General features: G+C 43.8%; 2 protein-coding genes across 2 annotated transcripts in view; one reads left to right on the forward strand and one right to left on the reverse strand.

The window, feature by feature from the left end:
• Nucleotides 1-40,534: 40,534 nt before the first annotated feature.
• On the forward strand, nucleotides 40,535-95,985 carry PTER (phosphotriesterase related). The gene is made up of 5 exons (XM_082259915.1): nucleotides 40,535-40,599; nucleotides 46,119-46,559; nucleotides 53,669-53,934; nucleotides 63,617-63,757; nucleotides 95,767-95,985. Exons 2-5 carry the CDS (start codon nucleotides 46,128-46,130, stop codon nucleotides 95,978-95,980), a joined length of 1,053 nt encoding a protein of 350 aa, XP_082116041.1. The 5' UTR covers nucleotides 40,535-40,599; nucleotides 46,119-46,127; the 3' UTR covers nucleotides 95,981-95,985.
• Nucleotides 95,986-120,868: 24,883 nt separating this feature from the next.
• Nucleotides 120,869-144,179, reverse strand: part of C1QL3 (complement C1q like 3) — a 93,855-nt gene continuing 70,544 nt past the window's right edge. The window contains exon 2 of the mRNA XM_082257311.1: nucleotides 120,869-121,364. Coding sequence (XP_082113437.1) covers nucleotides 121,185-121,364 — 180 coding nt within the window. The 3' untranslated portion in view covers nucleotides 120,869-121,184. The remainder of the gene's footprint in view (nucleotides 121,365-144,179) is intronic.

The raw sequence follows: 144,179 nt of genomic DNA on the forward strand, positions 1-144,179 counted from the left end.
GCGAACGTGAGAGCGTGGCTGTGCGAGTCCGCGCATGCGCGGCCACGCGAGTCCGCGCATTCGCCATTGTCAAGTTTCTAACGGGAGCACGTCTTTGCACAGCAAACCTTCTCTTACAGGTGGTGAAACAGCTGAACACTAATCTTACCAGTGAATGGCTGTGCAGGGGAGGGGCGTGTCACCACATATCATTATAAATAACTTTTTTTCTTCAGTTATAAGTAATCACATAATCCATGTTCTGAGATGTATATGTGGCTTAGAGAAGTGGGGGTGGTGAAACAGCTGAACACTGATCTTACCAGTGAATGGCTGTGCAGGGGAGGGTCATGTTACCACAAGTTTGATCATTGGAGGACAAGCAAGCTGTTCTCCCAGCACATCCTGAAGACTGACCACACTGGGGTGGATGTGCGTATATGCCTAGTGTAGTCAGTTTAAAATAGGAAAGCAGAGGAACTGGCAGGATCACTAGTAGACATGTGCATGATGGAAAAGTTTGTTTTGTTTGGATTCATTACATAGTTACATAGTTAGTCAGGCTGAAAAAAGACACAAGTCCATCTAGCTTAACCAATAAAAAATAAATAAAAATAAACAAACAGTAAAGAAAACCCAACCATACAATCCCATATACACAATCCTATACCCACAGTTGATCCAGAAGAAGGTGAAAAAAACCCCAGAAAAGCATGATCCAATTTACTCCAGCAGGGGAAAAAACATTCCTTCCTGATCCCCCCAAGAGGCAAAATTATTATTTAGTTTTGTTCAATTTGGTTGATTCGTTCAATTTGTATTTGGGATTTGTATTCAGAATTCATATTCAGAATTTGTTCTATGTATTTTTCGAATTTTCTTTGAATTTGCCAACTTTTTTCTTGATTTGAAAAGTTTGAACTGATAAATTTCAAATCTGTCGAATCGAAAAAAAAAATGTTCAAATGCAGCAGCCAAGTAACCAAACATGCATTTTTTATACACATTGATCTTGCCTGTAGTCGAATTTCAATTCGAATTTTGGAAATTCTAACTAATTTCATTTCATTATTTGCAGAATTTGGTAAAATTCGTTTGTAATATAATTTGGGGATTTGGCTATATCTGAACCCCTGAATAACGAAAAAGTTGTTCAAATATTTATTCGGAACGAAACAAACCGCACATGTCTAATCACCAGGTATTTCACACAAAGGAAGAAATACAAAGAGAACAGGATACCTTTTAACACAAGTACATAGTACAGCAGGTACATATCGGGCATCTGAAATGTTGGGGTAACGTATTCTTTAAAGGCTAAGTTCACCTTTTGAAAAAAATAATAAAAGCATATATTTTTGCAGAAAAAAAACTGTGCATTTATTATTTTTTCCCTCAGGACCCTACAAATCATTGAACCTGTGATCAGTGGATCAGGAGTACAATGTCAGGATCCTGCAGACAAGCCCTGCAGTTTCCAGCCCATACCTCTGATATGGGCTGACTGTTTAAGCTGCAGGGCTTGTGAATGTACTATGAGAGCGCTCATCAGCACCCTTGCAGTTCATTGAGAACTACAAGCTGTCAGCTGCAATGCCTGAGGGTACTTGTAGTTCTCTCATTCCTAGATCACTGTGAGTGACACGGCCATGTGGGTGGAGCCCTTTACGGCCGTACTATTTTCTAAATGTGACAGCCGGTGCGAGGAGAAAGAAACCGTACCCGTTGTCCCGGGGGGTGGGCAGGTCTGCAGCATGTTACGCGTTACGGTCAAATTGTGGGTGTAACGTGTAACATGCTCTGAAAAGTAAACTTATCCTTTACAGACAAGATTAAAAAAAATAAAAAAATCTGTTTGCCTTGAGTCAAACTTTAATAACTTGAAATGTTTTCTTTTTCATTTTATTTTATTTTTTTAGCTAAGCAAGGTTAAACTCCTAGTGTAGACTATCTGCCTGCAGGTAATTGGCATACATACCACAGTGCTTGGTCCCTATGCAAAGTGGAAGATCACTGGTTGATGAATCCTGGTGATTGTCTGTTTTTCAGTACATTCTGCTGAATTCCCCATTGCCCTTCTGTCTGGGAAAACATATTAACTAAATAAACAGCTGAATGATTCAATATAATCATTAGAGCAGTAAGACTACCTGTCCTCCCTGCTTTCCTGTTAACTCATTCCCTTACAAACTCTCCTGCTACAGACAATGGCTAATTGGGCTTTACCCTATTGTTATATAACAGTGACCTTTTTGAGCCCGAGTGCCCAAACTGCGACAAAAACCAACCTATTTTTTTTCAAAGTGCCAACACTGACATCACATCATTAACCGCTTGCTGACTAGCCGCCGTAGTTTTACTGCGGCAGGTCGGATCTGTCCCGTGAAATTACATACCTGTAGGTCACATCCTGTTTAATTTATTCATAAATGATCTAGAGGAGGGGATATCTAGCACAATCTCGGTATTTGCGAATGATACTAAACTAAGCATGCCAATATCTTCTATACAGAACCTTACGAGCGGACCTGAACAAAATAATGGGGTGGGCAACTACATGGCAGATGAGGTTTAATGTTGAAAAATGTAAAGTAATGCACTTGGGTGCCAGAAACCAGAAAGCAAGCTACTCACTAGGGGGGGAACCTCTGGGTGAGTCTAGGATGGAAAAGGACCTGGGGGTACTGGTAGACAACAGGCTTGGCAGTGGCATACAATGCCAAGCCGCTGTAAGCAAAGCCAACAGAATACTGGGATGTATAAAAAAAGGGGATTCACTCCAGAAATAAAGAGATTATTCTCCCACTCTACAAGACTCTGGTCCGGCCACATCTGGAGTATGCTGTCCAGTTCTGGGCACCGGTCCTCAGGAAGGATGTGCTGGAATTGGAAAGAGTCCAGAGAAGGGCAACAAAAATAATTAGGGGAATGGAGGACATCAGCTATGAGGAAAGACTACAAGCATTGAAATTATTCTCTCTGGAGAAGAGACGATTGAGGGGGGATATGATATCAATGTACAAATACTGTACTGGCGACCATAGCATAAGGAACAAACTATTCAGAGTAAGGGAAAACAATAAGACACGTGGCCACTCACTAAAACTAGAGGAAAAGCGGTTTAACCTTAAAGTACGTAGAGGGTTCTTTACTGTCAGAGCAGTAAGGATGTGGAATTCTCTTCCGCAAACAGTGGTATCAGCAGGGAGCATTGATAGTTTCAAAAAAACTATTAGATGGGCACCTTAAAGACCACAACATACAGGGGTATACAATGTACGGTTAACAGCAAACACACACACACATCATAGGTTGAACTGGATGGACGGATGTCTTTTTTCAACCTCACTAACTATGTAACTATATAACTTTGCAGGACCGCTAGCAGGGTTGTGGGCACACGCACGCCCATTCGCCACAGCTAATTATCAGGTCGGGCACCCGCGATCACTCCCCATGGAGACAGAACGGCGGTCTGCCGTTGTAAACACGGCAGACCGATGTTCTGTCATTAATGAACAGAGGGATCCTGCGTTCCTCTTATTTAGGAACACAGATCTCTGTGCAGCAAGCCCATCCTCCCCACAGTTAGAAAGCACCCCCTAGGGACACATTTAACCCTTTGATCGCCCCTGGTGTTAACCCCTTCCCTGCCAGTGTCATTAGTACAGTAATAGTGCATATTTTTTAGCACTGATTACTGTAGTAATGTTACTGATCCCCTCAAAAGTGTCAAAAATGTCAGTTGGGTTTCCGATCTGTTCGCCACAATGTCGCAGTACCGCTAAAAATCGTTGATCGCTGCCAATACTAATAAAAAAAAAAAATAAATAAAAATGAAATTAATCTTTCCCCTAGTTTTTAGATGCGATAACTTTATAGCAGAAAGTAAAAAATATGTTTTTTTTTTCAGAATTGTCGCTTTTTTTTTGTTTATAGCGCAAAAAATAAAAATCACACAGGGGATCAAATACCACCAAAATAAAGCTATTTGTGGGGGGAAAAAATGACATCAATTTTATTAGGGTACAGCATCACATGACCGCGCAATTGTCAGTTAAAGTAAGGCAGCGCTGTATCAAAAAAAAAGGCCCAGGTCATTAAGGGGGTAAATCCTTCCGGTCCAGAAGTGGTTAAAAACTATCAATAATTGGTGCATTACATGCTGTCTCATTCAGTCACTATAAGATTCGTTTTGTGTATTCTGCAAAAAACCTGGCTGATCCTGCTGTTCCCTATATCCACCTTCTGGCCATGTTCCCACTACAGTTGGGAATTTTGCAGAGCAGTGTTGGCAGCTCTTCACATGCTCAGTTTTCAGTGTATTTTCTACCTGGAACATTTCCTCCCTATCACATCTGAGCAGCCCATGTGACTATAGAGTCACACATGTGGGTGTATACAAATTGGTAAATGACAGCCCACTCCCTCCCTCCCTCCTTCTCCATGCTCACTAACCAGCTAAACACAACAGGGGTGGGATATTACATCTTGATTGATGGAGGCTTCACCCCCCCCCCCCCTGTTAATCTAAGACACAGGTTGGAGAGGTGTGACTGGCAGGAATCTACCCACACCATGTTATTGCCAAAAAATAATAAAGATTTTATTTCAAATATATATTTGTATGCCAATTTAAAACAGTTTATTGTTATTAATTATTTATTTTTACTCTGTATCCCAAAGGCTGTTTTTTTATTTATTTTTATTTTTTTTTAACGTGATCAGCAGCAGAGGGCTAGAAGCTTCTCCTGCCACTGTTTCCCTGCACACAGATGTGGAATGAGCTGGGTCATGTGACAGCTGTATATCGATTATAAAAGAGGTAAAATATCTTGTTAAAATATTTACACTGCCGTCATCCATATACAGAAATAGAAGGGATAATGTAAGTTAAACAGCGGGTGTTTAATATCATTATAAATTTGAGCTCTAAGCAGTTATAAATACACAAAGGAACGAGGCTCTTTCATTATTAATACATCATTAAATATATTTTTTCCAATGCAAACAGCGTAAGTGCCTAATTTTGACCTGGTATGTGCCTCTATCTCTCCCTGCATTGCAGAACTGGAGAGTAAGATTATGAAGCTGTACAGGTAGTCAATCAATTCATGTTCTGCCAAGAATCACGCTGATGGAGGGAGAAAGCAGAGTGACAGAGAGATGCTGCATACTTACAATACTGCTTCTCTTTTAGGGTCCTTTCACACGGAGCGGACCGTATTTTTTTTTTTTACGGACACGGATGACACTTGTGTCATCCGGTCCGTATGTCCGCATATCATCCCATCCATTTGCGGATGATATACGGACATAATGTTAGTCTATGGGATTGCGGATATCAGCGGATGACAACGCTGACATCCGATTTTGCGTCCTTTCCGTTTTTTAAACGGAAGAAAAATAAGGTTCTGTTACATTCCAAAAAACGGAACAGAACTGAAAGGACGCATATCGGATGTCAGCGGATGGTCATCCGCTGATATCCGCTATCCCATTGACATGCATTATGTCCGTATATCATCCGCAAACGGATGGGGTGATATACGGACATACGGAACGCCCGTGTGAAAGGACCCTTACTGACCAGTAATCAGGCTGTGGCAGGTCAAAGATTATCTGAGCTCAGAAGAAGATCTCCAGTGGCACTGTGGGGAAAACCTCTGGATTGAAGTTGAAGCAAAAGCTGGTTTTGTTATTTTTTTCTTCCAATGGCATTTTTCTTTTTTTGGATGGAGTTCTGTTTTAATCAAATGTGAACTTTAATCTATCTGTGAGTTTAGTAACATTTGCCAGGTAATACGTTAAGAAATAACCTTGTAGACTTCATCTCCCTGGTGAAAGTCCATTCTGCTCAATGTATTCACCTCTGTTCTTCCTCTGCATTCCAGAATACAATTAGAAGGTTTCATACTGTTAAAGGGTCTAAGAGAACAATCTAAAAGTCTCATAAGCAGTTAAATAGGAAGAGAGCAGACAGCTCCCCACTGTCCAAATGCAATATAAGCAACTATTTATCCTAACTGAGGTGCACAGGAGTGACCCTGGTCTTTGTGAATTCTGCTCTGCTGTATTATTTTATTAAGCTATACGATAGATGAGGTTTTGAGGTTTTAGGCTCGGGTCACACTTATGCGATGCGGGAAGGCTGCGAATTCGCAGCCTGTTCCCGCATCGCAAACGCACCCTTGGCAGTTCACACTGTCATATGCGATACGTGGGGGTGTCAATGTAATGTTAACGACACCCCCAGTTTGATTGAATATCGCAGTGGGATCGTGCAGTTCGCACAGGATCGGATCGCACAAGTGTGAACCACTGTGCGATCCGATCCTCATGCGGCTCAAAAAAAGGGTCATGTGCGACTTTACTGCGGGTGCAGTGCGAATTTAGCCATACAAAGTGTATGGCTGAATTCGCACCGCACAGCCGATCGCATGTAATGAAGGAGCAGTGCGCTCCGATATTACATGCGATTGCCGCAGCCGCACATATGTGAACCGGCACTTAGGGTGTGCCTGCGACATCTATTGCAGGTACATTACCTCCAGGTCTCATCCTTGTATTCCAGGGAGCTCAAGTAGCTTACACAACCGGGGCCCTGACATATCGGGGTTCTTGTCTTCCCTTCTGTCTATCCCCATGGCTCTCTTGAGGCCATCAAATGTGATGGTTCACCCAATGGGGCGGTGTAGGAGTAGGAAGTGATAAACCTAAAACACAACCATGGGAACTCTGGTTTGTATTTCTTGGTTTTCGGGCAGGTTTACATTACACCTATTGGACAATTTATTAGGTACACCTTGCTGGTACCAGGTTGGACCCCCTTTTGCCTTCAGAACTGCCTTAATTATTCGTGGTATAGATTTAACAAGGTGTTGAAAACATTCCTCAGAGATTTGGTCCATATTGACATGATAGCATCATGCAGTTGCTGCAGATTTGCCGGCTGCACATCCATGATGATCTGAGCTTTGTGACATGGTGCATTTTCCTGCTGGAAGGAGCCATCAGAAGATGGTACACTGTAGTCATAAAGGGATGGTCAGCAACAATACTCAGGTAGGCCATGGCGTTTAACCACTTTACACCGGAGGATTTTGCTGTCTTACGTCCAGGCCACTTTTTGCGATTCGGCACTGTGCGACTTTAACTGACAATTGCGCGGTCAAACAGAGCTTTCTTTTGGTGGTATTTGATCACCTGTGCGATTTTTACTTTTTGCGCTATAAACAAAAAAAGAGCGACAATTTTGAAAAAATAACAATATTTTTCACATTTTTTTATATGAAATTCCCCCAAGAAAAATGTAAAAATCAAAACTTTTTATCATTTTTGGCCAATTTGTTTTCTGCTACATATTTTTGGTAAAAAAAAATTGCAATAAGCGTATTGTGATTGGTTTGCGCAAAAGTTATTGCGTTTACTAACTAAGGGAAAGATTTCTGTCATTTTTGGTGTTTTTTTTTTTAACGAGTAATGGCGGCGATCTACAATTTTTTTTGCAGGACTGCGACATTGCGGCGGACAGATCGGACCCTTGACTGACATTTTTTACACTTTTTAGGGTACCAGTGACATTACTACAGTAATCAGTGCTATACATATGCACTGTTACTAAAAAAATGACACTGGCAGGGAAGGGGTTAATTTTTATTGGTGATCAAGGGGTAAATGTATGCCTGGTGCTTACTAACGTGTGTGGGGGGAGGTGACTGAGTGACACAGGGACAGATCGCAGGTTCAGCTACGCTGAACCCTGCAATCTGACCCTGCCTGTCACTTAGGAGATCCGCCCGCTTTGTTTACACAAGCGGGCGGATCTCCACAATCAATTCCCCGATGATGGGGAAGAGCAGCAGTGATCACCGCCGCTCCTCCCCTGGCCCGACTCCCGCTATGACTGAATACAGCGGGAGCGAGCCTCCTCTGGAGCACATGGGGGGGGGGGGGGCAGGGGAGCACACAAGGGCCCAGAGACAGCAGAACACAAGTGAACTGGATAGGAGGAGTGGCGAGGGCAGCATGTAGAGAAATCACTGTCCTCCTTTTTCCTCCTGTAGCTGCAGGAGGAAAATGGAGGAGATTGGTTCCTCTGTATGCTGCCCCCGCCACTCCTCCTATCCAGTTCACTTGTGTTCTGCTGTCTCTGGGCCCCTGTGTGCTCCCCTGCCCCCCCCCATGTGCTCCCTCCCCTCTCCTGCCAGCTGCTGCAGGGGTGGGTAATTATGTAATTTACCAGCTCCTTCCTTTTCTGAATGGACAGAGTCATAGTCAGTGACATTGTAAAATACAAAAATAAAATGATAAAAAAAAACAAGTAAAATACCAAAAAATAAAAACTACTGACACCAGTGGGGGAATTTCCAGGATCGCAAAAGGTCACACTTGCAACCGGGCCCTGGCATTCCACCACCGTGGGGAGGCCCCAAAGATAGCAGGAAGGGGGCCCACTGCAGAACTTTTGAAAGGTTCCCGCTGCGGGACTGTAATAAAGGGCCCCACAATGAGAGTAAAGGGCCTCAGGATCAGTGGGAAGAGCCCCAGGCTTGAAGGGAAGGACCCCGGCCAGGGGTCCGGGGGCCCTTCATGGTTTCTTGCACCGGGGCCCTGAAGGTTCTAGTTACGCCTCTGCTTTTATCTTTTATGAAGCATGAAAATGATCTAATCTTTTTTGGAAATAAATGTGTTTTAAGCAACATAGTTTATCTGTGAACAAAACAGGCTGGGGGTAGAATAGGGATAGACCGATTATCGGTGGCCGATATGCACTTTCCCCGATCGGTATCGGCCCCGGAACTGGTCGATATTGCTGATATTTTTGTGAAGTCATTCTGCCTTCTTTGGCCGCCTTCCTCACCTTGGACAGCTTCATCTGGAGTCGGGAATAGTCTCGCGGGAGTGTATCACAGCCATACACCCACCCACAGCAGCCCGGTGCCAGCCAGCCTCCCACACCCACAGGTCCTGTACCAGCCAGACACAGGCACTGTACCAGCGAGCCAGCCAACCCCCCACAGGCCCAGTACCAGCCAGCCACCCACAGGCCCTGTACCAGCCAGCCACCCACATCCCCTATACCAGCCACCCACCCACCACAGGGTGCCAGCCAGCCAGTCACCCACCACAGGGTACCAGACAGCCAACCATCCACCACAGTGTACCAGCAAGTCAGCCACTCACCACAGGGTGCCAGCCAGCCAGCCACCCACCCACCAAAGGGTTCCATACAGCCAGCCATCCACCACAGGGTGTCAAAAAGCCAGCTATCCACCACAGGGTGCCAGACAGCCAGCCACCCACCACAGGGTGCCAGCCAGCCATCCACCACAGGGTGCCAGATAGCCAGCCACCCACCACATGGTGCCAGACAGCCAGTCACCCACCACAGGGTGCCAGCCAGCCACAGTGCCATCTTAAGAGCCTTATAGGCCCCTGGGCAATGCAGTGCACTGGGGCCCCCTGCCTACACAATCACCCACGAGAATACACATTACAGGGAACACTGTATACTACAAGAGAGTACAACTACTACCTGGAGTATATACCTTACTATATACATATTACAGGGCAGGGCCGCTGATAGGGGGGGGGACCACCAGCCCTCTTGTAGGGGGCCTGAGCACACAGGGGGGCCACACAGAGAGGGGGATTAGTGATGACAACAATTACAGAAATCTTCCTCCAGCACCTGAATCTGATCTGTCCCTCTCCCTGCTATCAGCTTTTATCTATTGAGAAAGAGACAGTCGTCCCTCACTAATCCCCCTCCCTGTGTGGCCCCCCCTCCCAGCACTTATCTCTGCTCAGGAGTTTATTTGTAAATTGTAACTTTGTTTCTCTCTCTCTGTCTCTCTGATAACTGAGCTCCAACTGCCCAGCCTGTATATTTTTCTCATCTCATCTTCTTTTTTATTTAACATAGGTTTATTTTTTTTAGATTTAGCAGAAATAATGCGAGTTATGTTATATTTGTGTCTGAAAATAGTGATTTTGTTGTAATTTTAGCTAAATATATCTTTAATATTTTCTTGGGGGGGCCCTGCCAGGTAGTCTGTACGGGGCCCCGCGATTTCTAACAGCAGCCCTGTTACAGGGACAAATATATACTACAAGAGACAACTACCTGGAGTATATACCTTACTATATACATATTACAGGGACCAATATATACTACAAGAGAGTACAACTACCTGGAGGATATACCTTACTATATACATATTACAGGGACCAATAAATAGTAAGGTATATCCTCCAGGACAGGTAGTTTTCTCTTGTGTCGATCATGCCATGGAGATTGGAGAGAGTTGAAAAAGAAAGCATATCATATCAAGCAGCCTGGCAGCTGGGCTGGCTGCCTTACCTTTCACAATGGCTGCACAATGCACATGGGAGGAGGTGGGTGGAGGCGGCGCCAGTCTTCTAGGTGTGGAGACGGAGAGGAGAGGTGTGCATCATGGGTCTGCTCTGCTAATGTCACTGGTTGCTAGATGCCAATCGGGCTGGCCTTAGCAACCAGTGTCTGTGCAGTGCAGACTCGAGCCACGGCCACTGCCTGCGGACAACAAGGGGGGGGGGGCCCGGGCCGGCGGACAACGGGGGGGCCCTAGACCACCGGGGACAGTAATTGCCACCATCCATGTGGGGCCCCTTGGCAAGTGGGGCCCCCGGGCAACCGCCGGGTATGCCCATTGGAAAAGATGGCCCTGGCCAGCCATCCACCACAGGGTGCCAGATAGCCAACCACCCACCACAGGGTGCCAGACAGCCAGCCACCCACCCACCACAGGGTGCCAGCAAGTCAGCCATTAAGCATTAAACAAAATTAACATGTTCAGTACCAGATTTGTGTCAAAAATTTTATTTATTTTTCAAAACTTTAAATGTACAAAATATCGGCCCATATCGGCTGATACCAATATTTTATAATAATTTTGCGATGGCCAAAATATCGGTATCGATATTGGCAATAAAAAAGTGATATCGGTCGATCCCTATTACAGAACAAGCAGTCCAATGAGTTAACCGGCACCTTAAACTGTTGGGCAACATTGCACTAGGGAGCCCAGGGTCTGCTGAAAAGGAATGCTAAAGTTGTGCTCACATGAATGTTTTGAGTCTTGGTTTACAGTAGCTCAAGCTACCCAAAGAAGAGGTCAGCATACATGATTGCTGAGAAGCATATGCATTCAACGCTGTCTAAAAGGTAACCCCGCCCCAAAGATGGCACAAAGGCCTAAATAAAGTGCATTTAAATCCTAGAACACTTTTTTTTTTTTTTTTTTTTAATATGTATCTTTTAAGTCTTTAGATGTGGTGGCTGCATTTAATTATTTTTTAGGCTTATTAAATCTTCTGCAAATACAGAAAATTCCAGTTGATCCAAAAATCCACATGTATGGACTGGTAGGCTGCAATATATTATTTTTTTTGATTTTGAGTTTACATATGCTTTAAAGCGGAAACCTTAAACTCTCAGTCAACGTTGACTATTTTTAATCCTTATGCTGTTGGCATTAGTGAATAGAAAGGAAGGAATATAATATTTTCTTGTTTTTAACTTCTTTTTTTTTTTCACATTTCTTCAGATGCTTTATGGTTTCTGGCCTAGGCAAAATATGTCATACATCTCAAGAGTCGTCATGGGCATTTTTTTTCTTACATCACAAAAAGAGGCTTTCTCAGCTAAGCACAACCTCCTGCCTGCATGCTTAAGCTAAGGGCAGAGGGATTCCAGGAAGTAAGTGCTGCGTGAATTATCTACCCTTACTCAAGATGGCTGCAGCTAAAAATACTAGGGTGGTGTTTTTCATAGTGATTCATCAACAAAATAAAGCACTGAGACATAGATGAATGGATTAAATAGTGTTTTTGGTTTGTGGTGTTTAGATGCTGTGTAGTTCTGCTTTATGTTGACACTGGGTAAGGTCATAAGTAACTCTATTGAGGAAGTGCAATTTCACCACAAAAAACCAACAAACATAAAATAAACCTGTGCCAGTAACGAATAGACTGCAAGCACATTTGCACCATGCTGATAAGTAGCCCAAGGTCTTCCTCTTCCATGAATGCGGGACAGGCATCAGACCATACCATTAACAAACCCAGATAAAGAGTAACCAGCAACCCAAGAGCTGGCAAAGTAAAAATGCCAATAAAGCTGTAACAAATTCTAATTTGTCAGTCAATCAGTTAGACATGTGCGGAACGAAAAAATTTGTTTTGTTTCATTTCATTTCCTAATTTACAAAAATAATTTAGTTAAATTCATTTAATTTATTTTCAGAATTCGTTTCGTTTATTCGAATCAATTAGAATTTTTCAAATAGCATTCAAATTCAAATCAAATTGCATTCAAATCAAATTCCATTTGAAATTGAATTTATTCTTTTCCAATTTTGGAAGATGGTTATAGTCTTTCTATTCCATTCTATTCAATCTATTTTTCCTAATCTATCGTTTTATTGTTTATTCTATTCTTTTCTTTTCTATTATATTTAATTGTTTTCTATTTTCAAATTTATTCTATTTGAAATTCGAATTTCGGAAAAAGGTTATATTGTTATTTTCTTTCTATTCTATTCTTTTGTATTGTTCTGTTCTATTCTATTCTATTCTTTTCTAGTGTATTCTTTTATTTTCTATTCTATTCTTTTCTATTCTATTCGAAATTCAAATTTTGGAAGATGGTTATATTCTTTCTATTCTATTTCTATTATTTTGTTCTATTCTGTTCCATTTTTTTCTATTCTCAATTTTATTATTTCATTTTCTATTCTAATCTATCCTTTTTTATTTGTTTCAAATTTGAATTTATTTTATTCAAATTGTGGGAAACAATTATATTCTGTCTATTGTATTCTATTGTTTTTTTTCTATTTCTATTCTTTTCTATTGTATTCAAAATCAAATATATTCTATTTGAAATATGAATTTCAGAATATGGTTATATTTCTATTTTTTTCTATTCTATTTTTTATTCTATTCTATTCTATTCAAATCCTTTATTTTCTATTTTATTCTGTTCTTTTATTTTCTATTATTTTTAGTTCTGTTTTTGCTCTATTCTTTTATTTTCTATTCTATCCCTTTTTTCTATTTTTTTTTTATTTTGTATTTTATTCTGTTTTACTCTATTATATTCTATTATTTTATTTTCTATTCTATTCCTTTATTCACTATTCTAGTTTATTCTCTACGTAAATTCAAATTCGATTCAAACAAGATTCAAATTAAATTTGAAAATTATTCAAATTTCAATTTCAACTGAAATTTTGTTTCGTTATTTTGGATTAATTTAACTACTTACCGTCCGCCCGCCGTCAAATGACGGCAGAGCAGTGCGGCTCTCGTTCAAGAACGACGTCATATGACGGCGCCACAGAACGGCCTTTCTCGCACGCATGCGGGGGCGCAAAGTGCGGTGATCATGGCCGTGCTGTGTTGCTAGGACGCAGCGCGACCCCAATCTTGGTAAAGAGCCAAAAACAGTGCCCACAATCAGTGCCCACAGTGCTCACAATCAGTGCCCATAGTGCCCACCATCAGTGCCCACAATAAGTGCCCATAGTGCTGCCACTCAGTGCCCATCAGTGCCTGCTCATCAGTGATGCCCGTCAGTGCCCATCAGTGCCGCCCATCAGTACCCATCAGTGCCACCTGTCAGAGCCCATCAGTGCTGCCCATCAGTGCCTATCAGTGATCAGTGCTGCCTATCAATGCTCATCAGTGCCGCCTATCAGTGCCGATCAGTGTGGCATATTAGTACCTCCTCATCAGTGCCACCTCATCAGTGCCCATAAGTGCCACCTCATTAGTGCCCATAAGTGCCACCTCATCAGTGCCCATCAATGCAGCCTATCAGTGCCCATCAGTCCGCCTCACCAGCGCACATCAGTGAAGGAGAAAAATTACTTATTTTCAAAATTTATTGACAGAAAATAAGAAAAACTTTTTTCAAAATGTTCTGTATTTTTTCTTTGTTTTTGTAAGAAATAAACAACCCAGCGGTGATTAAATACCACCAAAAGAAATCTCTATTTGTGTGAAAAAAAATGATAAAAAAATTCATATGGATACAGTGTAGCATGACTGCGCAATTGTCATTCAAAGTGCGACAGCGCTGAAAGCTGAACATTGGCCTGGGCAGGAAGGGGGTGAAAGTGTATTGAAGTGGTTAAATTAGTTACTATTGTAATTCACGAATTCGGATACATCCGAATTTCCAAAAAACTAAAAATTTGTCCGAACCTCAAATTCCGAACGAAAGGAACTGCACATGTCTGATCACAGGTAGGGCAGGCAGGAATCTCTTTAGCAGATTAAAGTAATTACTGTCAGGGTCTATAACCCCCCATATTTATTGATGTGAAAATAACATGCTCACAGAAGATCTCAGCTAATGCTGCGACGCGTTTCACACCAAACAGGCTAAACCATGAGTCTGCAGGAGCACTCATGTTCTGAACATGCCACCAGCTATGCAAACCAGGACACAGCTGTGGTGCCTTATTGCTCCATTATGCAGTCATGTGATCAACAATCCTGATAATCTTAATGTTCTAGTGCTGGACAACATGGATTGTGTCCTTTAAAATGTTTCTAAACAAGGGCAGCTCACGCTGAAAAATAAACTGAATAATATCTCAAGAAGTGAGCTCATCCTAATAGGGAAGAAATCTGTCTATAACAGTGCAATCAATGGAGCCTCATAAAAAGCAGTGATATAATTGAACATGATGAGAAATATCTCTGCAATTAGCAAGACATTGGATTTACTAAAGGCAAATAGACTGTGCACTTTGGAAGTGCAGGTACATTCATTTTCCCCAGAGCTTAGCAAATGTCCTGATTGCCATCATCCAATCATGTGGAAGCAAAAATGCTATTTTTTTTTTTTTCATTTTCCTTGCACCTGATTGGGTATTCTGTACAAAGCTTTACCACATTTACATTTACTAAGGAAAATGAGTGCATGTGCACTTACCTTGCATGTGCCATTTACCTTTAGTAAATCCACCCCATTGTATGGTTCCACTAATACTTTGAGTTCTGTCAAGAGATACCTATATACTGAAGTACAGCAATTTTGTTTGCTAATTTTTACATTTTGTTTTAATTATAGTATGAAGGATGTAATGTAACCAAAGCAGTTCTGCCACCGCGTGCTACTGAAATCATTACTGAAGTCCTAAGCTGTCCATACATATTTTAGCTCCTAAGCTGTCCGTATATACATGAGCTCCTTACCATTTGCTTGTGTGACCATCTTTTATTGCATAGAGAATTCAAAGGCCTTTCAAGCTGCAAGATATTTTTAGTCTTTGAATGGCAAAGCTAAAAATATAGAGACACCAGGTCAAATGTTCAACTAGGTCCTGCTTTACTATGCTTCGTCCTGCCTTTAGTGACCTGGGGAAGTCATTTCTAATTGTGCTACAAGATTGCAGAAACTCTTCATTTTTTCACTTCTTGAACTGGCTTGGTGAAATTTGTGTAAATTCCCATCCCACCATATCTACCCATCTCCACTATATCTACCCATCTCCACCATATCTACCCATCACCATTGTTTCTTCCCATCTCCACCATACCTACCCATCTCCATTGTTTCTTCCCATCTCCACCATATCTACCCATCTCCATTGTTTCTTCCCATCTCCACCATACCTACCCATCTCCATTGTTTCTTCCCATCTCCACCATATCTACCCATCTCCATTGTTTCTTCCCATCCCCACTATACAGTATCTACCCATCCCCACTATATTTTCCCATCTCCACTATATCTTCCCATCCTCATTATATCTACCCATCTCCACTATATATTCCCATCTCCACTATATCTACCCATCCCCACTATATCTACCCATCTCCACTATATCTTCCCATCCCCACTATATCTACCCATCTCCACTATATCTTCCCATCTCCACTATATCTACCCAACCCCACTATATCTTCACATCCCCACTATATCTACCCATCCCCACTATATCTTCCCATCCTCATTAAATCTTCCCATCTCCACCATATCTACCCATCTCCGTCGTTTTTTCCCATCCCCACTATATCTACCCATCTCCACTATACCTTCCCATCCCCACTATATTTTCCCATCTCCACTATATCTTCCCATCCTCATTATATCTACCCATCTCCACTATATCTTCCCATCTCCACTATATATTCCCATCTTCACTATATCTACCCATCCCCACTATATCTACCCAACCCATCTATATCTTCACATCCCCACTATATCTACCCATCCCCACTATATCTTCCCATCCTCATTAAATCTTCCCATCTCCACCATATCTACCCATCTCCGTCGTTTTTTCCCATCCCCACTATATCTACTCATCTCCACTATACCTTTCCATCCCAACTATATTTTCCCATCTCCATTATATCTTCCCATCCCCACTATATCTTGCCATCCCCACTATATCTACCCATCTCCACTATATCTTCCCATCCTCATTATATCTACCCATCTCCACTATATCTTCCCATCTCCACTATATCTACCCAACCCCACTATATCTTCACATCCCCACTATATCTACCCATCCCCACTATATCTACCCATCCCCACTATATCTACCCAACCCCACTATATCTTCACATCCCCACTATATCTACCCATCCCCACTATATCTTCCCATCCTCATTAAATCTTCCCATCTCCACCATATCTACCCATCTCCGTCGTTTTTTCCCAACCCCACTATATCTACCCATCTCCACTATACCTTCCCATCCCCACTATATTTTCCCATCTCCACTATATCTTCCCATCCTCATTATATCTACCCATCTCCACTATATCTTCCCATCTCCACTATATATTCCCATCTCCACTATATCTACCCATCCCCACTATATCTACCCAACCCATCTATATCTTCACATCCCCACTATATCTACCCATCCCCACTATATCTTCCCATCCTCATTAAATCTTCCCATCTCCACCATATCTACCCATCTCCGTCGTTTTTTCCCATCCCCACTATATCTACCCATCTCCACTATACCTTCCCATCCCAACTATATTTTCCCATCTCCACTATATCTACCCATCTCCAATATATATACCCATCTCCACTATATCTTCCCATCCCCACTATATCTTCCCATCTCCACTATATTTTACCATCTCCACTATATCTTCCCATCCCCACTATATCTACCCATCTCCACTATATCTACTTATCCCCACTATATCTACCCATCTCCACTATATCTACCCATCTCCACTATATCTTCCCATCTCCACTATATCTTCCCATCTCCACTATATCTTCCCATCCCCACTATATCTTCCCATCCCCACTATATCTACCCATCTCCACTATATCTACTTATCCCCACTATATCTACCCATCTCCACTATATCTTCCCATCCCCACTATATTTTACCATCTCCACTATATCTTCCCATCCTCACTATATCTACCCATCTCCACTATATCTACTTATCCCCACTATATCTACCCATCTCCACTATATCTACCCATCTCCACTATATCTACCCATCCTTACTATATCTAGCCATCCCCACTATAGCTACCCATCTCCACTATATCTACTCATCCCCACTATATCTTCCCATCCCCACTATATCTACCCATCTCTTCTATATCTACCCATCCCCACTATATTTTCCCATATCCACTATATCTACCCATCTCCACTATATCTACCCATCTCCATTATATCTTCCCATCCCCACTATATCTTCCCATCTCCACTATATTTTACCATCTCCACTATATCTTCCCATCCCCACTATATCTACCCATCTCCATTATATCTTCCCATCCCCACTATATCTTCCCATCTCCACTATATTTTACCATCTCCACTATATCTTCCCATCCTCACTATATCTTCCCATCCCCACTATATCTACCCATCTCCACTATATCTACCCATCTCCACTATATCTACCCATCTCCACTATATCTACTTATCCCCACTATATCTACCCATCTCCACTATATATACCCATCTCCACTATATCTACCCATCCTTACTATATCTAGCCATCCCCACTATATCTACCCATCTCCACTATATCTACTCATCCCCACTATATCTTCCCATCCCCACTATATCTACCCATCTCTTCTATATCTACCCATCCCCACTATATTTTCCCATCTCCACTATATCTACCCATCCCCACTATATCTACCCATCTCCACTATATCTACCCATCTCCACTATATCTACCCATCCCCACTATACCTTCCCATCCCCACTATACCTTCCCATCCCCACTATATCTACCCATCCCCACTATACCTTCCCATCCCCACTATATCTACCCATCCCCACTATACCTTCCCATCCCCACTATATCTACCCATCCCCACTATATCTTCCCATCCCCACTATATCTACCCATCCCCACTATATCTACCTATCCCCACTATACCTTCCCACCCCCACTATATCTACCCATCCCCACTATATCTACCCATTCCCACTATATCGACCCATCCCCACTATATCGACCCATCTCCACTATATCTACCCATCCCCACTATATATTTCCAATATATCTACCCATCCCCACTATATCTACCCATCCTCACCATATCTTCCCATCCCCACTATATCTTCCCATCCCCACTATATCTACCCATCCCCACTATATCTACCCATCTCCACTATATCTACCCATCCCCACTATATCTACCCATCCCCACTATATCTACCCATCCCCAGTATATCGACCTATCCCCACTATATCTACCCATCCCCAGTATATCGACCCATCCCCACTATATCTTCCAATCCCCACTATATCTACCCATCCCCACTATATCGACCCATCCCCACTATATCGACCCATCCCCACTATATCTTCCCATCCCCACTATATCTACCCATCTCCACTATATCTACCCATCCCCACTATATCTTCCCATCTCGACTATATCTTCCCATCCCCACTATATGTATGCATCCCCACTATATTTTCCTATCTCCACTTTATCTACCCCCCCGCCACTATATCTTCCCATATACGCTTGTTAGGATTTTTTTTTCTACCAAAAATATGCAGCAGAATATGAATTGTTCTAAAATGATGGAAAAATTAGATTTTCAATTTTTTTTTTGTTTTTCCTTTTTGGGGTTGTTATATAGCGAAAAGAAAAAAATATTGTTTTTTTTTTTTTTTTTTCAGAATTGTTGGTCTTTTTTTGTTTATAGGGCAAAAAATAGAAATCGCACAGGTGATCAAATACCACCAAAAGAAAGCTCTATTTGTGGGGGGGGGGGGAAGGACATTCATTTTCTTAGGGTACAGCATCGCACGACCACGCAATTGTCAGTTAAAATAACACAGTGCGCGAATCACAAAAAATTGCCTGGTCATTAAAGGGGTAAATCCTCCTGGGCCAGAAGTTAAAAACTATCAATAAATGGTGTATTACATGCTGTTTATACTCACTCTATGAGATTAGTTTTGTGTATTCTGAAAAAAACCTGGTTGATCCTGCTGTTCCCTATATCCACCTTCTTGTCATGTTCCCACTACCGTTGTGGATTTTGCAGAGCAGTGTTGGCAGCTCTGCACATGCTCAGTTTTCAGTGTATTTTCTACCCTGAGCATTTCCTCCCTATCACATCTGAGCAGCCCATGTGTCAATTTTATTTGGGTACAGAGATCCTGCTATATAGGATCGCATGTCTCTATGGTCATCTCACATGCCCAACCCCCCCCCCCCCCACAGTTAGAATCACTCCCCTAGGCTTACATTTAACACCTTGATCACCCACTGTATTAACCCCTTCCCTGCCAATGGCATTATTACAGTAACAGTGCATATTTTTAGCATTGATTACTGTAGTAATGTCACTGGTATCCCCAAAAGTGTCAAAAATGTCAGTTAGGGGTCCGATCTGTCCGTCGCAATGTTGCAGTCCTGCAAAAAATCGCCGCCATTACTAGCAAAAAAACATACATACACACACATACATAAATCTCATACATAAATCTTTCCTGTAGTTAGTAGATGCAATAACTTTTGCGCAAACCAATCAAAAAACGCTTATTGCAATTTTTTTTACCAAAAATATGTAGCAGAAAACAAATTGGCCTAAAATGTTAAAAAATTTTGATTTTTAAATTTTTTTGGAGAATGTCATATAAAAGAATGTGAAAAATATTGTTTTTTTTTCAAAATTGTCGATCTTTTTTTGTTTATAGCGCAAAAAATAAAAATCGGACAGGTGATCAAATACCACCAAAAGAAAGCTCTGTTTGTGGGGGAAAAAGCATGTCAATTTTAATTGGGTACAGCATTGCACGACCGCGCAATTGTCCGTTATAGTAACGCAGTGCCAAATAGGGCTTGGTCATTAAGCAGCAAAATCTTCCGGTCTTAAAGTGGTTAACTATCCAGTCTTGTCTTCTTCAGTTTTGAAGTTATCAGAATGTAGCAAGTAAGATGTAATCAGCATTTAATTTAATTTTTTTTAATTTTTTAGTTATTCTGTGTGTATGGAAACATGTAACAAATATAAAATATGTGTTATCCCAATTTGGCTGCAAAAGTGGAAATGCACTTTAAGTTCATATTACTTTTTTTCACAGTCAGCGCTTCCTTTCTGTGGAAAAAAAAAGAAAAATAATGAGGCTAATGAGGTGGCTTTTTTTTTGGCACAAGAACAGGTCCAGGATAGTTGAAAGTAGCTTCCAGGATAGTTGAAAGCAGCTTCTGTAACCCTCAGGGGACATTCAAAGTCCATTGTATGCTCAAAAACCACCAAAACCACCTTAATTGTGCCTTACTCATTCACTCCAATGTCTTTAGTTAAAATGGAAAAATTTTACTGAAATCTCATAATTTTCCATCCCTAAGTTCCTAGTGGATCACTGTGTGGAATATTGTGTCCAGCTTCTTAAGCGGGACCCCATGTGTTATTCTAAGGCATTGCCATTATGTAAAGACTCTACCATAAGGTGACCAGTAATGCAGCGTGCAGAGGTGAGTAGAAATTAATGCAGTGTTCAGAGGTCAGTATCAACTAACACAGATCTCAGAGGTTAGCAGTAGCTAACAAAGAGGTCAGTAGTATGTAACCTAGAGTGCAGAGGTCAATAGTAAGTAACATAGAATGAAGAGGTCAGCAGTAAGTAATGCAGAGTGCAGAGGTCAGTAGTAAGTAATCCAGTGTTCGGAGGTCAGCAGTAAGTAACACAGAGTGCAGAGGTCAGTGGTATGTAAAGTAGAATGGAGAGGTCAGTAGTAAGCAGTGCAGAGGTCAGTAGTAAGTAATGCAATGTTCAAAGGTCAGTAGTAACACAGAGTGCAGAGGTCAGTAGTATGTAACGCAGAGTGTAGAGGTCATTAGTAAGTAACACAGAGTGCAGAGATCAGTAGTAAGCAATGCAGTGTTTGGAGGTCAGTAGTAAGTAACAGAGTGCAGAGGTCAGCAGTAAGTAACACAGAGTGCAGAGGTCAGAGGTATGTAAAGTAGAATATAGAGGTTAGTAGTAAGCAATGCAAAGTGCAGATGTCAGCAGTAAGTAACACATAGTGCAGAGCTCAGTAGTAAGTAATGCAGTGTTCAGAGGTCAGTAGTAAGTTACGCAGAGTGCAGAGGTCAGTAGTAAGTAACACATAATGCAGAGGTCAGTAGTACGTACCGCAGAGTGCAAAGGTCAGTAATAACGCAGAGTGCAGAGGTCAGTAATAATGCAGAGTGCAGAGGTCAGTAGTAAGTACCGCAGAGGTCAGTGGTAACACAGAGTGCAGAGGGCAGTAGTATGTAAAGTAGAATGGAGAGGTCAGAAGTAAGCAAGCAATGCAAAGTTCAATAAATAATATATAGAAACCTGCGCTATGTGTATATGTGCATATTAAATGAAAAACTTGTTGCCGCTGTTCATCACACATTGACAATTATAAAAAACCATAAACCGCAGCGCAACCACAGTGTCAATAAATATAAGGTTACAACATCAAATGTGTAAAACACCATACCAATGGTTATTACTGATCTATTGATATTAACAACGTGCTTATGATACACTAGTAACTTTCACAACATAAAATTCTAAATAATATTTAAAGTGCATAAAACATATACTGAATTACTAACGCAGTGTTCAGAGGTCAGTAGTAACACAGGATGCAGAGGTCAGTAGTAACAACAGAGTGTCGTGGTCAGTAGTAAGTAAAGTCGCATGGAGAGGTCAGTGATAATACAGAGTGTAGTGGTCAGTAGTAAGTAAAATCAAATGGAGAGGTCAGTAGTTAGCAACACACACAGAGTGCAGAGGTCAGGCGGACTCCACTCTGGTGCCTGGACTAGCTGGATTACATGTATTTGTATTGATGGTATGTATTGTGAGTTTGCCTCTACAACACTGTAAGTGTATTTTTATATGAGCATTTGAAATAAAAGGAACGTATAACACTATTTTTGATCTGCTCTCTTCCATGTATGAGATATGATCTCATAAGGACCCACAGAAAGTGACCCAGTTTCCACTTTCCAGACCAAGTTTGTTAGATCCACATGCAGTACTGATAAGGGGTCCATGTTATCTGATAAGTGCAAGCACTTTTGGGGTGCAGCACTGATCATTGCATGTGAATCATTGAATATTACAGCACTTTTACAGTTTGGCATCTAAGCACTTTATATGATTATTTCTATGGACTTTCACTGGTCACTTGCTTGTTTACAACCTTGGACTAGTTTTGCACATAAACGTTTATATTATTTCTACAGACTTTCACCAGCCATTTGCTTGTTTTCATTATTAGATTATTTTTGCATATAGAACTGTATATGTTTTTTGCACTTGAATATTATTTAGAATGTTATGTTATGAAAGTGTAACTAGTTGTTGCACATAAGCAATTTGTAACAATCAATGGATCATCAATAACTATTAGTATGGTGTTTTACACATGTAATGCAGAGATCAGTAGTAGGTAACACAGAGTGCAAAGGTCAGTAGTAAGCAATGCAGTGTTCCAAGGTCAGTAGTAAATAATGCAGTGTTCCGAGGTCAGTAGTATTACAGGATGCAGAGGTCAGTAGTAACACAAAGTGCAGAGGTCAGAAGTAAGTAATGCAGTGTTCGGAGGTCAGAAGTAACACAGAGTGCAGGGGTCAGTGGTAAGTAACGCAGTGTTCAGAGGTCATTAGTAACACAGAGTGCAGAGGTCAGTAGTAAGTAATGCAGTGTTCACAGGTCAATAGTGATACAGAGTGCAGAGGTCAGTAGTAAGTAATGCAGTGTTCACAGGTCAATAGTAATACAGAGTGCAGAGGTCAGCAGTAAGTAATGCAGTGTTCACAGGTCAATAGTAACACAGAGTGCAGAGGTCAGCAGTAAGTAATGCAGTGTTCACAGGTCAATAGTAATACAGAGTGCAGAGATCAGTAGTAAGTAAAGTCCAATGGAGAGGTCAGAAGTAAGTAAAGTTGAATGGAGACGTCCGTAGTTAGCAACACAGAGTGCAGAAGTCAGTAGTAAGTTAAGTAGAAAAGGAGGGGTCAGTAGTTAGCAACACAGAGTGCAGAGGTCAGGAGCAATGCAGAGTTCAGAGGTCAGTAGTAAGTAAAGTAGAATGGAGAGATCAGTAGTAAGTAAAGTAGAATGGAGAGGTCAGTAGTAAGTAAAGTAGAATGAGTGCAGAGGTCAGTAGTAAGTAAAGTAGAATGGAGAGGTCAGTAGTAAGTAAAGTAGAATGAGTGCAGAGGTCAGTAGTAAGTAAAGTAGAATGGAGAGATCAGTAGTAAGTAAAGTAGAATGAGTGCAGAGGTCAGAAGTAAGTAAAGTAGAATGGAGAGATCAGTAGTAAGTAAAGTAGAATGGAGAGGTCAGTAGTAAGTAAAGTAGAATGAGTGCAGAGGTCAGTAGTAAGTAAAGTAGAATGGAGAGGTCAGTAGTAAGTAAAGTAGAATGAGTGCAGAGGTCAGCAGTAAGTAAAGCAGAATGAGTGCAGAGGTCAGAAGTAAGTAAAGTAGAATGGAGAGGTCAGTAGTAAGTAAAGAAGAATGAGTGCCGAGGCCAGTAGTAAGTAATGCACAGTTCTATACTTGCAGTAATTTCTGTACTTGCAGTTTTTTTAATGAGACAACTTATGGAGAAATGTGTATGTATGATAGGAATGTAATAGATTTTTTTTCCTTATTTTTCCCAGATATACAATGTTTGAGGCAAATGAATAACTACAAGAAGCAAGAACAAAACTTGTGATAAAGCAAACTAAAGAAGTTAGTTGTGGAAGGAGATATTTAATGCCAAATATTTAGCTGTACTATTTTTACAGCAACAATGAATTTCGCCTCTAATTCCAGCGTGTTATGATGAGAGTACTGTATACTTTATAGCTATTATGTTATAAAGCAAGAAATTAGCCTTGGTAGTGCCGCGCTAAGCATGGCTCCGCCGTCTTCTCAGCTGTTACATTTCCCTAATGTGGCTCCCTGCTGTTTCTGATTTATTGTGGTCCAATCCATTTGCTGAGAATCCTTTATCACTGTTCTTCCAAACTGCGGGATTGAGAAGAAATTTATCCTGCTTTAAATGCTCTATACATCTTTGGTACAATTTTAAAGATGTGATAAACGAAAAGATCCAAGGCAATAAAAACAAGAAGTTAAAAAGAACTCGGGGAACTGGTAATGCTATCGAGGAAACAACGCTACTGGGCTTCAGGTAGAATGTTCCCTCGGTTTTGCCTTAATCTGCTATGTTTTCGCTCCCATAAACTGCTCAATGTAGTTCCATGTCATAGTGGAGGTATTATACTTACCTTTCTAATGGCCTGCATCTTCTACCTTCAGACTCTTCAGATAGACAAGTACTGTAGCTATGAAATAAATAGGTGCAGGGCCTTGATGGCAAGATGGAAGGGGGACCAGGCAACATGAAATTAAATGGTTTAAAAAGGACGGTCTGTGGGAAGGCAGGGTTCAGTTAGAGATCTGCCAAGGGATCGTCCCTCCTTCTTACCCTATTACAGGCGGTCCCTGGGTTACAAACATCCGACTTACAAACGACCCCTACTTATAAATGGAGGGACACAACAGGAAGTGAGGAGAAATCTCCCCCTAGGAAGGGAAATTCACTCCAGTAAGAGTCCTCGTGGGAAAAAGGTGCCTCCATTGAAGCTTTATCACCAATCCTTGTTTCCACCACAACCCAACATTTTCAAAATCCAGTTGTCACAGGGACAGAAAGTGAGGAGAAACAGACAGCAAAGCAAATGATACAAGGGCCTTAACCCTCCGTTATGCTATCCAAAAAAGCTTAAAATTATTCTTTGGGCTGGAGCTACACTTAAAAAATGTACCTGTTCCGACTTACAAACAAATTCAACTTAAGAACAAACCTACAGACCCGATTTTGTTTGGAACCTGGGGACCGTCTGTAATTGGCTTTGGGTGGTCTGGATTTAGGTCATAGCAGATAGTGATGGTTTGGGGTCCTAAAGGGCCGTACACACGATAAGAAATTCTGAAGGGAAATTTCGTCCTACGACCGATCTGCCGATTTTTGGATTGTTAGTATGGTGCTTTCGACAGCCGACTCCGAATTTTATATACAACGCTGTGATTGACCCAGCAGTGGGTCTATAGTGGAGGTGAGAGACCAATTCACCTGGTGGTGGGATTGCTCTAATCACGAAAGCACTAATTAAGTTTTGCACAAGATTCTTTTGGCCACGTGGATACACCGTTTATTTGATTGATTGTATGGACATTGGAACATGTATGGACACTGATTTTGAGTTTTATTACACTATGCGTGCACATGACTGGCGCAACACTACTTTTTGTTTTATTTCGTTTAAAGTGTGTGGTTTAGACACTTTCAGTGTGTGCAGCCGGTCTTTATATCATTTGTTTATTGCACCATTCACTATTGATATTTTTTTGCGCTGATAGTTTTTGTTATATATTTTGACTCCGACTTTTCGGCTGACAAAATCCTGATGTGCAGGCTATAAAATTTTTGTTGTCCGTAATACAACGTCCGATTTTCGTCTCATTAGTACAGATTTCCACGGAAAAAAATCTTAAGAGCAAGACTAGGCATGCTCAGAGACGAAAGAACACAAACAAAGCAATCCAACACATGACATCACTTCTGAAGTAGAATTCTGTCCTACGGGAAAATTCGTATGAAAAAAAACCTCTTCACTTTCCACATCAGACCAGCATGCCACAAAAAACGGAGGACAGATCGTTCGATAATCTGATTGTGTGTACGGGGCTTTAAAGGTGGTTTAATCTGATGGTTTTGGAAAACATTTGTGGACCCATCTTTGGTGTGGTGTCCTCTATTCTGTCCGATCAATTCATAGTGAATTTCTGATTTATCATGGTCCAATAAATGTATTGTGGTCCAATAAATTATATATCAGTATGCGTCTGAGGTCAACTGAGATCATCCCTGGGATGGCTGTTTGCTGCATAATGTAAGTAACTGGTACTGTTACTGTATATGGTGCCTTCAAGGACCTGCAAACATATATGATTTGCCATGTTATGGTTTTTGCTATTTAAATTGGATTTCAATTTTGTGCATTATTATTATTAATATAAGACTTGTATGGCCATTAAACCACTTGAAGGCCCAGCCTTTTTCTGACACTTTTTGTTTACAAATAAAAATCATATTTTTTGCTAGAAAATGACTATGGGTCCTTTCACATGGGCGCTCCGTATGTCCGCAAATCATCCTATTTTTTTGCGGATGATTTGCGAACATAATGTAAGTCTATGGCACTGCGGATGTCAGCGGAATACCATCCGCTGACATCCGATTTTCTTCCTTTCAGTTCTGTTCCGTTTTTTGGAACGGAACAGAACCCTATTTTTTCATCCATGTAAAAAACGGAAAGGAAGGAAAATCGGATGTCAGCGGTGTCATCTGCTGACATCCGCAATGCCCATAGACTTACATTATGTCCGTATATCATCCGCAAACGGATGGGATGATATGCAGGCACACGGAGCGGATGACACAAATGTCATCCGCTCCGTGAAAAAAAAAAAGTCCTGCAGCGGACTAAAGCAGCGGAGCGGCCGTGCGAAAGAAGCCTTAGAACCCCCAAACATTATATATACAGTATACACTCACCGGCCACTTTATTATTTATTACACCTGTTCAATTACTTGGTAACACAAATGGCTAATGAGCCAATCACATGGCAGCAACTCAATGCATTTAGGCATCTAGATGTGGTGAAGACGACTTGCTGAAGTTCAAACCAAGCATCAGAATAGAGAGGAAAGGAGATTTAAGTGACTTTGAATGTGGCTTAGTTGTTGGTGCCAGACGAGCTGGTCTGAGTATTTCAAAAAGTGCTGCTCTACTGGGATCTTTACACATAACCATCTCTAGAGTTTACAGAGAATGGTCCGAAAAAGAGAAAATATCCAGTAAGCGGCAGTTGTCTTGCCTTGTTGATGTCTGAGGCCAGAGGAGAATGGGCAGACTGGTTTGAGATGATAGAAAGGCAACAGTAACTCAAATAACCACTCGTTACAACCAAGGTATGCGGACTACTGAATGGACAACACATCAAACATTGACGTAGATGGGCTACAGCAGCAGAAGACCGTACCAGTTGCCACTCCTGTCAGCTAAGAACAGGAAACTGAGGCTACAATTGGCACAGAGTCACCAAAATTGGACAATAGAAGATAGGAAAAACGTTGCCTGGTCTAAAGAGTCTCGATTTCAGCTGCGGCCTCTCTGAAAAGCGATCTGCAATGGATCTTTTTCAGAGGGCATCTGACAGGCAGTCAGGAGGCAATATGTCACTGCCTGCTTTACCCCTCAAAATGCAGACCCACTGCCCCACCCCCATGGGGCAGAACCCCCAGCACAGGGGTCCCCTCCAGACGACTGGACCCCCGACTTTGCTCCAAGACTGCCAGGCTCCTGAGAATGTATAGGTTATTTCCCCACCTTCTGGGCCCTGCCTCCCCAGCAATTGGTGGAAACCCCATAATTATTTAGGCTGCAGCCTCTGTCCCTCCACCCACTTTGTTCTAGAAATATCCAGAGAGTTCCAAAAGACAGGGGTAGGTAACAGAGCCACAGCCTTTGAGGCATTGCACAAAATTGTCTCCTAAACAAAAATAACATATGCTCTTCTGCCTACAGGGGGTCAAAAAGGAAATTTACCTACAGTAGTAGCGGTGAGGGTGCTTCATTTAGGAGAGTTTGGATTGGGATCTCAGACTCATAGACTGCAGCAAAATGCTGCTGTGTGAGGCTTCATTCCTTACTGCAGGCATGAGCTTACTCCAGCCGATACCTAGCAAATGGTACAATTTGTTTAAGATTCCTACCTTTTGTTATTCTCCAGAAAAAGCTGTTTGTTTGTCTCCATGTGCAAAGAGAATGTGATTGGGAGTGATTTTGTAATTATCAATCAGCTGCTGCAATTGCAGGGTGATTTCCTTTTGGGAGTATCTCACCAAAATGACATTTTTATTGCAGGGGATGCCCAAAATTTGACTTGTATCTTAATACAGACTTCTGGGAAAATAAGTGAGCCAATCACACAAGCGGGAAATTACATTTCGGGGGGGGGGGGGGGGTGTCCTGTCCAGTCTGTGTACAGAAAGCCTCTAGGTTACCATATTTTATCACATAAAAAGAAAGGTCATTTTTAATAACATTCATTTACAATATGAGCCCTTTCACACTGAGGATGCTTTGGCTGTGAGAAGATAGAGATCCCTGTTCCTGTTTAGCAGAAAACATAGGATCTCTGTCTTCCCTTGTCACAGACCCGCTGATTGGCTCCCGCTCTGTTCAATCATAGCGGGAGCAGGTCATTGGCGGCGCCGCAGACCTGTACCTGTACATGATTATGCCTGTAGGAGCCGCAGCCCAGCTGTATATGTACGTGGGGCCCTCAGCAAGCAGGTAAAATGTTGTGCATGTTTCCTGTGACATCACATCCTGTTTCTGTTTGTGGGGTAGGGACAACATTTTTGACAAGGCAAAGTTTTTTTCTTTTTTCTTTAACCTCTTCCTACCCGCCCGCCGTCTAATGAGCGTTGCATCTATTGTTCTGGGACGCGTTTATATGACGGCACACCAGAAAAGTTTCTCTCGCGCGCCCGCGGGGGTGCGCAGAGCGGCGACCGTGGCCGCGCTGTGTTGCTAGGACACAGCGCAACCCCAACCTCGGTAAAGAGTCAATGACATGACTCTTTACCCATGTGATCGGCTGTGTAAATGAGGAAGTGCCGATATTTGGCTCTCCTCGCCTCACACTATCAGAGTGTGAGGCGAGGAGAGCCGATCAGCTGTTCCTCCTCACAGGGGAGACAAGGACATGTAATCAGGGCACTGATCATCAATTCCCTGATTACAGAAAATTTAAATAGAGTGCCAATAAGTGCCCACCATCAATGTCCACAATCAGTGCCCACAGTCAGTGCCCATCAGTGCCTGCTCATCTAGGCACTGATGAGCACTGACTGGTAGCACTATGGGCACTTGATGTGGGCACTGATGGTGCTGCCCATCAGTGTCCATCAGCGCTGCCCGGCAGTGTTTATCGGTGCTACCCGTCAGTGCCGCTTGTCAGTGCCTATCAGTTCCACCCCTCAGTGCCGCCTCTCAGTGCCACCTCTCAGTGCCCATCAGTGCCGCCTATCAGTGCTCACAGTGCTCATCAGTGCCGCCTATCAGTGCCCATCAGTGCGGCATATTAGTACCTTCTCATTAATGCCACCTCATCAGTGCCCATAAGTGCCACCTCATCAATGCCCATCAGTGCCACCTCATCAGCGCACATCAGTGAAGGAGAAAAATTATTTATTTTCAAAATTTACTCGCAGAAAATAAAAAAAACTTTTTTTTTTCAAAATTTTCTGTCTTTTTTCTTTTTTTTTGTAAGAAATAAAAAACCCAGCGGTAATTAAATACCACCAAAAGAAAGCTCTATTTGTGTGAAACAAAAATGATACAAATTTCATATGGGTACAAGGTAGCATGATCGCGCAATTGTCATTCAAATTGTGAGAGCGCTGAAAGCTGAAAATTGGCCTGGACAGGAAGGGGGTAAAGTGGTTAACCACTTCTGGACCGGAAGTATTTACCCCCTTAATGTCCAGGCCATTTTTTGCAATACGGCACTGCGTTACTTTAACGGACAATTGCGCAGTCGTGCAATGCTGTACCCAAAAAAAATTTATTGGGATTTTTTTTTACCAAAAATATGTAGCAGAATACAATGGCTAAAAATTTGGAAAGAATTTTGATTTTTATTTTTTTTTTTTTTATTGGGAATGTTATATAGCAGAAAGTGAAAAATATTGTTTTTTTTTTTTTCAGAATTGTTGCTCCCACAAATAGAGCTTTCTTTTGGTGGTATTTGATCACCTCTGCGATTTTTATTTTTTGCGCTATAAACAAAAAAATAGCAACAATTCTGAAAAAAAAAAAAAAACCCAATATTTTTCACTTTCTGCTATATAACATTCCCAATAAAAAAAAAAAAAAAAAATTAAAAATCAAATTCTTTCCAAATTTTTAGCCATTGTATTCTGCTACATTTTTTTGGTAAAAAAAAAAAATCCCAATAAGTGTACATTGATTGGTTTGCGCAAAAGTTATCACATCTACAGACTAGGGGAAAGATTTATGTCAGTGGTTCTTAACCTGGGTTCGATCGAACCCCAGGGGTTCGGTGAGTAAGTCTCAGGGGTTCGGCGGGGGGGCAACAGGGCAATTGCTCCCCCCGAGAAAATATTACTGATTGTGAGGCCAACCCCCCCCCCGGGAAATCAGAGTTGCGGTCCGGACGACTCACAGCCATTACACATAGACACTTGACACTCCGCCCCCTGTACCTCCCCCAGCAGGTTTCCAGCCTATCTCCTGCAGGCTGCTTGCTGCTTGAGTGGGCGGGATGGGGATGTACCTGACCACGGAGATCGCGCCCGCCTGGAAGAGGGAAGTGTGAGCAGCTGAGCAGAGGGAGCCGAGTGAATGTTCCTGGAGGTAGGCTCAGCTAGCTGTACATGGTGGATTCGTTTGCAAGCACCTCTATGCTAAGTCTGCTAAGTTACTGCAGCTTAGCATAGAGGTGATGTTAGCTAACAAATGGAAATGCATGTCCTTTTCATTTAGCTCAATAAGCATTGTGAATGCCCCCTGGTATGTGCCCTCCTGATACCCCATGGTATGCCCTCCCAACACCTCCCCCCCCCCAGTGTGTGTCCTCCTGACACCCCATGGTATGCCCTCCCAACCCCCCCCCCCCAGTGTGTGCCCCCCTGACACCCCATGGTATGCCCTCCCAACTCCTATCCCCAGTGTGTGCCCCCCTGACACCCCATGGTATGCCCTCCCAACCCCACCCCAGTGTGCCCTCCTGACACCCCATGGTATGCCCTAGCACCCCCCCCCCAGTGTGTGCCCTCCTGATACCCCATGGTATGCCTTCCCAATCCCCCCCCCCCAGTGTGTGCCCTCCTGGCTCCCCCAGTGTGTGCCCTCCCAACCACTGATGTGTGCCCTCCTGACACCCAGTGTGTGGCCTCCTGACTCTCCACTGGTGTGTGCCCTCACTACCCTCCCTCACAGTGTGTGTCCTCCTGACCCTCCCCCCAGTGTATGCCCTTCCAACCCCCTGGTGTGTGCCCTCATAACCCCCCGGTGTGTGCCCTCCTGACCCCCTCCCCTGGTGTGTGCCCTCCCAGCCCCCTGGTGTGTGGCTTTACTGATCCCTGTACACTGTCCTATCCTCTGTCCTGTCAACTCCTGTCCTCTGCCCTATTCTCTAAACACCGTCCTACAGCCTACTGACCACTCTATCCTTCCCTACAATCAACTGACTCGTATACACTGCCCTACATGCTACTGACCTTTCTACACCACCCTAAAAACTACTGACCCCTATACACTGCCCTACATGCTACTGACCTCGCTACACTGCCCTACAAACTACTGAGCACTGTACACTACCCTACAAACTACTGACCACTGCACACTGCCCTACAAACTACTCACTACTGCACACTGCCCTACAGCCTACTGACCTCTGTACGCTGCCCTACAGCCTACTGACCTCTGTACGCTGCCCTACAGCCTACTGACCTCTGTATGCTGCCCTACAGCCTACTGACCTCTGTACGCTGCCCTACAGCCTAATGACCTCTGTACGCTGCCCTACATACTACTGACCACTGTACATTTTACTTTGTATGATACGTTTAATTCAGTTCTGTAAACAACACTTTATTTTCTGGCAGTGCCCCTCCCGAGACTAGACTCATAAAATCATATTTTATTTTTCCAATTAAGAAGGGTTCGGTGAATGCACATATGAAGCTGGTGGGGTTCAGTACCTCCAACAAGGTTAAGAACCACTGATTTATGTTATATATATTTATTTTTTTTTACTAGTAATAGTGGTGATCGGCGATTTTTAGCGACATTGCGGCTGACAGATCGGACCCCTAACTGACATTTTTGAAACTTTTGGGGGGACCAGTGACATTACTACAGTAATCAGTGCTAAAAATATGCACCGTTACTGTAATAATGACACTGGCAGGGAAGGGGTTAGCACCAGGGGTGATAAAAGGGTTAAGTGTGTCCCTGGGGGGGTGCTTTCTAACTGTGGGGGGATGGGCTTGCTGCATGAACACAGAGACCTGTGCTCCTAAATAAGAGGAACACAGGATCCCTGTGTCCATAACTGACAGAACAGCAGTCTGCCTGGCGGCAATCTCAGCCGCTGGACCTGCTGATTAGCTTCCCCTGTGGCAGTCCAGCGAAGTGACGTACAGGTATGTAGTTTCGCGGGACAGAGCCGACCTGCCGCAGTAAAAATATGGCGGATGGTCAGCAAGCGGTTAAAGAGGTTGTAAACCTCGAGAAGAAAAAAAAAAAACCTGCAAAACAAAGGCATAATGTGCTAGTATGCATCGTGCCCGCACGCCCGCACATGGCTGAGACAGCTGACATCTTCCCCGGTGTTTCTTCCGGGTTTGCAAGCTCTGGAGCTGTGAGTGGCCGGAGCCGTGATGACGTCATTGGCTGGATGCATGTGTGTGGGAGCTGCCGTTTGCGGCACGAGCTCTGAAGATCCGGCACGGTAAGCCAGACCTTCAGAGCGCAAGCGCCGATGACGTCATTGGCTGGATGCACTCTGAATATCTCCTAAACTGTGCAAGTGTATGAGATATTCACAGTACCTACAGGTAAGTCTTATGCTGCCCATACACTAGCCGAAAAATCATTCTAAAATCTGTCATTTAGTCTGTTTGTTCGTTTTTCTTCCAGTTAATGGGCACAAATAGAAAATCGGTTTTAACTTTTCAGAGGCGAAAAATCAAAGGAACAGTTTGGAAAATTCTGCCGAACGAACGATGTATTGAAAGGTTAATGTGTTTCTTGGCCGAACTGTTTGCACTAGGCATATGTGACAAACTGAAGGAAAAACAGATTGATTTATGTCCATTTAACGATTTATCGTTCGAAATTCGGTCATTACATGACGACACAATCGTCTGCACTCACAGACGATTTTTTTGTTTTTGGAAAATTAGTTTGCACAATTTTTTGGCTAGTGTATGGCCAGCATTATTATAGGCTTACCTGTAGGTACAATTAAAAAAGATAACTATACTTCCTCTTTAACCACTTGCCGATCGCTTACGCCATATTTACTGCGGCATGCTGGCTCCTACAGGCAAAACAACATAGGTCTACGTCGCTCAACTGGAGACAGCTAGGGGGCGAGCATGCGCCGCCTCAGCGCACTCCTGTCCCCGATCGTCAGCGGGGAGCCGATGCGGGTGTCAGGCGGCTCTGATTGCTGTGTGACCCCCCCGATCGCTCCCCGCCGAGAGAGAACAACGATCAGCCGTTGTAAACACAGCTGACCGTTCTTCTCCCTGGAATGATCACAGAGCTCATCTGATCCTTCTATATAGGATCACATGTCTCTATGGTCATTTCAGAAGCCACACCCCCCCCCACAGTTAGAATCACTCCCCTAGGATTTCATTTAACCCCTTCATCACCCACAGGGTTAACCCCTTCCCTGCCAGTGTCATTATTACAGTAACAGTGCATATTTTTAGCACTGATTACTGTAGTAATGTCACCCGTACTCCCCAAAAAGTGTCAAAAGTGTCAGTCAGGGGTCCGATCTTTCCACCGTAATGTCGCAGTCCTGCAAAAAATCGCAGTTTGCCGCCATTACTAGTAAAAAAAAAAAAAAAAAAACAATAAAAATGACAAATCTTTCCCGTAGTTAGTAGACGCGATAACTTTTGCGCAAACCAATGAAAATACGCTTATTGTGATTTTTTTTTACCAAAAATATGTAGCAGAAAACAAATTGGCCTAAAATGTTAAAAAAATTTTGATTTTTAAATTTTTTTTTTTGAGAATGTCATATAGCAGAATGTGAAAAATGTAGTTTTTTTCAAAATTGTCGCTCTTTTTTTGTTTATAGCGCAAAAAATAAAAATCGCACAGGTGATCAAATCCCACCAAAAGAAAGCTCTATTTATGGGGGAAAAAAGGACGTAAATTTTATTTGGCTACAGTGTCGCACAACTGCGCAATTGTCCATTAAAGTAACGCAGTGCCGAATCGCAAAATAGGTCGTTAAGGGGGCAAATCCTTCCGGTCTTAAAGTGGTTAATTGTGTTGCATTGCATTAAAATGCATGCATGCTGCATTATAATGCAATGCAATGCAGGTCAATGCAGCATTGTAGTGTGAATAACATACAGAAAACAATTGTTTTTTATGTGTCTATGTGTTGATCTGCATTTTACAAGTGCACTAAAAGGCAGATTAACACACTAGTGAGAATTCACCCTTGCAAATGGTACAAAATCACATTTCCATTCCTTTATTTTACGTTCAGCCTGCAATTCATCGTTTGCGGACCAACCCTAATGAACACTAAAGAATAGCAATAATTAAAGGAGCTGACGGACTACAGACGTTTTATGATGTGCTGCAAGGTAACTACATGTGACTGCACACTGGTGGACGTAATTACACTTCTATAACATAAATCAGGGGAAGGATTTGACTCAGCAGACTCTGCGCTCAGCAGTCTTGCCGTGAAGTTATGAAGTCTATATTTCTCTGCACAGTCTGATCCATGGAGTTGTTCTCTATCACAGTGCGCAGAGCAGTGACAGTGCACTTCTCTTATGTGTCAGTTGCTGTGCAGTCAATGTACTTCTACAACACACAGCAGCAGCTGGCTTAGAGGATTGCAATGGGAGCAAAGTACAAGAGGAATGGCCCTGCTGACCAATCACTGGACAGCTTCTATCAGCCAATCCCTTACTGATATGCATTGGGGAAAGGTTATATCATTCCATAACAGTCAGGCACAGCTGAGATCCTCTTACAGCACACGCGGTGTAATTTGGGAAGTCTGTTGGACGTAAAAATATTCGCTTTGTTGTTTCAGCTGGTTTGCGGGAAAAAAAAAAAAAAAGGGACTGGTTAATGCTGTAACTGGTGAGTATGCAACTGGTTATTCTGTAACTTGTGTTAAGACTGAACTCCAGGAAACCTACACTTCCTTCCCTGTAGCGGGGTAGGGTTGCCACCTCGTCCCTTTAAACCCAAACACATATGAATTACACAGGTTCTGATTTATTACAAATAAGGCACCAAGTGCGATTAATTATCACCCTAATCAGCCGCAGAACCTGAGTGATTAATAAGTGCTTGGTTTTAAAGCGGTTGTATCCTCAAAAAAAAAATAAAAAACCCTGCAGGACAAAGGCATAATGTGCTAGTATTATTATTATTATTATTATACAGGATTTATATAGCGCCAACAGTTTGTGCAGCGCTTTACAATGTGAGGGAAGACAATACAGGTACAATACAATTCAATACAGGAGGAACTAGAGGGCCCTGGTCGTTAGAGCTTACAATCTAGAATGCATCGCATACTAGCTAATTATGAAATACTTACCTTAGAACGAAGCCCCGACGCGGTCGCCTGGACACTGCTGACCCAGCCAACATCTTCGCTCAGTGTCTCTTCTGGGTTCGGCGGCTCCGACGCTGTGAGTGGCCGGACCCCCGATGACGTATGCATCGGAAGTTCACTTGCACAGGAGTTCACTTTCCGGCAAGGAGCTCTGAAGGTCCGCTGGTGTCAGCGGCTGCATGCAGGGCAAATATCTCCTAAACCGCGCAGGTGTAGGAGATATTATTTTTACCTACTTTACCTTATAGGCTTATCTGTAGGTAAAAGTTAAAAAGCGGAGTATACTACCAATTTAAAGGGATAAGGTGGCATCCCTATAGCGGGGCTGCCTCGTACACACGTACCGATCATCGGTCGACCGATCGGCCGTCTTTTGTCCAGGGCTGTCCTGTCCGCTGAAAAGTGCAAAAGACTGCACACGAATTTTGTCGGCCAACAACAGCCGACTGCAGAAGTGATGTCATGTGATGGTTAACTTTCCGTGTCTTTTTTCTTTTCTAAGCATGCCCAGTCTTGCAAATCTGCTGTCTGTCGGCCGAAATCTGTACTGACTGGCGAACAATCGGCCATTCTGGTGTTGGCCAACAAAAATTTGAATGCCTGCATGACAGATTCTTTTCGGCCGAAAGTGCGCTGTCGGAAGCATCATACTAACAAGCCTACAATCGGCCGATCGGTCGTCGGCCGAATCTTTTCGGCCGACAATCTGCACGTGTGTACGGGGCATTAGGCCCCTTTCACACATAGGAGTCCGTTGGTGGATGGCAGCTGTGTTTCCGCGCTGTGTGCAGAGACAGAGCTGTCAGGTCACCGCTGTTCTCTATGGGGGAATCGGATGGGAACGGACCGTCTATCCGTTCTCATCCGATCTGCCAGACGGATGGAAAATAGGGTTTCCATCCATCTGGATTTGACGGATTGGATCGGATGTCAGCGGACATGTCTCCACTGACATCCAATGCCCCATAGAGATGCATGTGGCATCTGTTCAGATCTGCCTGAAAAATGGACAGGCGGATCTGAATGGTCCGCTTGTGTGAAAGGGACCTTACCTGCTGGTTTAGGTCTATAGCACTTTTTGCCTATATGAGGCTAATGCCTCGTACACACAATCAGATAATTGTACAACAAAAAAAAATCGCTTTCGAATTGATCGCACGATAATCTGATGATTAGTACACAGCTTTCGACAGCCGATCACAACATTACGTCCAACAAAATCCAAAGGGACAAACATGAAAACTTTTGTCGTACAATAGCCTAGCAAATGCTAATCATTTATTCAGTACAGTATGCGTTCGCTAAAAATCGATAGCCAAAGACCGTGCATGATCAGAAATAGGAAAATAACCCAGAAAAAGCCTACTTGCCATTGTTTTTGTTTTGCACAATCCGATATAGCTACACAACCAGTTTTCCAGAATCGTACAAAAAAATCATACGTTTAGTACGCATTGTTGAATTCAATATTTTTATCATGCAACAAAATACAAACGATAAGTCGACCGATTATCTGATCAGGTGTACGAGGCATTGGTTCCCCCTTAACCTCCCTGGCGGTCTAATTATGTCAGTATTTTTGAATGTCAAACCATACATTGTTTTGAATGGAAATCTTGTTTTTATTGTAGGCCTGTAATTCTTGGGAAAAAAACAGTAAAAGTAAATAAAAAGTATTAATACATTATTAATAAATTAAACTAATAAATTATTAATAAAAAATTATTATTAAAAATAAAAGTAATAAAACAGTAAAAGTGCAGACAGGGCACTGGACAAAGCACTAGGGACAAAACGGAGGTGAAATGGTTTGATACAGTAATGTAATCCTAACAGATTACAATGTATCATGTCATGTTCTTCTGTGTACTTTTTTGAACTTCCCACCCCCCTGCATCTTGGCACTCGTAGGGAAGGGAAGACGGATGTCGTGTTCAATCAGAATACCGCTACCTATCAGATTCTGCAACTGGAAGTGATGTTTGGACGGGAAAAACTTACTGCGCATGCGCCATGCGTTCCCAACATGGCCGCTATGCGTTCCAATAGGTTTCCTAATGTAACCGAACACCTTCTTACACCCACGCAAGTCTTGAATTTTACATTTATTTTAGCAATTAACTGACCTTATAGACTGAATTACAATATTACATTTCTATTATTATTGTAATATAGTAAATATAGCGAATAACCTGCAGGTAGAAGGTGGCGACGGATATCTTGGTACACCCCTCACTGCTCAGCGACAAACTGATTATGTAGTGAAATAGACTATTGTGCAATTGATGTTCCCTGTTTTCTGGGGACAACAAGATTTTGGATTTCCTTTTGCAGTCTGTGTCAGTGAAAAGAGTCACCAGGACAGGCAGAAAGAAACTTTGTCAACTGAATCACATGAGATGTGTAGAAAGTGCAGCTCAAGGTACAAGGCTTTTTAGGGCTAACACAGTAAGGCCCCTTTAACACGGGCTTTCCAATCAGGTCCGCTTGTCAGTTTATCAGGCGGACATGATTGTGGATGCTTCATTCACCCCTGTGGGGCAGCGGGTGTCAGCTGTGACATGACCAAAATGATGATAAAAGACTGAATCGCAAAGTGATGTTCTCAAGCCAAACTGAACCAGTAGGCGAGAAACAGTCAAGTTGTGCCTAACGGTCTATTGCGACCGGGAACCCCACGCAACCAGGGGATAGAACATGGAAAAATGGACAATGAGAGACGGAAGGTTCCGTCTCGGAATGGTTGCAACAAAAAGGGGCTCACAGGGATTACAGTGCATCTATGTACATCCTGACACCCGTAGGGGTCTTCAGGGTCATTCAGTCTACTTGACGAGTCTACACATATATTTTTTATGTAAGTCACACTATTTGTGCATCATCACCAATAAAGTTTATGTCTGCACTGTAATCCCTGCGAGCCCCTTTTTGTTGCAACCATTCCGAGACTGAACCTTCCGTCTTTCATTGTCCCTTTTTTCATGTCAGCTGTGACATGTCCGCTGACACCCACTGGTATCCAATCCTATCCGATCCTATATGTGAAATCCAGATGGATGGTGACCCTATTTTCTATCTGTCTGGAGGATCGGATGGTGACCCTATTTTCTATCCTTCCGGAGGATCGGATGGTGACCCTATTTTCCATCCGTCCGGAGGACGCAGAACTTTTTTCAGGGTAGGGCATCGTTTTAAGGTCACCCATGCTCCGCTCCTTTGCAACAATGTCATGAAGGGGAGGGGCTTAGTCATTATACTTATTTTGAGTATTTTTAAAGAGCAAACAGCAGCATTTATTTTTAAAGCATTTGTTAACCTAAAAAAAAAATTGATCCTGGTCCCTTGAAGCATGTTATACAACACAGTGCTTTGCTGTGTAATTTGGCCCCTTCGATCACCTAAAATACCTGGCATATCCTGCCTGGCTATGACCTCCCCTCTGTAAACTGACCACCATATACCATGGCTGCTGAGCCCCGACACGGTGGTCAGTTTACGTGCCTCCGTCATCCGCAGCTGTCCTGTCCCCCTCCCACCTCTCTCCCCCCTCCCTCCCTGTCTGCTCCTGTAGTTTGATTTAAAGTTTCATATCCTTTCTACAGTCTGTTTAATAATCTTGTGTGCCCCTGTATCTGTGTTTTATAAAAATAAGCCGTTCTTTATCAGTTTTCAGAGTGCCGCTCACGTGACCCGCCGCCTCTCCCCCTCCCCTTCTACTCCCTAATGACTGACATCAGTGAGGAATCCTTAGCCCCGCCCGCTGCAGGCAGCTGTCAGACAGGGAGAGGAGAGAGCCGACGGGTCACGTGAGCAGCGCTTGGCCCTTTGAAAACTGGTAAAGAACGGCTTATTTTTTTAAAACACAGACTAGACAGGATGGCATACAGTGGCTTAACAACCACTTGAAAGGGGAAATTGAGATTCCGGGGGGGGGCATTTCCCCCCCCCTTGCCCCTACCTGCGGACACCCATGGACAGGAGGTCTGTTTTCATCCAATCTCCCATAGAGGAGAGCAGGGCTCTGTACAATGAGCGATGATGGACCTGTCATCCGCCTGCTCAGCGGGGGGTCGGCAGATCGATCCCCCGTTGAGAAAATCTGCCCCTGTGAAAGGACCCTAATAGCATGATCACTACTGCCAGCGGTCTTTGAAACTGGGCACATGCGCTAGGGCTTTTTTTCATGGCTAGTCTTGGTCAATGAATCCTTCAGCCTACAGAAGAACCCTGTCACCTTCAGAATTGAGAGGGATCCACCTTGCCATTTTGTTTAATAGTGTGATTGTTAGACACAATATCATTATTTAAAAATTACAATTAAAAGAAAAAGGAAAAATCACTGCATTTGACTCCCTGTAATCTAAAGCACATGCAAAAAAATACACCGTATGCAGTAAATGTTTGGTTAATGTTACTTTTAATGCTTTATAAATTAACCCCAAAAAGTTATTGTTGAAGTTTCAATAAACAGTTTATAATCTATAAGCCGTATATATGTTTTCTAAACTGTTTTCTAAACTAAAAAATTCAGCATATCTTTTTAGAGCAATATATCCTCCAGAAGAACGAATTCAAGATCAGATAAGGGACATTTTCTTCTATGACGTTGTTACACTGCCTTATAGGGTCTCCCCAGTGTAGCCATCCCTACATGCATGCTCCCAACCAGGATTACACCTGCATAGACAGTTAACTCCTTCACAACATGGCTGCTTTGCTCACCAGGTTGTGATTGACAGTTGGTTGCTTAGCTTGTGTCTAAAGGATCAATGGACACATAGTCCCAATATCAGGGAGTTAAGTGATTCCTCTGTGTGCGCCACAACCCACAATTTGGGGAAGTGCTGCAAGCGAGTGAATGCCATGGGTGCAAAAATAGCCTTAGAAGCAATTTTATTAAAAAAAAAAAAAAAAAAAATTGTGCACTGTAAGCCCTGTTTCACATGGGCTTCACCTTGCATAAGAGCAGTGTGAACGGCAACCTTAGACAAAGCATTTGTAGGGCAGGTGTGGCAGGGTGGCTCAGTAGTATGGTTGTCTGTCATGTCCTACATGTTTTCCCATTAACTTGTTGGACGCCAAGTGCTGGGTTACCTGGAATGCCTACCTTGTGTAAATTCTTCTGGGCTATGTTAGGCACTTCTAACATGGTCACGTGACGCAAACACACGGGGTACCTTTACTCTGTACTGTCTTCATCAGTTCCCGGGGACAAGACTGAGGCTGCCATGGGGAAATACTCAACCTTAAGGTGGCCTCCACTGAATGTACACTGGCACTGCAACTGTTCTCCAGTTAACTCTTAGTTCCTGTGACAATGCACACATCCACCTGTCCAGCATTATCCACTACCACTCCCAAGTAGTGGAGTGGGCCCCATCGTGACCTCTGCACAGGAAGGGGAACCCCTGCAGTGCAATCCCCTCATTCTACATTTAGGTGAGAAAAGATGATCTCTTTGCTGGCCAAGATTGATCAAACAACAAATTCGGCATAGGTGGCTTTAAATGTACAGATTTGAGAACTTGCAATGGGAAAAAAGTTGAACAATTTATTTTGTAGTTTTGGGGACAAGCCGTATAGCTGTGGTTATAAACGCATTCAACTCTGACTGTAAAATGTTTCCCTGGCAGAATAAAGTCCTCTGGCACAGTTATAAAACCTTATTCGGAATCGTAAACATTGATGGCTAGAATGAGGGGTGAAATATTCCTAGTGAGATACAGCTCGCTTTTCAGAATGAGCGCGGTGTCCCAAAAATGTATGAATTTTCCATCTATAAGTCTAGGGCCACAAACTGACTTTTTTATTTATTTTGTTATTTTTTTAATTTTTTTTAACTTTATACAGAAGTGCTAAAGTACATAGGACTGTAGAACAACCAATCAGATTTCAGTGTACTGTAGATAGATCACTGAAAAGTTATTTTAGTGTGCACAATATTACTGTTTATTGCCTTGCTGTCGGGTTTATGCAATAAACTAGCATTTTGCAGAAGTAGAGGTTTCCTTTACTGTAAACTTATCCTTTAAGTGACCTGTCCTCCATTTTAAACTTTTTTGTGTAAAATTACCGTGTAGAAGCAGACACCAGATGAAGGCCGCTCTTAGCTTATAAAAAAAAAAACTTACTATGTACCCCTCTCGGATTTAATTTGTGCCCTTACTGGCTACTGAGGGAGTTTCAATAAAATGTTAGGGCCATTTATGTTTTTGGGCTACAGTGTGTGTATATATATATATGTGTGTGTGTGTGTGTGTGTGTATATATGTATGTATGTATATGTGTGTGTATATATATATATATATATATATATATATATATATATATAAAATATACAAAATTATCAAAAGTATTGGGACACCTGCCTTTACACACACATGAACTTTAATGCTATCTCAGTCCGTTGGGTTCAATATTGAGTTGGCCCACCCGTTGCAGCTGTAACAGCTTTAACTCTTCTGGGAAGGATGTCCACAAGGTTTAGGAGTGTGTCTATGGGAATGTTTGACCATTCTTTCAGAAGCGCGTTTTTGAGGTCAGGCACTGATGCTAGAGAGAAGGCCTGGCTCACAGTCTCCGCTCGAATTCATCCCAAAGGTGTTCTATTGGGTTGAAGTCAGGACTCTGTACAGGCCTTTCAAGTTCCTCCACCCCAAACTCGCTCATCCATGTCTTTATGGACCTTGCTTTGTGCACTGGTCCAGATCATTTGGTGGAGGGGGTATTATGGTGTGGGGTTGTTTTTCAGGGGTTGGGCATGGCCCCTTAGTTCCAGTGAAAGGAACTCCTAAGTCATCAGCATTCCAAGACATTTTGGACAATTTCATGCTCCCAACTTTATGGGAACAGTTTGGGGATGGCCCCTTCCTTTTCCTACATGGCTGCACACCAGTGCACAAAGCAAGGTCCATAAAGACATGGATGGGTAACTTTGGGGTGGAGGAACTTGTCCTGACCGCAACCCTATAAAACACCTTTGGGATGAATTAGTGCGGAGACTGTGAGCCAGGCCTTCTCGTCCAAAGATCAGTGCCTGACCTCACAAATGCGCTTCTGGAAGAACGGTCAAACATTACCATAGACACACTCCTAAACCTTGTGGACAGCCTTCCCAGAACAGTTGAAGCTGCTATAGCTGCAAAGGGTGGGCTAACTTAATATTGAACCCTATGGACCAAGACTGGAATGCCATTAAAGTTCAAGTGCGTTTAAAGGCAGGTGTCCCAATACTTTTGACAATATAGTGTATTCAATACCAAAGTGAATTAAATCGGAGGGTTACGAAAAATGTTTGACAAATCAAGGCAATTATCCGGCATCTTGTGATGTCATAGACAGAAAGTTTAACTAAATTTTAAATGGAGTACAAGCTCACTTTAAGTTAATCATGTCAGGAGAGAAATATGAAGATTGCATATGATGAACTTTCCTGTTTGATTTTGCTTCACATTATATCCATGACCAGAACAAATTTAGAGGGTGAGCCAGAAATAAAATCCTGATCAGGGTTTTAACCCCTCCCCATTCTATTCAAATTAAATGGGGCTGTAACCCTTCCGCACTCATTTCTGAACTAACAAAAATGTTTGGGCTTTAGATACACTTAATGGCTAACACAGCTTGCTGAATTGGGCAACCACTCTTATCCACAACTGTACATTAATGAGATGGTCCAAATCATTAGATTTTTTTTTATATGCAGTATCTCACAAAAGTGATGACACCCCTCACATTTTTGTAAATATTTTATTATATATTTTCATGTGACAACAATGAAAATATGACACTTTGCTACAATGTATAGTAGTGCCTTTGGATATGACGCTGAGCACGTGCACTTAACTTCTTTGGTCGACCATGACGAGGCCTGTTCTGAGTGGAACCTGTCCTGTTAAACTGCTGTATGGTCTTGGCCACCGTGCTGCAGCTCAGTTTCACGGTCTTGGCAATCTTCTTATAGCCTAGGCCATCTTTATGTAGAGCAACAATTCTTTTTTTCAGCTCCTCAGAGAGTTCTTTGCCAGGAGGTGCCATGTTGAACTTCCAGTGCCCAGTATGAGAGAGTGAGAGCGATAACACCAAATTTAACACACCTGCTCCCCATTCACATCTGAGACCTTGTAACACTAACGAGTCACATGACACCGGGGAGGGAAAATGGCTAATTGGGCCCAATTTGGACATTTTCACTTAGGGGTGTACTCACTTTTGTTGCCAGCGGTTTAGACATTAATGGCTGTGTGTTGAGTTATTTTGAGGGGACAGCAAATTTACACTGTTATACAAGCTGTACACTCACTACTTTACATTGTAGCAAAGTGTCATTTCTTCAGTGTTGTCACATGAAAAGTTAGAATAAAATATTTACAAAAATTTGAGGGGTGTACTCACTTTTGTGAGATACTGTACATTTTATTTTTTTGTTCACCCCTGTATATATAAATATGGAGACATGCTGCCAATGTCAGCATATATGAAATAGGAGATTCTGGTTCCTTGTCTCCTCAAACAATGATTGTTGGACCCCTGTTGATTATAGAAGGCTCTCAACTAGGGATCGACCGATTATCGGCAAAGCCGATATATCGAGGGCCCATATGCACTTTCCCTGATATAGCGGAATCGGCCCCTGAGGTTACCGATTATTGCCGATATTTTGGGAAAGTGCTGTACCGGAGTGATGCCTGCAGCTAGAGGCATCACCCCGGTACCGGCGTCCATAGCCAACGGTCGGCTGTCTTGTAATGACAACCGATGCGGCTGAGAAGCCGCTCGGCTGTCATTACAAGGAGCAGGAGGGAATGTCCCCCCCTCCCGCCACCTTCTGCAGCTCGCCCGGGTCTCCCGTCCCACCGGGAAACCCGGGCAACCAGCCTGCACGGCCACTGAAGACCCAATCAAAGTTGCATTCTGCTCTGATCGGGTCTACATGTAAAAACCCGGAAGTGATGTTATGACATCACTTCGGGAAGTTCCGGGTACTGGTGCCAGATTCAAAAAAGTGACAGCATTGAAAACAGCCAAATTTGGCATTTTGAATGCTTTTAAGTGCAGAGGAGGGGTTTGGGGTCTTTTAGACCCCCAGATCCCTCCACAAGAGTATTTGTCAAGTTAAAAAAAATTTTTTTTTTTTAAATATACGAAAATGTCGGCCCATATCGGCCAATGGCCAAAATATCGGTAAGGAAAAACCAATATCGGTCGATCACTAGTCTCAACTAAAGGGGTGGGGGATTGGTGTGGGTTACCAACTAAACTAAAACAAACGCATAATAAATCCTCACTTAGTCCGATCAAACATTTCACCAATGTGTTTGATCAGACGAAGTGAGAATTTATTATGCGTTTGTGACCCCCTATAATCAAGGGGTCCTGTACTTCTGGTAAGCAGTATATATTACCACTGGGTGAACGTGTGGAGGTTTTGAGAAATACACTCCTATCAAGTCTGTGATTTTTCCATCAATTGCTGTTATTTGGCTTAACACAGAGGCGTAACTAGAACCTTCAGGGCCCTGATGCAAGAAACCATGAAGGGCCCCCCAGACCCCTGGCCGGGGCCCTTACCTTCAAGCCCAGGGCTCTTCCCACTAATCCTGGGGCTCTTTACACTCGTTGCATGGCCTTTTATTATGGTCCCGCAGCAGGATTCTTTCACAAGTTCTGCAGTGGGCCCCCTTCCTGCAATCTTGGGGCCTCCCCACAGTGGTGCAATGCCAGGGTCCGGTCACAAGTGTGACCTTTGCGATCCTGGAAGTTCACCCACTGGTTTGCTACCGGGCCCCCTGGAGCATGGGGCCCGGTAGCGATTGCAACCCCTGTAGTTACGCCCCTGGCTTAACACCTTGATGTTTGGAACACTAGAGACTTTAACATTGTACAATTTGCATGTATTATTATTTTTATTTTTGTTACACATGTCACTATTGTGGTTCTTATTATTGTGATTCATCTGTTGAGCGCCATACCGTTTTCAACCAAATGGGTGCCTGAAATCGGGAGAACCCCTTTAAAAGTTACATTTGCATTTTCCCAGACTGCTTTAGTGGTGTTGAAGTTGATTGTGAACACTGATCAAAATAGCACCTATAATAACGGACCTTGTTCCTCTTTTACTTGAGGATTAGAACATGGCGTCTTTGAGTGGCAATGTACAGACTGTGTTGGGACTCCTCCATCCTGATCAGCTTGGCAGAACCTTGACACATGAACATCTAACCATGACCTTCAACTGCTGTTACTGCCCCCCTCCGGCACAGCAGTCGGCCCTGTCTGATGGACCCATCCTTATGAAGAACTTGTACTGGCTGAAACAAAACCCCTACAGTAACAAAGAGAACCTGCTCCTGAACCAAGAAGTGGAGGCTGTAAAAGAAGAATTAATCGCCTTTAAGGCAGTGGGTGGAGGCTGCATAGTGGAAAATACTACAACTGGCATTAGCAGGGATGTAAAGACATTGAAAAGACTGGCAGAAGAAACCGGGGTTCACATTGTGGCTGGAGCTGGGTTTTATGTAGATGCGACTCATACACCTGAAACCCGGGCAATGTCTGTTGAGCAGGTAAAGTAAATGCCGGATTCCTGGCTGTTTAAATGAGAGCTATCATGGTTTTTGATCACTCGTATTTTTTTTGTGAATTAATTTTTTTTTATGATGTGTGTTTATAGGTACCATATATAAGGCTCCGTTCACATCTAGGCGTTTTGGGGCATTTTTTGGGGAGTTTTTCTGCTCTAGGATCAGCTCTCAAAACGCCCAACAAGACAAATCCTATTCATTTCAATGGCCCCTGTTCATATCTGAGCGTTTTGACACTGTAAGCAAAACTCCCAACGCTCAAAAAAGTACATGAGCTTCTTTTTGGGCAGATTACAGGCGTTTTCCATTGGTATCTATTCAATCAAAAAACGCCTGCACAAAAAACGCTTGTAAATCGCGGTAAAAATCACGGTAAAATCGCTGTAAAAAACGTGCGAAAACGCTACGCTCAGGTGTGAATGTAGCCTAAATGGGCGCCTTAAATCTAAACTCCGGCCACATAGCTAAATGCACTGATATAAAATACGCACATATGAGAGTTGTTTTGCATTGTACTTGCCAAAAAATGTGTACTTATTTCTTTCCATCCAGTACTGAGATTTATATACAGCTCCATCACACCGCATAGACATGTCTGACCTATTTATTTTATTTTACTGCTACACTTACCCTGGTGACACTTAGCCCTCGTTCACACTGAAAACCGCTTTGAAATTGTGCGACTTCATCTGAACTTGCACAATTTCAAAACCACATTTCAGTCCCACTTTGGGGGCGACTTGAAAGACATCTTCACCGGCAGTTGGAGCTCAAAGAACAAATGATTCCCCAGTGTAGCACAGTGTGAAACAGGCAATGCAAGCTAGCTGGTTCTGATTAATGATGGTCCACTAACTGATCCAAATGTAGAATGTCTGTGTTCAGTGATTAACCACTTGCCAACCGCCGCAAGTACATATACTACGGCGGTCAGCCCCTCACAGGCAAAGTGACGTAACGGTACGTCACTAGCCTGTGAGGCTCTGGACCCGATGTCCGCCGGTCACTCGGCGATCGTCGGTGGAGAGGGAGAAAGGCAGGCGGCTAATGTAAACAAGCCGCCTGTCATTCTCCCCTGTGTAGAAACAGTGATCATATGGTTCTACTATGTAGGACCATTGATCACTGTTCCTACAGCTCAAGCCACAGCCAATCACAGTTAGAATCACGCCCCTAGGGACACACATAACCCCTCCCTCTCAAAAAAAAGTTAACCCCTTCACTACCAGTGTCATTTTACAGTAACTGCATATGTATAGCACTGATTACTGTAGAAATGTCACTGGTAACCCCAAAAGTGTCAAAAATGTCAGTCAAGGGTCCGATCTGTCCGCCACAATGTCGCAGTCCCGCAAAAAAAAAAACGCAGATCGCCGCCATTACGCGTTAGAAAAAAAAAACAACAAAAATGACAAAAATCTTTCCCTTTGTTAGTAAATGCGATAACTTTTGCGCAAACCAATCAAAATACGCTTTTTGCATTTTTTTTTTACCAAACATATGTAGCATAAAATAAATTGGGCGAAAATGTTAAAAAATGTTGATTTTTACATTTTTTTGGGGGGGAATTTCATATAAAAAAATGTGAAATATATTATTTTTTCAGAATTGTCGTTCTTTTTTTGCTTATAGCGCATGATCAAAAAATCGCACAGGTGATCAAATACCACCAAAAGAAAGCTCTGTTTGTGGGAAAAAAAGGATGTCAAATTAGTTTAGGTACAGCGTCGCACGACCGCGCAATTGTCCGTTAAAGTCACGCAGTGCTGAATCGCAAAATACCCCCTGGTCAGGAAGGGGGTAAAATCTTCCGGGGCTTAAGTGGCTAAGAGAAACTGTAGCAACTAATAGCTGAACTCTGAGCAGGAGCTCTCTCACCAATCCTGATGTCCTTCTAATGAGTTCTGGAAGAATTTTGATGGTATTTGATCACCTCTGCTGTTTTTATTTTTTGCGCTATAAACAAAAGAGCGACAATCCTGAAGAAAAAAAAAGCAATATTTTTTGCTTTCTGCTATAAAACATTCCCAATAAAAAAATATATATATATATATATATTTTTTATCAATTTAGGCCAATATATATTCTGCTAAATATTTTTGGTTAAAAAATAATCTCAATAAGTGTATATTGATTGGTTTGCGCAAAGGTTATCACGTCTACAAACTAGGGGATAGATTTATGTCATTTTTATTTATTCATTTTTTTTTACTAGTAATGGAGGCGATCAGCTATTTTTAGTGGGACTGCGACATTGCGGCGGACAGATCGGACACCTAACTGACACTTTTGAGGGGACTAGTGATATTACTACAGTAATCAGTGCTACAAATATGCACTATTACTGTACTAATGACACTGACATGGAAGGGGTTAGCACAAGGGGCAATCAAAGGGTTAAGGGTGTCCCTAGGGAGTGCTATATAACTGTGTGGGGGTTATACTCACGGGATGAACAGAGACCTGTGTTCCTAAATAGTAGGAACACAGAATCCCTGTATTCATCACTGACAGAACAGCGGTCTGCAGTGTTTACATAGGCAGACCGCTGTTCTGTCTCCATGGGGAGCGATTGCAAGTGCCAAAGCCAAAGTGGTATCCAAGTTGCACCCATCCAAAGTTGCACCAAAGTTGCACTCTAAAGTCGTACAAGTGTGAAAGGGGCCTAAATCTTTAGTGGTGATGTCGATTGTACAGATGGTGTTTTTTTTACATGCAGGGTTTGCTTAAATCCAGGATTCTGATGCTTCACTACATTCATTAAAACTATTTTTGGTTTCTTTAATTCCGGAAGATTTATGTATTCTATATTTTTCAGCACTTCTCACTCTGTCTTCAGACATTTATTCAGAGTGTCAGACTGCACTTTCTTCTGCACTTCATTCAAATATACAATGCTTGGCTTATTAGTGGGAATACAATGGCATACTGAAAGGAAGCTCTCACGTCTCATGTTAAAGACATTAAGCAATCATCTTTTCTAGCCTATGTGCGGCCCGTTACACAAAACTCTAGCTATGTATTTTGATGACAGATCTTATTCACTATACCGATATATGAACCTATTAGTATTCGCATTTAATATAAAAATAGATGTGCAGCTTTCATAGGAAAGCCGTGATTAAAACTGTTTTCAGTGATTTTGTAAAATATTACCCATCTTGACCCATTCAGGATTGTATATTGACTTGCTTTCATATATTATTGTTTAGCATTGAGATAACAATTGTATTAGAGAACCACTAAGGATTCAGAATTTATAGGAATCTGTATCTTCACGGTTATTGGGTAAATCCACTTTTGTGGAGAAAAAAAATAGCACATAAAAGAAAAAAAAAAAAAAATAGTGTATACAATGGTGACACAAGTCATTTTGTAATTGAACGTTATTAAAAATTACCTTTACGTTTCCCTCTGCAGCCGCTGTAATTTTCTGTAAAATGCAATGCAATATGGCTACCTGGAGGTGTTCTGTACACACAGATGGTGACCAGAACATCCCCCAGAAATGTCACTTCCTGCTTGTGTGATTTGCTCACTGATTTTCCCAGAAGTCTGCACTAAGATACAAGTCAGATTTTGAGCATCCCCTGCAACAAAAACATTTTTGGTGAGATACTCCCAAAGGGAAATTGTGTTGAATGGAATGCAGATCCTGACACTTTCCTAATTTACCCCCGTTCACATCAGGGTGATCTGACATGTCAAATCGTGGCCTATTGCCTATACAACAGCACTGTCTGAATTGGTGCGACGCCGACTTTGCGGTGCCGCCCTGATTTTCAAAAGTAGTTCCTGTACTACTTTTGTTGACTTCTGGGGCAATTTCAATAGACATCTGTGCAGTGAAGCTGCACAGATGTCTTTCAAATTGTCCTCAAGCTCACAATAAAATGCAGGTTGGAAATAGTGCAAGTTCAGCTGAACTCTCACAATTTCGTACCTGCCTCCTATGTGAACGTACCCTAAAGCTCTGCAGGTGCAGCACCTGATTGATAATGAAGTCCCATACATAGTCACACCACTATTTCTTCAGAATAACAAGATGGTAATCTGCAACAAAGTTTGTTAAAACCCCTGCGATGAACATTGGTCACCCAGAGGGAAATTATTTTTTTCTTAACAAAAGTGAAGTTACTCTTTTTCAATATCATTATACATGTGCAGGCTTATCTTTCAGATGTATGTACTATTATTTGGTTGTTTTCTCTCCCTGTCAGAACAGAAATATAAGTGCAGTAGCAGGCTGTAAAACCCACATGGAGGCTGACGTGTTTACTGCCTGAGCACGAACACTCTGTTCAAGATAATGCAGATGGGTAGAATTATTAATTCACATCCCCAGCAGCTTGAGTTGAGTTTTTTGGACAGTTACATGCCAATGCTGTAACAGAACCTGAATAACAGGGCATTATGTACCTTCATGAAGTGGGAGTTTTTAGAGCTTTGTTGCCTCCACGGCTCCACCTTACACTGCCATGACTTGGGATCCGACTTGTGAGACCCCCAAGTCACATAACATGTGAAACCCCATGTTAGTCAATGAGAGCTGTCTTGGCATTTCTGAAGTTGCTCCGACTTTAGAAAAGGTTCCTGTACTACTTCAAGGTGACTTGTGCCCATAGACTTTAATGGAAGTTGCCTCCTAAAGAGGTCTTGGGAATACAAGAGGTACTCCCCAATAGGATGTTTCTAGTGCCTAAGACGGGTAACATTTACTTGAAGGAAAGTAGGTCTACATAAAAGGGTACTTGAACTTGGCAAAAGGACAAAAGTTTGAATACCCAAAACTCACAAGAGGCTCCTACAACTTCTTGGCTAGTAATCACTGGGTGATTCCAGTAGCCTCACAAAATGAGAAATTTTAATGTGTATCTTTGTTCCAGTGATGACTGCAGCAGAAAATCTTCAGCCTCCAGGCATACAGCCGGCTTACAGGGAGACCCATTATACTGCAGGTCCAAGCTCCAGGCCCTGGGGCCTCAAACCAGTCAGACGGCCCACTCCATGGGAAACTCTACCCATGTGAACCCGAAGGAGAGCTAACAGAGGACTTCCTCTCGCAAGACAGGAGGCCTGACAGAAGACTTTCTGCCCCCAGGACGGGTGAGCCTCTATCTAAAGGGCCCTTTTAAGGACATTACCCTCCTGTTTTGTCAAAAGCTAGGACTAACCTACTGTTGACAAACTTACAAGAGATTGGCCAGCTGACAGAACAGACTCATTGCACCCACCCATGACCTAGGACTCGAGAACCTTCTCAACAGATTGCATATCAGGTTATGAAATACATCATCCCTGAGTGCAATGTTCTGCAAGACAGCCTTGAAAAATGCAAAACAAAACACATCATACCTGTTCAGGAACACATTCCTGCAGTTGTATGTGTTTTGAGTGTCTTATCAGCAGTTACCAACCTCAGACAGGAGATACGATGACCTTACAACCTGTATGCTTTCCCTAGGAATGCCAGGATGGATCAGAGAGATTCTGATAGGTTAGGGCGGTCGCATGCTGGCTCTGATCAATTTGAACTGCCCTGATGTAATCTGATGTCTCTAGGGAAAGAAGAGGGGGAAAAAAAAGCATATTTTTCTTTAAAACACAAAAAAAATAAAAAATAAACTGGTAGTCCTGCTATGAAGGTCCTTGTTCAGGCACATCCTGGTGACAGTACTTTGTCCTTGTCTCCCGTTTGTGCTTCTATGTTGTTACCTGGACGTCCAATGAAAACTGCAAGTGTCTATCTCAAAACTCATTACACAGACATGGTCCACTGCTCTTACTGTAAGGAAACCTACCTTTGGAAATGCCTAGGATTTATTCATTCACTGTAGTGCCTGTATATGTTGTAAGACACGAGCAACTCTAAGATGCAACAAGTGTTAAAAAAATGTTAAAATTGTATTTTATATTAGAAAATTACAAATGTTAGTGATACAAAATGCTTTAGAATGCTAAGGAGGTCATTTAGTAAGGGTTTATATCTACTTTAAAGCCCAACGCCAGGATTATGTTAATCTATCCTTGCAGTAGGGCACTTCACACTAAAAGAGTTAAATGCTGATTAAAGTGGGGCTCCACCCAAAAGAAGAAGCTCCGCTTGTTTGCACCCTCCACTGCCACATTTGGCACTTTCTCCCACTTCAGGGTAAGATCAGCGATCTATGACATTTCTGGGCCCCACACAGGTCCTAGAAGATAGCAAGCCCATTCATAAAGCATAGCAGACTTTTTCATTCGCAGTATTAAACAGGCTGTGAAGCCACAAGGCTTCACTTCCTGTTCCCCTTACTACAGATGCCGGTGCATGCACCCTAAGCCAATTAAAGAATCAACTTGGGTTGCCGAAATTGTAGGCTACCTGGACAGGTCTATAAATTAAAAGCCAGCAGCTACAGTATTTTTTTTTTTTTCTATAGGAGCCTGGAGCTCCTCTTTAAGTCTAGGGGGAGATGAAAAGGCTTTAACCCTTAAGCCTAGTACACGCGGCTGAATGTCAGTTCACATCGGCCGGTTCGCTAAAAAACGGTTGATGTTCGGCCCATGTGTATGCCAGCATTCTGTCGGATGAGCATGGTGGAAAACCATCAGCCGACCTTCTCCAGATCAGCACACTCCAGTGGCTGTCCCCAAGTGAGAACACAATAACACAGCAGGGCAGATTGCTGTACTAACATCGGTTTACTAGGCTTTAGCCTACTCTTGTTTCAAAGGGCTCCAGTGCTCTCCTTATCTGCCTCAGGAACTACAGCCTATGATCATTCCCTCAGCATCATCATGTACAACGCAGCACTGTTAACCCTGCATTGTACATTGAGAAGGCAGGAGTGTCACTGCAGGCAGGAACTTCTTAGAGAGGGTTCTTCGCAGGACCTGGTGCACCTCTGGTTGGACCCTGTTGGAGCATGGAATAAGGTATACAAGATATAATTCTGTACCCCTAAACTGAACAAGCAATCAACCTTTGCAGTGAGGGGGGCACGCCCACTGAAAGGATCACTTTTGTAAAATTCCTGGAATTGGGCTTTAACAATAGAGCATGCTCTTCATTAATACATACTTGTCTTTTATCCTCCTCTCCTTGTTAGCTGACCCAAGTTCTGATGGATGAAGTTCTCAGAGGGGCAGATGGAACAGACATAAAATGTGGGATCATTGGAGAGATTGGATGCTCATGGCCATTAACTGATAGTGAAAAGAGAGTTCTTCAAGCAACAGCCGAAGCTCAGAAACAGCTTGGATGTCCAGTGAATATCCATCCTGGCAGAAATCCTGATGCTCCTTTCCAGATTGTGCAAATTTTGCAGGAGGCTGGAGCCGATGTGTCCAAAACTGTGATGTCTCACCTGGATAGGTACTGTTATCAGACCAGAGTAGAGCTTTTCTATTGAATGCTCTCCAGTTGAAGAGCACCTGTATTCCAGCATTGCAGGATGTTAGAAGTGCATCAGTTTGAAGGACAACTAGATTCAAAACATATTCATTAATTTTGGGTAGAACCAGGGAAGGGTTAGCGTCAGGATAGAAAGTTATATTAAGTCTTTCCATTCCATCCACAAACAAAAACACATTTTTAGTAAAGGAATAATTAGAACTTCTGGAAATGTGTTTATTGCTGTCTGTGCCTGCCAGTGTTGGGTTCAACAGTACCCCAAATTCTTTTGGGGGCATCCTAGGGAAAATTGCCCTGCCAGAGATTGAATTAAAGATGGAGACTTTAAAGCGAAACTAAACCCATCATTTAAAAAAATGGTTATATTCCCGACACATGCCAGGAATATAACTGTCACATTTGCTTGTGCACTCAAACTGTCAAACCATCATATGGCTGGTGTCATAACTGATCGCATGTGCAGCATTATGGCATTTGAAGATCAAACTGAGATCAAGATGACAGCTTCCTTAGCTGGAAATTATAGGCAGGTTTAGATCCTCTTTAAAAGCGAAGTATGGGAATTGAAAAAAAACAAACGCACATTCTCATCTAGGTGGATACAGCATCGGTCCAATGCTGCATATATGCTACCTCTAGGACCAAGAACTGAGCAATTAAACACCACTGATTGCTCAGTTCTCAGTCTTTCAGTCAGCGGCTCTCTGCTGTGCCTCTTCAGCGCTCACTGGAGCGCTAGGTTGTGGAGGGGACGCGGATGGCTAGCTTAGTGTCCCCGTGGATTGCTGAGAGGCTGAGCCAGCTTCCTGTTCAGGCATCTGGGCAGATCCTGTTATTAAATTTAGGATCAATCCAGAACCTGCACTGGCTGAGTGACATTAGCTGACAGCAGACTTTAGCCCACTATCGGCTGAAAATGAACGTGCACTCCTGTGATCCATAGAAGAAGGGCCAAAAGAGCTTTGGCCCAACTTTTCTATTAACTTCACCCCCCACCCACCCAATACTTAAAAGAAAAAAAACAATGTTCTTGTTGAGTTAGGTTTCAGTGCACGGGCAGAAAGAGCATACCCAGCAGGTCACATTTAGCTCAATAGAGATTATAAATTCTGTCACGGAACCCAAAATGTCAGAGCAAGCTGCTGGGCCTATATTTTTCGGCGGAGTACATTAAATGTCTGGGATATCCAGAATGTGGCCTGGATCCTGCTAGCAACGCAGTGGGTTGAGTTGGATCCATATGGCAGAACTCCCTAGTGCAATGGGGGTCAGCTTTCTTAATGTAAGGGGCCTTGTGTGGTCCCAGACATCACTAAAGCCCCCCCCCCCCCATAATACTTAAATTAAATACTGCAGAAAACTGGAGATGGCCAGAGACTGTGAACATGCTATAGAAGTTGTTGGGAGACTGGGGACATGTTTTAGGAGATAGTCCTAAATTTTCTCCTGAAGCATGAAGGTTGGGCACCAGTGCCCTAGTGGCTCTTACCCATAATGGCTGTAATAAAGATCTAGAGTTATGAATCTTCTATCTGGATTCAGGCAGACACCATACTTGGTTATTCAAGACTGAAGGCTATAGTTTATCCTCGGAGTGCCATGCTTTGACCTGTGAAAGTGAGGTTCAGCAGACTGGAGTATTAGGATTCATTAACACTTCTGCATTACACCGTACTGTTTCATGGCAGGAAATCTGCAGCTCAGGTCCCATATCCAAGTCAGCTCATGTGATTTACATTTCATTGCCTTTTGATCACGTTTCATTACCTCTTGGTGCTTTTCCTTAGGAATTAAATAATGTTGCAATTTTTTTAGTAGCAACCAGATTAAGACCGAATACGTTGTACTTGCATGGATAAAAATGTGCAAAAACGCATGCAAGAAGAACCTAAAAAAAAAACATTTTCTGATTTCAGTATGTAGCACCCTACAGGTAGGTGCTAGGTAAATGTATAGTGGGCCTTGTCTGCCTAACAGCAGGGCTGTGATTTATTTAGTTAGGTTGTCAGGGCTTCCAGATGTGCCTGCTGAGGGGAGAAGTATCCCCACTGGCTCCTGTGAGAGGTTTCTCATAGGGCAGTGTGGGAAGCCCAGTTAGGGGACACATCCAAGCTTGTAACTACCCCAGAAGGCAGATTATGCTGCAAAGGATTCTGGGAGTGGGAAAAAGTTTGGGAAAACTGCGTAACAGGGTATCATTGGCATGAGCAGAGTCTCAGGAAGGAGAGTATGGCTGTCTCTCCTCCTGTCTGAGGAAGGTGGACGTCTCAGGGTGTCGCCTGAGAATCCAAAGAGTGCTGAGCTGAGGGGATCCGGTGTGCCGAGAGCCTGCGGAGCGAGAGAGGGGTTCAGTCCCAAGAAAGCCTACACAGGTTGTGAGTACTGAGGATTGCCCCTGGGGGTCTGCCAGAGTCAGAGGGGACCACTCTGGAAGAGGTTCTGGGATCCAGTGCCAGCTAGCTGAAGGGGGGTACCTAGGTTGAGGACCGTGAAGGTACAGATTGGGGTACATAGTCAGTGAACCCCCGAAGAATTCAAGGTTAAAGGGGGCACCTGCAGTTGGGTCCTGAATTTTACAGAGTGTGTCAGTTAACAGTTGCAGCTTAACAGAACCCCGCAACGTACTACCTCAAGCCAGTGCAAGGCGGGGGGAGAGTACTCAGTGACTTTGGAGTACAGCAGTGTCAGTGATTCTACAATTCAGTCTTGGGTCTTCTGGACTTATTGTTGAGGATCCAGCGCTTCTATCAAGCTACAATGTGTTCTCAGAGTTAGTGAGCGTTGGCTGGCGTCAAGGAAGCGCCAACGGGCATTCTTCTAGGATTAAGTCCCAAGTGTAATTAGTTAAGCCTAAAGGAGTATCCCACTCATTCCCTTCTGCCATCCCCTTTTCTACAATAAAAACCACAAAACCAAGATGCCGGAGTCGTCCCATGTTTCAGTTCTCACACCCAGGGTCGCAGCTCACATGGACTGAAGAGGTAACCGGTGACAATGGCAGACCCACATCAGGCCACTGGCCTGGAAAACCTGCTACAAGTATGGCCACACTTTTCAGCAACTCAGAACATTACTGTGACCCCCAAACCATTTCACAGCCTAATCTTCCTGCAGTTGTCAATGTTAGGATATGCAGGTTACTGTTAACTAGAAGTGTGGCAGAATGAAGCGCTCACGATCTGACAGCTACCTTTGCTGAGGAAATCGAAAGGTCTCGTATCTTCTGAACCTGCAGTGTGCGAGGTCAGGCAGTTGACAAACAGCAACTTTTATATTTCAGGTGACTCCCCTAACAAGACAACTAAAGAGTCTGGTTCATACAAAGTAAGAAAATCTAACACAGAAATGTTTTTTTGGAAAAAAAATCAGGTGGCTTTGTTTTCTAACAAAGCCACATGATAACCATGGCAGGACTGTGAGAAACAAAATAAGAGGACTGAGCCACTAGGAGCTCCCTCCAGTGGTGAAACTACAAATCTCTAGGTTCCATAAACAATAAGGCCCCTTTCACACCTGTCCGTTCTGTTTTCTGCTCAGCAAAGGATAGATCCGCCGAACCATCGACAAACTGTGTGTGTGGAGACGGAGGTGTCAGATCCCCGCTGTCCTCTATGGGGTAATCGGATGAGAACGGACCGCCTGTTCGTTCTCATCTGATCTGATCCGCCAGACGGATGGGAAATAGGGTTTCCATCCGTTCGGATTTGACGGATCGGATGTCAGCGGTCATGTCTCCGCTAACATCCGCTGCTCTATAGATGCATGGGGCATCCATTCAGATCCACCTGAAAAACTGACAGGCTAATCTGAACGGTCTGAATGTGTGAAAGGGGCCTTAAGGGCTCTTTCACAGGGCCGCTTCGATTTTTTTTTTTCTTCCGCTGCGGCACTTTTTTTTTCACGGACACGGGTGACACTTGTGTCATCCGCTCCGTATGTCCGCATATCATCCCATCCGTTTGCGGATGATATACGGACATAATGTATGTCTATGGGATTGCGGATGTCAGCGGATGACACCGCTGACATCCGATTTTGCATCCTTTCCGTTTTTTAAACGGAAGAAAAATAGGGTTCTGTTCCGTTCCAAAAAACGGAACAGAACTGAAAGGACGAAAATCGGATGCGCTGACATCCGCAATCCCATTGACATGCATTATGTCCGTTTTTCATCCGCAAAAAAATGGGTTGAAATACGGACATACGGAGCGCCCGTGTGAAAGAGCCCTAAGAAAACACAAAAAAAGCAATTAAAATGTTAATAGTCATATAAAAAATGTACACTGAATTGACCACTCATAATATGTACTGATGGAAAAAGCATAATGCTTTCCCTTTAACTCCAATTAAACCTCAAGATGTTATTCTAAGACCTGGAGCTGTTGAAATCACAGAATACAACTAATTAACACTTTTACTTGTTTTACATTTTAATAAGCAAACTAGCGGCTCTCCAGTACTTCACAAGCCAATGTACACTTTGAAATCGAATCTTTGAAAAATACAAACAATTTTCCAAATGACTTAGCTCAGAAAAACAAACTCAGCATTATAAATAAACACTTTAGGAAAAAAAAGAAGTTTTCATCTTACTGCGACCCCACCGTCTTTTTTCAGTGTGTGTGTGTGTGTGTGTGTATATATGTGTGTGTGTGTATATATATATATATATATATATATATATATATATATATATATATATATATATATATATATATATATATATATATATATATATTAGGATAGGAGGGCAATCTTGAACTTGATTTTGACTCAAATTATCCTCTAATTTTGTCTTCCAACACTGCTAGGCAAAACTGGATTTACAAAATTGTTCCTGTTTAAAGCTAGGAGAATGCAGTGCTCCTACTTGTAAGACCATGTTGCTGTGTAGCATGGCTTTGTTTATAAACAAGGCACTGATGGGCCCCTTTCACACGAACGATCCGATCAGATCTGCCTGTCAGTTTTTTAGGCGGATCTGATCGGATCCTCCATGCAACCCTATGGAGACATCTCCGCTGACACCCGCTGCTATCCGATTCCGATCCTGTCCATGAAATCCGGACGGATGGAAACCCTATTTTCCATCCGTCCAGGAGATCGGATTGGATGGGATCGGATTGGATTGGATGGGATCGGATGAGAGCGGACAGGCGGTCCGTTCTCATCCGATTCCCCCATAGAGAGCAGCGGGGCTCTGACACCTCCCTCTCCGCACACAGAGCGGAGAAGAGGGAGCTGTCACCTGCCTGCTCAGCGGAGATCGGAAGATCGATCCCCCGCTGAGCAGCACAGAATCCGCCAACAGAGGCGGACCGTGTGAAAGGATCAATACAGTGATCATATGGCTTTGTTGCTAAAGAAATGGTTAGGTTTTGTTTAGTATTAGGGTTAGCACTATGGCTAGGGTTACTAGTTAGTATTAGGTTAGTATTTTTTGGCAAAATAACAGCTCCAGGATAGTTGATTGGAGTTATCCCAAGTGTAGTACCCTCCTAGGTAGTTTGATAGAATGATAGGTACATTTAGTTCTTTATGGCTCCTCTGGGATCATTGGAGCAGCTTTTGATTTCTCTGGCCTGTTCTAAATTTCACAGGCTGCAGATTTGATTGCATCTCCCTGCATTCTGGAGGTTTCCAGAACAGAGAAGGCTGGGAGAGTCAAATGGGCAGCTTGAATATTTTTTGTGCCGCAGCCAATTCTTAGAGGGGGTTCAGTTCTGATGAAGTCTGCTGATGTTCATCGAGGTCCCAATTATAGCAGATCTATAATCCTAATTGCTTTTGGAGCTAACTAAGCAGTTCAATATAAGGATCTGGTCTGGAGTACTTACTAAAGAGTGCCTGGTGGAGACTGGAAGGTGCATAGCTGCCCTGGAACATTGTGAGTAGTGACCTAAACTCAGGATCTTAGGAACTGTTTTCTGCTTTTGGATTGCCAGTGGTAGCTCTCTGAGACAGCTCTTACAGGGACTTCCAGTTCATTTCTGGTTTAGGGACTTTTCAAAGATGTTTCGCCTAGGAAAGTGTGTCCTCCTGTCACAAGTCAGCATTTGTGGACTATCCCATACAACCCCAAACCTTCTCCTGTTTGTTCTACCAACAAACCTAAAAAGACAACCCCTTGATTGTGGTGCACTGAAATTTAAATTTCAATACCGAAACCAAAAATTCAGGACGCACTTGACTGAAAACCGAAATTTGAGGGATTTTGAAAAATACCTATGTGTGTGTGTGTGTATGTGTGTGTGTGTGTATATGTGTGTGTGTGTATGTGTGTATATATATAAATAACATTTATAAATAATTGTATTGTATTCAACTTTTTCATATCATGAATTTAAATGAATATGAATTTATTGTCTTAAAGCGGTGTTAAAAATCCCACTTGCTGCACCAAAAACGCACCTCCCTATTGAAATGTTATGAAAATGCTGCAAGGACGCATCAAAAATGCACCCGTGTTGCGTTTTAATGCTTTTTTTATTCAGATGACCTCTAAAAAACACACCATAAGCAAGGTAAAATCGTGGCAAAATCGCGGGAGTTTAAGGCAGCCATAATCGGCGCTTTATTTTTCTTACGACACAATGGTGAAAACCCTATTTTTTTTGCCGATAATTTAGGCGGCTGACATTTTGGTGCATCGCTACCTCTAGACCAGGGGGTGTAAAAACTCAATTTAATTGTGGGCCGCATCAGCATTATGATTGACCTGAAAGTGCCGGTTGTATCTGTAAGACTAGATGTCCAGAGCATTCCCTACCCTTACATAAAATGTCAAGAGCATCCCCATCCTCATCCCCATCAGAAGTCGAGTCCCCGCACCCTCCCTTACATCACAGTGCACCCCCCATTACCTTGTGCTGCTGCTGGGAAGAAGCCGGAGGCAATACTGGAAATCAGAAAGTACAGGATCTGGAGGAGGATCAGAGGAGGGCTAGAGCTCTTCTACAGCTGCAGGAGAGGTGTGAGGGCCACATGAAATGACCTGGAGGGCTGGATTCGGCCCGCGGGCCTTGTGTTTGACATATGTGCCCTAGACTGTTTAATGGACACGGCGTGAATGGATGGTTTGTGTGATTGTAAGCCTCTGACTGATTGGGGAAGAACCAGTTAAAATCAGCGGCTCCTACAAGGGTAGCCTTACATGAGGATGACGCCTAATCGATGTAATGCAATTCGTTTTATTTACCCTTCAGTAACATGAAAATGGTAAACCACAAACAAATGTTCCAGGCAATCCTTGCCCCTTCTATAGTTTAAAGGTAACCGGGCATATAGTCTCATCACACTTCTACCACCGAAGGAAACACTAACCTTAATCCAAGGAATGCAATAATAAATATAATTTACCAGGAGTAGGCAAGGCGTGAAAGTGTGGGGTATGTAAAACTGTCTCCATTATGACAGCAAAGTCTTTGTTTTCTATAACACAATATTAAAGTCCAAAACAGTCAAAGGGATACCAAGGGATTGTCCTGTACCTGGTTATAGAGCCTGACTTGGAGAAAGAGGGAAACCTATTGCAGCTCCAGCTCAGGGATCACTGATAGTGAGACAGTGGTCGCAAGAGTGTGGTGAGGTACGAGTGCCTGTAAGGTGTCCAGCAGACTGCACAGGTGTGTGGCTGGTGCTTTGCCAGGGATGGATCCGATGACCAGGACTGCAGATGGCAACAGGTGCAGCAGACCCTGAGCTGGCAGATGGCAGACTGGCAGTTGCTTGGCTGGCAGATGACTGGCCGCTGGTGCAAGACAGCAGATGACCAGCAGGGACCTGGTAAGTAGCATGCTGTTCAGGGGATGCTGAGCAGACAGGATGTGTGGTCAGGCAAGCCGGGTCAGTAACAGAAGGTCAGAGCAGGCAGGAGAATGGTCCAGGCCAAGGTAAGTGTCATAAGAGCAGGCAGATTAGCAGGAGGCAGAGCAGGGTCCAGGACAAGCTGAGGTCAGGGCAAATGGCGTTCAAGCATGGTCAAGAGTTAGTTACCAGAGTAAAGTACAGGACCACAGGAAACGCTGTCGATCAGACAGCACTGACTAGTACAGCTGCTGAGCCTAAATAGTCAATTTGGCACCAGTATCAGAGACGGCTGCGCACAGCAAAACCAGCACCCACAGGCCCATGCCTGCGTCATGAAGCTTCATCTGTACTATTTTCAGCACTTCCCTGAAAGATTGTATCCCCAACAGTGATACTTGTCGCAAGCAATCGTAAGATTCCAGGCAACCTATTACACTAATTTATTTTAGGTCACCTGGAATGTCAAGATCACTGAAGATAGGCATCCTTTTTGTATCAGTGTTCCAGTGACGTGGAGGAGAATTGCAGGCAGGTATATGTGTGGGTATGCTATAGAGCACAGTTGTCAAACACAAGGCCCGCAGACCAAATGTGCCCCCCCGGGCAATTTCATGCGGCCCTCGCACCTCTTGCATCTGCGGCACCCCCCTGGTCTCTGCACCCACCTTGTCTCTGTATTTGGCAGCAGAGAGGACCGAACTCCTTTGCCAGATCCTGCACTCCTCTGTGCAGCTGCAGAAAGGCTGGTCTTTGCCCACCCCCCCTTCCCAGCAGTCTACAGCTGAGAAGAGGGCAGAACTCCTACAGATTTTTAATTTATATATTGCTGGAGAGTGAATTCATCAAAAGCACCACATCCCTAAATTGTAGTCAAAAAGAGCAAGGTCTGGTGTTGGGACTTTTAAGGTGCTGATAATTATTGAATAAATGGAGAAAAAAATCATTTTTTATAAAACCAATTTAACACATTTTATTAGAAACAATTCAACAAACACAAAAATAAATTCTTTTAAAACCTATAAAAGAAAAAAGAAGGAACTTGATTATGTCTGCTCAACATGTTTCACCATCTTGTAATGGCTTCTTCAGGAGACTGACGAACATCTTTCACAAGTAAATGACTGAACTTTGCCCATGCATGGAAAAAATGTCATTCCTCCTACAGATCCTGCACCTCTGTGTAGCCTTAACACCACCTTGCCTCTGCCTCCCCTGGTCTCAGCATTCAGCACACTCTGAAAGCTGACTCCAGCCCTCCGCTGTGTCTCCTCCAGACCCTGCACTTCTTCCCAGATCCACCCGCATCCTCTTCTGGCAGCAGCACAAGGTAAGGGGGTGTATTGTGATTTAAGGAAGGGTGGGTGACTTTTGACTTCTGATGGTGGGGGGGGGGGGTGCTCTTGACATCCCATGTAAGGGGTTCTCTGGACATCTAAAATGACAGCTATAACTGGCCCTTTGATGGCAACCATAATGCTGACGCGGCCCATGGTGAAATTGAGTTTGACACCCCTGCTCTAGGGGAAAACCACACAACCATTAGGAGAGCCTACAAATTTCATACATGGAGTCCTGATGGAGTTTGAACCCAATATACAATATTTACTGTATGTGGTCACTGTAGGGACATTTCAGTAGACCCATAGGAGCTCAGCTGAGACTTGATCTGTCTGAGTAAAGATATCTCCATAATAAATCTGGGTCTAATAAAAAATGTGTTAGGAAAGCAACTACTTTGTGTAATCAGATGACGCCGAGCTCCTTAATCCCTTTTAATAGAAAACCTCTAATGTCAACATTTATGCAATAAAACAATCATCTCGTTCTCTTCTAGGACCATCTTTGATGAGAAAAAACTGCTGGAGTTTGCGGAGCTCGGATCCTATCTGGAATATGATTTGTTTGGAACAGAACTGCTGAATTACCAGTTTAACACCGCTGTCGATATGCCCAGTGATAATGACAGGATCAAAATGTAAGTCTCTGGAATGTGTAGGTCAAGCAGGGATAGCTTCTATACTGCCAAGGAACTACAGATCCCACACGTCATGCCCAGTAGAAGGTAAATGTGTGTAAACATGCATGAACACTTGGCACAATTAGCACTTGAACAATAATTAATTTCAATGGCCAGAATAAATTATTATTCTGGCCAATGAAATTAATTAATGCCCAATCGCTTGACACGCGTAAACACTTTTATAGAAATGTGGTTTTAGGCAAGTTTTTGATGCTGCTTTTCTCCTGCCAGAAGAAAGTCACGCAGGAGAGCTGGACAAACGCCCAGTGTGCATGAGGCCTATATCCCAACATGGCTTATATATAGTAGCAGTTATATTGGCCATATTTTATTTCCTATATTTCTTTTTTCCTTGAAGGTGGAGTTATCGTTTAACCACTTAAGCCCCGGAAGATTTTACCCCCTTCCTGACCAGGGCCTATTTTGCGATTTGGCACTGCGTGACTTTAACGGACAATTGCGCGGTCGTGCGACGCTGTACCTAAAAGAATTTGACGTCCTTTTTTTCCCACAAACAGCTTTCTTTTGGTGATATTTGATCACCTGTGCGATTTTTTTTTTTTTTTTTGATCATGCGCTATAAACAAAAAAAGAGCGACAATTTTTCAAAAATAACAATATTTTTCACATTTTTTTATATGAAATTCCCCCCAATTTGTTTTCTGCTACATATGTTTGGTAAAAAAAATTGCAAAAAGCGTATTTTGATTGGTTTGCGCCAAAGTTATTGCGTTTACTAACTAAGGGAAAGATTTTTGGCATTTTTGTTGTTTTTGTTTTAACGAGTAATGGCGGCGATCTGCAAATTTTTTTTTTTTTGCGGGACTGCGACATTGCGTCGGACAGATCGGACCCTTGACTGACATTGTTGACACTTTTGGGGGTACCAGTGACATTACTACAGTAATCAGTGCTATATATATATATATATATATATATATATATGCACTGTTACTGTAAAAATGACACTGGCAGTGAAGGGGTTAACTTTTTTTGAGAGGGAGGGGTTAAGTGTGTCTCTAGGGGCGTGCTTTTTACTGTAATTGGATGTGGCTGTGTGTGTAACAGCACAGATCTATGGTCCTACATAGCAGAACCGTATGATCTCCATTCTTACACAGGAAAGAATGAGACGGCTTTGTTTACCTTAGCCGCCTGCCTTTCTCCCGGTGTAATGGACGATCGCGAGTGACCTGATGTCCGCCGGGCACACGCACAGGGGGGGTCCGTGACGGAGCGGGGGCGCGCGCTCACTCCCTAGAGCCTCACAGGCTAGCGACGTAGTCCTATGTCGCTTTGCCTGTGAGGGGCTGACCGCCGCAGTGAATAATCGTGCGGCAGTCGGCAAGTGGTTAAAGTATAATTGTAATTTGAACTTATCAGCCCTGTACCCAGCTTTTTCAGATAAGCAATCACTTAAGCCTGTGTATATTAGCCTGTAAAATAAGTGAAAGGGACATTACAGCCACATCTGCTGGCTTGGAATAGTAAATATTAAATGTTTATATGTAATTACTTGACAAAAAAGAGAATAATTTAGTCGTCAACATACAGTAAATAAGGAAAATGTGTATAAAAACACCATAAATATCTTTAGATCTAAACCCAAGCTTTATCATATAAATATTAAAGTGAATGTAAACCCTCACATATACCCGGTGAAGTAAACGGCCTCTGATGATCCACAGAGATGAAACAAATCTCCCTACATACGTTTTTATTTGTATATCTGCTGTCTTCAGCTTTCTACACTGCTTAGAAAGTGGACATCATATTAGAATTTTTTCTTTCTGTTCCGGCACTGGGTGTGGAGTCTGGACATACGCTGTGTGACAGCTAATTGGAGGAAAGGCACACCCCCCCTCCCCCTCCGCATAGGCAGAGATAGGAAGAAACACGCAGTCTGTCTCTATGCACCCACCCCAACACAAATTTCCAGCTGCTTTTATCTCCTGTGTCGGAGCACTTGTCAGAAGTTATCATGCTGATAACAGAGGAACGGAGCAGCAGAAAGACGTGGCACATAGAGCTTTGGAGAGAGATAAGTAAACACTACAGATATATATATATATATGTGTGTATGTGTATGTGCGCCCAGGTCAAATTTCATGAATGGGATTTACATCTACTTTTAAGTTAGAATTAGGTTAAAGCGGTTGTATACTCACCTAAAAAAAAAAAAAAAAAAAAAAACCTGCAGAAAGGCATAATGAGCTAGTATACTTACCTTAAAACAAAGCCCTGACACGGTCACCCGATCACCGCTGAGGGAGCCATCATGTTCTCTTCCTGGTTCGGCGGCTCCGGCTATGTGAGTGGCCGGAGCCGCGATGACGTCACTCCTGGAGAAACTGGTGGTTAATGAGAAAATGGCCAACTGTATGCCCAATTATTACACTGCTCATTTTATCTGTAGCAAAATGGGGTGAGAACAAGAATGGTAAATGTCAGATTGTTAATGTTCTTCACGCTATGTGAGCCATCTCTATATAAGGATGTTCTATTCTATGCTATGTTGGAGTCTTCTCCAGATAGGGATGCTTCACCAGACCTTGGGAAAAAGTGATAACTGCCTGAGAACAATCATTACTAATACAGTAATCCCCCGCTACATCGCGGTTCAGTTTTTGCGGTCCCGGTAATTCGCAGTTTTTTTTGTAATGTTATTTTACTATATAAATCATTAAAAATGAAAGATTTTTGTGTTTTTCATAGCTCTTGCTCTGTCTCTTAGTATCTTTTATGTGTTTAAATGAGTTTCTATTGTTTTAAAAGTGTGTTTAAAGACCTTAAAATGCTTTTACACATACAGTGACAGTAAAAAAATCATGCCTACAATGCATTTTAATAGGGTTTTTCTATTTCGCGGAATTTCACTTTTCGCGGCTGGGTCCGGAACGTAACCCCCGCAATGGAGGGGGGTTTACTGTATGTAATAACATTAGGCAATTCATTGAATTAAAAAGCTCAGGGAATGTTTTCTCTTGGCGCTGAGGAGAAGAAGAGCAGAGCACCTCTGTCTGATTATTCACCTGCGAGTGGGGAATGTGACCCTGAGACTGAAAGTGAGGACACCTGGGGGCAGCGCAGCACCTGCCTGAATCACAGACCTGCACTGCCGCAGAGAGGCTGGATCGTCCACTCGGTCATTAGGTGCACGACTGCTTCCTAAAGGGCCCCAGTGATAGCTGGCATAAGAACAACATAAAGGACTGTCCTGCCAGCAAAACCATCCTCCAGTGCCTTCTGATCCCTTCTCTTTCTTTCATTTTTACGGACAGTATGCTCCCAGTCGGTGTAGGCCTATTATAGTTGCCATTAATGCACTTCAGCAGTATAGTCTCCTGTATTTGATAAATTAAGCTTTTTTACTGCCCACTGCTACTCTATAGGTGACATCGCTACTGTTTATGCCGAACTGAACGCCAAGTGTTATCTTTCTTATTATTTTCCAAAGCAATTTATTAGAATTTACAGAGAAAAAACAAGTCAGTACAACAATGGAGTATGTAAGCAATTATAGAACAACTTCCAAGTAAAAGTTAATAGGAGGGATAACAATGGCTGACATCGATGTGTCAGGTAGTATTAGGTAGGATGACATTTCAATGGTTATAATAACACATGGAGAAATAACCGAGATTGAAGAAACCTTGGTTCGTGAGTTATTCATTGTTATGAGAAGAGTGGGTAGTATATGGGGTAGCGTAATTGCTAGTTTGTGTTATTTTCTGTCTGGTCGTTGTATTCAGTCTTGGCATAGGGTCATGCGAGTGGTGTCAGGTTCTGGAGTAAGGTTTAGGTTAAGTGATTGAAAGGAAGTCAAAGCCAAGTGTTATCTTATGCCTAGTTTTGCCTTTGTTAATTCATTTTCACACCTGCCTCTTTACCTAACATATCTGGTGACAATATATTAAGTTTGCCTTTACTAACTGGTTCAGTGCCTGTTTCTTGGACATGGTATTACTGGTTACCAGGTACTACTTTCAGTGATTTTCTGTAGTATTGCATGCTTTGTACACTCAACCCAGTGTGTTAGAGGGGCTGAAGTTCTTATGGCAGTCAAAACAAAGAACCCACCTTAACCAGCAGCTCCTATGGGGGTAGCACTACATGTGAGAGTTTTGTATGTAGATTTATGTATTTAATCCATGTAGGAATGCTTCATGCCTGACCTGCATTTTGTAAGTGCCTCCAACCGTACTCCTTTTCTTTCTACTTAGACTGACTTACAACTCTGTTCTACAAAGAGGCTTCTTTTATGGGTTATGAACGGCCTCCTAATTATACTTCTGCATTGTTATTGTGTTACAAGTGTAGCCAGGTTGAAATATGGCGTTTTTAGTAGTGAATTGCGATTTAGGCCTGAATCGGTTGCTCCTTTAAAGCGGAGTTCCACCCTGGGAATACTTTTTTTTAATAAAAATACCCCCGGGACAGTCAGGGCTAGTACATTCCACAAGGGCTAGCCTCTGATCTGTCCCGGGTTGCACTTACCTTTTAGGAGAAATACTTACCTTGAAAATGTATTGTCCAGCGCTGCCATCTCAGGTGTGGGCAGCTTGAAGCCAGCGCGATCCTCTTCTGCGTCCTCTTCCGTCTTCTTCGGTCCCACGATGCACTGCACCAGCCCCGCCGTCACTTCCGGTGCCCAGAGGCTGTTTAGAAGGGAATGACGCGCGCGCCCCGGAACTGATGTCGGGGCCGGTGCAGGCGCATTGATTCCTAGGAGCGATGACGTTCAGTTCCCAGGAATCATTGCAAAGCCAGGAAGTGACGACGGGCCGTGGCCGCCGAGGGGAGGAAGAAGGAAGTAAGGTAAGTATATTTTCTTCTATACGAGGTAAGTAAAAAAAAAAAATTGCGATTATCCATTTGTTTTTCAGGTGACCCGGAGCGAGAAGATGGAGGTAAGTATAAATTTAGGGTGGAACTCCACTTTATGAACTGTGGTAAGAAGATGCGTTTCTCCCAAGGAGCAGTGAACTGGATTATGGGCGATGTAGTTTGAAAGAAGGCGGATTGTCTGGACCACACTCCCAGAGAGCCTTGAGGGATTCGCGGAGGATCATGGGAGGTGAGATAAATTGGGGGAAGAATCGGATGCGCACACTCTTGCTTCGGGGAACTCATGGAGTGCGGGTGTGCGGAGAAGAGCAGCTGAACGGACTGACCAGGAGAGAGGCCAGAGGATGAGGCCTAGATTGTGGAGAAAGAGCGCATCCTGAGAGAGGACAGTGGAAGTCACAGTTAGGTGACTGGTCCAGTGCGGGGATTGAAAGGACAGAGCGGTGCGGAGAGAGAGAAAGAGGCCTACACACAGAGTGCTGAAGTTGTCTGTGACGCAGCATCAGAGAGAGAGAATCCTGTGAAAGGCTGTGAAGATCACTGATGGACACTGTTGTTACAGTAAAGTGACGGGTGATTTGTAAAAAATCGCAAGTATACCTATAACTGTACACAGCATACATTTACATTAGGATCTGGATATTGCCTATACCCCTTTTGTGGATTACAAATCTCACTTAAATAAGTGATTAGAGCTCCAACTGTCGGCGAAGAACAGCAAGGCCTTGCTAGGGTAGTGACTCTATTAATTAATCATTAAAGGGAGCCCCCAGACTTCAGAGTGTGTATGCCAGCTATTTAGATTGAATCTTTCAGATAGAGGGTACATAACAGTGATTGCTGAGTATATTAAGTTCAAGTTGTTTAATAGTGAACAATACAATATTGTATCATAGTCACTCTCACTTACTACAAATATATAATACATGTAGCAGATTTTCCAGGCATTGGGCCTGATGTGGGTCTGCCATGGTTACTGGAAACGCCAGCAGTCCCTTTAAGCTGAATACCCAAGTGTGAGATTGGAGTCAAAGACCAGTCCGGCATCTTTGGTTTGTTTTGTTTATTTTATATTTGGGATGGGAGAAGGGAATGAGTGGGATACTCCTCTGGCTCAACTAGGTACAAAATGTCACACTTGAAGAAAAATGCCTTTCAGCGCTGTCTTGATGCCAGCTGGGGGCCGACCAACGCTTGCTAGTGCTTCAAAAACACTGACTTGCTGTACTGTACTTGAAATTTGACTTCTGACATTCTGGTTAGCTCAAAAGTCCTGAACACTGCTCCCTCCAGTCCTTCCTGACTGAGGTAGCCTCTGTATACTGCTTCCGCTGCTGCAACTCTCAACACTGTACACTTCAGGGCCCAACTGCTGGCACCTCCTCTTTACACTTCAGGGTCCACCCACTGGCACCCCTTTACTCTTCAGGGTCCACACACTGGCACCCCTTTACTCTTTAGGGTCCACACTGGCACCCCCTTTACACTTGCTTCCTGCACTGGCTAGCTAGCTCCTGGATCCCTCTGACCTTCTCTGGAGTGGTCCCCTCTCACTAGGCAGACCCCAAGGGCCAGTTTTCAGTACTCACGAACTGGGAATGCTTTCCTGAAACTCGACCCCTCTCAGCTCCGCTGGTCCTCGGCACAACGGATCCTCTCTGCAGCTCAGCTCAGCCCCCTGTCCCCTCAGACAAGCCGTCTGGGACACCCGATTCCTCTGACAGGAGGGGAGACAGCCGTACTCTCCCTCCCGGGACTCTGCTTCCCGCCAAAGACGCTGTGTCATGTGCTTCCCTCAAACTTATACCCACTCCCAGAATGCTGTGCGGCAGAATCTGCCTTGCTGGAGTAGATACAGGCCTGAGTGTACCATTGGCTGGGTTTCCTACACTGCCCAATGAGAACCCTCTCAATAAGTACAGTGGGGAGACTCCCCAGTCCCAACAGCCACACCTGGGAGACATGACAGCCCAGCTGAAAATCACGGCCCTGCTGTTAAGCAGACAAGACCCACTATGCTTTACCTAGCACCTACCTTGTAGGGTGCTACATACAATATATAGATTTCTAAGTATCTGATTTAGGTTGGTGTTTGTATCTCAAGTCCCATATATATTATTGGGCAGAGGCGGCTCTAGGCTTTGTGAGGCCTAAGGCAAAACTTGGACATGAGGCCCCACTCACGTCCATAATGGGAAAAATAATTCAAGCAATAAAAATTAACTGTATAAATTGCATATATTAAGAGCCTTAACCTTTGTACGATAAGTTCACAGTTTCTAGAATTTTCTCTAACCAATTCTTCTTTAATCAAAGATCATTAAACATCGGGTATATATATATATATATATATATATATATATGTCTGCTCTTACATCACAGTCCCCAGCATTTCCCTATAGGTCATGATTCCCGGAGTCCCTCCTTTCATCAGAGTTCAGTGTCCCCCTTACATAAGAGTTCTCCTTTAAATCAGATTCCCCCAGCATCTCCTCCTTACATCAGAGTCCAGACTCTCAGCATTAGAGTCCCCCTCTTAAATCAAATTTCACAGAGCCCCCTTTACATCAGAGTCTCCAGAGTTTCCCCCTTACACTGTAAGAGGGAACTCTGATGTAAGAGGAGTTCTGGGAACCCTGATTTAGGGGGAATGTTGGGGACTCTGAAGTAAGAGGAGTTCTGGGAACCCAGATTTAAGGGGAAATGCTGCAGACTCTGATGTAAGGAGAGTTCTGGGAACCCTGATTTGAGGGGAAAAGCTTGGGGCTCCAGCTCCACCATGTTTGGCTTTGATGTCAGATATGCAGGACTGGCTCAGCTCCACTCTCTTCCCTGGCAACTGACTCTGGCATCACCGGGGGCCTCTCCTCCTCCCCCAGCCACCCAGGGGCCTCTCCTCCTCCCCCAGCCACCCAGGGGCCCTCTCCTTTTCCCCCAACCACCCAGGGGCCCCTCTCCTTTTCATCCAGCCACCCAGGGGCCCCTCTCCTTTTCCTCCAGCCACCCAGGGGCCCCTCTCCTTTTCCTCCAGCCACCCAGGGGCCCCTCTCCTTTTCCTCCAGCCACCCAGGGGCCCCTCTCCTTTTCCTCCAGCCACCCAGGGGCCCTCTCCTTCTCCTCCAGCCACCACCCAGGGGCCCTCTCCTTCTTCTCCTCCAGCCACCCAGGGGCCCTCTCCTTCTTCTCCTCCAGCCACCCAGGGGCCCTCTCCTTCTTCCCCAGCCACCCAGGGGCCCTCTCCTTCTCCTCCAGCCACCACCCAGGGGCCCTCTCCTTCTTCTCCTCCAGCCACCCAGGGGCCCTCTCCTTCTCCTTCAGGTACCCAGGGACCCTCTCCTTCTCCAGCCACCCAGGTGCCCTCTCCTTCTCCTCCTCCAGCCACCCAGGGGCCCTCTCCTTCTCCCCCAACCACCCAGGGGCCCTCTCCTTCTCCCCCAGCCACCCAGGGGCCCTCTCCTTCTCCCTCAGCCACCCAGGGGCCCTCTCCTTCTCCCTCAGCCACCCAGGGGCCCTCTCCTTCTCCCTCAGCCACCCAGGGGCCCTCTCCTTCTCCCTCAGCCACCCAGGGGCCCTCTCCTTCTCCCTCAGCCACCCAGGGGCCATCTCCCTTTCCCTCAGCCACCCAGGGGCCATCTCCCTTTCCCCTAGCCACCCAGGGGCCATCTCCCTTTCCCCTAGCCACCCAGGGGCCATCTCCCTTTCCCCTAGCCACCCAGGGGCCATCTCCCTTTCCCCTAGCCACCCAGGGGCCATCTCCCTTTCCCCTAGCCACCCAGGGGCCATCTCCCTTTCCCCTAGCCACCCAGGGGCCATCTCCCTTTCCCCTAGCCACCCAGGGGCCATCTCCCTTTCCCCTAGCCACCCAGGGGCCCTCTCCTTTTCTCCTAGCCACCCAAGGGCCCTCTCATTTTCCCCTAGCCACCCAGGGGCCCTCTCCTTCTCTTCTAGCCACCTTCTCCTCCCCCAGCCACCCAGGGCCTTCTTCTTCTCCTCCTCCACCACCAACCATTCTAAGACTCTTCCAACTTCCCTGGGGCTACTCACCCCCTTTGCGTAGTAGACACCACAAATCTATGACCAGCCTGCAGAGTGACAAGTCAGGGCCTGGTTTCCTGTATGTTCCTGGGCCAGGGCAGAGCTCTCCTCCCAGAGCAACAACCGATGATAGCAGAGTGAACTGACTGGGCAGTCACTTACTACTGATGCAGGTCCATGCCCACCGATTCCTCCACATCTTAGGATTACATGATCAGATGGCCAATCCCCAGGCAGAGAAGGCGCGGTAAGTGTCAGCGGACAACAGACACCTGGCAGCCGCAGTGAAGGGACTGCAGCACACTGCTGCCACTTTTATATCTGAGGATTTAAAACAATCTTTTACTTGGGAGATTTCCCTGACTGCGCCCTTCTAAATGTTGTCGCTCCGCCACTGGCCGCGAGGCCCCTGTAGGTGCGAGGCCTTAGGCGACCGCCTAATTTGCCTAATTAGAGAGCTGCCTATGTTATTGGGATTCGGGAGATCAAACTCTCCTTAATTCTTGATTGCATATTTTGTTGTGTTGATTTTGTATCTGTTACATTTAACTTGATCCAGTAAACAGTTACACTGGTACAGAAGTGTCAAGAGTATTACTGTTCTAATATGTCTGAACCTGTAGTGCCCAGCGGGTCGGAGATGCCTTAGGGTCCAGGGTGTGCAGAGGAGGTGCTATTACCAAGCAGCCCCCATGGGGGTCGTGCTACCCAAGCACCACTGGCGGGGATTACAAGTGACCGTTTAAGACCACAGTGCACTGGCATAGTCTACCATTGTCACTATCAGGAAGCAGGTCCAGATCAATGTGGAGCTGATGCTGGAATGAGTGCATGTAGTTAGGAAGTGACTGACAGCGGCTGCAAGAGATCAGCAGTACTAAGAAAAAGAAAAAAGAAATATCCCTTTTTGATACAGTGCTTTAGTAAAATAAACCTCATCCAGTTAGTTTACATAAACTTTAATCCTCATTGGGTTCTCTAGGCAACTGCTCCAGTTTTCAGCAACTGGCTGCCCATGGTTTGATGCTTTTTGGGTTGTTATCCAGTATGAAAGCTGGAACTGTTGGCTATAGCAGACAGAATGCTTTAATTTTTCGTTCTCACATAATCGGATTCATATAAAACTGCTCTCCTGCCCATTTCTTAGTAAGTTCTAGCTTCATTTCCGATCTTTTTGGCAGTCAGAAGAAAGTTGGAAAAAAAAGGTTCTTTATCAAGTTTGTAACTTCTGAAGTGTAAGATAGAAGTGCTGCTGGCTGGAGTTCTGCTAACCAATCGATATGTAGTATTTTATTATGTCAGTTCCATCAGCACTCATTTGTGTTTATTGGTATCTGGCAGAGTAATGCCAACACAGTGCTGACAATAGAAGGAGAAGACAGCGGTGTGACACACCCTGCGGACTCTTGTTGGGCCCCAGAGAGACCGTAAATTAGGGGTGTGAACCAAGAAATGGGATTTTGAAGGTGAAGCTTGCTGAGGTATATAATAGATAAATAAAAATGAGACAAAATAAAATAACAAGGTTTTGTTACAATGTTTGTAAAAACAATCACAGACAGTGATAATAATTCAGTGCATAAAGATACATAGTATACAAGGAACCATAGTTGCGTGGTTAGGGCCACTTATGTCCGACATGTTTCGCCAGCAGGCTTCCTCTGGGACATTGCAAACTGGTGACCTCAACACAGGTTCAAAGGTTGTATCTAAAGTATTGCACATGTATCCATATACCAGGGATCTCTGCCGTGTGTCCAATGGTGGGTGAACACCCTGAACTCGAAGTCCAGCCAGGTCAGACCTTGCTATATTAACAGGAACCGGACCGGGCTATGCCGAATCACAGCGTATCTTGAGTACTGAGATCGAGTGGTAACAAACAGCCGCGCCACTGTGGTCGTGTCACACCGCTGTCTTCTCCTTCTATGTTTAAACAGGGATGTGGTGAAAGCTTGCTGGGTACATTGGCTATTTAGGCTTGGCGTTCTCCTTCATACACAGTGCTGACAATGTTGCTTGAGATCCATTTCTAAAGTTACTTTACATGAAAAGTGGTTAAGGCTTGACCATTCATTTGCATGTATGTGAACATCACTCATTAAGGTGCCTCTATTTGGGATGTAATCTCTCTGATCTATGACCGCTTTTTAAAAGAAAAGCACTTTAGTTATAGGGCAGTGGCCTCCAAACGGCAGCCCTTTGCTTGCCTTTAGCCAGCTCTTGGGCCATTAATCCCTCCACCGTTAGCAACAGTGGGGCATAGGTGCTGTCATTGCCACTAACAATGGGGAAATGTTCTTCTCAGTGACAGTAGTGATGGCACTATTATTTCCATTGATACCAATGATGGGGCCACTATTCTCCCCACTGATACCAATGATGGGGCACTATTCCTCCCACTGACACCAATGATGGGGCACTATTCCTCCCCACTGACACCAATGATGGGGCACTATTCCTCCCCACTGATACCAATGATGGGGCACTATTCCTCCCCACTGATACCAATGATGGGGCACTATTCTCCCCACTGATACCAATGATGGGGCACTATTCTCCCCACTGATACCAATGATGGGGCACTATTCTCCCCACTGATACCAATGATGGGGCACTAATCTCCCCACTGATACCAATGATGGGGCACTATTCTCCCCACTGATACCAATGATGGGGCACTATTCTCCCCACTGATACCAATGATGGGGCACTATTCTCCCCACTGATACCAATGATGGGGCACAATTCTCCCCACTGTTACCAATGATGAGGCACTATTCTCCCTACTGATACCAAAGATGAGGCACTATTCCTCCACACTTGTATAAAGTACTCGAAACCCATACTTGAGTAAAAGTACAGGTACTCGATCAAAAAGTGACTTGAGTAGAAGTGGCAGTGCTCTATCAAAAAGTGACTTGAGTAGAAGTACTAAAGTATTCTACATTTTTTGTACTTAAGTACTGCAAGTAGTTTTTTTTTTAATTTTGCTACTCAAGTACTGAAAGTAAAAGTACCAGTAGTTTTTTAAAAAAAAAAATTGCTACTCAAGTACGGAAAGTAAAAGTACTGTGTTATGTAATTATTAAAGAAAGAAGTCAAAAGTTTGAACATCATATTGTTTTTTATTATTTCAAATGATTAACCTAGAGGACAATCACAATTCCTTTGGCTGTGACTTTTTGTAAACAAAAACAGATAAAGTATGTCCCTCCATTTCCCCTTTAAAGCATCCCTCCTTCTCTTCCCTGCATGTTTTTTTTTCTCACCACAGCCTTATGGTGCGCAAAATCATATATAAACCAATGTGATATACAACAATATATTCCAATAATGAAATAAAGGAAGAGTGTATGAAATCAAAGTCCATATATATAATGCCATAATACCATATATATGTGACAAAACAAGATGAATATATTTTCAAAGGTGCAGGAATCAAACAGGTGCTATTCCAAATAATAGGTGCAGACTCCCACCACCTTGTGGATTTCCCTCTTACCCGGCGGATGAAGGTAAGTGCAAAATAATATCCAAATAGACTCTTCCAGTGAAACAAAACTGCAAAACCTGTGCTCTCAACTTCCAGTGAAAAAAGCAAAATCAGCCTCTTACCAGAAAAAAGGTCTATGTACGCTTGTGACTCTCCTTGGTTGGGGGAGATTCTCTTTCCCCTTAACAGCAGATATGTAGACCATTTTATTTATACATACAGTAGCATTTATTTTCGTATGCGCTGATTTACACATGACATTATACACATTTTTTTTGAACTTCATGAAACCTGCCATCTACTGTTCTGGCAGTGGCAATATTTATAATTGTAACGAGTAACTATGCAGCACAAAAAAAAAAATTTCAGAGTAGAAGTATTGAAATCATCAAAAAAATGTAGTGAAGTAAAAGTGGAAGTAGGAGAAAAAAATTCTACTCTAGGAAAGTACAGATACCGCATTTCGGTACTTAAGTACAGTAGTGAAGTAGTTCTACTTAGTTACTATACATCTCTGTATTCCTCCCACTGATACAAATGATGGGGCACTATTTCTCCCACTAATTCCAATAATGGGGCACTATTCTCCCCACTGATACCAATTAATGGGCACTATTCTCCCCACTGATACCAATGATGAGGCACTATTCCTACCACTGATACCAATAATTGCTGCATTCGTTTTTCTTTCTTCTATTTACATCTAGTGATCCAGCCAGCAAGTCTGTTATTTTTCAGAAGCATAAGTTCTCCAGCAGAATGTATCAGTTTACATGGACGAGTCAAAGAACTTAAGGCTTCATTCACATGTCAGCGTAGCGATCGCGGGCAGAATCACTGCGATTCTGCCCGCGATACGGAAATCATTGCAAATCGCGGGACGCCTGTGCGTTGCCCGTGATTTGCAATAGCACCTCAAATGCTGTGCGATGTTGCCACGATTTGCGCCTGCCGAATCGTGGTAACATCGCGCAAAAAAAATCACAGTACAAGAGCTTCTTTGGGGCGTCATGCCTCCCGCGGTTTTTTTTTGCGCGATGTTACCGCGATTCGGCAGGCGCAAATCGTGGCAACATCGCACAGCATTTGGGGTGCCATTGCAAATCACGGGCAACGCACAGGCGTCCCGCGATTTGCAATGATTTCCGGTTCGCGGGCAGAATCGCGGTGATTCTGCCCACGATCGTTACGCTAACATGTGAACGTAGCCTAAAGCTTTTGTTACCCGAACACGTTATGTGCCTGCTGTGCCATGTACTTGTATGAAAAAGTCTCCTGTTCTTTCTATTGCTTCCTTTGTGTGAAATTCCTGGTGTTCCTGCCAGTCCCTTTGCTTTCTAATTAAAAACTGACCACACTATGCCGGAGAGCACACTGTGGTCAGTTCTCTAGCTATGATGGGAATTCAGTGTACTCTCCACCAATGATCTGACTTGTCCTGACAACCCCCCCGCTGCACAGCCATTCGCTGGGAACAGGGCTGGGACAAGGGGTGGGCAGGAGGGAGGGTTGCCCTGGGTGCAATGATTTATTGCAGGGTAGGGGGGGCGACTTGACTCTAACCCCAAGGGAAGGGGGCGCAGTTTGGCATCATTGCCCTGGATGACCTTGTCCGGGCACTGGCTGGGAAGCTCAGAGCCCTGCTGCTTCTCCCTCCACCCCAGCTCTTATGCAGAAATGTGAGCACTTATAAAAAGGGAACACTTTTTTTTTTAATATCTATACAATGTTTTGCCTTTCATTTTTACTTTAATCTGAATGGGTTGTTTAACATGGTGATTGTTTACAATTATTTTAACACTGCCAGGGGTGAATAAAATGATCAACTTTTTATTTATTCATGTAAAACATGGGTGTCCAACCTTTTGGCTTCTCTGGGCCACATTGAGTGTAGAGAAATTTTCTTGGGCCGCATATAAAATATATACTATAGTTTATGGAAAAAATATATATACTATAGTTAAGGTATATAAGTAATAAAACGCTGCGGCTGCGCCCTTCCCGCGCTGACGCGCCCCCCAGCACTAATTTAACACAACTAGTGGATGATCCCCTCCGAGGCAGCCTCTGCCTACAGTTAGTTGGAAACCTCTGTGGCCGTGCCCCCGACTCGACTTCCTTCCTCCCTAGCAGAAAAAAAAATTGTCAGGGGGCAGTGGGCCGCATTGCCTGTGATTCTGGGCCGCACGCGGCCCCCGGGCTGCAGGTTGGACATGCCTGATGTAAAACATTAATCCCAGAAGGGAAAAAAAAAAAAGTTTGCTGTAACGCATTATAAAGTGTGAGCTGGAGTTTGGCTTCAGTTTGTTTAGTGTATATAAATCTGCTAATACATTTAAAACTATCATCGTCCCAAACTGTCAATGCTGCTGTCTGCTGTGCCTCCTGTGCTCATTTCTCCACAGTTGTGTCTCACTAATGCCAAAGGTGTTACTGTCCAGATCATCAGGTGAAAACAGAGGTAAAAAAGCCAAAGAAAGGAAAACTAATGCAGTCACCACCACATCTAATGATTGATAAGCTGCAATTTATTACATTTTTGGTTTTGGGTTTAATACCAATATTTAAAGTGCATTCCCTGTGTTGTTGCTCTTCCCTGGCAACTTCTATCCCCAGAACTCATCCCTATTGTGCTGACTGTGATGACACTTACCCTGCTACTTTCCTTTGATTTAGGCATCCTGAAGGCTGGGTTCACTCTATTGCAATGTGGGAACCAGTGTGATTCCAGTGCGGGTTCCAGCATTGCATGTATCTGGCAGGCAGTTAACACTGCCCTATGCAAAGTGCTGTGGGTGTCAATAAAAAGGTAATGACACCCCCAGATTGGATCGCCTAAGTGTGCAGACCAAAAAAAGTGTCCTGCACCATTTTGGTGTGAATGTGATGTGAATTCAGCCATATAGATTCGCATCCCACAGACATTGCATGTGATCTGCTCAGCAACGCGGTGCGATTTACATGCAATGTCCAACATCGCAATAGTGTGACCCCCAACCTTGTGACAAAAGCAATTCGCTTATGGTCTTAGTTGACTCTGCCAGTTGTCCGAGAGAAAGGTCACTGGGAGGCCCCCATCAACCTTTTATAATTTCTCATGAATTGTAGTTTGTGTGGGATAATTACCAATATTAGACTTCTTTATCCACGCCAGAATGACATAAGTGTCATCGGGTCTAATGCATTTCTAGCAATGACACTTTACATAGAGAACTGCACAATGTCTGCCTGCCCTTCCCTAAGGATTCTTTTCTGATTAACTGCACAGCTACTGCTAAGGAAGAGCTGAATTAGAAAAACGATTATTTTAGGACTGCAAGCTGCTGAGAATCGATCCGGAATGAGGATTAGTGTAACAGTTAGTTTTTATTGCAAATATGTGCTTATTCTGTTATGCCATGATTATGCCATTATAAGTTGGGAGGCTTTGGGTGGCATCACCAGCTAGAAGATGGCTCAGCCATTTTTTGTTTAATTTTTAAATACATTTTGGTCAATGAACTAGAGGTGGTGAGACCCCCTAAGTCCTCACCTCCACTGCTAATATTACAATTCCTTCATCTATTTGCAGCATCAGGAACACCGATAATTCATTCCCGCCATTGAAAATGTTGGCTTATATTTTTGGACAATGTAATATTTGTTGTGAGATTTTGATGCTATATCAGATAATTGTATGTCCATTTCGACATTATTTTCATCTTCATAATAGTACAGTTAAAGCGGAGTTCCACTCAAAAGTGGAACTTCCGCTTATCTGTCACCCCCCACCTCTGGTGCCACATTTGGCACCTTTCAGGGGGGAGCGGGTATCTGTTTTTGACAGGTATCCTGTCCCCACTTCCGTCAGACCACGCCGTGGCAAAGTACGTCAGAGGTTCGGCGCCCTACTCCTCCCTCTGCTTCCAGGTCAATTACCGAGCACAGCACGCTTCGCGCATGCGCAGTAGGGGCTTCACAGCTGGGTTCCCTTACTAATGGCAGTGGCAGCACCAGACAGCTGATGGAAACATCAGCTGCGGTGCCAACATTGCTGGATTCCAGAACAGGTAAGTGTGCTAATATTAACCACTTACCGCATACTAACGTAGATCTACGTCGGTAAACTTTGCGGTAGTGTACCGGGATGATGCCTCTAGCTTGAGGCATCATCCTGGTACCGTGGTTTAGAGCCGGCGGTTGGCTTTCCGTTGGTAATGACCGATGCTCGGGTGCCGCTCGATCGTTACGCGGGTGAGCGAGAGGGGACGCCCCCCCCCCTCCCTTCCGTGGCTTTTAACGGGGCTCCCGTCCCACCGGGAGCCCCGAGCACTCAGCCGGCACGTCCGCCTGGCTGGATGGAGTCCCGATCAAAGCCGGAAATGGCTTAGATCGGGTCTCCGTTGACGTAACCATGACGTCACTTCCGGGTTACTGTGCTGCAAAAGGCGGCAAATTTGAAAAACGGCTGTATGCAAAAACGCAGTTTTTGGCATTTTGCATACATGGAAGTGTAGTGGAGGGGTCTAGGGTCTTTAAGACCCTTGATCCCTCCATAAAGAGTACCTGTGACTGCATATTGGTGTCACAAGGGATGTTTACATTGCTTGTGAACGCAATAAAAGTGATCAGATTTTTTTTTTTTTTTAAATTGTAATAAAGTTAAAAAAATAAATAGAATAAATGGGGAAAAAAAATAAAAATTTTAGCCGCCCCGTCACCGTTATCTCGCGCACAAAAAAAAAACGTATACGGAAGTCGAGCCGCGAATGAAATCGCTGTTCAAACCACACATGTGAGGTATCGCCGCGATCGCCAGAGCGTGGGCAATAATTTAAAACAAAGAGCTACACTCTAACTCTAAACTTGTAACCGTTAAATAAATTTAAAGCATCGCCTATTGAGATCTCTATTGACCGTAGTTTGTCGCCATCCCACGGGGGGGCGCAATTTTAAACCGTAACATGTTGGGTATCTATTTACTCGGCGTGACATGTTCTTTCACAATATATAAAAAAAAATGGGCTAACTTTACTGTTTAGTATTTTTTAAATGCAGTGAAATGTGATTTTTTTTTTTTTTTAATTTTTCCAAAAAAATGGCGTTTTAAAGACCGCTGCGCAAATACCGCGTGACAAAAAATATTGCAATGGCTGACATTTTATTCTCCAGAGTCTTTGCTAAAAAAATATATATAATGTTTGGGGTTCTAAGTAGTTTTCTAGGAAAAAATACTGATTTTAACTTGTGAACAAAAAGTGTCCGAAATAGGGCTGGGGCTTAAGTGGTTAAGACAGCAGCTACAGTATGTGTAGCTGCTGACTTTCAATTTTTTTTTTTTTGGGGGGGGGGGCGGAACTCCGCTTTAAAGTGGTTTTAAAGTTAAAACACTTTTTTTTTTTTTCCTTGAAGTACATCTGAAGCTTGTTTGGCTGTACTTCTCCTGTGGATCACAGGAGTGCAGTTCGTTTTGCACTCCTGTGCCGGTTTCCAGCAGACAGCGGGCTGAAATCCGCTCTGCTGACATTACAGAACCGGTCCAGGCACAGCGTCATCGCGACCACAGAGTCGGGATCCACCCACATCCCTCTGAGAGAGCCTGAGCTGGGCGCTCCTGCCCATCCACAGCCCAGAGCTTCAGTGAGCGAGGAGGGGGCAGAACAGAGAGCCGGTGCCTGACAGTCAGCAGCTCTCTGCTTGGGGAGTTGTGAGAACGGAGTAATTGGCGGTGTTCGATCGCTCGGTTCTCAGTGCAGAGGCACCAGGAGACAGATGCAGTATCCACCTAGGTAAGTATGAATAAAAAAAAACCCCATACATCTCTCTAAGGCTGGGTTCACACTGGATTGCGGAGCGGCTTGCAGGAAGAGGTCTTGTGCATCCCATTCACCATTTCAGGTCTGAATTTTTGGCTGAATTCGGATCTGAAACGGACCAGAAGACACAAACGAATTTCCTGCAAACCGCTCCGCAGCTGTCCCAGAGATATGTGAACCAGCTCCATTGAGGGCCAGTCACAGTCTCCTGACATGCAAATTGGATACGGAGAGACCCGCATCTAATTCGCATCATTGTGAACCCGGCCTTAATGGATCTCTGCCTTAAAGTGGTTCTAAAGGTACAAGGTTTTTTGTTTTACCTTTAACACATGGGATCGCAGGCCGCATAACCCTCCTCCCCCAGCCCCCCCCCCTAAACGAAAACACTGAGAACAAACATATGGCTTGCATAATGGCTGCGGCACTTTTATATTAGTATACATATAAAAACATTTTAATCATCAACTTTTCCGAACCACACATTGAATAATGAATACCTCTTCAGTAAAAAACCTGCTGTCATAGGACTCAAGCAAATATCAAAAACTTCAAACTGTAAGTCCCCCCAAGGGTGACACACCACATAAGGTGCTTGCGACGGGGGGGGGGGGATCTGTGTCCAACCAGCAACAAGAGGCCCAGTTATGTGCAGCCTTATATACTAGGCCAGGTATGTTCTATTGCACATGTGTCAAGGCCTGTGGTCCTCCTCCAGACCCTGGACTTTTTGCTTTCCAGCAATGACTACAGCTTCTTCCCAGCAGCACCAAAAGATAAGGGGGTGCACTGTAATGTAAGGGAGGGTAGGGGACATTTCTGATGGTGGAGAGGCTCTTGACGTCGTATGTAAGGGTAGGGGATGCTCTGGACATCTAGTCTTAGATACAATCGGCCCTTTTGAGGGCAATCCTAATGCTGATGCGGCTCACGAATAAATTGAGTTTGGCACCCCTGTTCTAGAGAATTCCACATGGTCACATGTTTCACCTGGACCATTCAGGTAACTACTGTAGAGGTGAATTAAAAAAAATGATACATTACCCTAAATTGAAGCAAGCAATAATATGGATGTATTTATTAAATAACAAGGCAGGGGAGGGACAGTGGCCACGAACCCATGCACGTGGGCACAAATAAATTGCGTCCACAAATAAAAAAAAAAACTCCTGCATGCAGGCCCCCCCCCCCCCACCCCTATACTTATCTGAGTCCGATCTCGAACCAACAATGCACGTGAGAGCAGAGCCGGGACAAGGGGCGGGCAGGAGGAGAAGCTGCCCTGAGCACTGGAGCATCATGTAAGGTGGGAGGGTATTTACATAGAGATACATTATGTCCGTTTTTCATCCGCAAACGGATGGGATGAAAAACGGACATACGGAACGCCCGTGTGAAAGAGCCCATAATGTATCTCTGTGTAAATACGGATGTCATCGGATGATCATCCTCTGACATCCGTTTTTTGTCAGTTCAGTTCAGTTCAGTTTTTTTGAACGGAGGAGAACCCTATTTTTTCTTCCTTTCAAAAAACGGAACGGAAGCAAAAACGGATGTCAGTGGTGTCATCCGCAGACATCCGTATTTACATAGACATGCATTATGTCAGTTTTTCATCCGCAAACGGATGGGATGAAAAACGGACATACGGACCGGATGACACAAGTGTCATCCGTGTCCGTTACAAAAAAAAAAAAAAAAGGACCTGATCGGGCAAAAAAAAAGGAACGCCCGTGTGAAAGAGCCCTTAAGCTTTAAGCTAAATCTTTATCTCTTTAAAATTGAATTTAATAAAAATGATAGAAATCTTTCCCGTAGTTTGTAGACGCGATAATTTTTGTGCAGACAAATCAAAATACGCTTATTGCAGTTTTTTTAATCTAAAATATGTAGCAGAAATCAAATTGGCCTAAAATGTTAATTTTTTTTTTTTTCTTTTTTTTTTCTTTTCTTTTTTTTTTTTGGGGTGGGGGGGGGGGGATTTTATATAGCCGAAAGTGAAAAATATTGTTTTTTTTTTTTTTTTTTTCAGAATTGTCGTTTTTTTTTTTTTTTGTTTTATAGCGCAAAAAAATTGCACATGTGATTACATACCACCAAAAGAAAGCTCTGTTTGTAGGAAAAAAAGGACAACAATTTTATTATAGGACTGCGCAATTGTCCGTTCAAATAACAACACAGTGCCGAATGGCAAAATATGGCCTGGTCATATACCTCCTTAGCGGTATTCCCGAGTGTGGCTCGGGGTGGAATTTCAGTGCCATTAGCGGTAACCCTGAGCCACACTCGGGGTACCGCTAGGGAGCATTGCTGGATCCTGGTAGAGGGTACTTACCTTGTTCCTGGGATCCAGCAATGTGTCCCTTCAGCATACGGCGGCCGGATCTTCCGCCCGATGCTCTGAGCCCCGGCTTCCGTCTCCTGCGAGCGTCACATCGCAGGGGGGCGGAACTGGCTGCAAATTTGAAAAGTAAAAAACACACTGATATATTGTAATCCTATTGGATTACATCACTAAATAAAATAAATTGACATTAGTTTGCTCCCCAGTGCCCTTGCCTGCAGTTTTACTGTAATATATATATATATATATATATATATATATATACTTTTACTTATTTATAGTTATTTATTATATTACAATTTATGATTTTGTGTTTCAAACTTTAACGAGATGTTATAAAAAAGAACGCACAGTAAAAACATAATCATATGTAAATAGTTGGTTTGGGCTGCTCGTCCTACTTGAAAAATAATTGTACTGCTTTCAACACCTGAAATCTTGAAACAATCATTCCGCCAGGGAGGTTAAGGGGGAAAATCCTTCTGGTCCAGAAGCGGTTAATAAGGGTCACCAGATACTACCCCCCCCCCCCCCCCATGTGAATGAGCATGGAATAGTACTTTGAGGCGACACGACTTCGGGGGGCGACCTGTGAAGTCGCGTGCACCGCTGTGCACAGCGACTTTGGCGCGACTTGCAGAGACTTCACATAATAGAAGTCTATGCAAGTCGCTCTGAGGTCGCCCCAAAGTAGTACAGGACCCATTTTCTAAGTCGGACTTCTAAGTCTGTACTACTCAATGGACCGCGACATACCGCAACTTGTCAGGCTGACAAGTCGCCTGACAAGTCGCGCCAATGTGAATGGGCTCTAATACCCAAACTCATGCACAAAAATAAAAAATATAACCTAGAAATAAAGGGACTTTTTGAAACTTTTGACATGTCCTTCATTTAAAAAATAAAAATCCTTAAATTGCCCCGCCATAGTCAATCATAATGCCTTCCATCCGCCGACACAGGAAAAAAAACAACTTGGCACACGCCAACCCTATAGTACCGCTAGCTTCTTCGAGTTGTCATGAGCTGTATAAGAGAAGGGGCAGGGATAGTGGTGACATCATTAATTACCTTAATTATGTCCATATGCAGCACAAGGAGCTAATCAGTTGTGCTGGAGTGAGCTCATTAGTTTTTGGTCCTCTTTTCACTGTCCAGTTACAAGTTTAGCATATGGTAACGATTTTTCATACTTTTATGTCTTACATAACCAGAAGATCAGTTTTAGGTGGCATGAACTTTTCCGTTGCCTTTTCCATTTCCAGAGCTGAGCACAGACATTATACCGTACATTACCATTCTAAAGCCGGATGCAGCTCTCAATACCCAGCTGCTGATCTAATATTGTGTGCTGGAACCCTTAATAACACAACAGGATTGTGTGCCGTTTAGCCGTATTGAGCCCTTCAGTTAATTGAAGACAGTCCTGTGATGTTGATCAATTACACATTGCATGACAGTCGATAGCGGCACTTATTCTGCTAATTAACTTGATTAATGGTAAAGACTCCTATTGATACTCTGTTCTCCTGCCCATTGCTATTATCCTGTAGCGTAGTTACTATTTGTGTGAGCACAACGGCCCTTGTGTGTGAAAGTGTTACAAAGAAAAGTGCTTCCTGTAGATGTAGCAGATAGAGCATGGTCTCCGTGATATTGATTTCACCATGAAATGTTGTCAAAGTGCAAACTCTTCATTTAAGAAATACTTAGGTAAAATTTTTGAGAAAAAGTTCAGTTTTTTTTTTTTTTCTTATTTCTCAAAGCGGAACTAAACTCTCTCAATCGTCATTACTATTTTAATCATTATGCTGTTAGCATTAGAAAATAGATAGGTAGGTATAATATATTATATTGCGTTAGTTTTTTTTTTTTCAAATTTCTTCAGTTGGTTCCTGATTTATGGCCTTCAGATCTTCATTAGGAGGAGGGGCTAAGCTCACCCTCTTTGATACTGATAAAGAAAAGCCGCTCAGGTGAGGCAAAGCATTCCGGTGCGAGTCGGATCCGTCATCCAGATACTGCACAGCCAAAGGAAAGTTGACCACACTCAGGAATTAATAAAGTAGAAGTATTTTAATTTTAATTCCTCATAAAAGATAAATACAGACAGTGCTTCACAGGAACATGCAACAGGTTGACGCGTTTCACGATACAAACCATCGCTTACTCATAACCACCCTCTTGCCTGCATGCCTGAGTTAACCACTTGCCAACCGCCTAACGCAGATTTACTGCGGCAGGTCGGCTCGGCTGCGCATAATCACGTAGATCTATGTGATTGTGTGCACGTGGTCTCGGCAGCGCGCGCCGCCGGAGCCGCGCTTCCACTGTGTCTAATCAGCAGACCGCAGAAGGAACGGACGCAATCGCTGCCAGCCTCCTGCGATCTTTGGCTAGACTGACAGGAGAGCCATCTGGAATGTAAACAATGCAAGACTACGGGTATAGGATTGTGTATATGGGATTGTATGGTTAGGTTTTCTTTACTGTTTTTTGGTTTTTATTGGCTGAGCCAGATGGATGTCTTTTTTTCAACCTGACTAACTATGTAAGATGGCTCTCCTGTCAGAGAGGCAAGGAAAGATCGTGTGATTCAGCTAAGCTGAATCACCAATCTCTTTCTGCCTCTGTTCAATCCACCCCCCCCTCAGTTAGAAAGCACATCTAGGGAGCACATTTAACCCCTTGATCCCCACCTAGTGTAAACCCCTTCCCTGTCAGTGTCATTTATACAGTAACAGTGCATTGATCACTCTATTAATGTCACTGGTCCCCAAAAAGTGTCACTTAGTGTCAGATTTGTCCGCTGCAATGTCGCAGTCCCGATAAAAATCGCTGATCGCCGCCATTACAAATTAAACAAAAAAAATTCTATAGTTTGTAAACGCTATAACTTTTGCGCAAACCAATTATTATTCGCTTTTTGGGATTTTTTTTTTACCAAAAATATGTAGCAGAAAACAAATTGGTCTAAACTGATAAAAAATTAGATTTTTTAAAAAAAAATTTATTGGGAATGTTATATAGCAGAAAGTAAAACATATTGTTTTTTATTTTTCAAAATTGTCCCTTTTTTTTGCGCAAAAACTAAAAACCGCAGAGGGGATCAAATACCACCAAAAAAAAGCTCTATTTGTGGGAAAAAAAGGACATTCATTTTATTTGGGTACAGCTTCGCATGATCGCGTAATTGTCAGTTAAAGCAACGCAGTGCCATTTTGCAAAAAATGGCCTGGTCATTAAGGGGTAAAACCTTCCGGAGCTGAAGTGGTTAAGGGCAGATGGATTCCAGGAAGTAAGTGCTTCATTATTCATCTGCCTTTAATATGGCCCTGGCTAGAAATGGTAGGGGGGTCATTTTCAGAGTGATTTCTCAACAAAATAAAGAATGGATGGATGGGTGAGTTTCCTTTTCATATTGTTTTCAGTTTGTGGTGCTCAGATACAGTTTAGTTCCCGCTTTTATGAAGAGAGGCATATTTATGGGTCTCTGCATGAAGTTTCAATTTTCTTCCTGTACTCATGGTCAGGGCTGGGCTGGGAATAAAATTCAGCCCTGGAAATAATTTCATAGCAGCCCCATAGCATTATTATACCAGCCCAACAGCAGAACGTCATTATTTTTTTGTTCATAAAAACCATGCATTTTAAAGCACATTTGAAGAGTGTATTATATATATAGACAGATATGAAAGCACAAAGGGCTTAATATAAATATATATATATATATATATATATATATATATATATAAAAGCAAATTCAAGGTTAAAAGTGGTAAAAGTGCAGACATGGTACAGAAGGTGGTTATAGGCTGTGTGGACATGGTACAGGAGGACATGTCAGAGTCTGCAGGCCTGGTACAGGAGAGGCAGGGGCTGTGCGGGCCTAGTACAGGAGAGGCAGGGGCTGTGCGGGCCTGGTACAGGAGAGGCAGGGGCTGTGCGGGCCTGGTACAGGAGATGCAGGGGCTGTGCGGGCCTGGTACAGGAGATGCAGGGGATGCAGGGGCTGCTACAGGAGATGCAGGGGCTGTGCGGGCCTAGTACAGGAGATGCAGGGGCTGTGCGGGCCTGGTACAGGAGAGGCAGGGGCTGTGCGGGCCTGGTACAGGAGAGGCAGGGGCTGTGCGGGCCTGGTACAGGAGAGGCAGGGGCTGTGCGGGCCTGGTACAGGAGAGGCAGGGGCTGTGCGGGCCTGGTAAAGGAGAGGCAGGGGCTGTGCGGGCCTGGTACAGGAGAAGCAGAGGCTACAGGCATGGTACAGGAGATGCAGGGGCTTTGGAGGGGTCTTACTTACCGATCTGTGAGGCACCTTACATTTAAAAATGGTGCCGCCCAGCCCTATCGCATCACTGCACATGAGCCGTTTGCCCGAGAATGGCCGAGCATGTATGGGCTTTCCTCAGCGGCGGTTGCGCAATGTGCAGTTGACGTGTCAGATTGGCCGCAGCTATTTTTTTTACAGGTCCCACTGCCCTTCAAGCAGCCCCAGGGCAGGGGGACTTGTCAGCCTACTGGGAAATTTCCTGGTATCCCGGTAGGCCAGTCCGGCCCTGCTTGTGGTGGGTTTCAACCCCACTGCAAGGTAGTTTTACTTTTCTCAGAGTTCAGCTTTAAATTAAAAACAAAATGATATAAAAAATATTTTTCATTTTATCTTGATGTGTAACTCCACTTTTGTTGAGAAAAAAACATTCTCCTCTGGGTGATCTCTGTACATTACAAGGATTATAACAACCTTTCCTGACAGACTCCATGGCAGCACACGTATGGGTAGGCTCCGCCTCCTCTCCTACCCTATAGGACCCCACTCCCATAAATCTTTGCTCCATACCAGGAGCCGTGTTCCTTTTTCGTCCTCCTCCTGCGAGAAGGAAGTCTTACCTTATAGGACGTCTATCGGTTTCAGGCGAGCTGGTGGCGTGTGGACCTTGTTGATGTCGGATGCCTCCTGTTTTATGTCCAGCAATCTCGATATTTATCGGGTGGACCCGGGCAATATTATTTTAAAATGCTGAAGATGCCGTAAATCCTGAATGAGAGGTGGGCTGCATTGATGGCCAATACGTCCTTGCTATTGAGCGGATAGGCCCTGGTGCCCTGTCACACACGCATGAATTCATCCAGGCCTGAGACTGTTCGGTTATCGTCATGGTGGTAAAGTATAAAACTTTCTTTTGGTTTCATTGCATTTCCTGTTTGTGCGGTGGAGCGCTCCTGCGTTCCAGATCGTCGCTTAGGCTCCTCCCCCTGCCTCGCTGGACCTTCAATTGGTTGTCCAGGATGAGGCTTGGCCCTGGTATCGTCTGCGCATGCGCGCGCATCGCTCCCGATCTCCTATGACGATATTGCGTCGTTTGGGGCGTGGCTTTGCGGCGCCCGGGAGATTTAAGCAGCTGTCATTCCTGTTTACAATGGGATGTCTGCGGGCGTTGCGGTGGCTTCCCCGTGCTGTTTCTCTGCTCTTCAGCGGTGAGTCATGCTTTGATCCAGGTGCCATTTGGGGTAAAAGGGTTGGTGTGGAGACGAAAGTCAGTACATGTATGCTTACTTTCTTCCTGTGCAGGCTTTTGCTTCTATCTGCAAATGGATGCTTCACCACCCCCCGGTGGCCAGTCCCTGCGCAACAGGTGAGCTAGTTTTTCTTAACCCTTACCTGCTTGCGTTGGCTGGTGGAATGGAGCCTAAGTGTGTTTTTCTTTCCCTATTTAGCCCTTTTAGGTCTGACCAACGCCCTATTTCTGGATCAAAGGATCGTTCTCCTTCAGCCCATCGGCATTCTTCATCAAAGTCTGGTCATAGGTCTAGCTCCAGGTCTAAACGACATGAGCACACTTCCAGTTCAGTCGCTCCGCGGCAGTCCCGCCATTCTGACCGCAGTTCAGGGAAATCATGCTGGGGCTGTCGAGCCCATATCCCTGAGGATAGATCCCTATGTGATACCTGTTATTCCAGGGTTTTGAGGGAAAAGCAAGACACTGCACAACCAGTGGAGGCTATGGTCAGGCGGATTGTAAAAGAATCCCTTAGAGATTGGGATTCGAGCAGGCTTTCGGGTCACTCTTCAGAGGCTCCTGGTTTCCTCCCAAGGGATGAAGTGGAGCCAGGTACCTCACAACCAAGTCGTCTGTCAGAAGATTCTACAGACAGTGAAGATGATTTGGCAGACCAGAATGTAGGTTTTGAACTTGCTATGGTCCCACCGCTAGTTAAGGCGGTTAAGGAGGCATTAAAATGGGAAGATCCAGCTGAGTCCCCAGCTAAACAGAAGAAATACTTCAAACATCTCAAAAAAGAGCGTTCCCATTTTCCCCTCCTAGGGGAATTGGGAGAAATTATTACAGACGAGTGGCAGGGAGTTGAAAAGAGAAACTCTTTGTCATCTAAGGTCTCCAGAATGTATCCCTTTAAGGATGATAAGGTGAAACATCTAGACTCCGCTCCCACGGTGAATGCGGCCTTGATGAGGTTGGTGAAACACGTAACCTTACCATTGGAAGACTCAGTCTCATTCAAAGACGCTCTTGACAGGCGGATTGACACAGATCTTAAGAAGATTTATCTCTCCGCAGGTATGGCGTGTAAGCCGGCTCTGGCTTTGGCAGCCACATCCAAGGCAATGGAAGCCTGGATAGACAGCGTGGAGGCTACACTTCAGAGTGTCTCCGAAGAGGTGGCCAGGAGTTCAGCCATTCAGGAGTTGAGACTGGCAACGGCTTTCTTGGGTGAGGCATCCATTGATATAATCCGCTTGGCGGCGCGGGTCATGCTGTCCTCTGTCACGGCCAAACGCGCCTTGTGGTTGCGCCCCTGGTTGGCCGACCCTGCCTCTAAGCAGGCCTGGTGCAAAATTCCCTTTGAGGGTTCCTCCCTCTTTGGTAATAAACTGGACAGTGCTATTACCCGTGCCACTGGTGGTAAATCTGGTTTCCTTCCCCAGGATCGCCGGTTGATAGATCAGAGAAGACCTCAAAACAGACAAAATCCTGATCGTGCCAGAGAGGCCCGTTTTTACAGGCCCGGTCGTGAGTTCAGGAAGAACTGGAAGCGCCCTCAGTCTACAGGGCAGAAGTTCTCCAAAGGAAAATCTTCAGCAAGCCGAGAGGCGACGAAGTCTTTTTGACATCGAACCTGTCCAGACGGTGCGGGTAGGCGCACGCTTGCTTCAGTTTGCGCACGTCTGGGCAGCCTCGATCGAAGATCAATGGGCCGTCAGAACCGTATCACACGGACATGTGTGGATTTTCGACAGAAGCCCCATTCTTCGCTTCATTCCTACGGCCTTACCCCGTTCAGAAGAGAAGAAGTCAACTCTTCTTACATATGTAGAATCCCTGGTTGCCCAGGGTGCGGCAGTGCCTGTCCCAACCGAGGAACGGCTCCAAGGCATCTACTCTCCGCTCTTCATGGTCTTGAAGAAAAGCGGCTCTTGGAGGCCGGTTATAGACCTAACACACCTAAACACCTTCATCAAGAAAGAGCGGTTCAGGATGGAAACACTTTTTACAATTCGGCAAGTGGTACAGCCAGAGGATTGGATGATATCCATAGACTTGAAAGATGCCTACTTTCACGTCCCAGTCGCAGCAGAAATGCAAAAATTTCTCCGATTCGCAGTGGGTCAGGTGCATCTTCAATTTACCTGTCTCCCTTTCGGGCTTACCACATCACCTCGAATCTTTTCCAAAATCTTACTGGCTGTAGTAGCCCTGATCAGAGCAAAAGGGATTCGTCTTTACCATTACTTGGACGACTTGCTCCTTCTGTCAGAACATCAGGATCAAATGCTGCTTCACAGATCTCAAGTAATTTCCACCCTTCAAGAGTTCGGGTGGCTCCTGAATTTGGAAAAAAGTCATCTGGAACCCACGAAGTCGTTGGTCTTCCTAGGGGCCCTCTTCAACACTTCCAGAGGCACTATCTCCCTTCCATTAGAGAAGATTCCGACAATTCGCAACAGGATTCGTCCGGCATTATCAGCCTCTCATCTCCGGGCATCCCAGTGCATGAAGATAATTGGGACCATGGTTTCCACGGCTCCCATGGTGAAGTGGGCACAGTGGAAGATGAGGCCCTTTCAGATGGGATTCCTCCAACAATGGAATTTCGAGAATCCAGAAGTCCTCATTCGGATAACTACGTCCATGAAGGACAGCTTAACCTGGTGGCTTCAGCGAAAGAATCTTTTAAACTGCCATTCAATCGTTCCAGCGTCCTGGTTGGTCATGACCTCGGACGCCAGCAGGACGGGATGGGGAGCGCATTGCCTGTCGGAGGTGGCCCAGGGCAGATGGGACTTCCCTACATACGGGGTGGTCTCGAATGTGCTGGAGCTTCGGGCAGCGTTCTGTGCTCTCCAGGCCTTTCAGCATCTGGCGACCGATGCCTCGGTCCTCCTAAGACTGGACAATACGACAGCCGTCGCCTACATCAAGAGACAAGGGGGCACCCGCAGTCCTTCTCTTCTGAAAGAAGTGAAACCTATTATGGATTGGGCTCAAAGACATCTGTCCAACTTGTCAGCCGCCTATCTTCCGGGTGCCCAGAACGTCCAGGCAGACTTCCTCTCAAGGTCTGCTCTGGACAACAACGAGTGGTCACTCCATCCAGAGACCTTCATATGGGTCATGTCTCTAGGTTACCATCCAGAGGTAGATCTGTTCGCATCTCCAAGCAATGCCAAACTGGAGAGATTCTACACGAGGTGGCGTTATCCCCAGGCCTACGGGGTAGACGCCCTGACGGATCATTGGAATTTTCAAACGGCCTATGCGTTTCCTCCAGTGCCAGTCATCTTCAAGTTTCTTCACAGACTCAGGACAGAGAGAGTGCAGATCATAGCGATTCTTCCCTTCTGGCCAAAGAGACCGTGGTTTCCTCTGTTGCTCCAGCTGAGCTGTCGGGACCCGATACCTCTGCCAGTCAGGCCGGACCTTCTGTCCCAAGGGCCTATTCTTCACCCCTGCCCAGCACAGCTTCATCTCATGGCATGGCTGTTGAGAGGGAAAGATTGAAAGCGCTCGGTTGTCCAAACTAGGCAATCGCTACAATGATGAGTGCCAGAAGACCCGGCACGAACAAGGTCTATGAAAAAATCTGGTCCAAGTTTAAGGATTATGTGGATAGCAGATCTAGCTCTGTCTCTGACCCAGGAATCCAGGATATTTTGGGCTTCCTCCAGTCCGGTCTGGACCTGTCATTGGCAGTAAGCTCCCTTCGGGTCCAAATTTCAGCCATTTCGGCCTTCACTGGGACTGCATGGGCGAAACACTCCCTGGTTCGCCAGTTCTTCAGAGGCGCTACTAGGTTAAGACCTCCTAGAAAGCCCAGGTTCCCTAAGTGGGATCTTCCTACGGTCTTGGAGTTTCTTTCCTCACTCACCTTGAATCAGAAGGATCCATTCTTCCTTAAAAACATCTCCATGAAAACAGCCTTTCTGGTGGCTATTACTTCGGCCAAACGGGTTTCTGAACTCGGTGCCTTGGGTTACAAGGAACCATTCCTTACGTTTTTCCCTGATCGGGTAGTATTGGTTCCGATGCTTGGCTCCAATCCGAAAGTAATGTCGGTATTCCATGTCAACCAGGAAATTGTCCTACCCACGTTCAAATCTCAAGATGAAAATTCTGTCCATCCTTTGGACGTGGGGGAAACTCTTCGGCTATATCTGGAGACTACAGCTCCTTTCCGCCAGTCAGACCATCTTTTTGTCCTCATCTGTGGAAAAAACAAGGGCAAACAAGCTTCCTCAAGATCTATAGCAAGTTGGATAGTTCAGACCATCCAGTGGGCATATAAAGCCAAGGGACTGGCTCCTCCAGAGGTGGTGACAGCTCATTCCACTAGAGGGATCTCTACGTCGTGGGCAGCTTCTCTTCATGTAGCTCCTGACGTGATTTGCAGAGCGGCTTCTTGGTCATCAATTCATACCTTTATGTCGCATTACTGTGTTGAACCGGCTTCTTTATCTTCGGTCAACTTTGGTTTAAAAGTCTTGTCTGTTGACGGTGCAAATTAAACCTTTTTCTGTTAAACCAGCAGTTACCCGCCCGGGTGTGTATGGCTAGTTATTTCCCATACGTGTGCTGCCATGGAGTCTGTCAGGAAAACGGAAAATTTATATCAATACTTACCGTAATTTTCCTTTCCTGATGGACTCCATGGCAGCAGGAGTCCCCTCCCATCTGCTGGAGTAGTTCTAGTTATGGAACACGGCTCCTGGTATGGAGCAAAGATTTATGGGAGTGGGGTCCTATAGGGTAGGAGAGGAGGCGGAGCCTACCCATACGTGTGCTGCCATGGAGTCCATCAGGAAAGGAAAATTACGGTAAGTATTGATATAAATTTTCCGTTTTGTTGCAGATTCCTAACTTTTTGTTATTCTGAAAAAATCATGGTTTGTTCCTCTGAGCCTCTGTGCTGAGTGGGTCTAATGGGAGTGGTTTCATAATTATCTATCAGCTGCAGAGCTCTAATGAGGAAATCTGCTGGGCCTGCATTCCTTGTTAGACGTGTTGCTATTGGGAGTATCTCAGCAAAAATGACATTTTTGTTGCAGGGGATGCCAGAAATCTGACTTGTATCTTAGGCAGACTTCTGAGAAAATTGGTGAGCCAATCACACAAGCAGGAAATGATGTTTCTGGGGGTGTGGTCAGTATACATTCTGGGTACAGAACAGCTCCAGGTAGCCATATTGCATTGCATTTTCAGAAAATTACAGCAGCTGCAGATTAAAAATGAAAGGTAATTTTTAATAACATTCAATTACAATGATTTGTGTCGCAATTGTATACGCTATATTATTTTTTCTTTAATTACAATTTATTTCCCCACGAAAGTGGAGTTACTATATCTGGTTTCCCACAGTACACAGAACATGGAAATGCAATAGTTTCAGTAAATATAAACTGATTAATAAATGTTATAATCAGCAGTATATAGCAGTCTTGGGACTTCTATCAGTGTCTGGTTAAAGCTTGTAGGACGAGTTTTTCATTCTCCTCTGACTGTCCTATGAGGCTGCAGCACCCCTGACCCTGTGTCTGGAGAATGATGGTTGGCCCTGTGCTGATCACATGCACCCTCCCAAGAAAAAAAAAAAACTCTCTACACACCAAACTGAGCATGTGTCAAGTGTCCCCAAGTTTCTGCTCTATCAGGAGATGGTTTGGGGACAGTGGAAGAAGGGGAGGATCATAGAAGACAGGATCAAAACATTTTTTTCACAATGCAGATGATTAACCCCTTAGGTTCCACAGTGAGTATAACAAGCAAGCTTTACTGCATATACAGACTAATTTTACGGTTGTGGGTTTAGAAACACTTACCTTTTTTTCCTTTTTATTTTCTCTAATATAATTGTTTAATGGCCAGGGTTGTTATGTCTTTAACGATGCTATAGAAAACACACTTTATGCATTTTTTTAATTTATATTTTTCAGGTTGAGGTCTTTGATCAGTCACGGTTATGAAGACAGAATTGTCATTTCCCATGACATACACACTAAGAACCGACTGGTGAAGTATGGCGGTCACGGCTACTCGCATATCCTCAATAACATCGTTCCTAAAATGTTGCTAAGAGGCATTTCCCAGGAAAGCGTAGACAAGATACTACTGGAGAACCCCAAAAGGTGGCTGACCTTTAACATATAAAAAAAAAAAAATGGGGGATGTACGGTAAATTGACACGTGTGAATCACAAGAACAAGAAGCCTGGAACGGGCCTCAGTGTATCTCACACTCTGTTATTCAGAGAACAGCCAGCAGGCCAATTGTATATCCTTCATCAGGGCTTTTTTTCTCAGCGAATAAGTGCAGGTACTCACTCCTTGTCTCCGCCCCCTACCCACCTCTGAGCACCCTCCCTTGGTTCCACCCCCTACCTCCCTCCCAATACTGCCCCTTTTAGAGAATACGGAGCCAAGTATTATTTTGTGGTGCTAAATAATTTGTATGGAATTGGTTATTAATAACAAGAAAAGCAAAAAATAGATCCCCTGCAGAAAGCAACAATACACCCCCCCCCCCAGCAACAATAGACCCTCCAAAAAATACCCCCAGCAAAAATAAATCCCCATCAGCTTCAATAAAACCTCCCTCAACAGTAGGTCCCTCTCAGCAACAATTGATCCCCCCCCCCCCAGAAACAGATCCACCAGCAGCAGCAATACACCTCCCCAGCAACAATAGGCCCCCTACAACAATAGACCCCCCCCCCCCGGCAACAATAGACCCTCCAACAAAATACACCAAGCTTCAATAGACCTCCCAGCAACAATTGATCCCACCCATCAACAATTGATCCCCCCCCCCCCAGAAACAGATCCACCACCAGCAGCAATAGACCTCCCCAGTAACAATAGGCCCCCTACAACAATAGACCCCCCCAGCAACAATAGACCCTCCAAAAAAATACCCCCAGCAGAAATAGATCCCCATCAGCTTCAATAGACCCCCCTCATCAGTAGGTCCCTCCCAGCAACAATTGATCCCCCCCCCCCCAGAAACAGATCCACCAGCAGCAGCAATAGACCTCCCCAGCAACAATAGGCCCCCCACAACAATAGACCACCCCCAGCAACAATAGACCCTCCAAAAAAATACCCCCAGCAGAAATAGAATCCCCATCAGCTTCAATAGACCTCCCTCAACAGTAGGTCCCTCCCAGCAACAATTGATCCCTCCCAGCAACAATTGATCTTCCCACCCAGAAACAGATCCACCATCAGCAGCAATAGACCACCCCAGCAACCATAGGCCCCCCACAACAATAGATTTCCCCCCAGCAGCCAGTATCAATATACCTTCCAGCACCCCTTGTCATAACATACATCCAGTGCTGGAGGTGTCGGGAACTGGGTCCCCCCGCCTATTCTTGCTGAAAAAAAGCCCTACCTTCCATTAATCATGCAGTTTCAGAGAGGTGTGAACCCACCAATCACTGGGAAGAACGGTGTGGGGTAATGATTGCTAAATATTTAGTTATATATCACGTGACTAATGATGTAGGCTGGGTTCACACATCTCTGCTAAATTGGAATAACCTACTTTATCACAATGTAAGTTAACATTTGTTCTGTTCGTTGGTACATTGCACTGCCACTCATTTTCAATGACACCCTAGTGCCCAAAGGTAACATCATGGTACCAATACACATGCATTGTTATGTACCACAACACACAGCAATGCCTTCCCATGAGTTGTGGTGTTCTGCATTTCTAAAAATGGTGCACATACTCTTTCCTAGACATTTTGATGCATTGCCAGGCCGCTCAGTTGAATGGACTGCCCTAATGCAGTGCGTGTTAATGTGCAAAAACACACAGCGAATGTGCAAAAACACAGCGAATGTGCATCAGCGCAGCAGAAAAGTGTGAACCCAGGCAGCCTTAATGTGATATTTAGGACTTCTATTATGTTCTAGCACTGGTGGTTTGAGTAGCTGGAGGAAACACATTGCTAGTGCAGTACGTTGATGACACCCATGGTAACGAATCATTAAAAATTTTAATAATAAAATCAATGTTGTCATTTTAAAATTTTCAATGGAAAAGATTTTTTTTTCTTCCTCTAAATTGTCATTGTCGTAAGATATTTGTATTCCACGGTAAGGCAGTGACTAACTTTTAAAGCGGAACTTTATTCTATCAATCACTGTGAACTATTTGTACTCCTTATACTGCTAGCCTAAGTAAATAGATAGTAAAGTACGATATATTCGATTTACTTATTTTAAACTTTTTAAATGGTTTTTAATTTTATCTGTAGGAGGGGCTTTCTCAGATAAGCACACCCTCCTGCCTGAGCTAAGGGTATATGGATTCCAGGAAATAAATGCTACATGACTCATCTGCCCTTACTCAAGATACAGTAGATGCTGCTAGAATTCCCAAGGGGGGGGGGGGGGTTCAAAATGATTTCTCAATAAAATAAAGCATGGCAACATGGATGAACGAATTTGTTTCTTTTTGCATATTAAAAATTATTTAAACTGCGTTTTTCGGTTTGTGGTACACAGATACAGTTTAGTTTAACTTTAAATAATACCCATTACCTGTCTTTTTCCTTTTCACTCTCTGACTTTTTGAGAATCGTTTGTACCCAGGAAGAAATCTATGAATTCTGCTTCCTAGCATTAACTGCAGGTGCCCCATACTATACTAGGCCTTCTATAGTCAACAGCAGTGTTAATTTCGTTGACTAAAACCGACTAAAATGTTTTCGTCTGCTAAATTAACACAATTTTAGTCGACTAAAATACGACTAAAACTAAAACAATTCAGATGACTAAAATACGACTAAAACTAAAATGGCATTTTAGTCAAAAGACTATAACTAAAACTAAATCGAAATTTGCTGCCAAAATTAACACTGGTGCATGCTCAAAGCTTAATACCATAAATAATAACATATTCGATTTTTCACTCCAGGACCAGTAGTAGTATATAATGAGTTTGGAAATTGTAGAGAAATGTTTAAATAATGCATTACAAATTACAATTGAAATACACCCATTCGATTATAGATGACTAAAATGAGTTTTAGTTGACTAAAATGTACTGGAGTTTTAGTCGACTAAATAAGACTAAAACTAAAACACTTGCAGAAGACTAAAATGGGACTAAAACTAAAATGCCATTTTAGTCCTAAGACTAAGACTAAAACTAAATTGAAATTTGCTGCCAAAATTAACACTGGTCAACAGTAACCAAAGTTGGGGGGTTGTTTCGAGCTTATTAGCCTTCTTCAGTACAAAGCATGCAAAATCTATCATTGTTGATCCCTTTCTGAAAAGGCTTTTTTCTGTTATCATACAATAGATGGCTTTTAAGTCACTGACCTGGGCCAAGTATACAGATTAGGAAAGTTGAAGTGTTAGAAGCTGCTATCGTTAAAAACTTTTCTGACTCCATGATCACAAGCAGCACACACAGAGTAAAAGCCATGCACATAGGCAGGTTCTCTATTACCATTCACTGTATACACACAATACTGCTGGGATCATTGGGGTTAACTTGCTGTGGTGTCTGCCATTTGGCCTGTTGAGGTTCCCATCCGTGCCTCAATCATGCCCATCTGTGCCTCATCTGTGCCACATCAGTGCTCATCCATGCCACATCAGTGCTCATCTGTGCCACATCCATGCCACTTCAGTGCTCATCCATGCTACATTTGTGCCTCATCCATGCCACAACAGTGCTCATCCATGCTACATCTGTGCCTCATCCATGCCACATCAGTGCTTCATCCAAGCCACATCAGTGCTCATCCCTGCCACATCAGTGCTCATCCCTGCCACATCAGTGCTTATCCCTGCCACATCCGTGCTCATTTATGCCACATCAGTGCTCATCCGTGCCACATCAGTGTTTATCCATGCCACATCCATGCCACATCAGTGCTCATCCATGCCACATCAGTGCTTATCCATGCCACATCCATGCCACATCAGTGCTCACCTGTGCCACATCAGTGCTTATCCGTGCCACATCAGTGCTTATCCATGCCACATCCATGCCACATCAGTGTTTATCCATGCCACATCCATGCCACATCAGTGCTTATCCATGCCACGTCCATGCCACATCAGTGCTCATCTGTGCCACATCATTGCCCATCCATGCCACATCCATGCCACATCAGTGCTTGTGGCCAGGCTGTGTAAAAGTCTCACACATGTGATATCGCTATACTCAGGAGTAGCAGAATGTATTTTGGGGTGTCATTTTTGCTATGTACATGCTATGTGTTAGAAATATCTTTATAAATAGACAACTTTGTGTAACTTTGTGTTTTCATTTTCTTTTCACATTTTCCAAAAACTTGTGGAAAGAAAATACATGTTCAAAAGACGCATTATGCCTTCTATATTATGTGTTGGGGTGTTTGCTTTCCAAAATGGGGTAATTTTGTCATTTTTTGCGTGTTTCCATTGTCCTGGTGCTCCAGGGCCTTCAAAAGTGTGATAGGTTGTCAGGAAATTATATTTGTAATTTATGCTCCTAGAACGCCTGGAGCTGCTACTTGGATGTTGGGCCTCTGTATGTGGCCAAGCTGTGGAAAAGTCCCACACATGTGGTATCGCCATACTCAGAAGAACAATGTATTTTGAGGTGTAGTTGCAAGTATGCCTATACAGTATGTGAGAAATAATTTATATATATATATATATGACAATTTTGGGAAAAAAATAAACAAATAAAAAAATCTTCATTTTTAAAAGGATTGTGGGAAAAAATTACAACTTAAAAAAACTGACAATGCCTCTTACTAAATACCTTGGAATGTCTACTTTCCAAAAAGGGGTAGTTTAGGGAATATTTGTACTTTCCTGGCTTGTTAGGGCTCTTTCACGCGGTCCGCCTCCGTAGGCGGATCTGTGTTGCTCAGTGGGGATCGATCCACGATCCCAGCTGAGCCGGGCGGATGACAGCTCTGTCTCTGCTCGCATGGGGGATCGGATGGCAGCGGGTGTCAGCGGAGGTGTCTCCGCTGACACCCGCTGCCCCATAGAGCTGCATGGAGGATCCGATCAGATCCGCCTAAAAAACTGACAGGCGGATCTGATCGGAGCGCCCGTGTGAAAGAGCCCTTAGTGTCTCAAGAGGTGAGATAGGCCTTCAGTACATTAGGTGTGATTAATTTTCAATGATTGGCACCATAGCTTTTATAACCTTCACAAAGACCAAAAAATGTATACTTATTTGGGTTATTTTTACCAAAGATATGTAGCAGTATAGCTTTTGGCCAAAATTTATGAGGAAAAGTTACTAAATTTGCAAAATTTTAAAACCAAAACTAAGAAAAATTCACTTTTTTTTTTTTTTATACAAAGTTTTCTGTCTTTTTTTGTTTATATTCTGAAAAAAAGGGCAACAATTTCATATGGGTACAGTGTTGCATGGCTGAGTAATTGTCATTCAAAATGTGAGAGCACTGAAAGCTGAAAATGAGTCTGGTTAGGAAGGGGTATAGGTGGCCAGTGGGGTAAGTAGTTAAAATGTCGAATGTAATACTATTATATGCAAAAAAAATGGAAAATTTATATCAAATACTTACCGTAATTTTCCTTTCCTGATGGACTCCATGGCAGCATACGTATCGGGTTTGGCCCCGCCTCCAAACCTACCCATAGGACCTCACTCCCATAAATCTTTGCTACTGTTCAACACACGTGTTCTGTAACTATCCTCCACAGAAATCCGGGAGGGAACTCCTGCTGCCATGGAGTCCATCAGGAAAGGAAAAGACAGACTCCATGGCAGCATACGTATCGGGAAATAACTCGCCGTACACACAGGGTGGGCAGGTGCTGAACAGAAAAAATTTAATGCATTTTGTCAAACAGACAGGACTTGCAAACCAAAATTCACAGATGCCGCTGGCTCAACACAGTAATGGGACAAAAACGTGTTAATAGAGGACCACGACGCTGCTCTACAGATGACTTCAGGAGCCACGTGTCTGGATACTGCCCAGGAGGTAGAGATGCTTCGCATCGAATGAGCTGTAACTACTGCTGGAGGGGTCAAGCCCTTAGCCCTATAAGCCCACTGGATGGTCTGAATGATCCAAGATGAAATAGATCTCTTCGAGGCCCTTGAACCCTTGTTTTTACCATAGAAGGTCACGAAAAGATGTTCCGATTTTCTAAAAGAAGAAGTGACTTCCAAATATTTCTTAATACACTTTCCAACATCCAGCGGATGAACCGAGGATTCTTCTTCTTGTCTAAAGGTCGGTAACACAGTTTCAATGTTTTCATGGAAAACAGAAGTCCTTTTTGGTCTCGCATCCAGCATGGGAATGAGCACCACTCTGTCAGGAAAAAACGTTAAGAAAGGCTCTTGTGCCCCGAAGGACCCAATTTCTGACACTCTTTTTGCTGAGGTTACAGCTACCAGAAATGCTGTTATCAGAGTAAGTTCCCTTATGGTCATGGATTCGGACATGTCTTGAATCTGATCCGACAGGAATTCCAGAACTAGAGGCAAATCCCACTTGGGAAACCTAGGTTTTCTTTGAGGTCTGATTCTTACTGCTCCTTTAAAGAATTGACGAATTAAGGCATGACTGGCCCAGGAAATCCCCGTAAAAGCGGAAATAGCCGAGACCTGGACTCTCAGCGAACTCACCGATAGCGGCAAATCCAATCCTGATTGCAGAAAGCTCAATACGTCCTGTATCTTAATGGAAGAATGAGGATCAGGCCTTGCAGCCAACTGTGCAGAAAAATTTTCCCAGATTCTCTGATAAACTCTGTTCGTTGAGTTTCTTCTAGCACTAAGCAATGTAGAAATCGCCGTTTCTGGACAGCCTAAGGCCTGTAACCACCTCCTTTCAACATTCAGACCCTCAGATGTAGACGGGCCGGGCATGGATGGAGTACAGACCCCTGGGACAACAGATCCAGTCTGAAGGGTAGCGGGATTGGGTCTCGGACACTGAGTAGCGTCAGAAGGGGAAACCATGGCCTGTTCGGCCAGAAGGGAATCACCGCCACTACCTCCACTGGTTCCGACCTGAGTCTCCGAAGAAACTGTAACACAATCGGAATTGGTGGGAAGGCGTATGCCCTGTGGAATCTCCACTGATCCGAGAGTGCATCCATCCCTGATGCTTGTGGATCTCTGAATCTTGTATAGTACTTCGGCAGTTTGTAATTGCAGGGGGAGGCGAAGAAGTCTACCTCTGGAGAGAACCCCAATGTTAGGATCCAGTTGAATGTTTCCTTGTGAAGGGACCACTCGTTGTTGTCCAGGTCCACTCTGGACAGGAAGTCTGCTTTGACATTCTGGACTCCTGGAACATAAACCGCTGAAAGATTCGAGAGATTTCTCTGTGCCCAGGACATAATCGGTTCCACTTCCCTCAATAGGGACCAGCTGCGTGTTCCCCCTTGCTTCCTGACATATGCCACTGCTGAGGTGTTGTCCAGACGTAGCATGACAGGTTGGTCTTTTGTTAGGTGAGAAAATGCTCGTAGAGCTTGGAATGCTGCTCGGAGTTCCAGTATGTTGGATACTATTCCCCGAGTGGAAAACTCCCACCTGCCCTGTGCCACCTCCGACAAACAGTGGGCACCCCAGCCTATGTTGCTGGCGTCCGAGGTGATCACTACCCACGGAGCTGGCTTCAGAGAGTGGCAGTTCAGCAGGTGGTCTCTGCACAACCACCAGGGGAGACTCGCTCTCATGGAAGGGGTTAAGAAGATGCGTTGATCCAGATGCCACGTATCCCATTGCTGTAGGAATCCCTTCTGAAAGGGTCTCATCCTCCACAGGGCCCATTTCACCATGGGGACTACTGCGACCATAGTCCCGACTACCTTCAGGCATTGACGTGCCTGGAGATAAGAGGATGAGAGGGCAAAGCGAATCCTGTCTCGAAGTGTCCCTATTTTTTCCTCTGGAAGAGAGATAGTCGTCTTCTCTGTGTCGAACAGGGCGCCCAAGTAGACCAGGGACTGAGTTGGAATCAGGTGGCTCTTCTCCTTGTTGAGTAACCATCCAAACTTCTGGAGAGTGGACACGACCTGCTCCAGATGAACTAATAGTTGATCTCTGTCTTGGGACAACAGGAGGAGATCGTCCAAATAATGGTGAAGTCGGATACCTCTCAATCTCAGTAGGGCTACCACGGCCAATAAGATTTTTGAAAAGGTCCGTGGAGATGTTGAGAGCCCGAATGGGAGACAGATAAATTGAAGATGTAATCCTCCCACTTCGAACCGGAGAAACCTTTGAAAATCTTCGGCCACAGGGACATGAAAGTAGGCGTCTTTCAAGTCGATGGACACCATCCAATCGGCCGGCTGGACTGATTGCTGTATGGACAACAGGGTCTCCATTTTGAACCTTTCTTTTTTTATAAATTTGTTCAAGAAGGTCAAATCTATTACTGGTCTCCATGACCCGTTCTTCTTTTGGACCAGAAAGAGCGGAGAATATATTCCTTGGCCTCGCTCGGACTCTGGAACGGAGATGACAGCCCCTTGAGCAATGAGAGCTTCGACGTAGGAAAATAAAACCTGACGCCTTTCTTCTAGGAATGGTATGGCAGTAGGCAGGAACCTTGAGCCTGCCCTCTCCTTGAAGACCCACTGGTGGACTGAGGACACCGTCTTGTCGGCCCAGGGGTCCTGAACCGAAGCCGCCCAGACATGACGGAAGGAGCGTAGACGCGCACCCACCTGACATGTCTGAGCGGGCCCACCTTCAAAAGGACTTAGTGGGCTCACGGTCCCCTGAGGAGACATTCTTTGTCGTCTTCCTGGAAGACTGTCTGGATCTCCAGTTCCGGTTGAACTCACGACCAGGGAGGACCCCTCAAAGGGAATACGGCACCAAACTTGCTTTGATGCCGGATCCGCAACCCAAGGGCGGAGCCAAAGGGCTCTCTTAGCTGTGACCGAGGACAGCATAACTCTTGCCAATAAACGGATCAGGTCTATGGAAGCCTCCCCAAGGAACGACGAGCCCAGCCTAAGCTCCTGGATTGGAGCGCTTCTGGCCACCTCTTCCGACACCGAACTGACCGATTCCTCTACCACATCAGCCCAAGATTCCATGGCCTTGGATAGAGCGGCTAAAGCCAAGACTGGCTTGCAGGCCATACCTGCTGTGAGGTAGATTCTTTTCAAATCGGAGTCCATCCTTCGGTCCAACGGGTCTTTAAATGAGACCGTATCTTCTAAAGGAAGGGTCACATGCTTGACCAGTCTCATGACTGCTGCGTCAACTAGAGGAGGAGACTCAAGATGTTTCACATCATCCTCTTTGAAGGGGTAAAGTTTCGCCATCTTGGACACTAAGGAATTCTTTCGTTCCACCTTTCTCCACTCCTCCGAAATAATTTCTCCCAACTCTCCCAGAAAGGGAAAATTAACCCGCTCCTTGTTGAGCTGTTTAAAGTACTTCTTTTGTTTGGGAGGGGGAACAGCTGAGTCCTCCCAGTTTAAAGTCTCTCTGACCGCTTTAACTAGGGAAGGCACCAAAGCATATTCGAAACCCAGGCAGGGATCCTCATCTTCAGAGTCGCTACCTGACAAGAGCAATGACTGATGGCTTGTATGGGCCGACTCAAAATCTTCCTGTACTTGGGGTGCTACAGGGGAGGGGCTTGGGAAAGCCGTTGCAGTGTCTTGAGAACAACTGACACCCATCTCGGCCAAAGAGTCCTTCACTACTCTCTTGACCAAAGCCTCAATGCGTTGGTCGGAAGTACCCCTTTCTCCCGCAGCCTGGGAGAAACATCCGTCACAGAAGGACTTCCTTTCCGGGACACTAGCGCCACAGCCCCTGCAACCTGCTTTGTCAGGTCTCCGTGCGTGGCTGGCCGAAGTGGACGCTTTACGATGATGGGAGCCCGAACGGGATTTCCCTGTAGAGTGCCGGTGGCGAGAACTCGATCGCCTTTCACTTCTTTGAGAAGAGTGCCTAGTCTCTGAACGAGGAGGGCTGTAAACAAGAGAAACAAAGAAAAAACAGACAGGAAGCTAGGAACACTTGAGTTCCAACCCCCACCCCCTATAACCCACACCCCCACCAAGAAGCCCCCAATACCTGTTAGGGGCGGGCTGACCACCGGAGGGCAAAGTAGCTTCCATTCTGATGCTGACCTACAGGGATGAGCCGGACAGCAATGTCAGAAAACATGAAGCAAAAAGGGGGGGGGGGGGGCGCTCCCAAACTGGGGCCAGTTACTCACCAGGAACCAGAGGTTAGCAGGCAGAGCGGCAGCGAACAGCACGAGTCAAAAAACCGGACGGTTGTAGTATAAATACACCCAGTATCAGCAGTGTGTATAAACACAACACTGCTGACAGTTCTGGGGTTTAAATATGGCGCCTGGTGACGTCATCAGCGATCGCCACCGACGCCGACTCACTGCGCATGCGCCGAGCTCTTACTGCGCACGCGCGAGAGCCAAGCCTCGTTCCCGAGGCGCCGCACATGCGCAGTAGCGTACCGCACCGGCGGCCGGTCAGGAAGTGAACCGCTGACCGGCCCCGGACCACTAGCCACCAGGGAAGGCAGGAAAGACCAGGTAAGAACAAATAAGCATAACCAGGCGATAAATAAGCAATTAAGCATACAAAATAGCTGCCATGGAGGACTTGTTACTCACGAACCGCAGACCACCAGGGATGGATGCACACCGGACTTATCTCTTCTAGGGTACCGGCCACCCGCAGCAGCTGGGTTTTTTGGCCAAGGCTGCATACATCTTCGCCCCTACTCCATACCCCGCAGCAGCTGGGGCTTATTGGAGAGCTCAATACCCGACTGGTAGAGCCATCCATCACCCGGAATCCATCTTCAGGTAGGATATCAGGTAATCCTTTAGAGGACAAAAAAAGAACACATGTGCTGAACAGGAGCAAAGATTTATGGGAGTGAGGTCCTATGGGTAGGTTTGGAGGCGGGGCCAAACCCGATACGTATGCTGCCATGGAGTCTGTCAGGAAAATATATATTTTTTAAAAACTGTCCATTTCGGTGTCTGTTTTCGGCCAAGTGCATCCTGAATTTTCAGTTTTTGGTCCAGAATTTTCATTCCAGTGCACCACTACTAAAGACACCATACGTTAATTGGTCTAATGCCTGTTGAACTGCATTGTGACTACTGAATGGAACTGCATGGAACAAAGTTGGATTGTCAGTAAAAGCCTCACAAAATATACAGCAGTTTCCCTTCATGCCTTCAGGTTGAAGTAAAGTGTGAAATGTAACGTGTGTTAAAGAACTGGTGCAGGAAAATGCATGTTCTACACCATTTCTTTCAAAATGGATTTATCGACAGGGCCAGAACAGTTGTCACTGGCAGGTGAAAAGACGTTGCCTTTCCTGGGAGAATCATGGTGTAGTGCAGGGTTGTCCAACCTGCGGCCCTCCTAGATGCTGGAGGACTACATCTCTCCTTCTCCCTTGCCAGCCTCTTAGCTGACAGAGTAGTATGGGAGATGTAGTCCTGCAACATCTGGAGAGCCTCAGGTTGGACACCTCTGGTGTAGTGCATTGGCCTTCAGCCACTTAGGGTGCTCCTTACAAAGAGTTATTGTGGTTGTAAAGGCAGAAGGTTTTTTCTTATCTTAATGCATTCTATACATTAAGATAAAAAAAACCTTCTGTGTGCAGCAGCCCCCCTAATGCTTACCTGAGCCCCATCTAGATCCAGCGATTTTGTAGGAGTGTCTCGGCTGCTCGGGACTCCTCATTGGCTAAGACAGGAGCACGGCACCATTGGCTCCCACTGATGTCAATCAAAGTCCGTCAGCCAATGAGGAGAGAAAGGGGGCAAGGCCGGGCCGTAGCTCTGTATCTGAATAGACAGACATAGATGTGGATCGGTTTGGGTGCCCCCATAGCAAGCTACTTGCTGTGGGGGCACTCAACAGGAGGGAGGGGCCAAGAGAGCTGAAGAAGGACCCGAGAAGAGGATCCAGGCTTTTGTTTGTTATTTTTAATTTAAGAAAACCGAGACTTTAATATCACTTTAAAGTATAATTAAGTCCAATTTATTTATTTTTTTGGATAGAGTGGGGAGGGATTAACACGCTTGTGAGGTTTTTATTGCGGTCTCTGTAGGGCCCCTTTCACATGGGCTGTCCGATCAGACCCTGCATTGTCCTCTATGAAGTGGTGGATGTCAGCGGACATTTGTCACCCGCCGCCATCTGATCCTGTCCGCCAAAAACAGACGGATGGGGGGTCCTATTTTCCATCTGTCCGGTGATTGCCCCATAGAGGAGAGTGGGACTGTGTCCGTGTCCACTCTGCATAGTGGAGCAGACACAAACCTCTCATCCGCCTGCTCAGTGGGTATCCGTGGCAAGATCAAGTGGATTCTGCATAGCAGAGGCACCCGTGTGGAAGGGGTCTTAGGGTGGTTCACCCTCTCTTAGTCCTATTTATCATTTTTACTGAAATTAAAAGTAAGTCCCACTGGAGACCCCGATGACAATGAGGGATTCCTTCTCTTTAGAGGGATTTTCTCACTTCCTGTTTTGGCTATGGGATAGGTAGTCAAGTAAAATCTCTCCAATGAGACACAGATAACAAAAATAAACCTTACTGGGGTTATAACCCTCCCTTACTCTATCCAAAATGAAGAAAAAGATTGCCTTTTAGGTTTACTTTAACCACTTCTGGAAGGATTTGCCCCCTTAATGAACAGGCCATTTTTTGCAATTCGGCACTGCGTTATTTTAACTGACAACTGCACGGTCGTGCGACGCTCTACCCAAATAAAATTGACGTCCATTTTTTTCCTACAAACAAGGCTTTCTTTTAGTGGTAATTGATCACCTCTGCTGTTTTTTAATTATGCGCTATAAACAAATTAGGAGAGCGACAATTTTGAAAAAAAAAAGCAGTATTTTTTACTTTCTGCAATAAACAATTTAAAAATCAAATTCCTTCATCATTTTTGGCCAATTTGTATTTTGACACATATTTTTGATATAAATCGCAATAAGTGTATTTTGATTGGTTTGCGCAAAAGTTATCGCGTCTACAAACTAGGGGAAAGATTTATGTCATTTTTATTTATTAATTTTTTTTACTAGTAATGGCGGCGATCTGCGATTTTTAGCGGGACTGCGACATTGCAGCAGACAGATCGGACCCCTAACTGACATTTTTGACACTTTTGGGGGGACCAGTGACGATACTACAGTTATTAGTGATAAAAAAATATGCACTGTTACTGTAATAATCACTCTGGCAGGGAAGCGGTTAACACCAGGGGCGATCAAAGGGTTAAATGTGTACCTAGGCAGTGATTCTAACTGTGGGGGGGGGGGGGGGGGGCAGACTTGGTGGATGGAAACAGGGCTCCTGTGTTCCGAAATAACAGGAACACAGGAACCCTGTTTCAATCAGTGACAGTTGAGCAGTGTGCCGTATTTACAACGGCACACCGCCTTCTGTCAGTTCCTGCAGCGATCACTGGCCATCGCGGCTGTGGGACCCGTTGCTTAGCTGCAGGGCTAATAGTGAGATATGAGTCCACTCTTTTCATTCATAAATCCCTGTGAATAGATCCACACACACCCATGCCAAAGCATCCCAAAATGTAGGAATGGGGGGGGTTAAAGAGTAACAAAAAGCAAACCTTTTTTTTTTCAACAGGTTGAGAGAGATTAGAACCCATGTCAAGTTTTTATTGCTAACCGTGTTCCCTTTAGGGAGAGTCACCCTCAATATTTATCCTGTGTTCTTATATAGTTCTATAGTAGGGATTTTGGGGAAAGTGGCTGCGTTTTATGTTATACCCTAAATATAGGTTTAACATGAAACCTGATCTCAAAGGTGAACCAAAAGCCTTTAACCACTTCCCGCCCACGCCCGCCCTATAGGCAATTGACGGCGGGAAGGTGGTTGTATTATCCTGACACGCCGTCATATGATGGCGTGCAGGATAATGCGCTCTGCACGCCCCTGCACACCACATCTCCGATCTCGGTAAAGAGCCTACTGGCGTAGGCTCTTTACCTTGTGACCAGCTGTGTCCAATCATAGCTGGTCACATAGTAAATAGGAAGAGCCGTTGATCGGCTTTCCTTAGATCGTGCCGGACAGGCACTAGTAGGGGGGGGCAGATCTGCGGCTCTCCTGACCTGGGGGGGGGGGCCTGTGCTGGTAATCAGAGCATTGATTACCAGTGCAGACCCTTGGGGGGTGTCACTATAGCCACCAGGGATGCCCACCAATGACCCTAGGGATGCCCACCCATGACCCCAGGAATGTCCACTATGGCCACTATGGATGGCAATCAGGGCTCAGGGAGCCCGCCAGTGCCCTCCCCATCAGTGCTGCCCACCAGTGCCCTCCCCATCAGTGCTGCCCACCAGTACCCATCATTGCCATCTATCAGTGCCACCCACCAGTGCCCATTATTGCCGATCAGTGCCGTCTATCAGTGCCCATCAGTGCCGGCTATCAGTGCCCATCAGTGCCGCCTATCAGTGGCCATCAGAGCCGCCTATCAGTGCCCACCAATGCTGCATGTCAGTGCTATCTATCAGTGCCACATATCAGTGCCCATCAGTGCTGCACCCCATCAGTGCCTACTCATCAGTGCCTGTCAGTGCGGCCTCATCAGTGCCCATCAGTGCAGGAAAAAACGTATCTATTTACAAAATTTTATAACCTAAACAAAGAAACTTTTTTTTTTTCAAACTTTTAGTTCTTTTTTTATTTGTGTAGCAAAAAGGGAAAAAAACTTACGGTGATCAAATACCACCAAAATAAAGCTCTATTTGTGGGGGAAAAATGCAACAGCGCTAAAAGCTGAATATTGGCCTGGGCAGGAAGGGGAAAAAGTGTCCTGTATTGAAGTGGTTAATGATATAATAATAAATCTTTAGCTGTATTAATCCATTTCTTCTGCCAGAAATTCAGCTTTAAGCATGAAGTCTTTCTGTTGCTCTTTTAACCAAACCATTTGGAAGTATATATATTTTTGTGTTTAGTCTCTTATTTTCCACTTTTCTCGCTTAGAAAGAAACACTTAAACAATCGTCTTTAAACACAATTAATTGAATTCCTACCGGCAGCGATAACCAAGGGTACTCTGAAGCAAGTAATAATAATAATGCACAACTTGTAGAAAAGTAAAGTGATTCCAATTAAACAACTCCCCTCTGGAACAATTTGATGTTCCTTGTAATATTGATGATGCTTGTAATTATCCCGCTGTTCTTTAATTAATGCTTGATATGGAACATAGCCATTTAAATTACTTTCTGGCACAGAAAAGAAGTCTGGACACTACCCTCTAATTGTTTTATTTTAAATAACCCAGAGAAGTATGTGCATTCTACGTTGTATAACTGAATGCCATTTTTAGAAAATAATGTTGGAATATCTTCCCTGGCCTCCCGAAATAAAGGTCCCGTTATCTGCAGTGAAATTTTCCATTTGCCCCCCAGGGATGATCACTGCCTGCGAGTGAACAGGTTGGCCTTATTGCCATGAACGGTTAGTCCAGCTCACAGGGGTTAACCTGTCTTGGTAGAGGGTGCGTTATACATGTCATAAAGTATTTGATCTTTTGATTATATTTTAGATATTTTAGGCCTGTTAACACCAGAATGTAATAAATAATGCACAGACATTGTGTTTTTTTTAAATGCGCATTGAGCCCTAACCATGCAAATGGGGGGCAACATTATGGGGTGAGTTACCAGCTGATGGGAGCCGAATCACGAAGGTAATGCATTGCATTACCTTTTTATATGCAATGCTCCACAAGACACCAGGAGTACAAATTATGGGTCCTTATAGCAGTCAAACTTCAAAAACTCAATTGTTTTGTCTAATGAGTTGCATTGCATTTACACGTATTTGTGTGTTTGTGCACATTGGGCTCTAAAAAAATACAGCCTGCTCTACTTTTGTTTTCTTTAACTGCACTGCAATGGTGTGAGCTAAACCATGTTTTTTAATTAATATGTGTTCTTTAAACTGCAGCCCATGGGCCTGATGTAGCCCTTTGCATGCCTTTTATCTGGCCCTTTAGGCACTATTCCTCCCACTAACAACAATGATGGGGCAGTATTCCATCCACTGACACCAATGATGGGGCACTATTCCTACCACTGACACCAATGATGGGGCAGTATTACTTCCACTGACACCAATGATGGGGCACTATTCCTTCCACTGACACCAATGAGGGGGCAGTATTCCTTCAATTGACACCAATAATGGGGCAGTATTCCTTCCTCTGACACCAATAATGGGGCAGTATTCCTTCCACTGACACCAATGATGGGGCAGTATTCCTTCCACTGACACCAATGATGGGGCAGTATTCCTTCCACTGACCCCAATAATAGGGCGGTATTCCTCCCACTGACACCAATAATGGGGCAGTATTCCTCCAACTGACACCAATGATGGGGCAGTATTCCTTCCACTGACACCAATAATAGGGCAGTATTCCTTCCATTGACAGCAATGATGGGGCAGTATTCCTTCCACTGACACCAATGATGGGGCAGTATTCCTTCCACTGACACCAATGATGGGGCAGTATTCCTTCCACTGACACCAATGATGGGGCAGTATTCCTTCCACTGACACCAATGATGGGGCAGTATTCCTTCCACTGACACCAATGATGGGGCAGTATTCCTTCCACTGACACCAATAATGGGGCAGTATTCCTCCAACTGACACCAATGGTGGGGCAGTATTCCTCCAACTGACACCAATGGTGGGGCAGTATTCCTCCAACTGACACCAATGGTGGGGCACTATTCCTTCCACTGACACCAACAATGGGGAATTTTTCCTTTCACTGACACCAATGCTGGAACACTATCCTTCCAACCGACACCAACAATGGGACACTATTCTTCCTGCTAAATACCACTAATGGGTCACTATTGCTCCTCCTACTGACCACAGGGGCTATGTAATTTTTTTAGTCCCACTCAAGCTGGGGCATTTTTTTATTTCCACTTTCAAAAGCCTGCCCCCCTAAAATCTGAAGGGCAGTAAACTGCTGCTTTGTTTTAAAAGTGTGGAGACCCCTGCTTTATATGTTTGGAATGCATTTATAATGGAATCAAATCTGGACATTTGTGGACAAGGCAGCCCTGTTAGAAAAAAAAAATCATTTTGAAGGTGTGTTTGTGTTTTTTAGGGTATTTTAGTTTTTTTTTTTTTTTAACTTGTGTTCTTTACATTTTTTTAATTTGTGTATTTGATCATTATACATGTACTGTCAATTTATTTTCCTTTTTTCTGTCTGTGAAAAAGAAAGTAAAATATTGAGGCTAAAGGCGGGGTGTTTTTATGGCACATAAACAAGTCCAGGAGCTTTCAAAACCCTGAGGAGCCATTTAAAGCCCATTGTGTCCCTTAAAAGCCCCCTAATTTTGCCTTTCCTATTGACTCGTATTAATTTCTACAAAAATAGAAAAATGTCACCAAAGTTCTTGCTAAATTTTGGGATATAAAAAAATTCCTAATTTATGTCAACCTAGTAATAATCATACATAACTGGAGTATTGTACTATCAAGGGCAATTCACTTCTACTATTCCTTGAATAGGAAACCATGGATTGCATGTTTAGCAATTGGAAGTGATGTTTGGTGACCCAAATGAATTTGTAAAAATTGCCTGGTTGGCTCCGTATGCTCATGTTCACACTTTAAAAAAATTGAAACCTGATACAGTAAATGCATTGCATGTGCTATTACATTTTCTGTGATTTGATATCTGCTGTGTATCTAATATGATTTAACTTGTTTTAACAAATGTTTTAGTACTTTGGTACAATTCTGTTTGATTTAGCTAGTCCTGTCTGTGGTACTTGACCTGCAAAAAAGAAAAAAAAAAAGGAAACTTTTTTTGTTGCATGTTTTATGTCCTAACTGCACAGCTGTCCAGAAATTTACAAGTACAATTTTTCATAAATTAAAATTGATATAATTAAACAGTAATGAATGTGGTCAACAAAATTCATAATAAAAAGTCAAAATTTGTAAAAATATTGTTGTGTTCCTGCTTTTTCGCATTATCTAATCACAGGCTTGACAATAATTCCTTTGCGGTCACACGAGCACTGCAAAGTTGGGTGTGCTGCATAATATAATTGCTCAAATGTTACCAAATTGTTCAGTGGTATAAATTGTTCTACATTGGACTCTTAGTCCCGGTTCACAAGTCGCGGTCCATTCTGTGCTACGGGAACCGTTCTAATGGGAGCGACTCAAGTTGCTCCGACTTAGAAAATAGTTCCTGTACTACTTCGGAGCGACATCGGAGCAACTTGCATTGACTTCCATTATGTGAAGTCTGTGCAAGTTGCGCCGAAGTCGCGGTGCACGCGACTTCACAGGTCGCCCCCAAAGTCGGATCGCCATAGTGTGAACCAACACTTATGGGCATTCTAATGATGTTGTTAATCCTGCCCTCATGGTTGGGGAATGACTACAAATTATGGGGCCTAAAGCAAAATTTTTAAGGATCTCCCAGTGATCTCTCTGCGTGGCAACTGGCAGTTCCATTTGGGGCAAAAGTCTAATTGACTTTAAAGTGTATGTCTAGCCAGATCTTTTGTGATGAAGAATTAGAACTTTGTTTTACTGCTATCCAAGGCATTGTTGGAGAGAATTCCAAACCTGAAATAACTTTTTAGCTTAGGAGATACTGTGGGATGTTTTTAGCTTCAGAAAGACAGTGTTAGGTATACAGGATTAATATCAGAGCATTAGCCAGAAGATCAGAAGGCTCTAAAGGTAATGTATCTCCTGGCAGGTAAGGGGAAGCAATAGGGTTTGTGACTGGCAGATAGCATAATCCCAAAAAATCCTGCGCATCTCACAGTCGTCTCTTTTAAAGTGGGCACTTTAGAGAATCAGGGTATATGAAACCGTACTGGATCTCCCAAGTGGGGCCCTCTTCTACCCCTGGGCCCCATAAAAGCCACATGGGCTGCTATGGCTATAAGCACGTGTGGACTTGGAGCACCACTCAAAGCTGGAGGATAACCGGTATCCTTACTGTCATTCGGTAGTCAGAAGCATGGACATATGTGGGGTAAGGCGCTGCTCAAAACTGACCCAGTGCCTCAGATTTGAATATGGCTGTGTATGGTCTCAGCCAGCGCTGCTCCGGCAACACCCCCTGACATGTTTCGCCCTGCCTACTGGGGCTTGGTCACAGAGGACTAAGCCCTGGTAGGTGGGGCAAACATGTCAGGGGGCATGGATGTAGAAGTACTGGCTGAAGCCATACACAGCCATATTCACATCTGAAGCACTGGGTTGGTTTCAAGCAGTGTCTTACCCCACATGCGTCCACTGCTATGGCTATACACTATTGCCTAAGTAGTCTACAGAACACCATAAGGCAACTAAGAACATTTAGGAGAGTAAAGAACAACAGTGGCGGTGAGACACACATCAGCAAATTTCCTTTGACTTCAATGAAGTAATGTGGATGACATTTCAGAGGCTGTGTTTCGTGTTGTTTTCCTTTGGAAGCAGCCTGTTCTTTTGAGGTGTGTTTGAATTGTGAAGCAGAGTATTGACGTATTTTCTTGTCAAGCGCTGGGTTTTGCTTTTGAACACATAAATGCAAGTAAAGTCCGCTACGTGTGACATGAATGGCAATCTACAAAAGCCATAACAAAACTTTAAATAATTTAGGAAAAATTACAGCTACTTTCTAGACATTGCCCAACCAATCAGTACTATCCTTATCTTCACCATGGTTATCCAATAGGTCCATAATTTACTAGCACTGAGCTTTTTCTGCCACCCCCCCTACCCTTACATACTCCATATCAATGTTTAAAACCTTCCTCACCATCCAGGTGATGGTTTGTGTAGACCAGCAATGTTGTCAAATGCTGCCTTTTACATTCAAACGTAGTGAAACCCAAATGCATACAGTACATTCTAATGCAAACCATAGCTAAAGACTGCATCAGACCTGCTCTATTTATAACACAAATGCATCTCAAAAGGACCTGCTTTATCCAATGATATGCAACACAATGGTCAAATACGGGAATATTGTCTACATGAGCCCAAAGAGAGCATTAACCTCCCTGGCGGTATGATTATGTCAGGAATTACATACCAAAAGCGGTACAATTCTTTTCATGGAAATTTGGCGTTATGTATTATAGGCCTACAATTCTTAGTAATTACTGACCTAAACCTGACCATAACAAGAGTCTAGTAGACATCCCAGATGTGATAAATTTGAAACACAAACACGTGAATTATAATCGAATCAATAATATTATTTTATTATTTAATATATAATATATATAATAAAATTATATTATTGATTAGATTATAATTCATGCATTATATATTATATATAGATATATATGTGTGTATATATATATATAATATATAACGCATGAATTATAATTGAATCAATAATATAATTTTATATATATATATATATGTGTGTGTGTGTGTGTGTGTGTGTGTGTGCATATATATATATATATATATATATATATATATATATATATATATATATTATATACATACATATATATATATATATATATATATATATATATAATATAAAATGCGTTATGTGTTTTGTGCAACGTTTTTTTTTTTTTTTTTTTGAATTTCCCTCCCTAGTTCCGCTCCCATGCAGCATTGCTGCTGCAGGGAACGGAACTAGGAAGTGATCACACCGACGGAGGGACGGAGGAGCGGCGGGACTCTCGGCTGGCGATCTCAGCAATGAGAGATCATCGCTGGATCGCCAGGATAAGGTAAGAGAACACCGCTGCGCTCTCTGCAATCCACCCCGAGCGTGACTCGGGGTTACCGTTCCTGATATGAAAAATCCACCCCGAGTCACGCTCGGGATTACCGCCAAGGAGTTTAAGGCCAAGATGTTCCAATGTATCCTCCAGGGTGAGGCCTACCCTGTACACTTCCCACTCTAGTGATGGTAAGTGAAATATACTCCTCTGCCCTATGATGGATGGTAGGCAGCACACTGTGCACCTGGTGCATTATACATCATTTCAGACTTGGAGAGAACATTGTAGCACTCTGGGCCGAGTTGACATCATTTCAAATTGCTGTGGATCTAACAAGTGAAGTTTGCTGAGAACAGATCATAAAGATGACCTTATCAGTAAGGGTTTATTAAACTAGAGAGTGCAAAATCTGGTGCAGCACTGCATAGAAACCAATCAGCTTCCAGGTTTTTTTTTTCAAAGCCTTATTTAATAAGCTGAAGCTAGAAGCTGATTGGCTACCATGCACAACTGCACCAGATTTAGCACTCTCTAGTTTTAGTAAATCACCCCCTTTGCAGCTTCCTTGATTAATTAGACTTGACTGACCTGCTCTGCTTGAAGAGGACTGCAAACACTGGTCCCAGGAGTAAGTCAGGGACAGCACTGGAGTGTGGAGTGGGCAAGCAGAGATTGGTAATATATTTTTATACAAGGCGGGGGGGAATACAATAATTAAAAAAAGAGTTCAACTTTAATTGTTGAGGCAGAGTCAATTAAGCCCGTTCATTGGGTGTGATGCATCCAAGCTGGAGGATCCTTGCAAGATTTGCCTAGACTACCTAGATAAATAAAGGTTATTGAGACATTGGATGCATGTGGCACATGACCACAATTTGGGGTTGATTTATTAAAACTGGGGAGTCCAAAATCTGGAGCAGCTGTGCATGGTAGCCAATCAGCTTCCAGGGTTTTTAATTGTTAAACTTTAGGCCCCTTTCAGACAGAAAAGATCCGTCCAAGCGGAATCCACCTGCTCAGTGAGGAATTTCTCTGCTTTCCCCGCTGAGCAGGGCGGACAGGACACAGCTTGCTCTCCTCTATGGGGCCATCGGATGGAAACAAACTGCATGTCCATTTGCATCCAATTGTCATCCGATCCGCTGGACAGATGCCGAACATTTCGCCATACCTCGATTTTTAGCGAATTTTTTCTAATTGGATGCCGACGGGTGTCAGCAGACACATGTCCATTGACATCCACCGCGCCATAGAGATTAATGGGTGGTCCGACAGGGTCTGCCTGAAAAACTGACAAGTGGACCCGATCGGTCTGCTGGTGTGTAAGAGGCCTAAAGTGGAACTCAAGTCAGAAAATTAAGTTGTGCTAGATCACTTCAGGCTGGCTCCTTTTGCAGTGTAAAATATTAAAAATAAGTGCCTATGCTGTTTAAAATCCAGTAATACACTGTCTCACCCTGCTCTGCACATTCTCAATTGCTCTCTATTTTTAGGCACTGTGCTGAATTTGTAGATGCCGATCTGCTGGCAGCCTAAAGATTTACTGCTGCTCAGGGGTTCTGGGCTTCTGCAAAATGGCAGCCTCCAACAACAAGAAGTAGGAACAATGCTGGAGGCAATTTACAGCACACACTAATTTTGGAAGCATACAGTCCGGTCCATAAATATTGGGACATAAATTCTAATCTTTTTGGCCCTATACACCACCACAATGGATTTGAAATGAAAAAAAACAAGATGTACTTTAACTGCAGACTTTCAGCTTTAATTTGAGGGTATTTACATCCAAATCAGGTGAAATGTGTAGGAATTACTACAGTTTGTATATGTGCCTCACACTTTTTATGGGACCAAAACTAATGGGACAATTGGCTGCTCAGCTGTTCCATGGCCAGGTGTGTGTTATTCCCTCATTATCCCATTTACAAGGAGCAGATAAAAGGTCCAGAGTTCATTTCAAGTGTGCTATTTGCATTTGGAATATGTTGCCGTCAACTCTCAATATGAGATCCAAAGAGCTGTCACTATCAGTGAAGCAAGACATCATTAGGCTGAAAAAACAAAACAAACCCATCAGAAAGATAGCAAAAAAATTAGGTGTGGCTAAATCAACTGTTTGGAACATCCTTAAAAAGAAAGAACGCACAGGTGAGCTCAGCAACACCAAAAGACCCGGAAGACCACGGAAAACAACTGTGGTGGATGACCGAAGAATTCTTTCCCTGGTGAAGAAAACACCCTTCACAACAGTTGGCCAGATAAAGAACGCTCTCCAGGAGGTAGGTCTATGTGTGTCAAAGTCAGCAATCAAGAGAAGACTTCACCAGAGTGAATACAGAGGGTTCACCACAAGATGTAAACCATTGGTGAGCCTCAAAAACAGGAAGGCCAGATTAGAGTTTGCCAAACAACATCTAAAAAAGCCTTCACAGTTCTGGAACAACATCCTATGGACAGATGAGACCAAGATCAACTTGTACCAGAGTGATGGGAAGAGAAGAGTATGGAGAAGGAAAGGAACTGCTCATGATCCAAAGCATACCACCTCATCAGTGAAGCATGGTGGTGGTAGTGTCATGGCGTGGGCATGTATGGCTGCCAATGGAACTGGTTCTCTTATATTTATTGATGATGTGACTGCTGACAAAAGCAGCAGGATGAATTCTGAAGTGTTTTGGGCAATATTATCTGCTCATATTCAGCCAAATGCTTCAGAACTCATTGGACGGTGCTGCACAGTGCAGATGGACAATGACCCGAAGCATACTGCGAAAGCAACCAAAGAGTTTTTTAAGGGAAAGAAGTGGAATGTTATGCAATGGCCAAGTCAATCACCTGACCTGAATCCGATTGAGCATGCATTTCACTTGCTGAAGACAAAACTGAAGGGAAAATGCCCCAAGAACAAGCGGGAACTGAAGACAGTTGCAGTAGAGGCCTGGCAGAGCATCACCAGGGATGAAACCCAGCGTCTGGTGAGGTCTATGCATTCCAGACTTCAGGCTGTAATTAACTGCAAAGGATTTGCCACCAAATATTAAAAAGTGAAAGTTTGATTTATGATTGTTAATCTGTCCCTTTTACTTTTGGTCCCTTAAAAAGTGTGAGGCACATATACAAACTGTTGTAATTCCTACACCGTTCACCTGATTTGGATGCAAATACCCTCAAATTAAAGCTGAAAGTCTGCAGTTAAAGCACATCATATTTGTTTCATTTAAAATCCACTGTGATGGGGTATAGAGCCAAAAAGATTAGAATTGTGTTGATGTCCCAATATTTATGGACCTGAATGTAATTAATAATGTGGAATATATGTTTCTTGCTAAAGAGCATTATTTTTTATCAAGTTGTTATGGGTAAAGTCCCACGGTAATTGAACCAACTGAAGTTAGAAGCTAATCGGCTACCATGCACAGCTGCACCAAATTTTGCACTCTCCAGTTTTAGTAAATGAACCCCTCCATATTGTGATGGAAGTGTAACTAAAAAGTTGTATTTCCTGTAATAGATTAATGGCTGTGATCATTATCTCCACCTAGAGGCCAAAGTGCTGTAAGTTTCCTATACGAGGGATTTTAGAAAATGATTACACATTTTGGTCAATAGATGGAGCTGATGATCATAGGAATGAATCTATTACAGAAAATACGGGGAACATTTGTACACCCTGAACAAATGCCTAAGGCATTCATCCAACAAATGTTTTATAAATAGATGCCTTGGTGTGAATATACCGAGCCTGAAAAGTATCTGTTTAGAGATACAGATGTAACAGGTCTGCGATTATAAGCGCAGAAAATAAATTTGAACAACAGAATAAAATACTGCTATAACAAATAAATATAATAAAATACAATGTGCTTATTCGGTATTAAATATAAACTTTATATGAACAAATTTAGCCACTTTTAATTTCATTTATATATGCATTTTAAAATAAGTCTGACAGAATATACAATAGTTTCATGGTTTTATGTGCAACCAATATACCATCTTTTTTCATGTTTTAGGCGTTTTTATTTATTTTTTTTACCACCATTATTCAGAGTTGTTACTGTGCTTATATTAGGTATAGTCTCTGAAGCTAACGAACCACCATCCAGCATCTCTTATTATTGCAGAACAGAGCCGGAAGACCATTCTTCCACCATACACCAAGTCCACTCCAAGCATTACCAATGGCAGACAGGCCAGAAAGTTCAAAGCTGACAGATGGCTATAACAGAGAAGATATAGGATATAGATTGATATATACTTGGGGATTTTTTTTTCTGTCTTTTTTTTATATACAAAAATTTTACTGTGTAGGATTTCATTCACACAGGCACAGACAAGGAAATTTGGCTTTGGCGGTAAGGGGGGGTGACACATCTGTGTAACTTGTACAACATATATGGATATATTGGATTGGATATTTTGATGTCTTTCGAGGCGTTACTCAGGTAGCAGTGGATCTCCAGAGTGCGCATGGTCCCCATATTGATTAAGCGTCTTTTTGTCGCCACTATAGTCAGCAGCCCGTGGAGTTCATCACAACAGGGCCATAGAAGGTCAAAATAGTCAAATAGTTTATTCCAGAAATTGAGGTATTCTCAGTCGGCATAGATGATAAATCCAGAGAATGTGCTATATTTGTTGTTATTGCCCCCGTGGGCTTTTCCACCATCCAGCTTGATATAGACCTCGTCACCTGGCTCTAGATGTAGGACCACACTGTTGCTGGCATAGTCGTAGTTCTGATCCGCGTCCTGAGCAATGGCGCTGGCTCGGACCTGAACAAGAGAGAAACAAAGCTGAATCATTCACAATGTCTGTAAAAGTGCTTTCAATGCCAAGAGACAGCTTAACATGAAGAAGACTGCACACAGTGACTGCCAAAGGAACTGGCAATGAAGCCAATTTGTCTTCTTTGTAGCAAGTTGTTATTAGAGATGGCGTACATGGTACCCTATTCATACCAGAGAGATTAAAGCTGAACTCTAGACTTACCTTCAGCCTTGCACAGTGGTACAGGCTCCTCTACTGTACTGAAACTGCACACTATGAGCTTCTCACAATGTGCATAAGAAGCTGCATCATTTAGTTCCTTCCTCCCCAGTCTTTTTGTCTCTTGCCCGCCCATTCATTATCTGGATTCGGTTCTTTCAGTCATAGAGGCTCAGCATTGCCTAGGGCAAGGGTCTCCAAACTTTCTGAACAAAGTTTACTGTTCTTCAAACTTTAGGGAGGCTAGATTGTGGCCAATGTGAGTAGCAGATGCCCCAGCGTCAATGTGAGTAAAGAATATCCGATCATTGGTATAAGTGGGAGGAATATTGCCCCATTGTTGGTATTAGGGGAAGAAACAGTGTCCCATCATTAGTGTCATTGGGAGGATTAGTGCCCCATTTTTGGTATCAGTGGGAGGAATAGTGCCCCACCATTGGTGTCATTGGGAGGATTAGTGCCCCATTTGGCGTATCAGTGGGAGGAATAGTGCCCCATCATTGGTGTCATTGGGAGGAATAGTGCCCCATCATTGGTATCAGTGGGAGGAATAGTGCCCCATCATTGGTATCAGTGGGAGGAATAGTGCCCCATCATTGGTATCAGTGGGAGGAATAGTGCCCCATCATTGGTATCAGTGGGAAGAATAATGCCCCATCATTGGTATCAGTGGGAGGAATAGTGCCCCGCCATTGGTGTCAGTGGGAAAAATAGTGCCACGTTGTTGGTATCTGTGGACAGAATAGTGCCCCATCATTGGTGTCAGTGAGAAAAATAGTGCTGTGTTGTTGGTATCTGTGGATGGAATAGTGCCCCATCATTGGTGTCATTGGGATGAATAGTGCCCCATTTTTGTTATCAGTGGGAGGAATAGTGCCCCACTATTGGTGTCAGTGGGAAAAATATTGCCATGTTGTTGGTATCTGTGGACAGAATAGTGCCCCATCATTGGTGTCAGTGGAAAAATAGTGCCACTTTGTTGGTATCTGTGGATGGAATAGTGCCCCATCATTGGTGTTGATGGGAGAAATAGTCCTGCGTTGTTGGTATTAGGGCAAGGACTAGTGTCCCATCATTGGTGTAAGTGGCCAAAATAGTGCCCCATTGTTGGGGTCAGTGGTAGGAATAATTCCCAATTGTTGGTATTAGTGACAGAAGAAATAGTGCCTTGTATCAGTGGGGGGAATAGTGTCCCAAGGGCCTGGAAAAGGAAAGCAAAGGGCCACATCCAGCCCCAGGCTGCAGTTTGGAGACCACTGGCCTAGGGTATCATACCTCCCAACTTTTTGAGATGGGAACGAGGGACACCTATCAGCAAAAGTATATAGGCATAAGACACACCCCCTTAAAGGAGAATTAAACAAAAAAAATATTAGTTAAACCCACAAGTTCTTTTTTTTTACCACAACTTTTCCTTTATATTGGCTTTTGAAATTTACAAATGCAGCCATTTAGAAATTGGATGAAAGGTTTAGAAATGCAAAATACCCTTTGAAAGATAAATAGTGCATTTTATATAAAACTATATCGATCAGACCAAAATGAGGGACAAATGAGAAGGAAAGAGGTACAAAGGGTACTTTGTTCCAAATCAGGGACAGTCCCTCGAAATCAGGAACAGTTGGGAGCTATGGGGCATGGGCGCTCAACCTGTGGCCCTCCAGCTGGAGAACTACAAGTCCCATAAGGCATTGCAAGGCTGACAGTTACAAGCATGACTCTCAAAGACAGAGGCATGAAGGGACTTGTAGTTCTGCAACAGCTGGAGGGCCACAGGTTGAGCACCCATGGCCTAGGGCAGTGTGCATGCAAATGAACCCTGTCTAGGAACACCCACTCCTTCAGACTGGCATTCCCCTATCAAGGCATTCTGCATGACTTCTCCCAGGAGCCAACTGACTGTTTACATCGGGACTGAGTGAGGGCTACTGAGAGTAGTACTGGGGCAGGGAGCCGTGATGCTTTCAGGAAGCTATGTATAACCTGCCAGTCCCTCCCACCAGCCGTGATCTGCCTGCATTTCATAGTGAAGAAAAGAGACCCATGATAATGTTTCTGAGTTTATATAAGATATGTAAAGAAAACTGAAACATTTTATTAAAACGAAATAACACATTAAATGGGGGGAGGCAAAATGTAAGCAAATTCATCCGCAGCTTTAACTACTTCAGTAGTTACATAGTACGTCCAGAAAGTGAAGGGTTCAGCTCAAGCTCCTGGCTGTAAAGTAAATGTGATCTGGGTTTATACAGTGCGGATGCAAAAACTGAATTTCTACTGTCTCCTGCTGAATTGGCCAAAATTTGACTAAGCCAGGGGGAAAATTATCAGCAGGGTGACTGTATTCTATCAGATGCAATCACTGATCAGGCATTCAGATAGCCGTGGATGCTGCGGCTGTCTGAATACAATACCAGCAGTGAAGATTTGTCCCAAATAAAAAAAAAAAGAAAGTAAAATAGAAGCAGGGAAGAAGGCCTTAAAGCGTAACTTCCCTTTTTGGGTGGAGTTCCGCTTTAAATCGTCATCATTCAGTGGCCTATTTGAGGATTCCGCTAAATTTTTAAACAAATTTAATTTTAAATGAGGAAGGATTAGAAGATATGTTGGGCTTTTTTTGTCCCTAGTGCAAAGATTTCCTTCAACCTCCTGTCCCTTGTGCTGTCAGTCTAAAGGCCCGTACACACGTACCGATCGTCGGCATACAAACGTCGGCGGACGAAAGATCTGCCGATTGTACGCGTGTTAGTATGGTGCCTCCGACAGATGTCTGCGCACAATCCGCGGACAAAAGTCTTTCGTGCAAACATGAAAATTTTTGTCTGCAGACACCAGAACGGACGATTGTTCGCGTGTCAGTACAGAATTCGGCCGACAGACCGCAGATTTGCAAGACTGGGCATGCTCAGAAAATAGAAAACACAGGGAAAGTTAACCATTACATGACATCACTTCTGCAGTCGGCGGACAAAATTCTTGTGCTGTCCTTGTGCTGTCTTTGCACTTTTCAGCAGACACCGACATCCCGGGGAGAAAAGAGGAACATTTGTATGCCGACCATCGGTACGTGTGTACGGGGCTTAAGGGTCCTTTCACCGTATGGGATTGCGGACGTTAGCGGATGACCATCCACTGACATCCGTTTTGCGTCCATTCCGTTCGGTTCCGTTTTTTGAGACGGAAGAGAACCCTATTTTTCCTCCGTTTAAAAAACGGAACGGGCGCAAAAACGGATAACAGCGGATGTCATCCGCTAACGTCCGCAATCCCATAGACATACATTATGTCAGTTTTTATGGATGAAAAAACGGACATATGGAACGGACCCTACAAAAGTGTTATCCGTGTCTGTTTAAAAAAAAAAAAGTGCCTGAGCGGAAAAAAAAAAACGGACCGTGCCATGTGAAAGGACCCTAACTATGTAAATATGCTTGCAAATGGACAAGTCAAGGTGCTCCTGCTCCTTCATTGTCCAATCAGAGGTGTGGGCAGGGGCGGGGGCAGGGGTGGGTGCTGGGTCACAAAAGCAACTGACAATTACACATCCTTTGGCAGCTACAAGATTCACACGTATGCATTTCCGTTGTGATCTGATTATCTGGAGTTCAGCTGTAATGACACTCGTGGATAAACGTAACATTTTTAGGTGCTAATCATTTCTGGGCCTAAGGATTTTCCCCTTTAACCACTTAAGCCCCGGAAGATTTTACCCCCTTCCTGACCAGGCCCTATTTTCCGTGACTTTAACGGACAATTGCGCGGTGGTGCGACGCTGTACCTAAACTAATTTGACGTCCTTTTTTTCCCACAAGCAGAGCTTTCTTTTGGTGGTATTTGATCACCTGTGCGTTTTTTTGATCATGCGCTATAAACAAAAAAAGAGCGACAATTTTGCAAAAATAACAATATTTTTCACATTTTTTTATATGAAATTCCCCAAAAAAAATTAAAAATCTAAATTTTTTAACATTTTTGGCCAATTTGTTTTCTGCTACATATGTTTGGTAAAAAAAATCGCAATAAGCGTATTTTGATTGGTTTGCGCAAAAGTTGTTGCGTTTACTAACTAAGAGAAAGATTTTTGTCATTTTTGTTGTTTTTTTTTTTAACGAGTAATGGCGGCGATCTGCGTTTTTTTTTTTGCGGGACTGCAACATTGCGGCGGACAGATCGGACCCTTGACTGACATTTTTGACACTTTTGGGGGTACCAGTGACATTACTACAGTAATTAGTGCTATACATATGCACTGTTACTGTAAAAATGACACTGGCAGGGAAGGGGTTAACTTTATTAGTGATGCAGGGGCTAAGTGTGTCCCTAGGGGCGTGCTTCTTACTGTGCAGGGATGTGGCTTTTCATGTAACAGCAGAGATCTACGATCCTACATAGCAGGACCATATGATCTCTGCTGTTACACAAGGGAGAATGACAGGCGGCTTTGTTTACATCAGCCTTTCTCCCTCTGTAAGGGATGATTGCGAGTGACCGGCGGACATCAGGTCCGCCGGTCACTCGCGCAGAGGTGTCCGTGAATGACCTGGGGCGGGAGCACGCCTCCGGCGGCGCGTGCTCGCCCCCTATTGGCTCACAGGCGAGTGACGTACCTATACGTCACTTTGCCTGCATGGGGCTGACCGCTGCAGTATATGTACTTGCGGCGGTCGGCAAGCGGTTAATGACCAGGTCATTTTTTGCAAAACGGCACTGCATTATTTTAACGGACATGTGACGCAGTATTTAAATAAAACTATTGTCCTTTTTTCCCACAAATAGAGCTTTCTTTTGGTGGTATTTGATCACCTGTGTGATTTTTATTTTTTGCGCTATAAACAAAAAAAGAGCGACAATTCTGAAAAAAAAAAACAATATTTTTTACTTTCTGCTATATAACATTCCCAAAAACAAAATGTAAAAATCAAATTTTTTCATCATTTTAGGCCAATTTGTATCCTGCTACATATTTTTGGAAAAAAAAATCCCAATAAGCGTATTACGATTGGTTTGCGCAAAAGTTATCATGTCTACAAACTAGGGGAAAGATTTTTGTCATTTTTATTATTATTTTTGTTTTTTTAACTAGTAATGACGACGATCAGCATTTTTTAGCAGGACTGCGACATTGTGGTGTACAGATCGAACCCCTGACTGACATTCTTGACACTTTTGGGGGGACCAGTGACACTACAGTAACCAGTGCTATAAATATGCACTGTTACTGTAATAACGACACTGGCAGGGAAGGGGGTTAACCTAGTGGGTGATAAAAGGGTTAAATGTGAGCCTAGTGGGTATTTTCTAACTGTGGGGGGGGGGGGGGTAAGCTTGTGAAATCAATACAGAGACCTGTGTTCCTAAATAGGAGGATCACAGGAGCTCTGTATTGATTCCTGAGAGAACAACGGTCAGCTGTGTTTACAACAGCAGACCGCCATTCTCTCTTCACAGGGAGCAATCACGGCCGCCGGCCCCGTGGATCGCCTTCTTAGCTGGTGAGTGGGCGCACGACCCCAGGACCGCTCCCGCGGACTGCCGTACAGGTACGGCGATTCGCAGGAACCTGCCGGCGTATAACTGCGGCGGCTGGTCGGCAAGTGGCTAATCATGACAAAGAATATTGTATGATACTAGTGATAAAATGATCAATACAAAGGATATGAAGCAGCTGTCAGCAATGTATCATGTTTGGAGCAGACTCATATTTAGGTCTCATTCACACTGGTGCTGTTAAACCTGCGTTTACATTTTTTTCTAAATGCAGGTAATGGTGCCATTCCTTCTGTTCGTTTACCTGTGTTTAGGTGCAGCTGTGTTTGGAGAAAATAGAACTGTGCGTCCAGACAGGGCCGGCCTTAGGTGATCAGGCGCCCTGTGCGAGCTAATCCCGTGGCGCCCCCCCCCCCCCCCCCGCGCAAATTTTCTTGCACCTTTTTTGCACTTTATTTGACTTTTCTTTTTTATGATCACTAATAACTTAGCCCCCCTTACATAAGAGCCCCCCTTACATCATAGACCCCCCACACAAAGCCCCCCTTAAATCAGAGACCCCACACACAGAGCCCCCTTACATCAGAGACCCCACACACAGAGCCCCCCTCACATCAGAGACCCCCGACACAAAGCCCCCCTCACATCATAGACCCCCCACACAAAGCCCCCCTCACATCATAGACCCCCCACACAAAGCCCCCCTCACATCAGAGACCCCGACACAAAGCCCCCCTCACATCAGAGACCCCCGACACAAAGCCCCCCTCACATCAGAGACCCCCCACACAGAGCCCCCCTCACATCAGAGACCCCCGACACAAAGCCCCGCTCACATCAGAGACCCCCCACACAGAGCCCCCCTCACATCAGAGACCCCCGACACAAAGCCCCCCTCACATCAGAGACCCCCGACACAAAGCCCCCCTCACATCAGAGACCCCCGACACAAAGCCCCCCTCACATCAGAGACCCCCACAACAAAGCCCCCCTCACATCAGAGACCCCACACACAAAGCCCCCCTCACATCAGAGACCCCACACACAAAGCCCCCCTCACATCAGAGACCCCCCACACAAAGCCCCCCTCACATCAGAGACCCCACACACAAAGCCCCCCTCACATCAGAGACCCCCGACACAAAGCCCCCCTCACATCAGAGACCCCCGACACAAAGCCCCCCTCACATCAGAGACCCCCGACACAGAGCCCCCCTCACATCAGAGACCCCCGACACAAAGCCCCCCTCACATCAGAGACCCCACACACAAAGCCCCCCTCACATCAGAGACCCCACACACAAAGCCCCCCTCACATCAGAGACCCCCCACACAAAGCCCCCCTTACATCAGACCCCCCCTCCCCACGGAGCCCCCCACATCAGAGAGCCCCCCGCACATCAGAGACCTCCCACACAAAGCCCCCTAACATCAGAGACCCCCTACACACACACAAAGCCCCCCTCACATCCTCACATCAGAGACCCCCCCACAAAAAGCCCCCCTTACATCAGACCCCCCCTCCCCACGGAGCCCCCCACATCAGAGAGCCCCCCCTTACATCACAGACCCCCCACAAAAAGCCCCCCCCCCACACAGAACCCCCCCCCCACACATAGCCCCCCACATCAGAGAGCCCCCCCTTACATCACAGACCCCCACACATAGCCTCCCTCACACAGACCCCCCCCCCTTACATTTTTTGAAGGAGAGAGATGTCACTTACTTTACGTTGTCTGCACCTTTTTTTTTTCTTTAAACTTCCCGCCCACACATCCCCGGGAGTGTGGGCGGGCGGGAGGAGGAGAAGGGGTGGGGCGAGGAGGAGCTGACGATCTCTCCTCCCTCCCTGCACTGACGCCAGAGGAGAGATCGTCAGCTCCTCCTCGCCCCGCCCCTTCTCCTCCTCCCGCCCGACCACACTCCCGGCGATGTGTGGGCACTGGGCAGGAAGTCAGCGTGGATTCCGTGGAAGGATCGGAGGCTGAGCTGTGTGAGAGATACACAGCTCGCCTCACTGCAGCAATAGGTGATCGAGGCACGGCTGCACAGCGGGAGGTAAGCAGCGGCCGCGGCCTGTGTTAACCCTGTCCAGGCCGCAGTCGCCGCTCACCTCCTGCTGTGCAGCCGTGCCTCGATCACCTATTGCTGCAGTGAGGCGAGCTGTGTATCTCTCACACAGCTCAGCCTGATCCTCTGCGAGCTGTGATGGCCGCACGGCGCCCTTGTTGCCCATGGCGCCCTGTGCGGCCGCACAGCTCGCACACCCCAAAGGCCGGCCCTGCGTCCAGAATTCCAAACGATGACCTAAACACGGCTAAACCTTTTTTAGCCTTTTAGCACCCACTCCTGCCGGCGCTTTAAGGGGTTGTTATTTCTGGGTGGCGGGGTGGGGCTTGTGACCATGTGACCACTGTGATTGGCTGTCACAGCGGTCACATGATGAGAAAACTCCCGATTGCAAGCAGCGGTCAGGAGCTTTTCATGAGCAGCCAGTCACTGCATTTTTGGCACAGCTCTATCGCAGGGACGTGCAGTCAGGGGAAGGCAGAGCCTCAAAGAAAAGAACTTTACCAGTCAATGCGCAGATCCTGAACTTCAGTTTCCAGGCTGGGGAAACCTATGAGATGTAGCTGACGGTGAAACTGATATGGTGGGGCGTGGCAGCTCTCCTAGCCCTCCATTGGGATGTGGGGAAGAGAAGGTATGTAAAAAACAAAAGGCAGAGCCTCACCTGCCATGAACATAACATAAAAAATATGATCAAGCTTCGAGGGTCGTAGCTCGGTTCTACCCCACCACTGGTCAAAATGTGGGACTCCTGGCTCCTATGGTTCCGGAGATATGGGGCTCCTTACACAGCCTGTCAGAAGCTGTTTGCAGCAGACTGAGAGGATGAGCTCACCTCTGATTTATTGCGCTCAATGGATAGCTTGGAGCCCTGGACCAATAGTAAAGCCCCATTGGTCCAAGCTGTCCAATAAAAATAATGCAGTTGAGGCTCTCCTCTCACTGCAGTGACATAGAAAGGGGCATGTGTCTAAAAGACAAATGTTCTCTTCCAGCCCAGCCCTCCTAACTACAAAGAAGAACATGGGTTTATGGGTATAAGGTTTACCCATAATCCCATGTTTTTCTCACACAGTTAAGAGGGAGAATCTGCTGCTGCTGCTGCTGAAAAGGTACTTTTTTTAATCAAGCAAAATAATATATTATTATGCTATATGTTGTAATAACATACTAATTTGTTATTTATCTTTTATTTATCTATTTATCTATATATATATATTTACTGTGAAATCACTGTTTTGAAGTTATAACCTCAAACTTCAGTAATTTGTCCGTTAAGCCACCTGCTTGAGTACAGTTTTTTAAAATATAGTAAATTACCTTAAAAACAATATATAATATTTATATGTACAATACTTGCTTATGGTAATTAACCACTTGCTATCCAGGCCAATTCTAACACTTCTCTCCTACATGTAAAAATCATAATTTTTTTGCTAGAAAATTACTCAGAACCCCCAAACATTATATATTTTTTTCAGCACCCTAGGGAATAAAATGGTGGTTGTTGCAACTTTTTATTTCACACGGTATTTGCGCAGCAATTTTTCAAACACATTTATTTTTCATGAATAAAAAAGAACAAAAAACTAAAGTTAGCCCGATTTTTCTGTAAAATTTGAAAGATGATGTTACTCCAAGTAAATAGATACCTAACATGTCATGCCTTAAAATTGCGCAAACTTGTGGAATGGCACCAAAATTCAGTACTTAAAAATCTCCATAGGCGACAAGGCAACAATTTAAAAATGTTTACAGGTTACATGTTTAGAGTTACAGAGGAGGTCTAATACTAGAATTATTGCTCTTGCTCTAACGCTCATGGCGATACTCACATTTGTGGTTTGAACGCCGTTTACATATGCTAAATTAATTTATGGTTAAATTAGTAAACTATGAGAACTAATAAAGGTGCCAAATATAATCTATATAATCAGAGAATGGTTCAGGTTCTATTCTTTTATTATATAGATTATATATGGCACTTTCATTACTTCTCATAGTTTACTAATTTAACCAACATAAGGACTTGTTTTAAAAAAATGAGGACTGTTGGTAGCTATATAGAGAACAGTGTCATTTTCAGGGCTTTTTTTCTCAGAGAATAGGTGCAGGAACTCCCCCCTTCTGAGTCACCCCTTGTCTCCACCCCCTACCCACCCCCAAGCACATCCCTTGGTCTCACCCCCTACCCACCTCCCAGTATCACCCATTTTAGAGAACACAGAACCAAGTATCATTCTGTGGTGTATTGAACTTGTTAATTATAACAAGAAAAGCAGCAAAATAGATCCCCTGCAGCCAGCAACAATAGACCCCCAGAACCAAGAGATCACCTATACAACAATGCCCCCCCCCCCCCACAACAAAATACCACCCCAGCAGCAATAGATCCACCCCAAGACAATAGACCACCAGCAACAACATTAAATTCTCCAGCAGCCAGCAACAATAGACCTCTCTCTCAACAGTTGATCCCTTCTAGCAACAACTGACTCCCCAGAAATATAAGTTCCCACCCAGCAACAATAGATCTTCATCCAGCAACAATAGACCCCCATGCAAAAATAGATCCCCACTGGCGACAATAGATCCAGCGGCCATCATCAATAGACCTTCCAGCACACCCCATCACCCCTTGCACTTAAATACATTCAGTGTTGGAGGTGCCGGAACTGCGTTCCCCCGGGTTCCCCCTGGTCATTTTTATTTTTTATTTCTGTATTCTGTAAAGCCCTGTACTTGATCAGTGAAATCTCAGCATTTACAGGGCTGTTACAGAATGCAGAAATAAAAACTAAAAATCTGCCGCCCAATAGATTCCTTTTACCAGACGCTTATTTCTCTGGAGGAATCTGATTGACTGCCTGCGTCCTGAAGTGCAGGTTTTTAAGCGTAAGCCAATTGGCTGAAGATGAAGGTAAAATTTTACATCTCACAGCGCTCGGCTACGCTGTGGGGGTTTATTCACTATATGGTGATGTGGGGGTTAATTCACTAAATATTGTGGGGGTTGTATCTGGCTCTGATACTACCCAGTGCCTCACCAGCCACTGACCTCACCGCACGTCACTGCTCTATAGGCGCTAATGCATGCAAATACGTGGCTGCTTTGCGCCAAGGCCCGGCCACTGAGAGGCCGCATATTTGCCTGCTCTCGGCACCTAGGGGTTAAAGCAGGGATATCTAAACGCAGGAAAAACATCATCTGGGAGGCATAGAAAATGTACATGCTTCCCAGATGATTTCTTCTGCCGGAGCGCCATTGTGAATGAGACCTAACTTTTATTTTTTGGTGGTTTGCATGTCAAATCGATGGGAAGACTAAAGTGGCATTGTAAGATGTTTCTGCATCCTTTCCCTTCATCCCTCCCTATGTATCCTGCGTCTGCTCACACGGCTAATATCAAACTGTGCTCTGTATCTAGGTCACATTCCTGTTTATTTTACCTATTCGCAGCAAGTGACTGTGATCAATACTCACCGATACTGTAGCCTAAATCTACCATTTCCTGCACAATATAACTATAGAAGAAGAGTTTTCAGCTCACCCTTTATAGAATTTATATATATTATATATATATATTTATTTATATATATATATATACAGTATCTCACAAAAGTGAGTACACCCCTCACATTTTTGTAAATATTTTATTCTTTTCATGTGACATCACTGAAGAAATTACATTTTGTTACAATGTAAAGTAGTGAGTGTACAGCTTGTATAGCAGTGTAAATTTGCTGTCCCTTCAAAATAACTCAACACACAGCCATTAATGTCTAAACCGCTGGCAACAAAAGTGAGTACACCCCTAAGTGAAAATGCCCAAATTGGGCCCAATTAGCCATTTTCCCTCCCCCGGTGTCATGTGATTTGTTAGTGTTACAAGGTCTCAGGTATGAATGGGGAGCAGGTGTGTTAAATTTGGTGTTATCGCTCTCACTCTCTCATATTGGTCACCAGAAGTTCAACATGGCACCTCATGGCACAGAACTCTCTGAGGATCTGAAAAAAAAGAATTGTTGCTCTACATAAAGATGACCTAGGCTATAAGAGGTTTGCCAAGACCCTGAAACTGAGCTGCAGCACTGTAGCCAAGACCATACAGGGGTTTAACAGGACAGGTTTCACTCTGAACAGGACTCGCCATGGTCGACCAAAGAAGTTGATCAGGTCAGGATTAATGGTATCCTCAATGCTGAGAAATACTTACCCATCATGCCATACCATCAGGGAGGCCTGTGATTGGCCCCAAATGTATTCTGTAGCAGGACAACAACCCCAAACATACAGCCAATGCTATTAAAAACATTAAAGTCCTGGAATTGATGATTTGGCCCCCACAGAGCTTTGATCTCAACATCATTCAGTCTGTCTGGGATTACACGAGGAGACAGAAGGATTTGAGGCAGCCTACATCCACAGAAGATTTGTAGTTAGTTCTCCAAGATGTTTGGAACAGCCTACCTGCTGAGTTCCTTCAAAAACGGTGTGCCTTTAACCTGTATCATATTACTAATTTTAAAAAAATCCTTGAGTATGAACCAGACAGGTATAACCACTGGGATCTCATTTGAAAATAAGTAACGTGGGGGGATCTCAGAGCTTTATGTCCTCTTCAATAGTCAACGGAATACGCCCTCCTACCAAACCACATGGGAATAACACCTATAGAGGAAGAGGTATGGATGCAGTCAACCATGGTGCACAAAGGAATACCTAATACTTCATTAGTGGAAGCGAATTTCAAGGTGCTGTCCAGATGTTAACTGGTCCCGGCAAGGTTGGCGAGATTGTACCCTGGCACTTCACCCCTTTGCTTCAGTGGGTGTGGACTAGAGGGCACTATGTTCCATGTCTGGTGGTCCTGTCTGAAAGTCCAGTTCTTTTGGATCAGAATATTCACCCTGGTCTACTCAGTGACTGGACAAAACATTCCTAAAAATTCTAAAACGGCGCTGTTTGTGAACTCCGAACCTTAATTTTTTAAAAAATTTTATCAGCTAAAATTACTATAAAGCGAGCATGGAAATCTCCATTGGTTTACGTTGCATTACTAAAACACAAACTTTTCTGGATTATATAATTAATTAAAAACTGAGCAGCATCCTCCGAGTCAAACAAGCCAGATTCGAAAAAATGAATATGCCAAGAAGCAGCACTTGCAATAATATAAAATAGTGAAATATAAATAATAGGGTATAAATGACATAAATACATCAACAATAAAGTGCAATGGTACTACATTAGATCATAAGTAAGTGCATAAAGTGCAATTGTGCTAAATCAAGAACAATACTGAATACAATGGTAATGAGCAAAAATAAGGTGCTCAATATAAGTGCAAAAGTGCAAATAATAACGGTAAACAATGTCCCTAGTGTGACAATTCAAAAAATTAATCAAATAAATAGTCCCTTTATTAAGTGCAATGGTGCTCAATAAGGTGCTGATGCCAAAAGTGCTATGGTGCTCCACACAGTGGAAGGTGCCTCGAGTCCCCCTAAGAGAATCCACTCACCAGAGCCAGTGGGTCAAATGAATCTAAGAATTGTACGGACCTGTAGTTCTCCAACCAGGAAACTCTCTCCGTGTAATTTAAAAAAGGAATAAGCTGACATAATACAAGATAAAAATAGAATAAGATCAGCGCTCAATCGCCCCTAGTATATTAAAATCACTCAAAATGAGCGTTTGTACCAAGGGTAACGAGATCTCCACTGTGGGAATAGAGGTTCAGTGATGGTTCCTATTAAAACAGGCTCCTCTGGTCCTTATTGAAAAGCCAGCATCAGCATCAGAGGGTAAAATCCTAGGTAAGGTTTGGAGCTCAAACCCATGACAAAAGGAGGCACTTCATGGTGTAGTACGTTTAGATAACAAGCATTTATTTGAATAAGGTAACAATATTGCACTCACATTTAATATGAGGTATATACAGCATATAAGTAGCGTGGCAGCGGCAAGGCAGTGGAATCCAGGGACTTCCGGTCTCGGCCGAAGACTGGAAGTGACGTCAGACGCTTCTTCCCGACACGTTGCGTCACAGCAAACACGTGACTTTTTCAAGGAATCGGTGAGGTCAGTGGCTGGTGATGCACTGGGTAGTATCAGAGCCAGTTACAACCCCCACATTATCTAGTGAGTGATCCCTTGAGAAAGTCACGTGAATTTGATCGTTTTTGAAGCACGGTGCACTTTATTTACCGCATATACATATTATCTATTCTTATCACTTTTTTCCTCAAGTGAACCCCTTCACCTTTATCACGGTATATTTGTGTTACCATACACAGTTCACTATGCACTTTATCACCCTGTGATATTATAACTTTCTATACTATTTACCTTTATCATCTACTTCATTGCAATATTTGCACTTTATTTTTTACCTATATTATTGTTTACTATTGTGCATTTTTGCAGTTGCTTTGCTTGGTTTTTAGAGTCATTATTATTAATTTCTGTGATTTTAATATACTAGGGGCGATTGAGCGCCGATTTTATTCTATTTTTATCTTGTATTATGTATGTGGAGACACTGCTAAGAATTGGCTGCTAATCTTTGACCCTCCTCTTTTATATCACTTTTTACTCTTTTTACTCTATTTATTAATCTCTCAGTTTCCTTACATCTGGTTGATGGTCAGCGCATTAGGCTCTTTTTACTTCTAATAAGCTGAAATAGTGAAGCCAGCAAAAGGTTTATTTATTCAAATGGTTAAAGGTACTCACAAGCAGTAAAAGATATTGGGCATATAGGAGGTACAACATCCATTTAAACAGCGATCACAGCTCCTTCCGGGAACGCAGCCGGCGTGCGTTCCACGGAATCCAGGAAGTGACGTCTAGTGGTAGCCGTTTTTGCCGGAAGTTCGTCGATGCGCTTCCCCCGCCTACAAGGATGTCTTTGATAACGCCCCTTTTAGGCGGGTGAAATGCGTCGACGCACTTCCGGCAAACGGCTACCACTAGACGTCACTTTCTGGATTCCGTGGAACGCACGCTGGCTGCGTTCCCGGAAGAAGCTGTTTAAGTGGATGTTGTATCTCCTATATGCCCAATATCTTTTACTGCTTGTGAGTACTTTTAACCATTTGAATAAATAAACCTTTTGCGGGCTTCACTATGTCAGCTTAGTCCTTTTTTGAGTGACACCGGAGAGAGTTTCCTGGTTGGAGAACTACAGGTCCATACAATTCCCACTGGCTCTGGTGAGTGGATTCTCTTAGGGGGACTCGAGGCATCGAGCACCATAGCACCTTTGGCATCAGCACCTTATTGAGCACCATTGCACTTAATAAAGGGACTATTTATTTGATCAATTTTTTGAATTGTCCCACTGTGGACATTGATTACCGTTATTATTTGCACTTATATTAAGCACCTTATTTTTGCTCATTACCATTATATTCAATATTGTTCTTGATTTAGCACAATTGCACTTTATGCACTTACTTATGATCTAGTTTAGTACCATTGCACTTAAGCCCCGGTTCACATTAGTGTGATCAAAGAGATCGCATGTAATTCGGAGCGCACTGCTCCTAATTTACATGCGATCTCATGTGTGGTGCAAATTTCAGCCATACAGATTGTATGGCTGAATTCGCACCGCATCCGCACTAAACACGCACAGGACCCTTTTTTTGGTCCGCAGCAGAATCGGATCGCATGGTGGTTCACACTAGTGCGATCCGATTCTGTGCGAACTTGCAGATCACACTGCGATATGCGATCGCAACTGGGGGTGTCGTTAACTTTTAATTGACACCCCCTGCGTATCGCATATGGCAGTGTGAACTGCCAGGGGTGCGGATGCGATGCGGGATCATGCTGCATATTCGCACCGTTCCCGCATCGCACAAATGTGAAAAGGGACTTATTTTTGATGTATTTATGTAATTTATACCCAATTATTTATATTTCACTCTTTATATTATTGCAAGCGCTGCTTCTTGGGATATCCACTTTTCTGAGTCTTTACTTAGTGGGCAGCAGCTGCAATACACATAACCTACCACAATTTTTTTATCTAACACATTCAATTTTTAGCGCGGGTTATAATTTCTGTAATCCAGATTCGAAAAAGTGTGTCCCCCCTGGATTAAATACCTTCAAGCCCCATAGCTCCCGGGAATCCAGTGGTCGTGGGGCCTGGGCTGAGGGAATTGACTGTTGTTACTTTTCTTGTATTTCTTTTCTTCTTCCTTCTACTTTTTTCTCTGTTTTTATGCTTTATGACATTTTTCATATGGAGGCAAATGGGGAGTCCCAGAGCCTCTTATATTTAATATCAATATGGGAGCTAGGTAAAGTGCCCTAAGGCGCTAGATCAACCTTGGTTATAAATGCTCCTATGTCTTGTTATGCTACTGTGTTAACGTTTGATCATCTATCACGGTGATGTTTTTTGAAGTAATGTAATCTGTTTATGCTACAGAATAATTATAATTATTTTTGCTTATGCCCTGGGCAAGCAGTAGCCTAATTTGGTTGGATTAACCTTTTACAATTGGTCTTTGTATTATATTTACAATTATCTAACATTTGATTACCCTTGAGGGTGCATTGCTCTTTTTATATCTGTATGATACTGTTTGCATCCTAAGAAGTTAAACTTTTTAATAAAAATCTATTGCAAACAAAAACAGTGTGCAAGTGTACCTAGAAGAAATGATGCTGTTTTGAGGGCAAAGAGTGGTCACACCAAATATTGATTTGATTTGGATTTCTTTCTGTTCATTTACTTTACAATTTTGTTAATTGATAAAATAAAACTAATAGCATTTCTATTTCTGAAAGCATTCCTAAATTATAACCAATGCTTTTATACCTGTGCACCCTGGATTTATTAAACAATCACTGTGAAACTTATTTAATACAAAGTGAATACAAAATGAATACAAAATAGGGTTGCCGACCACCGCACGACTATTTACGTCGGCGGTCAGCCCCTCACAGGCAAAGCGACTTAGGGCTACGTCGCTAGCCTATGAGGCTCTAGGGAGCAAGCAAGCGCCGCCGGAGGCGCGCTCCCGCTCCCGCGCGGTCATGGACCCCCCGCGCGTGTGCCTGGTGGACCCGATGTCCGCCGGTCACTCGCGATCGTCCGTTACAGCAGGAGAAAGGCAGGCGGCTGATGTAAACAAGCCGCCTGTCATTCTCCCCAGTGTATGAATAGTGATCATACGGTTCTACTATGTAGGACCGTTGATCACTGTTCCTACACCTCAAGCCACAGCCAATCACAGTTAGAATCACGCCCCTAGGGACACACATAACCCCTTCCTCTCAAAAAAAGTTAACCCCTTCACTACCAGTGTCATTTTACAGTAACAGTGCATATGTATAGCACTGATGACTGCAGTAATGTCACTGGTAACCCCAAAAGTGTCAAAAATGTCAGTCAAGGGTCCAATCTGTCCGCCGCAATGTCGTAGTACCGCAAAAAAAATCGTAGATCGCCGCCATTACGCGTTAAAAAAAACAACAAAAATGACAAAAATCTTTCCCTTAGTAAACGCAATAACTTTTGCGCAAACCAATCAAAATATGCTTTTTGCGATTTTTTTTTACCAAACATATGTAGCATGAAACAAATTGGCCAAAAATGTTAAAAAAATTACATTTTTACATTTTTTTTTTGGGAATTTCATATAAAAAAATGTGAAAAATATTGTTATTTTTGCAAAATTGACGCCCTTTTTTTGTTTATAGCGCAAAAAGTAAAAATCGCACAGGTGATCAAATACTACCATAAGAAAGCTCTGTTTGTGGGAAAAAAAGGACGTCAAATTAGTTTAGGTACAGCGTCGCACGACCATGCAATTAATTGTCTGGTAAAGTCACGCAGTGCCGAATCGCAAAATAGGCCCTGGTCAGGAAGGGGGTAAAATCTTCCGGGGCTTAAGCGGTTAAACAAAAATTATACCAAGTGAAGCAGCTGGTTTTAAAAGCCATGATAGGCCAGATTAAGTGAAAAGTGAATATTACTATTTAATAAATAAACACTAATACTGAGTATTGTGTGCTAATAATATGTGTGTATATAAAATTAGAGAAGACTAGGAAAAAGAAAAATGTTGTCCATCAACACCGAAGTGTTCTAAAATACTCCAACTCCTCCAAGGAACCGTGAGCAGTGATAAGGGTTCTTCTAAGACCAGCAAATTAATTGCCTACTCACCAGAAGTAGAATTTAATCACGTGTCCAATCAATAAGAGGTCTCCCTCATGCCAATGGATACTCCCCACTAGTAACACTACTCCAGTTGGACTGCAAGATTTTTGTCATGAAGTGTAAAGAAGAACAAAAGGCCCTTCATAGTGTAGTATTTCACCATTTTAATAGTTGTGCATAAAGATAATTTATAGCATTTTTTCCCACCTGCCTAAAACGTCTGCACAGTACTGTATATACAGTATATAAAAATGACAATGGCCCTTTGCTGTGCCTATGTAGGGCGAAACTTCCATCAGCACTTACTTACCTTACCTTTCCCATGCTGCTCAATTCAGCCGCCAGGAGTAAATAAAGGAAATCCTGTGTAAGCTTTAAGTCTTTTAGGGTTGACCCACACCCATGTAACCACACAAGGCCAATCACCAAACAACAACAGTGCCATAATGCTGCTTACCCCCTCAGCGCCAAAGATGGCTGCCTTATGGGCCATACACACTATAAGATTTTCTGAAGACTTTTTCCTTTAGACTTACCAAAACCATATAATATGAGGTCAAATCTAAACACTTTACATTTGTATGCAATCTGGCAGGCCATGGCACTACATAGAAAAGGTAAATCTGAAGGAAATCTAACCACAAAAGTTGGATAGTGTGTATCCAGCTTTAGGAGCACCAACACACAAAATCACAGCTCAGTGATATGGAGCCTGAGAAAGGTGCAGGCTCAGCACCAATGAGTAAAAGTTTCTGCCCACCCACTGCGCCTGTCACATAGGCACCACCCAAATGTGTTCTGTAATGCTGAGTTTGTGCTGTTAACAGGTACTGCGTCACTGAAAAGCCTCAGCTGCTGTCTGTGTGACAGAAAACTCGATAACGCTGAGCCTATAACTTCAGCAGGCTCAGCATTACTTACTGCACTGTGAATGGAGTGTCCAGTATGGAGACTCTAGTCTCAGTGCCGCCCACCCAGGGCCTTCTAAATTGCATTATGGGCCCCTGGGCAAAGTAATGCACTAGGGCCAGCATCAGACTGCCCCAATATACCCTCCTGTTTTCAAGAATTAAAGTATAAATAATTGAAATAAATAAATATATATTAGTACAGTAAAACCTTGGATTGAAAGTAATTTGGTTTGAGAGCGTTTTGCAAGACAAGCAACATTTTTTTATAAACTTTGACTTAATAAACAAGTGATGTCTTGATATACAAGTAACGTCACGTCACAACTGAGTATCAAATGGAGCTTTTCCACTGCATGAAACCGTACCAGTTCGGCACGCTTTTGTGCTTTTTCAACTGCGGTACCGCATGGTATAGGGTCGGAACGGTTCGGTACGGTACGGTATAGGTTTGCTTTTCCACTGCATGGAACCGAACGGTACGGTACGGTACGGCACTGAAAAAACAGTACCTACTCGATTGTGGTTCCAACAGGTACCAAACTGGTACCATATCCCACAATCCTTTGCATGCAGTCACTACTAGCCACTGATTGGTCAGAGAATCACACCCACCCCGTTGTTATCCCACCCACTTAACTTTAGTACTACTTTAGTGGAAAAGCAAACCTATACCGTACCGTACCGAACCGTTCCGACACTATACCATGCGGTACCGCAGTGGAAAAGCAAACCGGGCCAAGCAGGGCCGAGTAGAGCCGAGCTGGTACTAGCCGGTACTTGCAGTGGAAAAGTGCCAAAAGAGAAGAGAGGCACCTCTAAGTGTAGCAATATGGTTACATTTAATGAAGGTACAACATTTAGCAACTCACATGGTTAATGATTAAAACAGGCACATCTAAGTATGCAGGCATCCGGGGTAAAGCTTTCCACATAGACCATCCTCCTCACTGCCATGGACATAATCCCTTCCACACTGCACTCCACAAGCGCTTCAAGCCCCGCTTTCAGATCGCTCTGCGGCAGGGTGGTCTTCCCGGTCACGACTGCAGACTGACAAGGGTGAAAGCCGGTGGTGCGGAGGACGGTCTATGTGGACAGCTTTACCCTGGATGCCTGCATACTTTGATGTGCCTATTTTAATCATCAACCATGTTGCTAAATGTTGAACCTTCATTAAATGTAACCATATTGCTACACTTAGAGGCACCTCTCTTCTCTTTTATACTCTGTAGCTCCTGCTGGATTTTGCTTCTAATCCCCTTGTGGAGGCGCCATTTGTGGATGGACATTTTATGAATACACAACCTATCACATTGCTATAATCTTTTTATATGAAACTGAAGGACTTAAGAATAAATTGTTGTCCTCTAGACGTAAAGAGTGCCCCCTTGTCCTCTGTGTTGACCTTAAAGTGAATAACTCAACACCAAGTTTACTATATGGACCCCTTATGTATTTATACATGTTGATCATATCCCCCCTTAATCTCCTCTTCTCAAGAGAGAATAAATTCAGTTCCTCAAATCTTTTCTCATAGCTGAGCTCCTCCATGCCTCTTATCAGTTTGGCTGCCCTTCTCTGCACTTTCTCCAGTTCCCCGATATCCTTTTTAAGAACTGGTGCCCAAAACTGAACTGCATATTCCACATGAGATCTTACTAATGATCTGTACAGGGGTAAAATTATATTTCTCTCTCTGGAGTCCATGCCTCTGTTATTACAAGAAAGGACTTTTCTTGCTTTGGAAACAGCAGCTTGGCATTGCATGCTATTATTAATGCGGAGTTCCACCCATTTTTAATAGGTTGGAATACATAGATCTATGTAATCCCCTTTAAAACGGCTTTTACCAATGGAAACTTTTTTTTTTTGCTAGTAAATACCTTAATTTCGGCTTTATTCCTCCTCTCCTCACTTCCTGGTCCGATCGGCGATGACGTCATTCGGCGATCCGCAGTGTCTGCTGGGATGTAATCTATTCCAGAAATCTCGCAGTAGCTGTATCTGTACTGAGCCGTGCCTGCCCCGCCTCCGCCCCACCTCCTCTCATTAAGTTGCATTGTATGAATGTATTAAGGCCGTTCTCTGCCCCGCCTCCGCCCCGCCTCCTCTCACTGAGTTGTACAACTCAATGAGAGGAGGCGGGGCGGAGGCGGGGCAAAGAACAGCCTTAATACATTCATACAATGCAACTCAATGAGAGGAGGCGGGGCGGAGGCGGGGCAGAGAACAGCCTTAATACATTCATACAATGCAACTCAATGAGAGGAGGCGGGGCGGAGGCGGGGCAGGCACGGCTCAGTACAGATACAGCTACTGTGAGATTTCTGGAATAGAATATATCCCAGCAGACACTGCGGATCGCCGAATGACGTCATCGCCGATCGGACCAGGAAGTGAGGAGAGGAGGAATAAAGCCGAAATTAAGGTATTTACTAGCAAAAAAAAAAAAAAGTTTCCATTGGTAAAAGCCATTTTAAAGGGGATTACATAGATCTAAAGTTCCAAAAATGGGTGGAACTCCACTTTAAGCTTATGATCTACCAGAAAACCCAGATCCTTCTCCGCTATGGATTCCATCAGTTCTACTCCCCCTAGTATGTATGATGCATGGATATTCTTAGCCCCCAAGTGCATAACTTTACATTTATCAACATTAAACCTCATTTGCCGCATAGTTGCCCAATGAAACAGTGCATTGAGGTCAGCTTGTAAATTGGAGACATCCTGTAAAGAAGTTATTCCACTGCAAAGCTTGGTGTCATCTGCAAAGACTAAAATGGTACTTTTAATCCCAGACCCTATATCATTTATAAAGATATTAAAAAGTATGGGTCCCAACACTGAACCTTGGGGTACACCACTGATAAATTTAGATCATTCAGAGTAAGAATCATTAACCACTACTCTCTGAATTCTATCTTTTAGCCAATTTCTATCCAATTTCAAACCAATCTTTCCAAGCCAGTAGACTTTACCTTACACAAGCCATGTGTGGGGAACTGTGTCAAACACTTTTGCAAAATCAAAGTTTACTACGTCCACAGCCACCCCTCTGTCCAAGGTTTTACTTACCTCCTCATAAAAAGAAAGTAGGTTTGTTTGACAACTTCTGTCTTTCATGAATCCATGCTGTCTGTTGCTTAAAATATTTTTTTCCAGCAAGAACTCATCTATGTGGTCTTTTATTAAACTCTCCAATATCTTCCCGACTATAGAAGTTAAACTAACAGGTCTATAGTTATTTGGCAAAGACTTTGATCCCTTTTTAAATATAGGCACCACATTGGCCCTACGCCAATCCAGTGGTACTATTCCAGTCCTTAACGAGTCCCTAAAAATTAGAAACAAAGGCTTAGAAATTACAGCGCTCAATTCTTTTAGAATGCGACTGTTCAAATCCAGAATTTACACAGGATCTCTCAGCTCTGAAAAGCCAGGGGGTGGAGAGCTGAAGGTACATCAATGATGTACCTTCAGCTCTCCACCCCCCCCCCCCCCCCCACACACACACACACACACACACACACACACAGAACAAAGGTACAGAGTTGAGGCTTTCAATCATAGCCTGATAGGCTGTGCCCTTCCCTGTCACCATTTTTGTCTTGGTGTCAGGAAAATTCGTCAGAAGTGACTCATACTGTTAGCAGATGGAATGAGGCAGTGGACATAAAATACACTTAATGCTTTGTTCGTATTTCATGGCTGAGGTTTACAACCACTTTAACTTGTACATTGACCTTGCATTGGAAAAGTACAGTTTATTGTTGCCCCAACTGTCTTTTTTACAAATTTGAAATTAATATTTTGGATTACATGATAAATTGCCTTGAAAAAGTAGTCATACTCCTTGACATTTTCCACATTTTGTCATGTCAAAAACGTAAATATATTTTATTGGGATTGTATGTGATAGACCAACACAAAGTGGAAGGATATTGAT

This window comes from Pelophylax lessonae, assembly GCF_965119305.1.
Source record: "Pelophylax lessonae genome assembly, chromosome: 5".
Taxonomy (NCBI): domain Eukaryota; kingdom Metazoa; phylum Chordata; class Amphibia; order Anura; family Ranidae; genus Pelophylax; species Pelophylax lessonae.

Bases quoted from the DNA above. Each gene is read 5' to 3' on its own strand.
- PTER (XM_082259915.1), top strand. From the start codon at position 46,128: ATGGCGTCTTTGAGTGGCAATGTACAGACTGTGTTGGGACTCCTCCAT. The intron at 53,935-63,616 runs GTACTGTTATCA...GTTCTCTTCTAG, and splicing joins GTGATGTCTCACCTGGATAG to GACCATCTTTGATGAGAAAA. The intron at 63,758-95,766 runs GTAAGTCTCTGG...TATATTTTTCAG, and splicing joins GATAATGACAGGATCAAAAT to GTTGAGGTCTTTGATCAGTC.